Source organism: Paralichthys olivaceus, chromosome 5 (genome assembly GCF_024713975.1).
Source record: "Paralichthys olivaceus isolate ysfri-2021 chromosome 5, ASM2471397v2, whole genome shotgun sequence".
In the NCBI taxonomy this organism is placed as follows: domain Eukaryota; kingdom Metazoa; phylum Chordata; class Actinopteri; order Pleuronectiformes; family Paralichthyidae; genus Paralichthys; species Paralichthys olivaceus.
In genome coordinates this window covers 3,303,913-3,446,840 of record NC_091097.1, presented here as the reverse complement: position 1 = coordinate 3,446,840, position 142,928 = coordinate 3,303,913, and the positions used below count along the sequence as shown (strand labels likewise).

At 41.0% G+C, this 142,928-nt stretch overlaps 9 protein-coding genes and 1 long non-coding RNA gene across 20 annotated transcripts in view; 5 read left to right on the top strand and 5 right to left on the bottom strand.

The window, feature by feature from the left end:
• The first annotated feature begins 8,848 nt into the window (after positions 1 to 8,848).
• Positions 8,849 to 12,612, top strand: LOC109639937 (phospholipase A2 inhibitor and Ly6/PLAUR domain-containing protein-like). Its single transcript, XM_020103668.2, has 5 exons — positions 8,849 to 8,986; positions 9,964 to 10,065; positions 10,406 to 10,582; positions 11,450 to 11,575; positions 12,373 to 12,612. The coding sequence occupies exons 1-5, from the start codon at positions 8,938 to 8,940 to the stop codon at positions 12,555 to 12,557; spliced, it is 639 nt and encodes a 212-aa protein (XP_019959227.2). The 5' UTR covers positions 8,849 to 8,937; the 3' UTR covers positions 12,558 to 12,612.
• Positions 12,613 to 20,206: 7,594 nt separating this feature from the next.
• Positions 20,207 to 20,888, bottom strand: LOC138407748 (uncharacterized). The gene is made up of 2 exons (XR_011241086.1): positions 20,791 to 20,888; positions 20,207 to 20,609 (listed from the first exon to the last, which is right to left on the bottom strand). It is a non-coding gene; the product is annotated as an uncharacterized lncRNA (long non-coding RNA).
• A 2,931-nt stretch (positions 20,889 to 23,819) lies between these two features.
• Positions 23,820 to 39,976, top strand: LOC109639928 (TANK-binding kinase 1-binding protein 1-like). Of its 3 annotated transcripts, none has more exons than XM_069525132.1 (13): positions 23,820 to 23,929; positions 31,718 to 31,952; positions 32,106 to 32,237; positions 32,746 to 32,850; positions 32,971 to 33,121; positions 33,655 to 33,848; positions 34,102 to 34,169; positions 34,251 to 34,357; positions 34,965 to 35,155; positions 35,265 to 35,543; positions 35,722 to 35,802; positions 35,880 to 36,107; positions 37,192 to 39,976. In XM_069525132.1, the coding sequence occupies exons 2-13, from the start codon at positions 31,725 to 31,727 to the stop codon at positions 37,318 to 37,320; spliced, it is 1,893 nt and encodes a 630-aa protein (XP_069381233.1). In that variant the 5' UTR covers positions 23,820 to 23,929; positions 31,718 to 31,724; the 3' UTR covers positions 37,321 to 39,976. The 3 variants fall into 3 exon arrangements, with proteins under 3 accessions (XP_069381233.1, XP_019959216.2, XP_069381232.1); XM_020103657.2 differs by having other exon boundaries at positions 31,718 to 31,958; XM_069525131.1 differs by lacking the exon at positions 23,820 to 23,929 and adding an exon at positions 28,159 to 28,247 and having other exon boundaries at positions 31,718 to 31,958.
• Positions 39,977 to 41,101: 1,125 nt separating this feature from the next.
• Positions 41,102 to 62,634, bottom strand: LOC109639952 (oxysterol-binding protein-related protein 6-like). Of its 7 annotated transcripts, none has more exons than XM_069525122.1 (23): positions 62,475 to 62,634; positions 54,242 to 54,459; positions 53,498 to 53,641; positions 53,341 to 53,394; positions 53,079 to 53,192; positions 52,300 to 52,467; positions 51,095 to 51,236; positions 50,842 to 50,960; positions 50,531 to 50,620; positions 50,253 to 50,409; positions 49,821 to 49,954; positions 48,864 to 48,956; positions 48,260 to 48,440; positions 47,534 to 47,608; positions 45,743 to 45,957; positions 45,501 to 45,638; positions 45,347 to 45,410; positions 45,176 to 45,254; positions 44,919 to 45,063; positions 44,656 to 44,806; positions 43,642 to 43,768; positions 43,211 to 43,333; positions 41,102 to 42,116 (listed from the first exon to the last, which is right to left on the bottom strand). In XM_069525122.1, exons 2-23 carry the CDS (start codon positions 54,404 to 54,406, stop codon positions 42,008 to 42,010), a joined length of 2,787 nt encoding a protein of 928 aa, XP_069381223.1. In that variant the 5' UTR covers positions 54,407 to 54,459; positions 62,475 to 62,634; the 3' UTR covers positions 41,102 to 42,007. The 7 variants fall into 7 exon arrangements, with proteins under 7 accessions (XP_069381223.1, XP_069381224.1, XP_069381225.1 ...); XM_069525123.1 differs by lacking the exon at positions 62,475 to 62,634 and adding an exon at positions 57,063 to 57,291; XM_069525124.1 differs by lacking the exon at positions 48,864 to 48,956.
• Positions 62,635 to 63,814: 1,180 nt separating this feature from the next.
• Positions 63,815 to 73,163, top strand: LOC138407745 (NACHT, LRR and PYD domains-containing protein 12-like). The gene is made up of 10 exons (XM_069525117.1): positions 63,815 to 63,974; positions 65,329 to 65,640; positions 65,727 to 65,831; positions 66,634 to 68,503; positions 68,602 to 68,775; positions 69,583 to 69,756; positions 70,244 to 70,417; positions 70,876 to 71,049; positions 71,151 to 71,197; positions 71,536 to 73,163. Exons 2-10 carry the CDS (start codon positions 65,361 to 65,363, stop codon positions 72,150 to 72,152), a joined length of 3,615 nt encoding a protein of 1,204 aa, XP_069381218.1. The 5' UTR covers positions 63,815 to 63,974; positions 65,329 to 65,360; the 3' UTR covers positions 72,153 to 73,163.
• Positions 73,164 to 77,319: 4,156 nt separating this feature from the next.
• On the top strand, positions 77,320 to 86,572 carry LOC109639929 (NACHT, LRR and PYD domains-containing protein 12-like). Its single transcript, XM_069525118.1, has 10 exons — positions 77,320 to 77,462; positions 78,813 to 79,124; positions 79,210 to 79,314; positions 80,117 to 81,986; positions 82,085 to 82,258; positions 83,077 to 83,250; positions 83,659 to 83,832; positions 84,285 to 84,458; positions 84,560 to 84,606; positions 84,945 to 86,572. The coding sequence occupies exons 2-10, from the start codon at positions 78,845 to 78,847 to the stop codon at positions 85,559 to 85,561; spliced, it is 3,615 nt and encodes a 1,204-aa protein (XP_069381219.1). The 5' UTR covers positions 77,320 to 77,462; positions 78,813 to 78,844; the 3' UTR covers positions 85,562 to 86,572.
• A 4,193-nt stretch (positions 86,573 to 90,765) lies between these two features.
• LOC109623732 (NACHT, LRR and PYD domains-containing protein 12-like) lies at positions 90,766 to 99,396 on the top strand. 3 transcript variants are annotated; one of them, XM_069525119.1, is made up of 10 exons: positions 90,766 to 90,837; positions 92,187 to 92,498; positions 92,585 to 92,689; positions 93,492 to 95,361; positions 95,459 to 95,632; positions 96,414 to 96,587; positions 96,993 to 97,166; positions 97,629 to 97,802; positions 97,904 to 97,950; positions 98,290 to 99,396. In XM_069525119.1, exons 2-10 carry the CDS (start codon positions 92,219 to 92,221, stop codon positions 98,838 to 98,840), a joined length of 3,549 nt encoding a protein of 1,182 aa, XP_069381220.1. In that variant the 5' UTR covers positions 90,766 to 90,837; positions 92,187 to 92,218; the 3' UTR covers positions 98,841 to 99,396. The 3 variants fall into 3 exon arrangements, with proteins under 3 accessions (XP_069381220.1, XP_069381221.1, XP_069381222.1); XM_069525120.1 differs by lacking the exons at positions 96,414 to 96,587; positions 96,993 to 97,166; XM_069525121.1 differs by lacking the exons at positions 92,187 to 92,498; positions 92,585 to 92,689 and having other exon boundaries at positions 90,776 to 90,837.
• A 708-nt stretch (positions 99,397 to 100,104) lies between these two features.
• ube2z (ubiquitin-conjugating enzyme E2Z) lies at positions 100,105 to 111,807 on the bottom strand. Its single transcript, XM_020103684.2, has 7 exons — positions 110,625 to 111,807; positions 109,967 to 110,039; positions 106,790 to 106,977; positions 106,537 to 106,648; positions 105,666 to 105,778; positions 104,412 to 104,502; positions 100,105 to 103,637 (listed from the first exon to the last, which is right to left on the bottom strand). The coding sequence occupies exons 1-7, from the start codon at positions 111,080 to 111,082 to the stop codon at positions 103,455 to 103,457; spliced, it is 1,218 nt and encodes a 405-aa protein (XP_019959243.1). The 5' UTR covers positions 111,083 to 111,807; the 3' UTR covers positions 100,105 to 103,454.
• A 1,261-nt stretch (positions 111,808 to 113,068) lies between these two features.
• On the bottom strand, positions 113,069 to 117,877 carry atp5mc1 (ATP synthase membrane subunit c locus 1). The gene is made up of 5 exons (XM_020103699.2): positions 117,716 to 117,877; positions 116,228 to 116,275; positions 114,935 to 115,015; positions 114,591 to 114,769; positions 113,069 to 113,512 (listed from the first exon to the last, which is right to left on the bottom strand). Exons 2-5 carry the CDS (start codon positions 116,264 to 116,266, stop codon positions 113,398 to 113,400), a joined length of 414 nt encoding a protein of 137 aa, XP_019959258.1. The 5' UTR covers positions 116,267 to 116,275; positions 117,716 to 117,877; the 3' UTR covers positions 113,069 to 113,397.
• Positions 117,878 to 139,511: 21,634 nt separating this feature from the next.
• eve1 (even-skipped-like1) overlaps positions 139,512 to 142,928 on the bottom strand; it is an 8,193-nt gene continuing 4,776 nt past the window's right edge. The window contains exon 3 of the mRNA XM_020103666.2: positions 139,512 to 142,050. Within this exon, the coding sequence (XP_019959225.1) occupies positions 141,565 to 142,050 (486 nt within the window). The 3' untranslated portion in view covers positions 139,512 to 141,564. The remainder of the gene's footprint in view (positions 142,051 to 142,928) is intronic.

Here is a 142,928-nt window from a genome sequence, read left to right as displayed (position 1 = left end):
CACTGGAAAAAGTGTGTGTACATGCATTGTTGCACATTTTCAAAATATTTCATTATGTATGTTTATGTTCATTTGAAGATTTTCTTTAATGTTTTAATGTTGAGTATATTTCACTTTTTATTTCGATTTAAAGGTACAGTTTGTAGAATTGTGTGATATCTAGTGGTGAAGTTTCATGTTGCAGCTGAACACCCCTCACCTCACCCTCTCCTTCCAAACATGAAAAAGAACCTGTGGTAGCTTCAGTTGTCATAAAAACTCAAAAGGTGTTTAGTTTGTTCAGTCTGGACTAATGTAAAAAACACGAGGACCCCGTAGAGAGGGTCCCCTCGATGTAAATGTAAGTATTAAAATATAAAGGGCCTGTTCTAGGGTCATGTGACAGTTAAAAAAATAAAAAATAAATATGAACTAGTGAAAACATCATGAGGATTATTCTACATTAAATTTCTGCCAATAGATCCCTTTCACCTAAATCGTACATACTGGACCTTTAAAGCTTTTTATATGCTCAGTATGTTTAATTCATTTTTGAAAACTACACACAGTGTTGTTCTGTTAAATCTATCAAGGCTTATACATTATTATTAAGTCAGCATGTTTCTGCACACTTTTCTGTGCACTGATTTCTGTCATTTAAATAAAAGCATTTTTCCACTCTCTTATTTACGGATTTTACTGAACAATTTGAAAAATGAATACGGCTCTAAGAAAGACATTTCTTTTAACAGCTGTGCTTTGTCAAGAATAAACCAACTTTAACACAGGACTTCAAAAATGACATGGAATGAAAGTGGAATCGCACCCAATCACACTTTGTACCTGATAATAATTTGGTTCTTGTTCTGTAAAACATTAATCTGTACTCCCCCCAAAAATAAAATAAAAAGCATTGCAATTAGAGTTAAGTGTTATACTGAACACTGTTACATTAATTAGATGTATAATACTGCATTGGTAAAGGGAGGGGCCCTTCCTGGTTTTTTTTGTATGTATTTGGTTTTGTATAACTGATCAAATGTTTCCTGGCTCTGGCTTTACACAGGGTAGGTCAAAGGCAGACATGATGGTAACTGGTAGAATGTTGGGTCAGTTGTAACTGTCAACATGGTGACATATTGACCAGTTCAGGTAAAGTCTTAAGTCTATCATTCTTACTGATTGTGGCCCTATGCTGGCGACGTCTGTTCACACAGATCAGTGTTCCTGGGCTGATTGTTGGGCATCATGCAAACTGGGTTTGACACGTGTTCAGCAGCCATACTTAAATCTACCTTCATGATTATTATCAAGTGAAGTTGTTGTTTGTAATTGTTTATAAGCTGATACAGAAAGATACTGATTCAGCAGTTTAATGTTAAATAATAAAAACTAACTATTTATTTTACAACCCTAGAAAATATTTCATATTGGGGAGAAATACCAATATATGCCAGTGTAACTGGTAATCATCATAACCAAATAAATACAAAACACTTTTCTAGTCTTAAAGACCACTGAAATCACTTGAGTTGCATTCATCCATTCACACACACACATTCAGCTCTTCTATATACTGCACTTTTCTATCCCACATATTTCACACAGAGCCATCAGGGCTTCAGAGTCCTGACCAAAGATGCTGAAATAAGAAATTGTGTGTCCTACATGCAATAGTCCGACAGTGTCTTTGCTATACCAACGTAGATGCCATTTTCCCATCCAATGCAAATGTTGATGGATGAACTTGCGCTCATTTGAATGCCCATCGGCTTGTTGATCTGAGTATGAACATCATATGAGTTGTGGTCAAGAACATTGTTGGAGCGTTGCTATCGTGAGGCAGCAGAGAGTGATTGTACGACACATTGTCCAACTAACAAGAGGAAACAACAGAATAAAATCATCATCTGTCCGTCACAGATCTGACAAATCTGAACATTATACAGGGGGGAGCTGCTGCACAGGCTTCCTTTTGATTGTGAGGGTTTCTGGTTACATTTTAATGTTATTGTAGGAAGTAGATTGTATCAGATTTGTTTGTGTTATTTCATCTTTACGGACTTAATTGTTAAAACCAGTTTGATGAAATCTTACTCAAAAGCGGTTTGCTCAAGTTTGAGGAAAATGTTCATTCTTAATCTGCACTAAAATAAGAAAAATGCTTCTTATTCTTAGACTTAAATGAGACTAATTGTCCAGTCCATTGAAAATAAAACTGATGAGATTATTAAATCACATTTATCACAGTCTCATTAGTTTGTCTAAGTAATCATTAATAAGGTGATAGCAAGGACGCACTGCCACATTATTCTGTGACCCTGAATTAACTAATCCTCATTTCCCCCAAATTTTAAAGTGTGTTTTAAAAATAGCATGACGTGTGTCACCCCATAATAAGCTGCAACTATTATCATCACAGTTATTATAACATGTGTGGACACAAATCACTGTGTGAGTTGGACATATTTGAACAGGTCCACAGTTGTGTATGAGTCGCTTCGTGGAACTTGACCAACACCTAGTGCAAAGTGCGTGTGTGTGTGTGGGTGTGTGTGCGTGTGTGTGGAGTCCCTGGCAGTGATCCAAACTGTAATGCATTCCTCCCCCTTGTGACCTTCTTAAGCTTCCACACTGTAAACAGGCTATATATGGGGATGCTGAAGGGACAGGGAAAGGTTGGCTGTCTGACGCTGGAACGAGTGCAGAGTCCCAAACAGGCAGATTAATAACATCTACAGTAGCTTCAGGTATGAAGGTATCATTTTACAGAGAGGTGAAGGTTTCCGAATCACCTTAAAAACACCTCAATGAAATTCTCTTCTTCTTGTGACATCTTTATAAAATATAACATAACTTTACTGTATCGTTTCTATCCCAATTAAAAATAATCATAATAATAATAAAGATAGAGTCAAGCTGTTTTCAGGAAGATTTAATGGTAATCCACATCATCTGATATTAATTTAACGTTGATTTGACCCTGAAGATATTTTACACTCAGCTGTGACACATGGAGTAAACACTGATGGCAGAGTGCAAAAACAGGCCATCAGTCACAGCAGGAGTGTTTCCAGGCACAGACAGCAGATACTCACCTCCAGGAAAAGCAGGAGTCACAGCAGGACAGTTTCCGGGCCCAGATAGTTGATCTTCTTCTCAGGCGGCGAGGTCAGTCTCAGGTGACAGCTGCAGCGGAGACAGACAGCAGAGCTTCATGTGTTATTTACAAACTGTGGCTTTGAAAACGAATGTGTTATAGTAATGTGTTTACTGCCCTCAGCTAAATGCACTTATATAGAAGTTGGAAGGCAGAAGTTGGCACCTGATGTTTTATGCATGCAACATTAACTACAGTTCTTTTTAATTGGGCACTCTGAGTTTACATACTTAATGCTAACACCCTATATCTCACCATGTTGAATAAAGTGAAAAACAAAATCCTTGATCTGATTCAGTAGTTTTTGTGTAATTTGGATGAAACCACAAGTTCCTTGGCAGAGGTACTTATTATTCTGATGTGCCTACATACAACATGAACTATAAATAAGTGTTGGTACATTTGGCTCCTCCAGTTGTAAGTTTGATTTGGAATTTACACACTGGCACAAGTTTAGCTTATTTTGGCTCCGTCCTTCAGCTCATTGGATATGAAGTCATGTTATTAACTTGAAGTGCAGACATTCAACTTTAGATTATTTCTTAGTGGGCAGCATGGTGATGCAGTGGTTAGCACTGTTGCCTCACATCAAAAGGGTTTTTAGTCTCAATACCACAGCACAAAAACACATGCTGATTAGATTTAGGTTAAATAGAGACTATAATATATGTCTCTGAGCCCTGTGACCCGGGACAGGCGCGGTAGATGAAGGATGGATGGCACTTGTGTTACAAAATGTTCTCCATTCAAATTGGCAGTCTGTCAAATGATTGATTACATGGTTTACTTGATACTTCTGAAAATAAGTAACACATTTGAGATTTAGATTCAATGTAGTGAAATACAGAGCAAAACATAATTAATGCCTGTGTCTGAATGTACTTTAAGTGTGTTCTCTCACTTCATTGATCTCAACCTCTCAACCTGAAAGTCTTCAGGAAACATTGGCTTTCAATCTATTATATCTAATGTCTGTCAATGTACTATCCTCTTTAGATCACTTCTCTGCATGGGTAGACAGCAGCAGGTGTGACTGCTCCTTTGGGGCTCTTTCTGAGATCATGAAAAGTCAACTGTTAGAGATGCAGCAATGCAAAAAACTTGGTTGGTAGTGGATAAGATGCAATGACATAGATTAAACCTACTACTATGAGATGATAACTTTAGCACACAACTAGTTTACACAAAATAAATGAGCGCAAAAGATGATTCAGTAAAAATTCCCATGCACCTGTAATAACTTCAGATGCAGACAGCCACTGTTACGCAGAGACGTTTTTTTCACCTTGAAATGTCATATAATGAGACACGTGATTGTAATCAGCAGAAGTCATCTGCTGCACATGCCTTAACTTGCTCCAACAAGGTGATCATTTTATGTGAACAAGTTAATATCTTGTGTTTACAAGATGAAAAGAAATTTTCCCTGGGTATATTACACAGAAGAAATGTGAGTCTGTTTCTCCAATAGATGGCAGTGTTGTGTTATACACAGTAACGTCTCAACATACTGAAGGTCACCAACTCAGTTTTATTAGATTGTTATAGATCAGCAACAGTTGTTGATTTTGACTCCAGCAGCATTTGCATTGTATCTTCAGGTATTATTAAACTCGAGATCTTTCATCCACATTATCATTTTAGAAACTAACGTCATGAATCGGCTTATATTCAGGAAAGAAGTTGAGGAAATCCACACTGACAATAAAAAGTTAATTCATCTTAATAATTCTAATAGTTAATATCAAAACTCAAACCAAAACCTCTGGATGGGAGGAGAGAGAGAGAGAGAGGACTGGCATTGGCGCCATCAGTGTCCAGTCTAATCCACAACCACGATTTAACTTAAGCCGCCGGCTGGAACAGAGCAGACGACAGGTAAAACAGCACTACCCTGAGTCAGGGAGGGAGAACAACAAAATACACTTACATACAAAGGGATTTACACAGTTATTATTCTGGGTCATGACTGTAAACATAACCAGAAACTTTAAAAAAAGAGACAAACACATGTGATACCATTGACATGCAGGAATTATAAGCTACCACACACACAGACATGAGAAAAGCAACATAATGTATATCTTGATCAGGCTAAGCAGGGTAATGACTAAAAAGCCTCAACAGCCAACTATCCTTTTACTGTTTACAGCATTGAACATATTCATCAACTCCCCAAGGTTAGTGTGGTATGTTTCCCAAAACACAGGCTCTCTTGTGGTTCCTGGATTGTGTAAGAGTAGAACCAGCTCCCAGTCTTGGTTCTGGAGGCAGACACCGTCTCTGCATTTAAGGTTAATACGTTCCTTTTTGACAAAGCCTATCGTTAGTTATGCTGCTATAAGTCTAGACTGCTGGGGGAACTCCCATCATGCACTGAGCACGTCTCCCCTTCTTCCCGTCACTCTGCCTGCACATTTATTTATTTATTTTAACACGTCACTAACTTTTTTCCCTCCCATAGTCCCACCACCACCTTCTCTCTCTTCTCTTCTCTCCCCTCTCCTTCACCCACCTCTCCTCTCATCCCCATTCCAGTTAATGAGGCAGATTTTTCTCTCCACGCCGGCAGGGTACAGTCTGTATGTCTGTGCTGTTTCGACACATGGTGTGCATGAATGTTATTCTTTTATTTGCCTGAGTGTACTTATCTGATTTTAAGTTTCTGCAGATTCAAATCTGTCTCTTTTCCTCTGACCGCTCCAGTGTTTATTCAAATATTAGAGAGTGAAGAGCACTATGAAGAACAGCGAAGAACACTTTAATGAGTCAGCATCACATGTTATATATGACTTCCACAGGACGGCTGGACTCATTCCTCAGGACCAGGTGCACTTCCTGTTCGCTTTCGATGCAAGCCAATGGGAGATTAAACATTTGTTTCATGTGGCGAGGCAAATTGCAGCGTGGCTTCGCATGAAGCTCGACTTAAGTGAACTTTGACCTGTAACATTCGCCTGCATTCATGTCACCGTGCCCTCACACTGTGACAGCTTAGATGAGCAAGAGAAAACCTCAAAAACGTATATATGTGACATTTCTACTTTTATTAAAGTTACTTTTCTGTCACTCCTTTTGTTGTCTTATTTTTGGTTTTGAAACTCACATTCTCCCATATGTGTTTTTTTTTGGTAGTTTTTCCTACTTCTTGTTGAGGCTTAAGGACAATAGTTTGTTAAGCCCTATGAGACAAGTTGTAATTTGTGAATTATTATTTTAAATGTTTATTTTACACTCAGTATTAATTCTTTTCAGTAAAAAGTATGTTGAATGACGATAACTTTGGCTCCCTTTTAATGCAGTGGTATTTAAATGTCATTATCAAGTGTAGTATATTAGGTAGTTATTATGGATTTCTCTATTTTCTGTGTGAAAAACAGACAGAAGAAGTTTCAGAACCTTGACAGATAAAGTGGAAGTGAATGTCCTGTGTTTGTATAACTGAGTTTACTGCAGGAACTCACTGTTGCTACTGAAGCAACTGTTTTCAGCTCCCAAACAGTTCAATGTTGCGTCGCAGGTCCCAGCCAGGCTGTCAGCTGGGCTCGCACAACTTGGACACTCCTTCCCATTCTTGGTAGAACTGGGAACTGGAAATATGTGAGAGGAGAAAAAAAAGTGGAGACACACATGTTTCAAGGGCACGTCTTTAGAACATGTAAGAACACCAGACCACAAGCTGAACCGACTTTACTGAATTGTCACTGTGGCTGCATTGGACCCCTCACTGGTGATAAAAAGCTCCTTGTCATCTCAGCAGTGTAACTGTATGTGACAACTTTCTCTGTCCAAAGCCAATTGAGTGTCACTTTGAGAACTGTTCTAATCAAATTCCAAAAAAAAGTAAAAGATACAAGACTGTGAATATAATTATTTAACGAGTGAAGGAACTACACATCCCATAAACCATTGCTAATGATCCCTTCTTGAATTTGTTGCATTGCAAAAAGCCTCAACAGCCAACTATCCTTTTGTTGTTTAAGGCATTGAACATATTCATCAACTCTCCAAGGTTAGTGTGGTATGTTTCCCAAAACACAGGCTCTCTTGTGGTTCCTAGATTAGAGTAAGTAAGAGTAGAAACAGCTCCCAGTCTTGGTTCGGTTAAAATGTTTCTTTTTGACAAAGCCTATAGTTAGTTATGCTGCTATAAGTCTAGACTGCTGGGGGAACTCCCATCATGCACTGAGCACTTCTCCCCTTCTTCCCGTCATTCTACCTGCACATTTATTTATTTATTTTAACACGTCACTAACGTTTCTCCCTCCCCTCACCTTCTCTCTCTTCTCTCCCCTCTCCTTCACCCACCTCTCCTCTCATCCCCATTACAGTTAATGAGGCAGATTTTTCTCTCCACGGTCCAAAGTGCTGCTCATCATGGGAAGGGTTTCTCTATCCTTTTTAAGGTCTTGACCTTCTACGTAAAGTGCCTTGGGATAATGTTCATTATGATTTGGAGCTATACAAATACAAGTGAATTGAATTGTTTGTGGCACATTTGAACACTGAGGTGGCTGCAGCAGAAGCTGCATCACATCTTTTATCGTTTTCAATCAGTGACGATCATTATTGCCAGCAGGATACAGTCTGTATGTCTGTGCTGTTTCCACACATGGTGTGCATGAATGTTATTCTTTTATTTGTCTGAGTGTACTTATCTGATTTTAAGTTTCTGCAGATTCAAATCTGTCTCTTTTCATTCGATTAGATTAGGTTAGAATTCAACTTTATTGTCATTGCACGTCACAAGTAAAAGCAACGAAATGCAGTCTGACCTCTCCAGTGTGAGAGTGAAGAGCACTATGAAGAACAGAGAAGAACACTTTAATATGTCAGCATCACATGTTATACGGTATATGACTTCTATAGGACGGCTGGACTCATTCCTCAGGACCAGGTGTGGAGCCTGGAGTAAAGCTACTGCTCTCTCTCTATTGAAGGATCCAGTTACAGTAATTCAGGCATCTGATTCTGGTGCCTGTTGTGTTTGTCCAGTGCAAGTTCCGATTGGAGGAGAACTCTGAGCCAGAACCAGCTCAAGTGATAACATATATCAGTTGGCCTCAGAACATCAGCAAGACCGGGTGGCTTGGAGAAACATGTTGGCTACCTTGGTTTCCCTAATATCACTGTCTGCTGAGCAGTTCAGACCAACTTTTAATGTGTGTTTGTGCGTGCTCATTCTGTCAAGTTGATATGAAAATTTGGTTTGCACCAAAGCAGTTCTATACAGGGCCATTTGCTTTTTCCATGTGCCTGTTATTGATGAACAGTGACACGTTGAAGATGTCAGGTCACTGTTTGCACCGAGGCAACTGGGAAAGAAAAAAGATGGTGTATTTAGAACTTCAAACTGAAACTAAGATTGATTGTGAGATAATGATTCTATCACACGGGAACACACAGTCTAATGCATGATGGGTATGTGCGGGTTTTATCTGTTTAATATATCTCTATTTTTCATTTATTCTCAAAAACCTCCACAGTGCTTCAGTAAGAAAATCAAGACACATTTAAGAAATGAATATATCCGGAATCGCCATGTCTGTCTATTTACCTTTTTACATACAGCAACCGAACATCTAGCAGCTCCGGTATTCAGTAGCTGGAGTTCCGTGAGATTAGCTGGAGTTCCGTGAGAGATAACACAACTATGAAAGTTTGAGTGTGAAATCAGATAAACAGTAGTTCAACTGGTTACATTCAAGATTTCAACATTTCTGCTCATTTCACTTCCTCCTGAAAGTATATATATTTGCTTTGGTGTTTTCGTCTTCACCTGCCAACCTCCACCGAACATGAAGCTGCTGCTGACTGTCTGTGTGACCTGGGCTCTGCTCTACCCAGGCAAGTGATTATCTCAGGGCATCTGATTTGTCTTATGATGTTGTCTGTAGTAGTTTTGAAGTGTGATAGATACATTTTCTTTATAGTTCTTTATCGTGCATCTTTTTTTAACCTGCATCACACGAACAAACCAATAAATTTACTACCGTCTACACCAAAAGGACAGATATTATGTTACACATCTGTGAAAATATGACTTACACAGTACTTCTTTGCTACAGTAACACTACTGATTATGATTTACAGAACCACACAATCAGTATCTTTGATCATAAATTAATAGAAATGTTGATGTTTATTTCTATTTAATGTAATTTGAATACAGTTGAGGGTTTTTTGGGGTGTTTTTTTATGTAAGTGATAATTATTATTTGCAGCCCTACTGCAAATGTCTGGTCATGACAATTTAAATCAGGTTTACCAACATATGAGTTTTCAGGACCAGTTTTAATTTTTGATGAATAGTTGAAATTGTTTGATGCAGGCCTTTTACAAATGTGGTGTGCTGTGGTTGTTGTGTTTCCCTGGTTCTAATTTTCATGTTTGAAAATTATTTTACTAGAAGGGTCAATTGAGATGTAGATGAATACATGCAATACAAAGATATGTGCAATAACATGGTAAACATGTCATGTTCATACACTCTGCAAAACAACAGGCAGAGAAACTAAATAATAGCATATGTATAAATATGAATTTGTTAAATCCGACTTTAATGCAGTCCCATCATTTGAAATATTTATTTTACTGTGGCACTCTGCAGTATTTATGACAGTGGTAAAAAAGTGTTTTAAGGGGAAACTTAAACAGGACGCAGCCTCCAGTCCTGGAGAAAAGGGTTCTCAGTGTCATCCTGGTGACATCTCACCTCCCGACCATGCTTTGTGTGTGAGATGGTGGGAGCTGAAACTTGTTATTCTCCTTCTGTCCTGAAATGAAACATAAATGAATTGAATGCTGTTTTGTTTGCATTCCAGCTGAGTCACTGAACTGCAATGAGTGTACAAACGAAATGTGTACCGGCACAACCTCTGTCCAGTGTCCTGCCTCGATGACAGTGTGCCGAACTGTCACTTCAGGTGGGTGCCAGTAATCTATAGTACTATGAATCCAATGCTTTTACATGAGGTCTATAGTCTGCCTTGTGGTACCACCATGTTTTTCAATAGCCTAGAACAAATACATGCAGAAGAGAGGGCCTTGCATGTTTTTATGTTACCTGAGAGCCACCACAGGTGAGTGGAGGGATAATGAGTTGGCTGCAATCTGCACCCTTACTACTAGATGCCATGAAGAATCAACAATTAAATCTTCTTGTGATGAGATAAAGTAGGTTATTGTTACAAAAGTGACTCAATAAGTTAACAATTCAAATTTTGTTTATTTATCATTCCCATATTTTTCATTCCTTCCCTCCAGCAAATTGGACCGGTTTATCTACTACTGTGATGGTGAAGAAAAGCTGTTCCTCACTGCAGGACTGCTTCACTCCGCTCAACACTATTGCTGTATTGTCAGTGAACGCCGGTTTATTTCGGCACGCCAGCACTCAGATTTGCTGCGGGACTGACAACTGCAACTCCGAGACGCTGGCCAGTAAGATTAGCTGCAATTTTTTTTTTTTATATTTTGGAAAACCTTAATCACTTGCATTCCCAAGCCCAGTGCAAGTTTAAATGTGTCATAAATGCACTTATTTTATATTTGTCTGGGATTGAGAGAAGACTGATACCAGTCGTGATGCCTATGGAGCCGGTGACAGGATGTGGTTAGCCTAGCTTAGCACCAAGGGGTGAAGGAGCAGAAAAAGCTATCATGTGTCTCATAAGCTCAAAAAATGTCTGATCTCTGATTGGTGGGACTCACTGTTGCCATGGAAACATTTACCACAACTGTGATTATGTTGGCTAGGATTGGCAACAATCAGGTATGATCGGATTGTTACTTAACTCATTTGCTACGACACACTGAATGAAAAACTGTATGTGTGCAAGATACAAACGACAATGCAACAAATTCAAGAAGGGATCATTAGCAATGGTTTATAGGATGTGTAGTTCCTTCACTCATTAAATAATTCTGTTCACAGTCTTTTACCTTTTTTTTTTTCAATATTTCTTTGCTGCAAATAAAATGTTTTATTGTCAGGATTCATCTTGTAGCTAGTCAGCCTGGTTCCTGAATTGTCAATGAAGAAAATGATTTGGAATTTGATTAGAACAGTTCTCAAAGTGGACGGTCAATGTTACACTCAATTGGCTTTGGACAGAGAAAGTTGTCACATACAGTTACACTGCTGAGATGACAAGGAGCTTTTTATCACCAGTGAGGGGTCCAATGCAGCCACAGTGACAATTCAGTAAAGTCGGTTCAGCTTGTGGTCTGGTGTTCTTACATGTTCTAAAGACGTGCACTTGAAACATGTGTGTCTCCACTTTTTTTTCTCCTCTCACATATTTCCAGTTCCCAGTTCTACCAAGAATGGGAAGGAGTGTCCAAGTTGTGCGAGCCCAGCTGACAGCCTGGATGGGACCTGCGACGCAACATTGAACTGTTTGGGAGCTGAAAACAGTTGCTTCAGTAGCAACAGTGAGTTCCTGCAGTAAACTCAGTTATACAAACACAGGACATTCACTTCCACTTTCTCTGTCAAGGTTCTGAAACTTCTTCTGTCTGTTTTTCACACAGAAAATAGAGAAATCCATAATAACTACCTAATATACTACACTTGATAATGACATTTAAATACCACTGCATTAAAAGGGAGCCAAAGTTATCGTCATTCAACATACTTTTTACTGAAAAGAATTAATACTGAGTGTAAAATAAACATTTAAAATAATAAATTACAAATTACAACTTGTCTCATAGGGCTTAACAAACTATTGTCCTTAAGCCTCAACAAGAAGTAGAAATGTCACATATATATGTTTTTGAGGTTTTCTCTTGCTCATCTAAGCTGTCACAGTGTGAGGGCACGGTGACGTGAATGCAGGCGAATGTTACAGGTCAAAGTTCACTTAAGTCGAGCTTCATGCGAAGCCACGCTGCAATTTGCCTCGCCACATGAAACAAATGTTTAATCTCCCCTTGACTTGCATCGAAAGTGAACAGGAAGTGCTGTTCGCCAATGCTACCTTAGCGAACATTTGACCATGCTCTAACCTGACAGCACTGACTGGTCTGGTAAAGCATCAATAACCTGGAGGTTCATGTTAGACTTATTTGAAAAAGTAGATCATTAATAATTATGAACAAAAAACAATGTTAATAGTTACAGGACTGTAGCCTTGATATCAGCTTGCATCATGGTACGTTGACAGACCTGTTTTGATTAAATTCCCTTATAATTCATTCTTATATTTCTTCTTTTTTCATGTCTGCAGTTACAATAAGCTCCACCAAGGTGACGGTGCTCGGCTGTACATCCGAAAACCTCTGCAGCGCAGACATTGCTATGACTGAGCTAACTACTGGTTCCATCAGTATCAAATGTGGAGCACCATGGAGCATCAGCATCAGCGCTATGCTGGTGACCTTTGCCCTTTCATCGCATAAATTCCTTGTTTAATAAATACATGTGCCCACATGCACATGCAGGAGCAGCCGCTCACTGACATTCAGAAGTGCAACCCTTTGTTTTTCTTCTGAACATATTTGTGTGTGTTATGTCTGCACTGAACACAATAGATGACAAAGATATTTTTCAGGATGTCACAATAGAGAACTGATAACAAACAGCAACACCCACATGCACACAGACAAAACTATGCACAACAAACACCCCCATAAACACATTCAGATACAATCAAACCCACAGGTATGCAGGCACACACACACGTCTGCGTGACCTCAGAGGACTTTGCATTGACTTACAATCATTTCCTTGAGACTCAACCATAATGTGTACTTGCCAAACCCAATCCTTCCTAACCTTAACATGAGCAAACCTACCACTATATTGCAATATGACATTATTCTACTCACCTAACAATGTAATGATTTAATTTACCGTAATGATGGGGACATTCTTTAGGTCCCAATGGGAAGTCCCCATAATGTGGCTGTGTAAATGGATTTGAGTCCCCACAACATAAGTCAAATAGACCACACACACACATTAGGATATAACTACATGTACTCTTTCAAATCTTCAAATCAGAGATAGAGATTAAAACACAGCTTGAGGTAAGTGTCAAGCAGAGTCTCTGTATCTAGCACGGCTCACCATTACAACAGTTCTGGAGTTCAATCCTCAAATATATGACACTTGTATACTGTACTACATACTGCATGGGTCATTTCAATGTGCAGCACTGTGCATTATTACCTGTTATGTGTTCATCTGCGTTTGTTTGTTTGTTAGTTAGCAGCATTACACATTAAGCACTTAATGAAAATGTTTAGATGTTGATCGATGGGTGTGTAGTTTTTGGTTCAAATAAAAATCCAGATCTGGTCAATTAAAATGTGATATTTATAAAGGGATGTTAGCGGAAGTATGTAGTCTCACGGTGAAGTTTTAGTTCTCACTATAGAATCACATTGTCAACCTCTACATTACTGGGGTTTCTTGAATCAGAACTCACAACATACTGCATTTGTCCAGCCATTTATTCACTATTTATTTCACATGGTGTAACATGGATGGTTGCTGTTGTTAGTTAACTCAGCACTTAGCGCACAACACAGAGCTTTCGATCAGATTTTACTGCTGTGCACAGAATACAACACAAAAAGTCCACAGCACCCACCCTCTCACCGTCTCTTTTTATTTGAAATTTAAACATGCATTCACACATGGGGGGAAAGTTCATATTAGAACTGTAATGAACCAAAATATTCACTCTATAAGCTCTATAATCAGTAAAGTAGGCATTAATGTTACGTTGTTTTACTGTAAAAATGGAGGACGCTAGAAAGTAAAGCCACCCTGAGTGTCACGCACACTGGTGCTGGCTAGGGAGAACCCAAAAGCACGCCAACAGACAGTCTGAGCAACGTGGTTTATTCACCGACAGGCAGAGAAAAGACAGGCAGAGGTCAAAACCAGGATATCAGTCCGTACAGCAAACAAATCCGAAGGGGCAGGCAAGAAGGGAATCCAAAATCCAAGCGGGGTAGCAGTCAGGTCAGGAACAGGCAGGCCAGAAAACAGAGTACAACGCAGGATAGCTAGGCAAGAACACACTAGACAATCTGGCAGGGATCGAGTGAAAATGACTGGAATTTATACTGAGGAACTAATGAGCAAATGGACTGCAGGTGAGGAGGTGGGCGGGGAAAACCAAGTGAGGGAAATGAGATGATTGCAAGGCAGGTAAGAAAGGCAGGCCCTGAAATGACAGGAGAGTTAGTGATGAGACATGGAACCAAACAACAAAAACAAACTAAGAGTTAGTGTAACTACGTTACACTGAGTGGACAATCACGACACCAAAGCATCTGAGAAGCCGAGTCTGGAGGTTTTTTGGTTTCTACACTGTAGAAGGTAAAGCACAGATCATAAGTTATTTCTGTTTGTCGACTTTGGACCATTCAATCTGTGGGCTCACCTGTTTGCTTTCCACCCCTGTGAGGCAGAAGAGGAGACACAACTGATGCGCAGAGCAACGTCAAGTGTTCAACCTCAATTGTTTCCCACAGAATTCATTCAATGTATGGCGGTGACGTGGGTGCATGTGAGCTTGCGACAGATCTGTGTGACAGGTGCACAGACTGAAGAGTGAAATCTAAGTTCTCTCGTGAGAGAAACAATGTTGGCTTGAAAAGCTCCTGATCTGGACTCAATAGGCTTTGGACAGACTTGAACTGGGCAGGCACAGAGTCTACTGTTCCTGCCACTTGAAGCAGAAGCCAAGGAGCCAAGTTGCATCACACAGTGCGCCCGGGGCAATGTTGTTTAATTTGGGCAGTGATGGATAGAAAGTCTGTCTGGAAGAAGACGGGAGGACTGAAACTTGTGAGAGGTAATACTACACAGTAAATAATCAAGATAAAGATTCAAGAATAAGATAGAGATCTGTCTGGATTGCAAACATTGAGCTAATCTCCTGCCAAAAACCCAACCTAACTAAACATTTACAAAGGCACTGTGCGACACAACATAACAAGTTTGTGCCAGCTATCATGTACGTGTGATAACATTTGTTTCCACTCAACACATGAAGTATAATTTCATGGAATTTTATATATATTTATGTTTTTTTTGATAAAATTAATGGTGAACTGAGCTAATATTTTATTTTGACATTCATAAGTTGCTCCTATTAAATATTAGTTAGAAGAAAGAAGAGACAAAGAATGTTCACCTCACTCTTGTTCATGGTGACCCCCACTGTCAAGCTTTAGAATATTTACTGTATAACCTTGAGCAAATTATAGGGAAAACCAGATGAAGTGTTATTATGATATTCACAGCTTTCACCAATTCAAATCCTTAAGAGGAGATTTTTTCCGAACTCTTGTTCATGGTGACCCACCCTCTGTTTGTCAAGAGATTTTTGCCATCAAAAGTTAAATAAAAGGGAAAGTTTGCTACTTTTTCATTATGGCATGCTCTTATAACTTTAAACTTACAAATTGCTCTTATTAAATATTATTTCTAAATTAAGTCCTTAGGAGGTGACAAACAATTTTCACCTCACTATTGTCAACTCATGTCATGTTTCAGTAAAAAATCTTTATCTAATTACATTTTTATATTTATAAATATGAAGAACAATGACTGGAAAAAAACAATTGATGTTCTTGCTTAAAAAATACAGTAAATCAAATAAATGTGAAACATGTTTCTTAACCATGAATCGTTACTAGAAAGACATTCACAAACGAAGACAGTGGAAGGGAAATGTATTCTATTTGTTTTTACACAGTTATTCTTTTTCATATACATGTGTTTATGCTCGTACACTTTTATTTTATCTTCAAACTAACATTAAAATGAAAAAATGTGCTTAATAAAGATTAAAAAACTTGTAACTGTGTCGTCCTCTTGACAACAAGCAGCAGTGCTCCTCAGTCTGCTCTGCCCTACCTAGCACCACCTGCTGTTGTGGAGGTGGACAAGTGTGAGACAATAACAGAAGAAACATGTTGCTATATTAGGATGTACTTTTTGTTGATGGGTAAGAAATGTTGTAGTTATTTATCTCTGAAGGATGGTGTATTAAAATATGTTTGGTGTTAGATTTTATACTCACAAACCACACAGTGTTTGCTAGTGAAGTATTTGTACCTCCATACGTAGAACAGAGTTCCCTGTATAAAATCTATAGTGGATCTGCGATTTACAGTAACTGTAACTGTCAAATTGAGAGTATTACCAGTTAGTCCTCAGGGTGGCGCCAGGAACAAAATGTACCTCCTCCATGTTCATACAAAAGCCTTCCATGTGTACTACATGACAACAGAACCGGTGAGGCCACAGTCACTGCAAACCACCACGTGCTGCTGTCAAAGGCCACCATGATCGTCTCATCTGATCTCCAGACAGTCATCAGAAGCCCAGTTTGGAGATCACGGCTGAATATAGGCCAGTAGAACCAATGTGACTCATGTTTGAGATGTAGACACAGTCAGCAGCTGACACACATTCAGCTCCCTCAATCAAAACCACAGAGACGGCAAACCAGATAGAATTTTACGCTTAAGGTAAATGTCTGGCTACTGTAGTAGATGCTAATGATTGAATTGACATATTTAGAAAATGTATTACTTACATTTTTGATTATTATGCATTAATAGGCACTTATATTATTATTCCTCGAACATTGCACGTTTATTATGGGTGCCTTGCTCCGCCCCCAGCTGGTACTTATATTACTATTGCTCGTGTTTAATTATGGGTGCCATACTCGAGACCTATAAAAAAACATGCGGAATTACGTCGAATGGTGTGCTATGACTTTTCTAAGAATTTCGTCCAATAGTTCACTCAAAAATTGCGAAAACGCGGCCAAAATCGACGAATGGGAGTCAATGCCGATCACCCAAAAGAGCGAAAGGCCAAAAACGGCAGTTTTTCAGCCACTTTTTTTGTGCTGAAACACTTCTCCTAGCATCAAACGGAGTCCGACAGACATGATTTTTTTTTTTTGGGTTACATCTGGTGAAACTAGAGTTTGTTTCCTTCGCACACATGTCACTCTGACATCTGTCGGTTCAGTAGTTTAGGCTTGAACATTTTTTTGAAAAATCTTTTCTGGTCTCATTTCTCCATGTAAATTTTCGGAAAAAAGTCAGAAAAGGAGAAATACGGAAAAATATTTCTAACTCGCTCCCACGGTCTCATTACTGAACTCTTGCCAATAAAAAATATATCTGTATGTTCGGCCAAAGTCTTGTGATTCTCACAATGTGTTTATTTCTCAGATAGGACTTATAGATGTTGAGTTAGAAGCTTTTGTTTGAGCGGTGGTCTGAAGCTTGTTCAGCTCTCCAAAGTGAGGAGACAACAGGTGTTCCTCATCTAATCAGTGAGTAACCATAGCAACCCCATAGACTGACAGAGGGAGAGTCTCCTCTTTAAATTTACTAAGATCTCCATTTTCACCAGGCTCTGCTTTGGCCCAGTGGTTAAGGCACTTGATCATGTGACGTGAGTCTGGGTTCAAGTCCGAGTGAGGGTGGTGGTTTTTGATACATTTTTGAAAATTTAAATAAAAGTAAAAATAAGCCCCACCCCCCCTCATATTACAAGGAAACATGTAAAGAGCCTATGTTTAAGCATATAAATAAGCCCCACCCCACCCATAGTAACTAGATATTACCAGGAACATGTAATGAGCCTTTTTTGAAAATAAGCCCCCCCCATTGATATATTTATTTTGAAAATAACCCCCCCCCCCCCCATAGTAATAGAATGTTACTAGGAAACATGTAATGAGCCTGGTTTTTCAAAATAAAACCCCCAGATAGTTACAGGATTTTCCCAGGGAGCCGGAAAAAGAGTGGATTTTCAAAATAAAACCCCAAAATAGTTACAGAATGTTCCCAGGAAGCCTGAAAGACACTAGATTTTCAAAATAAAACCCCCAAATAGTTACAGGATGTCCCTAGGAAGTCTAAAAAATGCTGGACCTTCAAAATAAAACCCCCAAATAGTTACAGAATGTTCCCAGGACGCCTGAGAGATGCTGGATTTTCAAAATAAAACCCCAAAATAGTTACAAAATATTCCCAGGAAGCCTAAAAGTTGCTGGATTTTCAAAATAAAAGCCCCAGATAGTAATGGGATGTTCCCAGGGAGCCGGAAAAAGAGTGGATTTTCAAAATAAAACTCCCAAATAGTTACAGAATGTTCCCAGGAAGCCTGAAAGATGCTGGATTTTCAAAATAAATACCCCAAATAGTTACAGAATGTTCCCAGGAAGCCTGAAGGACACTGGATTGTAAAAATAAAATCCCCAGACAGTTAAGGGATGTTCCTAAGAAGCCTAAAAAAGGCTGGACCTTCAAAATAAAATGCCCAAATAGTGACAGAATGTTGCCAGGAAGCCTGAAAGACACTGGATTTTCAAAATAAACCCCCCAGATAGTTACGGAATATTGTCAGGAAGCATGAAGGAGGCTGAATTTTTAAAATGAAATCCCAAGGTTGGTGATAAGACCTTACAACATGGTTTCTCTCTGTCTCTCTGAAATTGGTACAGTCTGTCTCTCTTTCACCAACCTGGATCATGTTATCAAAATGCAGCTTTTATACATGTCTTTCTCTCTCACTGTCTCACTCTCTGTCTCAGAGTCTCTCTCCTTCCTCTTGAACTGGTACAGTTTCTCACTCTCTCTCTGTCACCAACCTGGATGTCATTTTTTGTCTGTCCTTCCTCTTAAAGGAAATGTCTCTCTGTGCGGAGGAGCGGCGTCCAAAAGGCACCCATTCAAAATGTCTCGGCAGGAGAGATTTTCTAGTTATTCTTCCGTAAATTTTCGTCCTGCTACTCCCCCCACAGATTTCATCGCACATACTCAAGACCTATAAAAAAAACATTAGGAAATACGTCGAATGGTGTGCTATGACTTTTCTAAGATTTCGTCCAATAATTCACTCAAAAATCGCGAAAACGCGGCCAAAACCGACGAATGAGGCTCAAGGTCTCTCGCCCTAAAGAGCGAGTTTGCAAAAACGGGCGTTTTTCAGCCACTTTTTTGGTGTTTAAATCAAGCGGCAACATCCCGGGCTGAGCGCTGAGGCCAATACGGAAGTGCAAATAACTGCAGTTCACTGGGTGGCCACTTGAGGCTGGCTCCAAGAGGGAGTCAATTCCCATTGACTCCCATGTTAAAAAGCCAGACTTTAGAGCAGAATTAAACGTGTTTACAGCCTGGTTCAAAAAACGAGTTTAGTCTCAATCAGTAAGTTCTTCCTCCATGACAACTCTGGGGGGGGTGAATTTTTTTCTAACTCGCTCGTCTAGATAATATAGAGGTTTGAAATTGTGAATAATTATCACTTGATTGACACGTGACGTCACCGTTAGCTCGTCACTCTGGCTGTTAGCCTGCGGTCTGCTCGGCTTCACCTGAGCTAACAGGCTAATCCCCGTCACCGAGCACGAGCGGAGTCTGTGGAGGAGTTTTCACTCACATGTGAATATCATCGTTTGTTGTTCGGCTGATTGTCCTGACGGAGAAGTGGAAGACGTCTGTGCTGCAGTGTCTGTGGTGTGTAAAGTACTGTCTTTTATTTACGTGTCAGTAGTGATGAGCAGGTATCACTGTGTCTGTACCTGGCTGGTTAGCTTAGCTCCGCTAACCTTCAGGCAAGATACCAGCAGTAACGGCGATGCTAACGGGAGGGACGAGAGTTATTAACCCGACATGAAGCGTCCACACAGCGGAGAGAGGAGTGTTAGAGTTTATGGTGATAAATCTTTTAAACTGAAGGCGACTGTGTGTTTAGTGAATGAGCTCCACCAAGTTAGATATCTAGCGTTATGTAAAGTTGTTCAGCTCGCCAACCTATTTGGCTTGACTACGTCACTGTGAGTAACTTCAGTATTAATGTTTTGTTAGATTATTGTTTCAGAAATAACGTTAGTGCAGCTGCTGCAGTGTGAAACTTGTTGAGCTGAACTTTATTTATGAATGAACAGTTTACCTACCAGGTATAGACCTGTTTTCATAACTTACTCACAATTAAAGCAAATTATTGCACATGATGCATTACATTATATATGCAATACTTTTAATGTGAAAGAACTCCATACTGCACATTCATTGTAGTACACTGTTTAATCCCAAACCATATTCAGATACATACTTGAATATCCACAGAATATAAGGACACAGACTTTGTTTGAAAGTAACACGTATCTCTGCAATAATGCCATACTTTTATGTTTCCTGTCATTTTATTAGGGACGGAGGAACCTGAGGGACACAGCTGTGCTGACCGTGTTCTGTCTCTTATGGCAAAAAAGAAAAGACTACACTTTTTATCTAAGGTTTATTAAATCAGAAAGTAAAAGATGAACATTGTTGTGATAGTGTTAATTTTACCAACCATAATGGATATAGAAATTGACTCAATATTATTATCATGTTGACCAGCCTGAAGCTGCCGATCTCCACCTTGTTGCTGCTGCCACAGTGGATTCTGAGGACATCAGGTGTTGCAGTGCTTCATGAAATGAAAAAAGTCATGTTAAAGGATGTTTTATGCTGAAATCATTGTCAAATCTGTAGATATTAAGGAACAGAGGAGAAACACGATTATTTACAGATACTGTACAATACAATAATTACAATAATTTTGACACATGTAATATCAGCTGTGTTAAGCAGCCAAGACGGGTACTTACAGTTTATTCTGTGTTCAGCAGGTGGAAGCACCACAGATTTCAGCCAAACTGATGTACTAAAAGAAATAAACATTGTACAAATATATAAAATGTCTTTCTCCCACATCTGTAAATTCAAGGGTGGTAATCTCTCACAGTGCTGTTGATAACAGTCCACTTCAAGTCCCTCAACTTCTCACAGTGTTAAAACAGATACATATATAATAAATATGAGCACTGTTTACAACAGTGGTGTGTGGAGATTATAATCACATCTAAACTGTTATATAATTACACATCTGCACTGAGTCTAATTCACTGTGAATTCTATAACAGGCTAAAAAAAAGAGGTTGTAATAGTAATGGCGGTTATACAAGTCTGTATCACATGCAGCTTATTAATATTAACTTATTAAAATTACAATCAAATGACAAAACACAACTCTTTACTAAAGCTAGTTAACTTGCTTCAAACTTCGTTAGATGTGTTAAATAAACGGTGAATTACCTCAATAACATCAAAAACCACTTGAGGAATGTAAGTATATGTGGTATAATTATGATAATAAATAAATCAATAGGTTTTGTTGTTGTAAAGTTTCAGGGTAACTTACCTCTGTTCGGTTCATTGTTACGACCGCGACCATCCCGGAGCAACAACACCGCAGCGCTAGCCGGTTAGCAGTCGCGGGTAGCATTTAGCCTAGCTCCTTAGCCTGAGCTAACCAGGTAATGATAAACTCTGTGGGCGTGGCTCAGTTGTCAGTCTTCACTCGGCCCGCCTAGCGTCCACTCGCGCGCCTCCTCTTTGCCCATTTATGGGTTAGCCAGGAACTAGGAGGAGTCAGGCCCCGGCAAGATGGCGCTGGGTGAAACGCCCACTACGAGCATCATTTTCGCTCTTCAGAAACCAACGGGTGACGTCACGGACACTACGTCCATCTTTATATACAGTCTATGGTTTAAACACTTCTCCTAGCCACAAACGGAGTCCGACAGACATGATTTTTACATCTGGGGAAACTAGAGTTTGTTTCCTATGCACACATGTCACTCTGACATCTCTCGGTCCAGTAGTTTAGGCTGAGTCAATTTACCGAGAAAAGTTTTCCAGTCTCATTTCTCCATTGACTCCCATGTTAATTTTTGAAAAAAAAGTCAGAAATGAGAAAAACTGAAAAAAATGTCTAACTCGCTCCCACGGTCTCATTTCTGAACTCTCTCTGAATAGATCTATACGTTCGGGGAAGTCTTGGGATTCTCACGGTGTTTTCATTTCTCAGATAGGACTTAGGAGTAAGGGACATTTGTTTGAAGACTGGTGCTAGAGCACCGCCCTCTGGCTTTCCCATTGACTTCAATGTAGATCTCAAAAAATGATTCCTGATGAGAAAACTACATTTCTAAATCGCTCTTACGGTCTCATTTCTTAACTCTTATTAAATAAAAACATATGTGGACGTCGGCCAAAGTCTTGTGATTCTCACGGTGTGTTTATTTCTCAGATAGGACTTATAGATGTTGAGTTAGAAGCTTTTGTTTGAGCGGTGGTCTGAAGCTTGTTCAGCTCTCCAAAGTGAGGAGACAACAGGTGTTCCTCATCTAATCAGTGAGTAACCATAGCAACCCCATAGACTGACAGAGGGAGAGTCTCCTCTTTAAATTTACTCAGATCTCCATTTTCACCAGGCTCTGCTTTGGCCCAGTGGTTAAGGCACTTGATCATGTGACGTGAGTCTGGGTTCAAGACCGACCGAGTGAGGGCGGTGGTTTTTGCTAAATTTTTGAAAATTTAAATAAAAGTAATATTATAATAGTATGTTACCAGCAAACATGTAATGAGCCTATATTTTGAAAATAAAAATAAACAACCCTCCCTCATTGTAATAGAATGTTATCAGGAAGTCTGTACAAAGCCTTTATTTTGAAAATAAGCCCCCCCGATAGTAACTGGATGTTACCAGGGAGTCTGTACAAAGCCTATATTTTGAAAATAAGCCCCCCCATAGTAATAGAATGTTACTAGGAAACATGTAATGAGCCTGGTTTTTCAAAATAAAACCCCCAGATGGTTACAGGATGTTCCCAGGGAGCCGGAAAAAGAGTGGATTTTCAAAATAAAAACCCCAAATAGTGACAGAATGTTCCCAGGAAGCCTGAAAGATGCTGGATTTTCAAAATAAAAGTCCTGGATGATGACAAGACCTCACCAGGAAGCCCGAAGGAGTCTGGATTTTCAAAATAAAACCCCCAAATAGTTACAGGATGTACCCAGGAAGCCTCTCTCTTAAACGTAATGTCTCTCTGAAGTTGGATTTCGTGTAAACCTGGATAATATGTGTCTCTTTGTGCAAGCGTCGGCAACGAGCACAAGGCACCCATTCAAAATGTCTCGGCAGGAGAGATTTTCTAGTTAAATTTGAAATCTCTTATTTACAAATGAATTCACTACAGAATCTGTAAGAGCAGAACAGGAGGTGGATCCTTTAGCTACCAGGCTGCTCTCCTGTGGAACCAGCTCCCACTCTGGGTTCGGGACGCAGAAATGATCTCTACATTTAAGGTTAGAACATTTCTCTTTGATGAAGCATATCATTAGGGCTGGATCAGGTGAGTCTTGAACCATCCCTTAGTTATGCTGCTATATAGGCTCTCTCTGCTCCCCCCCCCCCCCCCCCCTATTTTTATTTTTTCTAAATTACTATTATTATCATCATTACCAACTGGTGCTGCTATCATTAATGACATTGTTACATCTATAAACACCCCTCTTATTATTTCTATTATAACATCCTGTCCGTTCTGCAGCTACATTTTATCTCTGCAACACAATGGGTATTAAAGATAAATAATAATAATAATTGAAAAGTGTCAGCATGCCATTGACCTGAGTTTAAAATAGATGTGTGTAACGGTATATCCTCAATGATTGTATAGTAGCAGTCACTGGAGAACAGAACCCATGTGAGCTGCTTTACTTCTGATGAAAATGATCTCCTCCTCCACCCTCCCCCTATGGTCAAACGAGGGGAGGGGGTGCACTCACTCTCTCTCACACACACACACACACACACTCGCGGCAGCATCCACTGCTGATGTCAGACTCCAGTCATGTCGACCCCCCTCAGCACCATCCTCTTCACGGTTTTTCTACTCAGACGTAAGTAAACCGGCTCCATCCGTCGCGTGTGTCCTTCCCTTCAACTTCTGACTGTGAGTGTGTGTGAGTGTGTGTGTGTGTGTTTGCATGCTCTCTGCCTCATATAGGCAGGTTTACCGGTGAGGATCAGATCTCAGTGTTTCTAAGCAGGTCAGGATGGGACTGTTTGCGCAGGGATGGATGGTGACAGGGGGGGGGGGGGGGGGGGGGGGGGGGGGCTCAGCAGTGACGCTGTTATGAGCCGTTCAATCATGACAGACATCACTGGCCTGCGAGGAGACCACAGACAGAACCGACGGGGACACTGCACTGAGGACACATTCCTCCGAGCTCCACAGGGGTTGATGGGGACTCGTCAGTCCCACAGACGCGCTGTGTGGGGACGTGCCAGGGAGAGACGGATGCGCAGCCTGGTTTCAGTGTGCGTGTTGAGGTCTGGGGACCTGACTGGAACATGCAGAATGAGGACATGTTGTTTTTCTGTGGATCGATAGAAAGCATGGATGCACGTGTTGAGTTCAGGTGTTGTCGGATTTTTGGAACACGTCTGCGCAATACAGTGATTTTCTCCCAATGTTTATTCCACACAAAAAACAACCCTGTGTTGTACAGCAGTGGGTCAGAGGCATGTTTGAGGACTATAGCTACTGGTTTGTTAAATGACCGTAAGACAGACAGTGAACACATCCACATACTGGTTTGCATGTGGGGCTGCTAGTGAAATGAAATAAAATAACACACCTTCGTGTGCACTGTGCTTAAAGGTGACAGGATACATCCAGTTACACAGGGAATGAGCTGTTTTATATCCCAGTGCCCTCTAGTGGTAAATCCAGTCATTCTTATATACTTGTGTTTCAGCTGACCCAGTAATTAGTTAACACCTTATCACCCAGGCTGTAACGTGTACAAATATAACATTAATTAATACATCAAAAATATTAGTTTTATTTTTTTGTTATTATTGTTTATATGTTAGAACCCGGAGTGCTCCGATTACTAATATTTATTTAGCCTGTACTGCTCTGGTCTATGGGACGTGACCTAGCAACAGGATAACACAGCTCTTTCTTTTGTAGTGTTTAAGTGGGATATTCACAGTTCATATAATCTGGTTGAACAAGCCTAATATACATTTTAAGTGCTTGAAAATGGTAATTGGCTTTTCACCATTCATAGACAGTCAGTGGCCCAGATACTTCAGGCAGGCTTGAAGTGCTGGGGATGACAACACAGACCTTCAGGTTAGTCTGTACCTCCAAGGCCACAGCCAACCACCATCCAGCCGTATGTCATACAAGTGAGCAAATAAAAACAATGGAATGGTCAAAGTTTTATTAATATTGAAGGTGTATTGATTGATTCACAACATCAGCTCCTGCATTGCATATTGGGTGGCTGATACAAAGTCTGGCATTCTGAACACTGTTGCATGGAAGCTACCAAAATAATTTGAAACAACAATATTTAATTTGAAAATGTATGATATTATCCCTTCATACTAACAACTGATCAGTCACAGTGTGACAATACCTCTATTCTGAACACCGGGACTTTTCAGTCACCAGTGTTGTATTATGGTGAGTAGGCCACCCACTTTATTTTTTACAATATTTTATAATATCTTGGAACCCAGTGTATTTTCTGTGTAGCCTACAAATAGTAGAACATAACACACTGAAAAGATCCCACATTTTAGCATTGGCAAAAGTTGGTTAGGTATGTCTCAGAAATAAACCTTAATAAAAAATAAAGTTTTCTGTCCGGTTTAGTGTAAAATTTACTAAATCATATATAAAATGTCATTCATACCATTCAACTTCAAACTAATATCTTGTTTTGGTGCTACGTTGCAATTAATATGACATTTTATAGACTCTCTCTCAACACCTCCGACTCTTGACGGACTTCCAGCATCCCTGTACTGCAGGAGATGATTTCACCAGACAATGTCTTATCCCCCAACTCCATCAACAATACCTTTTGTTTGAAAGAGGGTTACTGAAACTTATTTGGCCTTACCTGGTGTTTTTTCTCTGCACACTGCATCTGAAAACCTAAAACTAGCTGGTGGTGGGTGGTCCGCTCAGTCATTCTCTACAGCAGCTGGATGAAGCCCAACAGGGCCACGAGTAGCACAGAGCTTTGCTTCACACGTGGTTGGTGGTAACAGCAGTGCTTTTTGTTTCAGAAGGTAGAGGGAGATCAAGGGGCTTCAAGAGCATATGCTTCGAGCTGGTATTTGTGTGCACATGTGTGGGAGGAGAGGTCAGAGGATGCCCTACAACACTACGTAGGTATCCAGTACCTGGCTGCAAATACAAAAAGTAATGGAACAAAATTATGTCTGTTGGCCGTGATATAGTTTGGCTCATTCTTTTAGGAAGATGAGGGAAAGCATTTAATAAACTTTCTTAATGTTTATACAAACTGAAAGTTGAATGGAAACATTAGACATTTCAACTGAAATCTAACAGCAGCTTCTGTTTCATGCCACTTAGCCTATATATGTATTTAAAGTTTGCTGACATCAACCACCACCAACCGTTATTGTCGTACTTCATATCAAGCTGAATTGCAGAGTTTATATTTTGAAAAGCTGTGAACTTGGGTCTTGTGTCGATTCTTAACAGACCTCTGTAATATCCGATATGCAATGTATGAAAAAAATATCAGCAGTTAAGTTAATCCCTTAAATTTAAATATAAGCCACACACATGAAAAGTAATTCAATTATTTCAGTTCCAATTTATAAAAAACACTGACTATTAATATTTATTTCAGATTAACCAGGTAGGATGACCTAAAAGTTTTCTAACTTCACTCTGAACCATAGACTGTTAAAAAAAGCTCTGCACACAACATCTCATACACAAACAAAGTATATTTACAGTATATTATAGAACTGTTGTAGGAGGACTCACTAATGACAAGGAATAATTCTGAAGTAGCTGCAGAGCATTAACACAGGACAAAGAGACAGGCAGGTTTACAACAGGCACCGCACTCGTTCAACCAATGGCTCATGGTTCATGCATGAGATGGTTCTAAGACAAAATACACATTAGTCTGTTCAAAAAGGATAATAGAGGTTCACCGTCACCAAACACATGTCAGATGTTTGACAAGGACTTGGATCACAAGGGGAACTAAATACAGTCAGTGTTCTCACAATAACTGTGTGTGCACGTGTTGTACATTATAGAAAACATCACATGATCACAGTAGATAGGACAGAAAGCTCTTCTTTGCGACCTCATTTCCATTAACTCTCTCGCTCTTTTCTCTCTAACCCCCCCCACCTCCCTCTCTTTCTCCCTCTCTTTCTCTCTCAGTCTTTCATGTCATATTATGTCATCATCCTAATGCCCTCCCTCATCTCTCTCTGTGTCTGTTACTCTTATTTTAAGTTGTCCCCTTTGTCTCTCTCTTTGTGGAGGCTAAGTTTACTCCATGATTTAATAAAGAAAACAGAAATTATTATTATATTTATTACTCAGGATAATGAGCCCATAGATAAATGTAAAAAAAAAAACAGGATATTGAAATGGCTGTTTTAAAATGACAAATGAAAAAGTAAATTCTAAAATCCTGAAAGTGAACGAAGAAATGGAAATAAATAGAAATAGAAGTGGATAGTTGGTCCTGCTGCATTGTGGGTCAGTTTACAGTCCATGAGCACATATGAAGCATTTCCCTGTGGTTCTGTTTGGATGGAGGTGAAGTTCATGTGCTGTTGTTACCGTTGGCTGAATGTAGAGGAGCAGTGTAATCCTTTGATGAAAACGTTTGTATAATTGTGTCATTCTAATTTACCTCATGTTGCATGTCACATCATACCGTAGCTGTAGGGACATACAGAGCAACAATATCAATGATATTGCAAAATAATCAATGCAGACAACTTTACTGCTTTAACCACATAAAATGATATATATTCATGCAGATTTGAACCCATCAGGACAGTTTGATTTAGTGTATTTACTTTACTGTGTGTGTGTGTGTGTGTGTGTGTGTGTGTGCGTGCACTCTTCCCCACACACACTAAATTTGCCCTCAGCTGTGCTCACAGATAATGTGCCATGTCCTTAAGGACTGTCTGTTTTATCATCTCTTCTCACTCTGCTTTGATCATAACCAGCCAGCTTTCTTTCTTTCTTTCTTTCAATTAATTGGGCCTTATCCTAGCTCTACACTCTTTTGTGCCATTCTAGTACACACATCCAGCGTTCATTACATCAATGAGAGACATCTGATCATGAAGACTGTTCCACCTCAGTGAGAAGAAAGCTTCCTCTGTGGGATTGAGGTACTGAGAGTAAGTAAAGAAGGAAAGATGACACCATGCTGGGATGTGGTGTAAACCACTCTGTGACTGGACAGTGCTTGCTCATTGTGGGAACTGTTGGGTTTCTCTATATTAATATGAAGGTCTTGACCTTCTATGTAAAGTGCCTTGAGATAATGTATATTATGATTTGGTGCTATACAATTAAAATTGAATTGAATTGGATTGGTGAATCATCAGATCCTCCGATGGTAACAAACAGATCTGGATTCAGCCTCACCCCCCTCTTTCCTCACCTGACACAAATCCTCAATGAGGCTCTTAGTGTCGTATGGTCCAGCTGACAGTTAATGTAACAGCAGATGGTGTGAGACCCCTCTGGACTCGCTGCTGTTGTTTCCAGTGAGGTTGGTTTCTCATGTTTTGGGCAAGTTGAAATCAGCCTCATACACATGAATGATTGTGTGAGCTGTTGTCCTGGCTCCAAGCTCTAAAATGCAGCCATAATGAAACATGAGAGATGAACCATTACAGGAGATGTCTATTTCCTGGGCATGGTTTGGTGAAGCCGGTCTTCTTACCAGGACAAACTGGTACTGAGCTCCTCAACACATTCAGAGTTCATTTCAGAGAGGACAGGGTATCAGGATGTTTGTTCAGTGGTTGCACTTTGAACATATCAAGATTCTTATGCAAACCCTCTGTCCTACATTTTCAAGTTTTATTGTATTGTTGTTATCAGTTTCCTGTTCAGCAGTTGATATTCCATTTCCCTGAGTGGGAGGGAAGTGCTACATCCTGAAGCACAAACACAAAATTAAACACATTTGTCCCATGTATAGTAAGCTACTGCTAAAATATCCAGTGTTGGTTATCTGACATGATCAGTTATAGTTCCTCTTTCATCAGGGACAACACCGCTCTGAGTCTTCCTCTTTTAGACATACCAGTCCTTTTACTGGTCACTCTATGTCCTCTGCCACTCACAACACTGTGTCTGACCATGTTTAAACAGAAAAACGAATTCCCAAGAGTTGCCCTTAATTTGGATGGAATTAAAACAGCTAAAGTGTGAATGAGCTGTGATTGTCATTTTCTGTTATTTTCTATTTTCTAGATGCATAGTTTAGTCCACACTGAATGCTGTTGTGCTGACTATGTCACAAGGTTTAAAAACGCAGTGTAGAGAAATGTGAGTTAGCAAATTCGGAGCGTATTCATTTATGCTCTCACATGAATTTTCCTGAGCTCATGTGTGGTCTTGATTTCCTTGATTTGTGCACAAGCAGCAAATGAATGTCAATTTGAATGTGGCTATAGAAATCCAAGCTGATAGTAGCTGCTGTACTAGCAACCTGAGGTGCAGACAAACACATTAGGTGTGCAAATATGTATGTACCTTTAGTCCCTTGGGTAGTTAAAGCTGTATATTGTTGGATTCTGAATGTCCCATAATGCACCTGGATTATGTCTTTCATCAGACCATCTCTAAACATCTAACTCCAAACCTCACCTGTCTATAATGCAGGCTTTATTTTTATTTATTTTTATTTTTAATATTTTACATATGAACTCCACCCTGAGCTGTACAGAAAATTTTTTTACAACACAAGCTGAGTATTACTCCTTGTGATGAGTACGCTTTCAGTTAATGAGTACAATTGGTGGAGTGCTCCTTTGATTGGTGTTTTTGCCCTTAGCAGAATTTTTCTCAAATTTTCTTTTAACCAGAATCCCTTTTGATGAATCATGATCTACTAGAAACTTTTAGTTGGAGGTGGTAAACTATCGAACTAGAAATGGAAACACAATCTATGAATGACGAACACAGTAAATTAAAAGAAATGCTGAATGTTGACCTGTGTACCAACAAAGATGTCATCACTGCACATAACGATGATGAGAGAAATCACTGGGTTTTGTGTTTAAATGCCAGGGATTGTGGGTAATGCGGACCGTCAGTCCATTAATAAATGAAACAACCATATGATAAAGACATATGGCCCGCTCTGATCTGCCCTTGGCTGACACAGAGTGTGTGCAAGGAAAAGGCAATCGAGCTGAGTGAACCCAGTCGAAAGCTGAGAGGGAGATGTAGAGGAAGAGCTGGACACAGGCAATAGACACGAGCAGTATGTGGGCTGAATGTGTGAATGTGTGGGTGTGTGAGTGTGAGTGAATGTGCGTGTGCATGTATGTGTGGGAGACAGTGTGTGGGCTTTCAGAGGGGGAGTTAAGTATCTGTGGAGGGATGTGAGACCTCTCTTCCTCTCTGAAACTGCACTGCCTGTCTTTAGGCTCTACACACACACACACACACACACTAGAGAGGAAGAGTTGCTGCCGTTGAATCATATCATCTTTTCTCTTCTTTTATTGTGTACCATGCTTTTTCTTACCAAGGACCTCGGGTGTCTGTCAGGATGTTTTATATAATTTCAAAGGTTTTTCCTTTTTTGTGGCAGGTTTCCTGTTGACTAACAAATCACAATGTGCACACGTCGAGTTGTAAAAGTCACATTGCCTCTTTGCTAAGCCAGTTTATTGTGTTTTCAGAAATCTTGCTGAAAGCCAGTCAAACCACTAACACTATTAGGTAAAGTGTTACACATTACTCACTGAACTGAGCAGAAGAAGTAAAGGATTTCATTGCTTGTTGTTTTTCTATATTTCAACTATCTACAAACAGCTCCAAACCCACTAAACTCAAAAGCCACATCTTTTGTTTTTGAATCACATGTAGAAACAGAAAAGAAGCGATCATCTCTGCAACTGTACATGCCTTTACTCAATCATCACTTAATTTAGATATATGTGGCTGTACCCTCAAAACTAATATGACTAAACAAGCCTTAATAACCTGCCAATTCTGTTGTCACCTCCCAGCATCAGGGAAAATCCTAAGTACCTGGTGGCCATCCATAAAGATTTGACTCTTTTCGGCAGGTAGACAGGATTCAGCATAAATTCAGCAGATACCACTTTAGATGTCTGTGTAGAATACAGAACCACCCCCCTTAGTCAAAATTAACAAATTGCCAACTGTGCTGTGGTTAATATTTCTGTAGAATCTGCCAGATACCCTGCACCTTAAGCATATCCCACAACAGTCTGCAGAGCACAGAGAGACCACCCTGATATCAACCCTCCATGGTATTGTCATATACCAGGTTTTAACCAAGTATTGTTTCAACCCAGAGCAATCTCATACAAACAGATTGTATGAATACAATAATAACTCAAATAGATCAAAAATAACTTATCAAACTTTTAATCATCACATATATTCTCTGGACAACACACACACAAACACACACACACACACACACACACACACACACACACACACACACACACACGCTGTCAGCTCCGGTCAGGACATCATGTCATGAGCTCTTTATATACAGTCTATGGTCATGAGTCTGCCCAAAGTCCAGTCCATGTTGTCTTCACTGGATCTCTTGAGATCAACTAGACCTCCTTATTTCCTTCTCTTACAGCTAACTGATGATGGATCTATATGGCAGAGGAGAGCTAGGGCTGCTGGGAGGAGGGGAGAGCCTGAGAGATGACATGGGCGGATCTGGGATCAGCTGGTCGTCCAATCGACTGCCAGAGGACATGTACCCATCATCAGGATTGGCCTTGGCTGCAGCCTATCATGACATTAAGACCCGGCTGGCCAGTCTGGAGAGGGAGAACAGCAGCATCAAGAGGAAGCTGAAACACTATGAGGTCAAGGTGGAGAGCAGCAGCAGAGAACACACACACAGCCTGCATACAGATTTAAATGAACAATAAAGAATACAAACTGAGAGAATGAAGAATTTTATACAGTGTGAATGAATTATTTCCTGAAAATTCCTCCTCTCCTCTTTTCTCCTATAGTTTCCCATGATCAGTGAATTCGGAGAGGAGAGGATAGTGTGTTGTTCCTGTGAGCCCATCACCAAGGATGCCAGTGTCATTCAATCAGAGACCACAAACCTACAACAGAGGATCAACTCTCTCACTCAGGAGGTACATAGTAATATAACTGCAGCCACTAGTTATAGTAGATCTCATAGTCTCTCTGATAAATTGCACAAGTTATATTAATATTAATATATTATATATTAATACCCTCAGTGATAGTTGCTCCACAGAGATATATCTAAGGTTGGAGGTCAAAGGTCAAGGTCACTGTGACCGGGTGTTAGGTCACAGTGACCAACCTAAGATATATCTCTGTGGAGCAACTATCACTGTGCATACTTGTGAATGTGATGTATGAAGGACAGCTTGAGGAAATGTCATTACATCTGGCACATTGGACTCAAAGACAAACTGATTAAATCTTGGTGGTTGAAGATCAAAGGTTCAAGTCAATGTGAACTCAAAAAACACATTTTTGGCTGTAACTCAAGAATTCACATGCTAGTTGTGAAAGAATTTCATATTAATGTCGCTGCGCTCTGAAATAATGGCCCTAACCTGCACAGTATAACCCCTCAGAGAGAAGTGTAAGATGACTGTTTACCTCTCTCAGCTTCAGAAGAGTAAGGAGAGAGAGGAGAGGCTGGAGGAAGTCATCCAGGCATATGAGAAGATTCACTTGGAGAAAAGCAATGTACAGAGAGACCTAGACAAAATGGTAAACACACGCACACACACACACACCAATGCTATTTGTAGGATAGAGCATTTATGCCATTGTATAGCAGTTTGGGTATTAGTTCCACATGTGTAAAAGTGTGTGTTTTGTGTCCCTCAGACGACTCTAGCGGAGCAGCACGTGGAGAGGATCTGCAGTTTGGAGTCGGCTCTTAGACAAAGAGAGACGTCCCTTCAGAAACTCAGCACTCAACTCCGCAGCAAAGAGGCCCGTCAGTCTCAACTCCACGCCAGCCTGGACGTACCCAGAGGTGTGTTCCATCTGGACAGAGAGAACAGTACACCCAATCAGATTATAGAATATGCAATTAAGTAGTACTTCTTGTATATACTTGTATGAGAGAGCCAGTCATAATAGTTGCTGTATACCGGACAATTACAAGGTGCTAATATCACTATTCAAAAAGGCGGATCATCGAGACTAACCTCTTTCTACCACAAGACTTGATTCAACTGGTGCCTCGATTTCATCACTGAAGCTGTTTTCAGATATGACCTCTGGAGGAACTCCAGAGAATTAGGTCCGGACTTTCTCCAGAGGTTTCCTTTCACACTTAAATAACACAGCAATGACATTGACATTAAGTAAAAATGATGTGATTTTAAATGTGGTGAAAGTTATCATTAGCTACAGTTCAGTCATAACTACCAATAAATATTGATTGTAAAGTCCCTATACATAAAAAGACTGTGCTCTTGATTTAGGAATTGAAGTCTCTTGCTCCACTGGTGTCATTGTACTTGAGAGAAAGGAAACAGATTGAAGCTGTTTGGTTTTTATCAGAGGGCCGTGGGCCGACGCTGCAGAGCTCCCGCAGTCTGGACGCCTTGTCAGACCTGAAACTGCAGCGACTGGAGGCAGAGCTGGATGGGGCACGGCACCGGGCCGAGGGAGCCTGTCAGAGGGAGAAGGAGCTGAGGGTTGAACTTCAGAGGCTGCAACAAGAGGCAGCTCAGCTGCAGGAAGCACAAAGACAGGTAAACCTGATAGACATGATACACGTGGATGGGTGCACACAGTTGTCACAGAGGTAGATGAGCTGGTTGATCATCAATGGGCTTAAACATGCTAATTGTCCAGTTTAGGCCCCAAGATACAGACATGACAATTAATGAAATAGCTCTGTGGAGAATTTGAAGCTGTCCCAAATATAGGAAACAAATAAGAATGTCTTCCATGTGTTGTTCAGTGCTGCAGCCCTAACCACAACTGGGTCTGTCCCTCTGTCAGTCACAGGAGTTGGCCCCACACTGTGAGCACTGTGACGTAGAATGGATAAAGAAAGCTGGAGATGAACAGTGAGTCTTGTTTCAGAGAAGAGCTTATTTTTGGAAGTGCTTGTTAGTTTGTCATTTACATGTATTTTCTGTGTGCTGCAGGGTGAACCTGGCGTTAGCCTACACTGAGCTAACAGAGGAGCTGGGTCGGGTTCGCAATCTGGCTGCAAAACAGAGTGACCTTCTACGACACGTCTCCCAGGAGCCTGGTAGGTCACCTGACTATAAGTTACAAGTGCAAGTGTATGAGACAAGAAATGTCACGTATTCTAACTGGTTGTGTCAATGACAAACACATGGAGGGAGTTTGGAATAATTCTGTTTGGATGAGCTTCATGTAGCCAGCGGAGTCATGTCGAAGTTAACTGCACCTAAATGTAGGTAGTGTCCACAAACACTCAAGTGGCTCAGCCTCTCTGGGATGCTGGATGTCACTCAGAACTGTAGCCTGCTGACAGAAAATAAATTCATTGGAGATGTATCAGATGTATCCACTGCAGACTTAAGCCAGAAGTTAGTGGAAGTTATAGAGACACCTATCTGCAGTGCACTGCACAGACATCACTGAAAAAATGAGACTCATGCGACTTAGTAGTCACTCGTTGTGTTGTTAGAGTAGTATGGAAATGAAGCCAGGCAGCTTCTAACAAAGTGTTCATGTTACAAGAGATCTCTCATTGAGTCTTTATCACTTTCCCTCCCTGCTTCGGAGAGATCTCGTAAAACTAAGGGCAACTGAAAAAAGGAGTGGGGTGCCAGGGGTGTGCTAATGAGATGAAATCTTAATGTCTTTCCCATTCTCTGTTTTCCCTTCAGTCTCTCGTCCTCCCTCAACCCCTCAGCGTCTCTCCCCCACCTCCCCCCAGCGCCCCTCACTCTCCCCTGAGAGGCTTCTGCCCACCCCCTCTCCTCCACTCTCCCTATGCGACAGCCCTGCCTCTTACTCTCAGCAGCCAACCAGCAGCCGTCTACGAGCAAAGTTCCAGGGTCGCCGCAGTTACTCGGAGGTGAGGCATTTGTGGGGCACAATTGGACTTGGATTTCTTATAACTTTATAATAAAATGGATTATTGCATCGTGGAGTCATTTGAATATTTGACCCTCTCTTGTTCCCAGGTGTCTGACCCATCAGCCATCCACAGGCCGCCAGCGCGCTTGAGGAGGGACCCTGTTTCCACTCTCCCCAAGCCCAGGCCTCTCCTTGGCGAGAAACAGGGCTACGGCCAAAACAAACCTCAGCTCCGCACAGCCTTGTTGGGCCTTGTCAGGCCAGCCTCAGCTCATGGAGGAGGGGAGCGGGGGGGAGGAGGGGGAGGCGAGAGAGGTGGGGGCAGCAGTTTGAGCAGCAGTCCTCATCACTGTGCATTGGACCTGGGATTTCCAATGGCTGCTGAGGTGAGACATTTATTGAGTGAGTGACGACCTTATTGTTACCGACCTTAGGACACTTTCAACGTGTCCTATTTTCTGATAAATAATTTTGCAGGTCTGTAGTTAAAAGCATCACACAATTTTCTGTAGTCCAATAAAAAAAATCTGAGTAATCTTTAGCCTTACCTCTTCTTTCATTCAGGTGCATCACTTCTGTCGTCTTGACGACCCACCCGAACCCACCCCACTGGTGACACCTCCACAGTCCTCTGATGATGAAGAGGTGACAACCAATGAAGTCTCTGACTTTCAAGCCGGGTTATTTATTGTTAAAACTGTGTGTGTTGTGAACCACTGCAGGATGTGTGTGCATATCTGTCGCCGGCTGCCAGCCCACCTCGGACTCTGGGTGCAATCGGGATTGTCTCATCATCACCAAGAGAACAGCCACTACACCCCTCGTTCCCGTCTCCAAGGAAACAGCCCCACCATCCCTCCTTCTCTGCCCCCGAGGGCCCTGCCACCCTCTCCTGCCATCTGCCTCCCTACATGAACACAGAACATGCTCAGTCATGGCCTTCCATTAACGTGAGTAGAAGCTAGGATTACATTTAGCAGCACCTTGTGGGGAAAATGGGTCATTGCAGCAGCCAAAAGAGCATCAGTGAAAAAAGGATACACAAAACTCCAGTCCTTTAGAGAGGCTTTCTTTTGTCCTTTTGGGGGGTTGGGGCTACTAGTCACTAAAATGACAGGTGAAATTAAGATTAGAATCAAATTTAGATATCCTTAATTTCTTGCAGCATGTATTGTTGGATCTAATGTCAATTATTTGAATTGTAAACATTACACAAGTTGCTAAATATCAGTTATTAGCATTTTAAACATTGCACAGTGTGATGCTATACCAATGTAATGAATGAGGAGGGCCCTTATCCTTCTCTGCGATGGGAATCTTGTGTCCTCACTGTTCATGAGAGCTCGAGTAGCCTCTGACTGGAATCGTTCACTAAGGGCACATCACTAGGATATACAGCATGTTATAATTAGAACTTCATTATTATCTCTGAACACCACCCTGTAGCATTCACTCCCATAATGCTACAGTGCTTTGAGAGGCCAGTCATGTGTCAAGAAAGCTCAAGCATCAAACACCTACGTGTGAGTGCTCAGTAATCGCTCCACTGACACCAAATGTGGAGAGTAAGAACAGTTATGTCCACATGGTCTCCAATGTGTCTACCCAATGTGTATTCATAGTGATCCAGAGAAGTGCATTGCAGAGTTGGGTGTGATTCTGACATACATTCAATATAAAAAAGTAAATAATCCCAGATCGAGTTGAACGTGTCTTCTTCAGATAAACTACAGCAGGGGCTGGCAACTGGGTCAAAAGCTGACTTACAGAGCTTTTATTTTGAAAAGTTGTAAACCTGGTCTGATGATCGTGTCGGTAATTCGGAAGTAGCTCCAGAGCTTAACCACAAACCAAGAAAAGAGGAAGCTTTGAAACAGGCACGGCACAAGTTAATGTGAAAGTCACGTTGAGCTGTCGCTTTAACAGACAGATGAAACGATCAAAGTCACATTCTCCATGTTTGTTGATTCGATTGTGGGGTTCCACTCTCTTCAGGATCAGTGGTTTCACACCTGTGTCTTCCTCTGTCTGCAGTTATGGATGGAGTCGGAGGAGAGTGCTGTTCGCAGCTGTCCTTTGTGTCAGCTGACCTTCCCAACTGGTTACCCTGATGACGCCCTCATAAAACACATTGACTCCCACTTGGAGAACAGCAAGATCTGAGTTGGGTTTTGTTGCTTACACCCAATTTCCCCCAGAGGCAATCTTGACAGATTTAAACACGGTAAAGATTTAGTGATCCTGCATGCTTCTTTCAGGGTTCCCAGTAAAACTTCCACATAGAGGGAAAGTCTGTTTTCTACACTCCAGACTCTTCATCTTTGTTCACCTGACATTCCATCATCTCTCACAAGGCACCATATCAACAATTCTGTATCAAATGGTGTTTTTTTTTTTTCTCCGTTCATAACCAAACTCTGCATTTGTACATATCTGAGTGCTGAGGAGCAGATGTAGAAAAGACAGTGCTTAATATCTCAGATTCAGTGATGAAGACAGAAGCTGCTGTGTGAAAGTAACCTCATGTACTGTATGGTGATCTGAGAGCAGCTGTGGAGACAGGAGATGTGCTGAAGAACATCCGACACATGTAATGTCACCTGTTGCTTTCATGTCCCAGAATGCATCAGAGCATCTGGACGTCCCCTCTCACGTTGTCTCGGAGGATTAAAATGAAGATTCACTCTGAACTATTTCGTGAGGTCAAGAGTTTTTGGCTGGTGAATTTCCAAAACTAAGTATATGTAAAGTCAACTGTGTGAAATGCTCCAAAGGTAAAAATGTGATTCATAGAAAAATATATCATGTAGTGCCATCATCTGGCGTGCTGATGAAAGTGCATTGCTCAAACCACAAAATTTATTTTGAAAGGGCTGGAAACTGTGGAAGAAAATATCTGCATCTCCATAACAATCGACTCCTCATAAACTGCTGCACTTATATCATGACAAACGTTATGACATTCATTAAATGTCATAACTGTTCATTTTTCTAGGCAATTAAGAGATTGTAGCGCACACTTGCACATTACTGCTGCTTTCAAAAAATGCTGTAATGTTTTTCTCACAGCTTAACATTTCATTATCATGACAAACATTCCCATCGTAGTTCTATTTGCAAATGTAAAGAACCTAGATTTATCATTAATCGGATCATTTTGACTAAATATCTTGAAAAAAATCAAAACATTTCATAAAGTTCATAATCATGAAATAGCATCTCACAATTATTTGTATCCGGTTAATATGGATATGCATCTGTAATTATGTAATGTCTGTGTGTTATAACAAATTTATATATCATATAAGTAGACTTCCATCCATCTATACCACTTAAACTTTTCAAGGCTTCAGGAGGAATGGGGCCAATTCCACTCAACCTGACTTGATAAATCATTATTACATAATACTTCATATCCTGGAATTATAGGAAAATTTGCCATAATTATGAGATCTTATTGTATTAATCATATCTAATCAAATTATGAAATTATATTTTATAATATTCATAATAATGAGTTTGTAGATAAATTCTTACTCATAATTATGTGTTGAATGACAAATGATTATCAATGAGGCAACGCCTGTAAAGTTTGTCATGATTATTATTCACAGTCCAGATTCTTATATTGTTAATAATATACTACAAGTAAGAATAATTCTTATTTACATTTCTATAATGACAAAGGGGGAAAAAAAAAACAAGGAGTAAAATGGTTTCAAACATGGTTTTCTGTTTTGTATCACATTTTTACACTAGAAATATTCCACATACGTGACTCTACCTGCAGGGTCCCTGATGTACTGACACTACAGAACAGAGTAAAGATGAGCCACCGGCAGTGAGTGATCATGTCATCATGAATCATCACATGTCTGTAGCATGTGGGCTGCTGCGTTGAAATGACAAATATTTTGACTCTTACATGTTAGTGATTTTAGGATCAAAGCCAAACTTATCAAGGAAAATAAAAGATCAAATCTAAATGGAGGAAAACAATGAAAACAAAAAAACAAAAAACAGTGATATAACAGTGAGTCAAAACTGGGACAGAGATTTTACATCTGGCTCTTGGTGGATTTACAGTGTGATCAAGCAAGGGTTCACTGCCTTGCTTCAGGGCCCTTCACCAGAGCTCTAGTCTGTGGATGGACATACACTGGCTGCTGGGAAATCAAGCTGGAGGCATTCTGAGTTCTCCCTCACTCACTGAGATTTTCAAAGCTGACAGAGAGCTATAGGCGAACAGAGCTGACTCCAGATCAGCCTCTGAGGGAATACAACCTCTCATTTCATCTGAACCAGCTCTCGAAAATGTGTGGCAAGTCCTCGTCGAGCTGCCATGCTGATCTCTGTGTGTCGTGTTGTTAGCGTACGTGTGATACACTTTCACAAACCGTGTGGCTCAGATATATACGTTATTCGACACCGTCACATGCAAAGGTCAAAGTGCCGGCCATTCTCACATTCTCAAACAAGGGATCAATCCTTCAAGATGCTCGACCTGAAACTGACAGGGGGGGGGGTCACCCAAAGAATAAACAAACCCCCGGTGGTATAAAGCCATGAAGATACAGTAGTTTTGGTTTATATAACAAAACATTCCAACTTGAAAGTTTGTCTTCCAGCTGGTTCCTGAGCTTTGAACTGCATCACATGGCATTCATTCAATGGCTCTAGCTGATTCTGGCTATTTGCGCTGACGAAAACAATGTGATAGAGCTGAAAGCTCCAGGAAACTCGTAGTTTGAATTTGGCAAGGATGAAATTTTTGTCGGATGTCAATGAAGATCAAGAATAAACTCTCATGTTGGTTTAACTTGTGTTGACCTGTCATGTTTCCTCTGCTCCATTATAAATGTGACTAGATGCCACTAGAGGTTGGTAAAAGATGTAGCAGTGTGAATCTGCATGATCTCAGAATGTGTTAAATCAGATTCTCTGCTTTGTTTGAATGCTGCCAGTGGGCAAATCTACAAGCATCTGGATGCAGCCCGCCAAGAACTCAGCCCAGGAAGCACTGGTTTTCTGTGTTGCACTCAAAGCACATCTGTAGTTCTTCTCAAAACTACATTCAGAATATTAATGAGAAAACATACTTGAAAACTTTGCATTAAGACTTTTCTGTATCATAAGTGGAGTTAAAGAGCAACGACTCATTAAGTACGAGATGTTCTGAAAATATGGACTTGGCACATTTGACTTTAACTGCAGGTGCAATGGTGTACATAGTAGCATCCTTACCAACAGACCTGCATCCCCATCCCTACAGCCTGACAGTAGCAAGGCTGAACAACGTAAATAAAACTGTGCAGAAATTTGATTTCATTTTCAATACCATTTAAGTTTACAGATCATTTTCAACTTTTCTTATTGTCTGACTGCTCGCATTTAATGTTAAGACTACCAAGGTCTGTGGGTGCACTTTATTTCTAAAACTAGCATTTTGTTGGAACAAAAGTGTGCGTTGAGTCTATGACAGCCTTCTAAGACACAAATCTTGAATATAAAAAAATCTAAATAAATATTTTAAAAGTTCTATGTGTATGTACTCGGCCAGTTGAAGTCTTTAATTGTGAAGCAGCAGCAAATGTCAAGCAGCATAGCATCAACTCAAAGATACAACTGTTGGAAAGTGAACAAACTCGAGATCAATGAGGTGAGGCAGTATTACTACTTTTACATTAGTAAAGCATTTGAATGCATCATAAGCTGTTTTTAGCTTTAGCTTTAAACTGCTCTACTCTGCATGCACAACTTTCTTCAAGCAGCTGGAAGTTAATCCATTTATTGAAAACTTAGTTACAACGGCACACATGTTATACTTTTATTGAACATTCATTAACACTATAGGATAACTGACCAACCGTTTTGGATTGCTTATTAGAAATTCTACTTCGTATTATTTACAGATGGTGAAGAATAGTTGAACAAGAAACAGTGCTGATTGAGGAATTTTTTATTTGAAACAAAACCTAAGAATAAAATTTGATTGAACAGTAGTTTCTTTTCCTTATTAAAATCCATTGTTGAAACATCAATAAAAAATATTTCATTGCATCAACTGAGGAAAGTCAGCTCTCAGCAAAATTTTGAAATTAATATGTTACCAATGTGCCACAAATAAACATCAGAGAATAACATACGCACTGTTTTTAGAAATCAACAATAGTTGACACATTAAGACCCACAGAGAAAAGAAGCAGGACAGCACCAGTTCACCTATAACATACACCACGAGCACCCTCAGTCCTCCGTGTTCTGGAGTCCTGAGCAGGAAAATATGCATCTGAATTTTTGTTTCCGAACTCATCGTCATCGGTCATAAAAAAAAGAGCCTGACTACTATTTTTATAGAAACATTAAAATGAATAAAATGGTATAAACAAAAACTACAGCATTTTTCCCACTAATATGATACAAAAACTTTACATGATGAGGCCTCAGTCCTGACAGAGAAACAACTTTCACCCACATTTTTCTGGAGGGCAGTGATGAACTGTTGAAGTGGATTTCAAGTTGAGATTTGCGTTGGAATCGTGAACGATTATAGTTGCTCTGTTATTACAATTAGAGGTTTGGGCGAAAGGCTGCAAAGACATCCGGCAAAATCTGAATCAGTCTTCATTTGTTCCACTGCGGCAAATCACCACAATGAGAGGTTGATGTATGTGTTCTTACATCCCTCTCCTCCGTTCACCTCACTACAGTATATTCAGGTATTTATTACTGGACTAACATGAATACAAATAGTCATTTTACCCAATAGAGGGCGGCTCACACAAATTCATCTTCTCATTTTAGCGCCTGGCTGGTTTGATGAGCCTCACATTAAACCAGGTGCAGTGTCCTACCACAGGTCCAGGTCCTCAATGTTGGAGAAACCCGGGTCTTTGCGGAGCTTCCAGTATGTATCGTTGTACACCCACACTTCTCTGCCGGCCTCATCAACTGTTTTCCTGAAAACATAAACAAGAAAACTGTTACTTTTTGCCACTCAGCTGGCAACAAAATGGTAAACCTTTCAAAAGGAGTAGTTTGTACAGCAAGGGTATTCAATAAAAATTTAGAGAGGTCCACATAGAGACATTTGCCTGAAGCAAGGTCCAGAACATGATAAAGTCCAACTGGCGCGATGATTCAGTGCAATATATATTGAAATATTAGATGTATCAACTTATGTGTGTCGTCAACAGCTTAGAATGTATAATGAAATTATATTTTTATATTATTTATCGACAATTTTCTTTACAAATAAGTATATTTCTCATGTTAAAAATAAAATGAATAAGTTAAGGTGTAATTTAAGTTTCCCCTTTCTTATTAATGTTCACTAATTTTCAATTAAAATTCTCAACCAATTTTCTAAGAATTTCAACCCATCTTAACAAATAATCTTTACACCATTTTTCTTATTATTCTCTAATGTCCAACCCACACTTTTCTTGTCCAGGATTTTAAATCTTAGTTGGAATGGTGTAGTGTTGTCTCTGAACATATGAGACTTACTGGTTTTGAACTCCCTGTCAGAAGAATGAATAGAAGAGTCTGTCCAGTCTTCATTTAAATCTGAGTTGTCACTGACTATTTTTCTCTTTTAAAGCAGCTCGTGTGAAGTCACTTTTCTTACATTTCAATGACTGTTTCTCACCATCTATTCTTCCTCCCGTTTCTTCCTAATGTGCATCTCGCACCACATCTGGCTGGAGGGCTCATCGGAATTTACAGATTTGATTAACGGCATCACATGAGTCGATTTAAAAACGCATGCCATCTCTCTGACTTTCCTGGGCAGCTAAACCAGTGCCAGAGACTAGAGAAGCTGCACAGGGCAGAATTTAAAGTTTTCATAAGCAGGCTAACTGACACAAGTGAAGTGTTTGAAAACACAAACACACTTAAACCTGAAGATGAAGACATAATGTAGGAATCAGGTACTTCTAATAAAGGACTTAACATTAGTGTGATGAGAAAACAACTTTTAGTTGTTTCTAATGTATACGTATCTCACTGAAATCTTCCATCCAAAGTGTTCGAAAGCATAGCTGCTCACCTGAAAAACCTGGGAATGTGCTCCTCCCCTCTCTTGGCCATTTCCTTCCTCCTCTCCCTCTGCTTCTCCTCCACCTCATCTTTCTTTTTATCTGCCTCTGCCACCTCCCCATTCTCCAGAAGCCTTGATGAAGAGAAGAGAAGAGTTCAATGGACTGACTGCATCTTAGCATTCACTCCAAGTGTTACACATCCAGTCAAACACATGTTCATGCATCACTTCACTGACACCTGCACACAGATAGTACAGTGTTGGGGCAATTTGTGGTTCAGTACTGCCCAAGCACACTTCTACATGCAGACGGTAGAAGCTTCCACTTTAGTGTACTACCCGCTCTACCTCCTGAGCAAAAGATTCCACATAATTAAACTCTGCAACATGGGAGACAGGACAGCAAAACATTTCTCTTTTTAAATAGAAAAAAATTGTACCTCTGGTCTGGTCTGAAGCGCGTGTCAGTTTTTGGAAGAACAGCCTTCAGGTCAGGTGTCAGTTCGTTTAGCTCTCTGGCGTATTGTGAGAAGCCATAAAACTGGGCGTGATCATCAGGCTGCACATCTAAACAGGAAAGAACTTTGTAAATATCAAGAACTCAAACGCAATGTGGAGAAAAACGCACAAAGTAAGTCCTTTCTGTAACGTGGTAAGATAATATTTTCTAAAAATGAATGGTTTTAGCAGAGTTGGCTAGATTGATTCTTGTTGTGCACTTGAAGGTTTCTTTCAATTATGTAGACTATAGGACCCATAGTCTCATTTATCGTTTCATAAGAAATTTTTTTTACACTATAGACATAACATAACCAAGGAGTCCATTCACTTTTAAAAGTATTTTTCAAGCAGGCAGAACTAGGCTTAATGGTTCAGTGTGTAGAATTCTGTGATATCTAATGTTGGAATTGCATGTTGCAGCTGAACACTCCTCACCTCGCAACATGAAAAAGAACATGTGGTAGCTTCAGTTCTCATAAAATCTCAAAAGGTGTTTAGTTTGTTCAGTCTGGAGTAATGTAAAAAAACAACAAGGGGCTTTTTTCTGGGGTAAAGAAAACTAGAAGTGAAAACATCACAAGGAAAATTCTATATTAAATTTCTGCCAATAGTTCCAACTAAATCTTACACACTGGACCTTTAATACCAGTTTGTTTTTAATTTGACACTAAATCCTGCTCATTGTCAGTCAACCTTCCTCTAAACATGCGATTAGACTCCACTGCACTGATGGGACTGGTGCTGCCTGGGTCGGACACGTCGTATGACTAGGTTTTTGTAAGTTGTAATTTTTTTAATGAATGTAGGTGTTACCACTGACGCGTGAAAATCCAATGGGTTTGATACCTACAAAGAAAATGAAGTAGATGGTGGCGCCAGCGGGCGAATTTTGAAGTCAAAAGCTGATTTGTCAGGACATTAACAATGTTCAAACAGGACGAGATTCTACTCACTGGGCTTCCAGATGCACTTTGGAGTAGCAAGGGTGTCGCAGAAGATGCCTTCATGCCAGAGGCCTCCAAAGCGATGGACCACCTCTCCAGCCCGGTCGAGAACCACACCCTGCACCTCGTTCTTACTGTTATCTGAGGTCCAGTATCGAGACTAGAATATAAAGAGGAAAGGGTCAGAGTGGTTAAACAGAAGCAGAGGAAGAGTCCATGTGCAGGATTTGGACGTTTCACCGAATAAGCAGCGAGACAACGTGTGTCCTGACCTTGACGAAGGTGATCTTGCAGGTGCATACGTCACTCTTTGTGTTTTTGATGACCACCTCACCATAGTGTTCCAACCAGCGCTGCTGACTCAGCACATTGTGGATACATGTCACGACCTTGTTCCATTCATAGTGATCCCCATACCTTCACACACAAAACAGTGCAATTATGTTTGACTTCTTCATGGTCATTAAGGAATCAATAATTTCTCTACTGTATTGTGTGACTGGTTTTGTTAAAGGAAGCAGTGGCTCACCTGGGCAGGGCAACATTGACCAGTCCGCTAGAGATGACCTCCATTGATTTCCCCCAAAACTTGTTCTTCCATCTCTGATCTGAGAGCAGACAGACCAACAGAAACTAACAGTGTTAGGTTTAACGGTGCCCATACGGTGGATCCAGCACTTATCACACACACTGATCCTACCTTGCCAGAAAGTGAAGTTTTCTGACTCAGCGTGGCAGGCAGAGATGGGTGGGTGATGGGAGACCTGTAAACAACACACATACATCCATCTTGTTCCAAACCCAAATGGTAGAGATTTTGTCAACATATTTGTTCCTCCCTTCCTGCTGGTTACCTGCTCGCTGATGTAATGGAAGCCTCTGTCTTCTCTGTGACTCTCATACGTTTCTCCTAGAACAGGATTGAAGGGTTTGTAATGATTCCTCCATGTCGCCCAGGCGTAGCCAGAGATGGAGAATGTTGCCACATAAACCTGGTAACATACACATTTAAAAAAGAAAATGAACAAAGTTAGTTTAATGAGCTCATATTCTTCACGGATCCAGCTGATTAGTGATCTCAGCAAACCAAACTCACCATTCGCTCATAAGGATCGTCAATGTGGTTGGCCATTTCTAGCAGCTCTGGGTACTCCAGCTCTTCACTGACTCTCTGCAGCAGAGACAGTGGCTCATTTAGAGCGACCGGCATGGAGACTCTGGACAGGTCCTTGCCGATGTTGTTGTACAGAATGGTCATGATTCCAATGTGGCTGTTGTCTGTTCCTTGGGCAGGGAGGGTGGTGCGACGACCTGGATCACATAAGAAGAAGAAGAAGATATACTTTTATTGTCAAGTTTAACACTTTTACATGTATACATGAAATTGTTCTCCGCATTTAACCCATCCAGTTGGCACCTGGATGAAACACACATTGACAGATGCAAATGCAACATGGCTTTACATATATAGATGTAAGCATATACAAATAATAACAGTCTAAATAAGATTTTTTTGACAACAGGATCAACAATTCTTTAAATCTATGGCAAGATGAATGGGCTGCCACAGTGTAGTTAATAAAGCAACACAAAAACAACAGCCATTTTCTGTTCCCCATTGTTCATATTGTACTTCAGTTTAACAAGTAAAGATAAAATATTTTCTTTTGAAACTTTATTTTAAAACTGAACACCGGGAATGTTGCAAACGTTCCTTGCTATAATTGTTCTTTAATAAACTGTAAGCAAAGTTAAATCAAAAGTATTGGTATCAAACATAACTATCCTGATGGAAACCAGAATTTGCACTTTTGCCCAACAGCAATTAGCATTTCTTAGAGCTCTCTTCACAATAACAAGTATTTACCATTGCTTGCACTCAAGAGGCGTCATCTCTGACTGCTGTGCAACTGCCGCATACCGCTTCTCACAACTGATTCAAAATACCACTAACTTCTACGGAGAGTCTACAGAGAAGACCCACAAAAAACTGTTAACAAATCCAAGACTTACACACTGTGGGAGGCTTTTGCCTGCAGTACAACAAAGAATCATGATGGAGGGCAACAACAGCTGCTATGACAACTTAACATCTGGAGACATGTGGATACAATTTCAAATGGTCGAGAGCAGTGTTGTCTGGGTGGAGCAGGCAGGAGGCTGAACATGTATAAAATCCACTGTGGATATCATGTGTTTTTGCTTACAGCAAATCAACACTGCCATCTGCCCTTATCACAAAAAGCTCTCAAATGTTTCCAAGTCATCATCTTCATTTCTGTCTTCATGTGTATGCCACCTCTTCATCCTGAAATATTTGTATTCTTTGGCCAAATCCCCTTCTCCCTTGCCCTTAGCCCTTCCCCTCTGTTTTGAGCGTTCCCCTGTAATGGAAGGCTGTCCCAATACTTGACTATTTCTCTGACTCGACTATTGATGATGTGTCAATTTTTTTGCGATGAATAATGATAGGTTTGTTGAAGTGGGGAAGATTTCAACCACTGCCCCTTGAAACAGAGTTTAAATAACCCTTGAAAACAAGGGGTAGGGGTTGGGAGAAGGGGTGAAATGGGATTGGGCCTTTGTTTCTTTTTTTCCTGCTTAATTCTCACTCAGAAAAACTACATTGTACATTTGCATTTTCACATACACACATGCCCCTCTGCGTGAGTTCAAGAGATTTTCCAGAATTGAGTGCATGTCTGAGGGCAGTTCATATATATCATGATGTGAAATGACCCCACCTAGAAAAATGGAATCTTGGCATCACAAATTACATCTAACTAAAAACTAACCCAAACACTAAATAGTCTATATGTCCAAATAGATAAACACAGTTAAAGTAAGTGAGTTATGCTTGAAAATGAAGGAAGTAATATAAAATTACCAGTATTGGTGGCTGATGGGCTGGGTTCGTTAGGAGCGTTGTTCAGACTGGCTCTGTAGTTGAGGGTGGCAGTGGCTGGAAAAGGAGAAGAGAGAGTCATTTACGACCGGTAATCAGTAGAAAATATGACAGAAGACGAGACCGAGGCATGCAGCTACGTCTTTGCTAGCACAATGCGTTGGATGGTCTGTACACCTGACCTTATAAGAGGAAAAGTCAAACAGAGAGCTGCCTCAGACTTCAGCTTGTTGATCTGCCAAACCATCAATATAACGGACTCAAAACTCTCCTCCACAGTGTTCTTGTATGAAGTGCTCACTTCAAACAGGATTCTGCCATTTCAATGCCGCTAACCAACAACGAAGAACCAATGGCTACTTTAGTGGTAAACATGACAGTGGACGATCTTCCCATGGTTTTTAACTCTGTAAAAGTCATGACTGCATCAGAGCCATCTTGAATCGAATTTTAGTTTGGAGCTCCATGTTTTCTAATGATTCTGGGATTATTAGTGCTATCAGTAGTTTGTTTATGCAGGACTTGAACGCCAATCAGCAGCACGAAATCACATCCAGTGCTAGCAGAATAATCTATAATATTCTATATATGAAATAGGGATTTTAGATTGCTGATTTTTTCCAAACCTGTAAGGATTTTTAGAGCAGGAATCCCTCTTTTAACTTATGCTGAATACAGTAAGTGATTCATTTCCACTTTAACACTCACTATGTCCCTCTTCTGGCTCAGAGTTGCTGGTGGTGGTGATGTCACTCAGGCCAGACTCATCTGAAGCCTCAGCCTCTGATGAGCTCTCGCACATGATCACTTCGCTGGCGTCAAAATACTCTGCCATAGAATCAGCCACTGAGGGCGTACGTTGACTGTGACGACCCATTGATGGTGTTCTCTGTTGGGGGGAGCAGAGGAGGAGGGGAAGAGGATCAACACGTTACAATACACTTATATTTTTCTGCAGTGTGCAAAGTACAAAGAGGAGACAGATCACTAGCCAACAGGCATGTGAGGAGACCCAGTCGACAGACACAATCAACTGTCACATACGATCAGATGTGAGGTTCAATTCTCACCAGTACTACCCACCAAACATCCACACACTTTACCTAATCATGTCAATCCCATGACTATACTCATTCAAATTGGCTTGTAGCAGATTGTGCTCTGTTGCAATAGCATCTGGGATCATAAACACTTTTCCCATAATTTACATGCAAGGTAAGGATGAATGCAAATGGCAGACAGCAAGGTCATGAAATTGACATATATAAAGGGACAAATGGACTCTCATATACAAACACAATGCAGTACACACCTGGTCTGGACGGACAGTGCAGAAGGATTCTTCAGTAGATTCAGAGGACAGGGAAAGCGAGTGGACTTTGGTCAGACGTGACTGTATGTCAAGCTACACACGAGCAGGGACATGCACACACATACCCAGACCAGCCATGCAGGGCACAAGAAGAGGAAGCAGAGAAGGTCAAAAACATGCAGACCTCACATCACGTGGTCAAAAACTAAATGTTTATGCAGCCAGAGGATGAAACCACATCCTTTTTTTGTAATTCAATTATATTTTTTTCATGCAATCCCCATCTAATCAACACTAATGACTAACTACAAGCTCAGTGCAGAGAAGAGAACAGGAATTTAAGCAACTTGTTATATGTGGCGTGTGTTGCTCGAAGCGAGAATGCAGGTCGACAGGCTGCTGCCAAACGAAGCAAAGCTCAAAGTCACATCAACACTTGTTAAAACATACAGAGCTAAGAAGCAGGGTAAGAAAGGAGACAGGCAGCTGAGATGAAACCTCATGCAACAGCAAACTACAAGAGTTAAGAAGCAGCGTCAGTTTGACAGCAGGTATTTACAGGCACATTGACTGAGGGAACTGCTCAGTTTCTAATTGAGTCTTTGTGTGTGGAAAGAGGGAGAGAAAGGCTTGAGGTGTGTTCCGTCAGGTCGCACCTAGGACAACATATGCCTATCCTGTCTAGAAACAGCCCAAACCTGCTAAACAGTTTCACACAGCACCTCTCTTACAGACGGTGAGGGCTTGGCCCTCATTCTTTTTTGCAGGCCGATACTAATATTTTGCGCAGGTTATCCACTTTTCCACTTTGGGATTCCAGCAGGTGGAGAAGTGAACAGAGAGGTAAAGAGGGATGAACACTAATTCATTCATGTCATGCTGTTGTCATCTGATTTTAAATGAATGAGGATGGTTTGAGTTTTGTTTCCCAGTTTTGTCTGTGTGTGAGAGAGTTACCTCTGACAGCGTGCTGCACAGTGTCGCAAGCTGGTGGGAGGTGTTCTGTCTCAGGTCAGGGCTGGCCCAAGCCTGCCTCAGTCTCTCTCTCTCCAAGGATAAAACCTCATGTATGTTCCTGAGAGATAAATGAACTGCAACAAAGAGAAAACATTTTGAAAAAACCTGCAGAATATTACGTCTCAGACAAGTTACTTGCAATTACTAATCATGGGATCCAATAAGGTATGGACACACAGCCTGTCTGTCTGATCAGTGTCTAAATTTGACTGATATTTCTCTTTATCAATTGTTTATTTTATTGGATTTCAACAATCAAGTAAGATGTGCATTGACCATAAAACACTAACTCAAGGCTATTCAGAGAAATATAGTTGTTACAAGTCAAGGCTATTCAGAGAAATATAGTTGTTACAAGTCAGAAGTCTGTACCCCTCTGGGAGACAGTGCAGATGTCCTGTTGTAGTTTCTTGGCCTCGGGTGAAGTAACCTGAGGGTTGGACAGCTGAGAGTAGACGTAGTTCGGGATAGACTGAACAGATGCTGCCAAAGCACAGCTGGGATTGGTGCTCAGGTGGCTGGAAGTGAACTGAGAGCAGAAGACGAAGGATGAGGTGGACTCAATTTATTAACAAAAACAAGGGACTATGACATGAATCATAACAATCGTAACAGAGCACATACAGTTAAAGTAGTGAAGTCAGTCTTACCGTTCCCCCCATGGCTTCAACACGGGACAAAGTCCTGGAGTGACCTATCCCCTTCCCTGTCTTCTTCTTGGGTTTTTCCAGGGAAATATTCTGAAACAAGGACAAGACTGTTCGAGCCTCTCTCAAAAAAAATACAAAACCCAGTTTTTCTGGTGCTGAATATTCTTTTTATGGAGGATCAGTGATGTGTTATCTTGTTCAGGTCATTATTGTCAGCTGATTCATAAACAATCTTGGGTGAAACATATGTCAAATGATCCGACCCCACTGTTACTTTCCAGTGAAATAGTCTGAGGAACCACAACACTCACCTGCATGCTGATTCGCATCTCCAGGTCTGAGTTACTGATTGGCAGGCCTCCTTCCAGCCAATGGAGTCGCTGGATTAGCTGAGCCAGTTCGGTCAGCTCTGTCTGACAGCGAGCGAGGTCTAACAGAGAGAGGGGCAGAATGTCAAAGATTTCGAGATCAAGCGAAAGCGCATACAAAGATTTGCATCTGTTACGTTCATCCATCACTAAGCAAAGCTTCCCTCTGAGGATCAGGATTTCTGGTGGCTCTCACCGTTAGAGGTTGCATCAATGTCGTGGGTCTGCTCCAGCCAGGCTGACACCTTCCTGGTCACCGCTGGGTGGGAGGCGATGGCAGGGGCGGGGCTTCCCTTCTCTGTTTGGTACACTGAGGCCGAGCTTGCATAGGTAGGAGGCTGGAAAATTAAACCCATCACAATTTCAGGCACAATAAAAATAAATGAAAGCTGTTAGATTTAGATTCCTAAATGTCAGATGAATTTGAGTAACTTGTATGTGTATTAAGAAAGCAAATATCTTTACCTTATTAACTGCTACACTGGCACCTTTGCACAAGGTATAATACAATTTGTACCATCTTATAATAATAAAAATTTAGTTTTGAATTGAAATAAGGGAGATAAACTTTGAACATTGAAATACAGTCCCTTAAAAGGTAGAGTTGTTAAATTGTATGTTGTTTCTGAAATACTGAAAATGTTTGGCGGTCACAGAACTGTAATAAACTTTCAGTCTGAATAATATGATTGGTAGATGTACCCTTCTGTCACTAACCGACCTGCCTGCTTGCGTGCACCCTGCTTGTGTTTTCACCTAACACAGGTCTTCACAAGCCAGAGACATACACCAATGAGGCACGGACAATAGCCAGAAGTTACTGAGTGAGTCACAGAAAATTCGGCCTCCAGCAGTTGTCAGACAGAACAAGTTCATGTGTTTTGGGGGAGTGGCTTAGACGAAAGGGCTGATGGGAGGGGCTGGGTTCTATAAGTTGTGTGGCCTGCTCTCGTTAGCTTTTCTGGGATCAACAACCCTACCTTTAAGTACAAACCTCAAAGCAACAAAAGTGTTTGCACCTGTAATCACTATAACAAATAACACGAGGGATTACAAATTAAGGCTGAAAGCATGGGATTATTAAATGTGTAAACGGAGCATCGGAGCTCCAATTAATGGATTTTACATCTGAGTGGTTGGAAGTTGTTGCAGCTTCATTAAATTTATGGGGACTGTAAGCCTTAGCAGAGGTATCATCCTTGCCCTGAGCTGTAATCATTTATCATTTTAGTGAGCAGGGATGTGCTGAGTTTAGCTGTTTAAACTGTTTTACTGGAACCTTAAGTTAGAAAAAGACATTTCATATGAAAATCCTGTACCTTAACTTACACGTCTAAAATCGTATCTGTCAGGAATCAGTTTTCTTTAATTTTGCATTAACTGCAGCAGGAATCGACTTACTGTTGCTCTGCTATTCTGGGCAAGGGAGGCCATGGCTGGGAGAGTACTCTGGCCCATGGAGAGCGCATGAAGAACACCATGATGGACACTCATCGCCTCGTTTTTCCTAAATACACGATGGGCGCACAGCTTGGTCAACCAGATATAGAAGATATCATGGGTCTTTGCCTAACAGAAAGGAGAGGAAGAGAGAAAAAGGGAGCTTATACATGAACTAAAAAGAGGGGAACAAGCAGAAAGTTATACAGTTATGTTTACATGAGACGAAAGAGTTACTGAACATTTGATTTCTTCATTTGGATCTTTTAATACATTTGGATGGATACAACATATGTGTATATATATGCACCATCAAGACCAAGACACTCACTCCCCCCTGTACATTGAACAGTAAAAGACACAGAACCAAGTGGAAAATCGTATGACTCCTCTCAGAATTTGGGGCAAAAACTGGCTTAAATTGTACAGTGTAAGCCAAGCTTAAGAGGCTTAGGTTAACTAAATGCCAGCTTTCATGAAGTGTGGGGAAAAGGCAATGATTTAAAATTAAAACTAAATTTTTCTTTTAATGAGTGCCTCCAAAACTTTGCAATTGTGTCAGCTTTTCAAAAACCCTTTGGTTTTATGTGGCTATATTCAAATAACGCTTAGGTAATAGAGTGGTTAACTTATGAGGCTCATGTGATCAAGTTCTCCTCAAAAAACATTTTGTAAATTGCAGTCAAATGCTTTGAGTGTCCCTAAACATTGTGTTACCACCTCTTCAGTGTGTAAGTTACCTTGACGTGGTAAAGGTTGTCTCCAGCATCCAGGTCTATACGTTTGGACTTCTTGTTAATGGACATGACAGCCAGACTGATGTCCAGAGAGCCATGGAGCTTCCCTCTTTGAATCTGAAACGAGACAATAGTGCTTCTTTTATACGTGCCCTTTTCACCTATCAAACTACTTTACAGAAATCTGTTAGGCCACACTAAAATCAATCTATGAACACAGGTGCTCAAGTTGGTGGACCAGGAAGGTGCATTTCTGTTCACTTACATCTTGCTGTGTTTTTGAGTACTTGAGAATTCCTCTCTCTAAAAGGAAGTATCTCTGAAAAGGACGATCAAAGTGGGATGTTAGAAAATAAAACAGCAGGCATGATTCAGTGCAATGTTGACTTAACAGAACAGAAATGTTCACATGCTGAGCTCACCTTGTGCCAGCCTTTGAGCGGGTACTTCCTCCTCTTCATCAAGTAGCCCTCACAGATCCCAGGGATACCAAGGTCCTGAGAGGAGCTGGGAACTGAACACAGATCCAGGTGCTGCAAATCCTCCATCACCTCCCAGTTACGAGACTAACACAGATAGGGATCACAAAATAAACCATGTTTAAGAAATAAACCCGATTTCTTTTAAATATGAGTGTCAACATATTCTGAGACAACAGAATTTGATAAATCACATTTAACCAGTAAGAGCCGGGTTAAAGGACAACCTGTATGGACGAACATTAAAGGGACAGCTCACCCAGAAATTTAAATTCACTCACCACTGTCACCATGTCAATGGAGGAGTGAATATTAATAGTGAAAAAAATCTGAATTTGATAAACTACAGTCATCACTATTTAGATTTCATCCAATGCCTTTCCAATGTCTGAAAAAAATCTACAGGAAAGGCTGGGACGAAGCCTCGACGTCATCGATTACGTAAATACATAAATTTGCGCAACATGCGTCGACCCGTTGTAGGAATGTGGCTGCGCAAGCTGAAGCGAGGCCAGTCTGTTTAACTTTTTACATTTTAAGAACAGAAAGACAACTCAAATATATGGGAAACAATGAATTTGTAAGTAGCCAAAATGGTGCAAAATACAATAAAATACAGTAAACAGGTGAGTATAGGCTTTAGGGTGTTGTACTTAAATGTTTGTTTTTCCTCTTTAGACTGGTTACCTGCTTTGAATGTTTGGAGGAGCCAGTGCTGCTGCTCCGTGAGTGGCCAGGTTTAAAAGTGCTGGCGGGGGACCTGTCGAGGCTAATCAGAGACTGGCTGCTGTTCTGACGGAGGGGGCACACCTGAGGGTCCATTGGTGTAAAGGGATAAGGATATTGTTGCATTCGAATCAATGGATCTTCAGGGCAGGACGTGTCTCATGGCAAAGTAATTGGGTCTGTAGAGATCAACAAGAATAGTACAGTGATGAATCAATCATCCAAAACAATTATGGACACAGTCTTATACTTTTGCCTTTTTTCACTTTTCTAATAGTTTTTTGCTCTGAATCAAATGTTTCATGGTCACAATTCATTTCATTCATCAACTCATCCTTTGTTCCAGGCTTAAAACTCTTTAACCAGATTCATCCACTCCTGCTCCATATTACATTAGTCTCATTTTAACCTGCACTGCTCTTTACCATAAGATAAAGGAGTTAATCCTGGCAGCACACGGTAGAGTTTACTTGTCTCACTGAACAAGAACGGCGTGGCACTGCAGTTCCCACGACGACGGCAGGCATGCTATTCGGTTGTCGGATTTAGCTTCTTTCCCGATAAAAAAGAAATGTTGGCCTTGCCACGCAGTTACAGCAGATGATAGATGGCTTAACATATTTAACCTACAGATGCCGCTATTCTGCCTCATTGCGATGCAGCCTTATTTTAACCTACTGTCTATGCATGTGGGGATGCGGAATATTTATTTATTTATTTTCGGGGGGACATAGTCAAGGCAGGGGGCCGTTGTTGTCAAGGCGACCGCCTTAACTATAAAGCGCTGTGGGAAACCCTGAGTTATATATTAAGAAAAAAATGGGGAAACTCAAATTATTTTTTTTCTTCTAAAATTAAGCACATTATTTTGAGACTCCTTTTTCAATATCTCTGTTTTGTTCTTAAATGCAAACGTTATTTTACATGAAACAGTAAAATATCATTTATTTCATTATTATATTTTTAGAGAGATGAAGTATTCCTGTTAAAAAAGTTTATTGTAACTTCAGTTTAAAGTTTCATCATTACTCAGACCAATTTTACTGTAATATGATTTTTTTGATAGACTGCGAAAGTTGAATTTACACAGTGTTTTGATATTTATCCAGAAAATTACTTAAAAAAAAAATTTTTTTGATAAATATAATTATTCAAAAAATAATTGATAGGTGCAGCACTATTTAGGACAATTCCACTGTAAAAAAAAAAAAAAAAAAAGAAGTATCACTTTGTTGGTACAGCCACTTGTGGGCTTTGTATTTCCATGCTCACAGGCCCTCCTCAGTGCATGAGGGCCTTCACCCTGACAAACATGGCGATACGTGGGACACGTGATGGTGAACTTGAGTCTCGACAATCGACATCATAGCTATGCAGCAGCATGCAGCAAACAACACATTTTCTGTGAAAATGGTGCCAGAGGTTAGAAATTCTTGAAATTTCAGGGCTAAGTAGCCAAGCAGCCGGCAGATATTTTGGCAGCCAACAATGGCGGTCACATGTTGCGCTTGTCATTTCCGTTGCGTACACAACAGTGTTTGTTTTCGAACAGCACTTCCCTATTGGAATTTAGGCGTTGTGCTGATGAGTACACGGTGTGCTTCACGTGAATGCACTGACTTGAGATACAGTAACAAGAAAATCTATTTTAATAATGTTTGGATTATTGTCATTTTGTCTGTTGATCTTGCACCCTGCCATATGTCACGTTTATTATCCTCCCTTCATATCTCTATGTTTTAATCATAAATTGTTCTTTGTGTCTTAATCTCACCAAGCTCAACACTGTTAAATGAAATATACTTCAATGAAGGCAAATGTGAAGGTATTAAACCACTACATTTGTCAGACAGCAGACCATTTTACTTGTAAACCTTATTCAGTATGTATTGGGTTTTATAATTCAAACAAAGTCAGTTCAACCGAAAAGATAAGTATGCAACATGAAGCCTGTAACTTCAAATGTAAGACATTTTTAAAAGTGAAGTAAACAACTACCAAAATCTAAGTGTTAATGTAGAAAGACACAAGACAAACGGACATAAATACATGCAAAATAAGGATGAAGCAATAGTAAACAAATAGCTCATTGCAAATATAGTGGCTCTTCCTGCTCCTCTTGAAAAATAAAAGGAAACACACCACCCCCCTCAACTGCTAGCATTCACTGCTCTCATTCAGCAGGTGACAATGGCCTGTAAGAGGAAGAGTTTGCTGTTGACAATCCAGTGTAAAGCTTTGAATAGCCTGACCAGTGGAGGTTTGATGTTGATGGCTGCCGGCAGTTCTCACAAGATCACAGGTTGTGTTGCAATGATCCGCTTCCATTAAGCTGCTACTCCTGAACTAAACAATCAGTTCTTCATTTCCCACTTGATAATTGGTTAACTTGTCACTGCATTATCAAATATCTTCCAGAGTCCAGAAAGAGAACTGAACTGCAGCCCTGAGCTACATTTGAACAAATGTATAAATTACAAATATATACAAATGCAACTGCATAAATTTGTCCACCTTCAGAGATTTTGCTATAACAATAATGATATAGTGTCTTAGTAAATGATGTCATTGTGGTCAACCTTGGTTAAAACTTAATTAAATGTACTGACATTTTAACATTTCATTCATCACGTGCCATATCACCCGCCCTTACTATGTATGAATGAAAAAGTGTATAACAGCAAGTAGTAAAAGTGAAGACTAGCACATAAAACCAAGTAATAAGTTCATCAGCACTTAAAGTCAGTAAAGTCTACGTAGCACAGTAACAGAAGAAACACACCTCTGATGGCGTGATGTCTCAACAAGCTGCTTCCCCAATGGTCCACATGAAATCACTTCAGCTTTCGCTCAAGAATAATTGTAAAGCTGTAAAATTCCCCTCAAAGTTTCTTAAAAGAAAAAGAAAAGTACTCCACAGTGGGAATTTCTTTTCACGTCTCCTTCAGCATCTAAGTGTCCTTTGTAAAACTCTGCTCAGCTCTTCTCTGTGTTAGACAGAGCAGCGCCACGCCTCACTGAGGATGTGCTCGTCAGACAAGTGCAGATCGAACCCTGCAGGTATCTGGGCGGGGCTGAAAGTAAAGCAATACTCTCTCTACCTAGCCAGACAGGCCTGCCAGCTCTGTGATCACATGGAAAAGTTGTACAGCAGATCTGTTGTTACATTTGATGCACATTATAAACTTAAGCTGAAATTTGGATTTCATTATCAATACTACCTGCACATTGCCGTGTTCAGCATTTAAATAAGGACATTTTTACTAAACTGTCAGAAATACCCATAATTGCAAATTGTGGATTAATCCACCACTTAAAATAGTTCAAAAAAGTTGCTTTTAACTCCTATTGCAGTAAAGTTTGTTCAATACTACAGTGTCCAAATATTTCAGAAAATCACTGAGCCTTTGTTAAAATGTTTTTTCGGCATTTCAAAAGATTTCTCTCCTCAGTAGGAACCCAAGTGAGCTGCTGACAATGGGACGATTAGAGAATAAAAGGCTTCGTAAATATGTACACATTTTTTTCCAAAGAGTGAAAATGTACAATTCCAATAATGCCAGGTATTCAGGTATTGTATTGCTGCAGGTGGAGGGGAACAATAAGGTCTACAAGCTGCCTCAAGAGCTTCATTTCATAATACTAAGCACAGATTAGAAAAAAATAAAACATCTTAATCTACAGCGGCTCTACTGATTTTATTTTTGTATTTCATTTGCTATGCTAGGGAGCATCCAGTTCAAAATTGACTTTAACATCAGTATTATGGTGCATTATGACAGCCTGAGGATGCTGTGAGCTGAAGGCCACAACATTCCCTGCATTCACTACACATCATTAAGACTCTTACATAGCTTCGTTACAGAGTCGAAATGTAAAACGTTTGTGACATGGAATGCTAAGTATGGTGGTACACATTGACTGACAAATTACCTTTTAGGGCTGTGTGATGCAAAACCCCATGAGAAACATAAAATGGATGTCCAGAAAACATAACATGCCCCTATACTGCCTGTGTGGTGTCAACAAAGTGTCCACAAGCCCCGGCATTCATAATTGACTCGAAAGGAGGTCATTTACACAATGTTTTAAGCCTAAATGTCCTCTGGAAGTGGCTAAGCTAGTGGACATAGCACCACGATGGTGTGTCCCGAGGGTCAGTGAATGCACCTCGTAGGAAGATATCAAACATTTACGCATAAAACGTGTCAATTTCAAGATGTGAAGGGTCAGAATACTTACTGAATACACGGCCGTGCTCACGAGTCTACCGTGCATAGATAAAGCATAAACATGATGCACCACATTAAGGAATTTTAATTGCAAACCGAGACTGTAGGAAATTATTGTGATACAACTATGTGAAATTGAAGACATTGACGAGGCTTCCATCTACAACTCAACTCTTACAAGTGACCATTTCTTTATCTGCTATTTGGTAGGTATTTCAGAAATCACCTTTCTCAGAGATCCCAGCTGGACAAGCCCTTATTCCCTTAAACTGTCACCAAAAAAAAAAAAAACACTGCCCACTAATTGATCTCCATCTGTCATCTTTTTTGGATGGACATCTATACTTTAAAGTCTAAATAAAAATAACCCAGGTATAACAGACAGTGACAGTCTTGTGACAGTTGTAAAATTCAGTCAAGAATGCTATGAACTCATCGAGGCATCTCGTTGCTCAATGTTTAAATGTGCTGTCATGTGTAACATTCCTATCTTTTCAAACAATTGGATTGAAACACAGTAAGGCTTACATCATTACTAATCAGAAGTTATCAGGACCTGAAATAAAATTAAGTGTTATTTGGGTTTGTTTGATTCACTCTAGAGTTTGTGACACGCATTTAGTTTGAGACCCTTAGGCACACAAATAAGTTCTGCATGTGTACTCGCATTCGTTCGGTACATGCGTACAGTCTGTGACTTCATTCATGCATTAGACCTAATGACTGCTTATTTTTCCTTCTTGTTTACGCTCAGGGAATGCCTCCTCAAGCAGGAGGGAACTGTCATATGTAAAAGTCACAAAATGCTTGTGTAGCAATGTGATATAGTATTCATTATTTTATTTCAATTTGAATGTGCTGGAATGCATTGCATAAATGCACCATTCATCTCTGATGTGCACCATCATGGGTCCATCAGGTCTGGATGACCTACATACTGCCTAGTAAACAAAAAGGTAGCAAAGCGGAAATGCTGCATAGTGACACTGTCTCAAACAATTCATCATCGTCGTCAAACAATGGCTCACCATCTATCAGTCAATCTTTTTGTTTTATGTTGCATTTTTAATTTCATGGCATTAGAAATGAACATGATAGAGAACTCAGACCAGCCAAGACAAAACAAGGAGCTCATATCTAAAACAGGGATACTTCTCTCTAGGGGTGTGCGATATTGGCAAAAAATATCGATATTTTGCCGATAACAATAATTAACCAATAACAGCCCGGCTCTCTGTCCGGAACAAGTGGGTGAATGAGACCCACGCACACACACCGTGAATGAGAAGGCAGGCTCAGCCTGTGGAGGTCGTGCGAGGCACCTGACTCTCTCTCCCTCACTCACGGGCTGGTGGAGAGGGGCACACGCTCCGTGTGGCTTTATCCATTAATCGACAACATCAGCCCGCACATCGCTAAAACAACAATTAAGATATTATCGTAGACAATAAATATCGCACAACCCTTATCCTGTCCCATTGAAATGGTTTTGGTATGAAAAGTCTGACAGGGCAGAAAACTTAGAATTGAAACAGGAACAAATTTAAAGTAAAATTTACATTACATTTTAAAGTAAATATGCTTTATCTTCCCAGGAATTGTAAACTTACCCTGATCATCTGTTATGAGATTTGTCATATCGCCCCACCCTAAGTGAGGGTTATGTTGTTTGACATGATGAGCAATACATTAATATTTATAGTAGCACAATATTAATATATACATTTAGGAAAGCCCCCCCCCCCCAATGGTGATAAACTATTTGCACAGTATCCTGTTCACACCTCCTACATGACATACCCTGCTTCCTCTTAACAACAATAAGCAATCTGTGAAATGAAGACACTTCACTTGATGGTAGACCAGAACAATCTACAGGTCAACATAGGAGGCAAGAGACAACCATGGTAGCTATAGTAACTGAAGGTCAGATGCACAAACACTGTACCAAGAACATGTTATTAAAGACAAGTACTGTCTAGAACAATATGTACATGCCTATGCTGAGACGTGAACAAACTGGTTCTCTCTCCTCTCTGCCTCCCTTCTTCCAGGAATGTGCCAGAACAACATGCACAGGCTGTTTGTCCACAGGTGACTGATGGCAATTCTCTCAAGGTACATAACCAAACACAAGAGCTCTGGTAGCAGTTTTGTCCTGCAAGATAGGAGGAGGAAGTCTAGTGCTTAATTCTGGAAGTATCATAAACTCCATTTAGGATTTTCAATACTTTCAAAAGTCCTTAATATTGAAGAAAAATGTTTCTTTTATAACTGAATTCTTGAACTTACCAACACCTCATTTGTTTTGAACTTGCTGGCTCTGATTACAGCTGTTAAGCTAAAAGACTTGTTATATCGCTTCGCAGTTCACACGATAAGAGGCCGTCTTATGATTGGATGTCTTGTAGTTGTTGTAACCACAGGAGGGTCACTTACTGCACTGTGCGATCTTTCATCAGGAGAAACTCCCAACTGGACCTGAAACTATGTTTAATCACAAAAACATGTAAGAAGAGACAGTGGTAAAGTGATCGTCTTGCTCGTCTGTGTCATCCTTCTCGGAATGACACATCAGGGTGGAGGAGCAGCGAAACTCTTCAGAGGACATCGCAGTTACATATCATATAGTGTGTCTCGGGGCACATTTTTCAATCCGAGCCCAACCTCAATGCAGTTGATAGAGTTTGTTACACTATACCCTACATGCATGTTATCACTTAATTTCCCAGATTACAGATATGTGCATTGTAAAAAGTCAGGGGGCACCAAAACACTAGTGATGTGTCCTTCTTTGTCGAGGCTTTGAAGCATGTGTCCTGAGTAATTCAGGAAATGGTTCGCAGGTTTGGGGCAGCGAAACGCAATGGATCCCCCATCACATTTTGTGGACTTGGGACTTTATTGTGTGTTTGTTTGAAATCTATTCAAGCTTCTTTTTTATGTGATGGAACCAGCAAGAAAGAGATTTCCCCCCCAGTCTTTGTACCCCAGCTTCATCTGTGCCCTGTGAAAGGATATTTTCTAAAGCAGGTGACATCTAAAAAATTAAAAAAAACACCACCTGAGTCCAAGCACTGTGGAAAAGTTGTTATTTTAAATAAAAATGAATAAAATGTAGTCCCTATTTTACATGTTACATGTCCCTAGTAACATATCATGTAGCTTCATCTCGCCATCACTACATACAGTATACCCTCACCACTTTCACTCCAGCTGGAGATCCTGTCAGAGTCTACGACATGGAGTTCACTTAGAGACTTTAAACACTTGTCAAGTTTTGTAAATTTAAGTTACGTATGAGAGGGAGTCCATTTTACTTTCTTTTAATTTCTACAATAAAATATTCTGGAGCTCCACACAGACCATGGGGGGGGGGGGGGTCACCATGATTAAGCCTGAGATGAAATGTATTTGTCACATCATAAAGATAATAAAAATTAAAAAAAACAATATGAGAAAGTTATGGGTGATATGATGAAAAGTAGGCAACTTTTTTATATTATATCATTATTTAATATTCCGTTTCATTATACTTGTTAGTGTCCATAATTAGTGAGCTTGTTCCGCCGCCAGCACCTGCACCATGAGCCCACACATTCACGGGCTTTCAGCCACATGGCCTCAGTTCGCGAAGACCTAACAAGTGTGCGTTTAAATGGATTCACCTCATAGCATCACTGAATTAAACAAAAACCACATAACACACAATATAAACCAAATGACGACATGTCGAGTTAATAAGCGACACGCTCAGTCCAAAGCTCGGCAAAGGTTTTATTCACGAGGCAAATTTAAGACTTGCGAGATATTCACTTTGAAAATTAAAACAAATAAAGAAAGTACACATTGACACAACTTGTTTTCACATCGCAAACAAACCGTGAAGTCACAAACCTCTGACCCAACAAACATTCCCAAACATGGCCCCCGGTGGTCCAGTGTCGGGACCGAGAACTGACCTGAGAGGTTCCGGAGGTGAAGCAGCGTGGGAGCCCACAGAGGAAACACCTGAAGGAGACGAGCGCGGAGACTCCTGCTGCCTCTGCTAACTGCTAACTGCTAGCTCTGAGTGCGCGTGCCACACATGGCAGTTCAGCAGGTGCACCAGGTGCATCATGGGAGCATCATTAGTTCGTCGCCTTTTTAAATTTAAATATTCATGAAACTGGTCATTGCAAAGATTGTGATTAGTTGTCCTGATCAAATGAAACTTTTATAAGTGTGCGTATAATAACAAACACAAAATAAACTAAATGCACAGTTCGGCTGGGATGATGCGTCATCAATTACGCAAATACGTCAATTAGCGCAACGTGTGGCGAGGCGTCGTAAGGAAAGTGGCTGCGCACAGTCAAAGCATGGATTCAACCTAAGAGCGAGCTGAAGAGAACAAAATCGCCCAAGATCATCCATAGCATAGGTTCCCAACAGGCGGACCGCGGTCCGGACGGGACCCAGAAGCCTTTCTACACGGACACAGACCGATTATTACATTTTGACTGAGCGTCTCTATTTGAACTTTTCTTGCAGTTACGGTAGTGTTATTTTAACCTGCGCTGCTTTTCCGTCTTTACGGTAGTAAATGCTGACAGCACATGGTAGAGTTCACTTCTCTCACTGAACAAGAGAAAGTGGGAACAAAGAGAAAAGGAGTGTTAGAGCTGTGTAGGTGGTAATGTTGGTTGGGATTGTTTTTATATGAAATATAGTTATATATTAATAATAAAGAAGAAAAGGGGAAACTCAAATTGCATCTTTTTATTTATGTTTTCTAAAATGTATTTTTGTTTCATTTCCCGAAAATGTTTGGGAAATGGGGATGCGTTGTCCATGTTTACTGTAGATATAGTCTTAATTACAGAAATTGATCTGTACTATGTGTACAACAAATTTAATGGCTGTTAGATGTACTAATACATTGTAAAAACTACAGCTTTCACCACCAGTGATACATGGAGCTGCCATCTTGGAGAGGGGGCAGGATACTGCATGTTAGACAAGCAGCAATGTTTTTCTGTAGATGCTAGTTCCCCATCTGGTGGACAAAATGGAAAACTAAATCACATCCGTGATTTACCTAAGCTCAGTCTACCAGATAACACTCCCTCCATTCTGTGTACTGCTGTCAGCAAGATAGTGATTTAAAATGAAAATAAAAAACTTCAATAATACTTAAGGTATCAGATTGGAGGTTTGGATAAGGACAGTGTTTGAATATTTGCATTTCATATACGGAATGCAGCAAGACTCGGATGTAAAGACATTTTGCCTAAGACACTGAATTTGGGGAAGTAATACTTCTTATAAAATCTCTCCACCTCAGACTTGTTCAGCTCACACGACTGGATGTTCGCTGTCACCAGAGAGGTTAAAGACCAATGAGGCACAGAGGGCTGAGGCACAAAGGTCAATATTTACTGTGAACTGCAGATGAACAATGACAATCTCTTCATTTGGATGTAAGTTATCCATGTTTGACAAATACATCATCACCATTTATTCCACAGTTATGTATGAGGATGCGAGCCAGGGTAGCTTTAGATAAATAATACTGTGACTCTGGGACCAGAATTGAGCTCATTTGACAACATTATACATGTTATTGTTGTCACCGTTAAGTTGCAACATTTGGTATTTGACAAAATAGCAGAACTACTATGCTAAGTCAGGTTGTTTTGACTGAAGGATATTTTTGATATCATCACTGATATTTCATTCATGGTTCAACTCAGTTCTCCTGTGCAAAATTTAGAGTTAATCTGAATCCGAAAACTTCTACAGTGTCATAGTTAAAAAGTAAATACAACAGCAATTGCATAAGATGAGAGCTAACAGTCAAATATTTGAAAGAATATTTTATTAATCTCTTATCTATACTGCTTATAGTTTAAGTGTCACAGAGTAATATTTTATTTAATAATTGCAATTCTTGTCTAAAATTGTGTTGCATATGTGAAATCTACACACAGTGACAACAAAGCATTTTGTTCCTCTTATTTTACTTCCCTTTTAAGCAACTTCTACTGACATACTGTAAGACTGCAAGTTACAGAAAGGTTATGTACAACACTGGAAAATCACTGTGTTAACTTCTCACCAAGACCTGAAAGTTTTAAGGAACATCGTGTTTTTGCTGGCAGTGCTGCCTATTAAATATTATAGACAAATCATGTTGTATAGGCATGATCACACCTATCTGTCCTATAGTGTACTGGCTAAAATCTAAAGCTTTTACAGTTATACTGATATCAGAGAGGCTTTCTTGCTTTTACTTGAACTATCAGTTTGAAACAGGCTTTTAACTTGGCCTGTGGTGATGCTGGTTGCAGCATTCTCTCAGAAACGATGAAAAGAAAAGTAAAGCAGTCCCTGGAAGCTGGACCCTGGCCACACAACTCTGCAGTTTATTATTATTGAATGTATCCTGAGACCAAATCATACCAAATTCAACACTGCACTTCCTTGTCCCCATAAAGATGCACATACCAAGTGTGAAGCTGATAAGATGAAGGGTTCTCAAGATATGAATACACATATAGAGTGTCATTTCTGGAATATACATTACATATACATAATTTGTCTTATTTTCTACTGTCTTTAAACTATAACAACTATTTTTCTTCAATTCTGATGATTGTATGACTTGTTTGTTTTGATTGTTGCCTTGTTAATCACTTTGTAATCAGAATTTTGATAAGTACTCTCTCTCTATATATATATTATGATTACCAATAATTAAACAATAGACAGAGCCCACTGTATCATCTGATGCTGTGATACAATCTTTTTTTTTTATTATCATGTCCTTGTCAGAGGCAAAACATCCTCTGATTTATTAGGAACCAATGATGGCGGCAGTTACAGAGCTGCTCCTAGAAACACTGGAGGATCTGGCACATGAAGAACTAAAAATCTTCAAATGGTTCCTGCAGCAGGCTGAAATCCTGGAAGGCTTCCCAGCTATACCAAAGAGCCATTTAGAGAAGGCAGACAGGCTGGACACACTGGACCTCATTGTGCACACATATAATGAGCACTCTATGGAGGTGACCATGAAAGTATTGACAAAGATCAACAGGAACGATCTTGTGCAGAGGTTATCCAGCATCAGCTCAGGATCAAAATGTAAGAAATAAAATACATAATGTAAAAAAAAAAATTAAATATCAAATGAATGTCTTGGGTACTTTATTTGTCTCTTTATCTCTCAGTACATATGCATAATGTTGGAGAGATTTCAGAGAGCAGCAAAGCATCCTCCATTCGAGCGACGGCTGCATGTCTTCCTCACCCTCCCACCAACAGCAATCAGACTGGTAAAGCTACTCTCTTCTTTTGCTCTTAAACATATGAAAGAGGAATTACCAATGAGGCATTGATAACATTCTTTGGAAATCAAAAAGCAATCAAGATGTCCCACAGCCACTTCCAAATGTGAAATGGTCTGGAGATGCCAGGCTAAGCTGCGGTTCTTAATCATCAGCAACTGCTACAGAAAACAGGAATTAGCCAAGGTCACCATGAAGAAATGAAGCAGGGGGGAAATAGTTTACCAAAAGTTAAAAAGTACAATAAACAACATACACATATCTCATTAAAGCCCGTCATCTACTGGTAAAAAAAAAAAGCTAACATCTGCTAACGTGACTTTTGTCTGCAGTGGGAATGTGAATTCATTAATTTGACAGTGAGGTGACAGAGTGCCCAATGCATCCTTGACACCCAACATGATGCTTTACTGAAAACAGGAAATAACTGAGTCATGTCAGGAAGTGGTGACGCCAGTGTCTGGCTGGAGACGCTATCAGACGTACCAGGGTGTCCTACATTGACTCTACTTACATGTAAAGACCTGCTTTTACTTCAATAAACCTTGAGTTCTTTCTCAGGGAACATTTGGACAAGATGAAACCCTGCAATTAATGGTCAACCCATTTCCCCCCTATACCACAGCTGCCTCTCCACAATATCGTCTTGGAGAGAAATGGGCACTCCGTTTTGCTTCCAGTTTATATCCTAAACATGCATGTATATGATATATAATGAAATATGATTGTTTTTAAATAGATAGATAGAATATATTTGTTTTAATATTTATTTTCCCTGCATGTTAAATAGATTTCCTGCTGCCACACCCTAAACCTCCACAACCCATGGCATTGTACCAGCACTCACTCCAATCACACCTCCAGAACAGATTTATGTGTGCACAAGAAGGATGGACTCAAAGAATGGATAAAAAACAGTTTGATGACATCTACATAGAGCTCTACATCACATATGGGAGCATAGTGAACATCAACACGCAGCATGAAGTCAGAAAAATTGAGATGGCAGTAAGAGAACCAGGGCAAATAGAGGAAGCGGTCCAACTCAACAATATCTTCAAACACCCCTCTGGAAAATCCTTACCTGTAAGAACAGTGCTGACCAATGGGATTGCAGGAATTGGCAAAACATTCCTTGTACACAAGTTCATTCTAGACTGGGCAGAAACAAGAGCAAATCAAGATGTGCACCTCATGTTCCCCCTCACATTCCGCCAGCTGAATTTGCTGAAGGGGAGGAGGTTATGTTTTGCTGAGCTTATTCACGAGTGTATCAGGGAAACCCAAGATATGAGGAAGAAGGATCTCAATGACATCTTCACAACGCTACAGGCTTCAGGAAACACCAACTACGACAAGAGTAATTTGAAACTTCTCTTTGTACTCGATGGTCTTGACGAAAGTCGACTTGGGCTCGACTTCACTGCTGACACAAACCCCTGCATTGATGTGACACAGTCAATGACAGTAGAAGTCCTGCTGACATGCCTCATCAAGGGGGAACTGCTGCCTTCTGCTCGCCTTTGGATAACCACACGCCCAGCCGCAGCCAATCAGATCCCTCTTGACTTTGTCGACATTATGACAGAGGTGAGAGGGTTCACTGACCCACAGAAAGAGGAGTACTTTAGGAAAAGGTTCAGGGAAGAGGAGCAATGTGGCAGAATCATCTCCCACGTCAAAGCATCCCGGAGCCTCCACATCATGTGTCACATTCCACTCTTCTGCTGGATCACTGCGGCAGTTCTGGAGGACTTGTTGAAAACCAGTGTGGGAGGAGAGCTGCCCAAGACCCTGACGGAGTTGTACACAGGGTTCTTGATGTTTCAGATCAGACAGACAAAGGAAAAGTATGGCACAGAGCAGAGCATTGCACACATGCATTCACTTGCAAAACTGGCATTTCACCAGCTGGAAAACAGGAACCTCATCTTTTATGAAAAAGATCTCAAAGAGAGCGGCATTGATTTTGAAAAAGCCTCAGTTTACTCTGGGGTGTTCACACAGATGTTTAAAAAAGAGCAGTTGTGGAGGAAGGACAAGGATGGGGATAAGATGTTCAGCTTTGTGCATCTGAGTATTCAGGAGTTTTTGGCTGCAGTTTATGTGGTACAGTCGGTCATTAACAAGAAGAAAAATGTAATGGTGCAACAACAGCTCAAGTTCCAAAACATGCAGAAGCTTTTTAGCAAACCGTCCATTGCCTCAATCCAAAAACTGGCAGTTGACAAAGCTTTAGAAAGTCCAGATGGACACCTCGACTTGTTCCTCCGCTTCCTTCTGGGTCTCTTCACTGAGGCCAATCAGAATAACCTACAAGAGCTGCTGAAACACTCAATGAGTACTTCAGAGGCCATTCAGGAAACAGTGCAGTACATTAAGGAAAAGATCGGAGAGAATCCATCTCCAGAGAGGTGCATCAACCTGTTTCACTGTTTGAATGAACTGCATGATCATTCTTTAGTGGAGGAGATCCAACATTACCTGAGCTCAGGAAGACTCCCCAGTAAAAGTCTGTCTCCTGCTCAGTGGTCAGCTCTGGTCTTCATCCTTCAGTCATCAGAAGAAGACAGAGATGAGTTTGACCTCAGGAAGTACTCTGCTTTACAGGAAGGTCTCCTGAGGCTGCTGCCAGCGGTCAGGAACTCTGTTGTGTTCTTGTAGGTGTAATCATACACATTTTAATTCAATTCATTTCTCATTAAAGAGAGTGATTTTTCAACATTCCTTTATCAGTTAACCTGTAACCCTTCTTCAGGCTGAGTGGCTGTAACCTGTCAGAGAGAAGCTGTGAGGCTCTGTCCTCAGTCCTCAGCTCCCACTCCTCCAGGCTGAGAGAGCTGGACCTGAGTAACAACGACCTGCAGGATTCAGGAGTGAAGCTGCTCTGTGGTGGACTGGAGAGTCCACACTGTAGACTGGAAACTCTCAGGTCAGCTCACTTCAACTTAACAACAACTTGAATGTCTCTTTTAAATGAATTATGTTTGTGCCTGCTTTAGTCTCTTTTGCAGCAAAAGCTAAACAGTTAGTTACCCAATGCCAGCATGTTGTAACTGTGTGTGTGTGTCTGAACAAAATAACTTAACAACAAATGGATGAATTTTCACCACACATGGAGGGACTGTTGCTTCGGAGGGTATGGATAACTGTTAGAGCTGAACTGTCTAGGTCAAGGTCGACAACAAATACGGTCTGAAAAACACATTCTCCAAGACATTCCTGCAAATAATAGCGAAAAACACGAAAGCTTATATTGATCAAAACATGATTTCTCCGTCATATGGTGTCAAATAATAAGCGTCATGAATACGTCACCAAAAAGACAGACAATGACGATCACATAAAAAACCTAAAGCTTATATAAATTACTAAATGATTTATGATATTATAGGAATGACATCATCATGATGTCAGAGGGAAGTCAGAAAATGACATAATATACATATGATGCAGTATTGCATTAACTTTTACCACCACAAATTATATGGATTAACCAATTATTCATCATGGTATAGATGACATCATCATATTATTTTAAAACAGCATTATTAAATTTAAAAAATAAATAGCATTGCCTGATAGGGGTATATACAGTGTGCACACAGACTGTGTCACCCCTCTGATGCTTTTCATCTTAATACAGAAAATTATACACTAAGTGTGTATTTCTATGTCATCTCCAACCGATTTGAAGTTAAACTTTTGTGAGCAAATCTTGTTTGTGACTTGTCTGCAGGCTGACTGGCTGTAACCTGTCAGAGAGAAGCTGTGAGGCTCTGTCCTCAGTCCTCAGCTCCCACTCCTCCAGGCTGAGAGAGCTGGACCTGAGTAACAACATCCTGCAGGATTCAGGAGTGAAGCTGCTCTGTGGTGGACTGAAGAGCTGCTGCTGTAAAACAGAAATGATCAGGTTGAGATCAATATAACTGCGAGTTTTGTGTCAGTTTGGAAATGCTGACCTTTTGGATTTATTTTCCTTGTGGTCCAGAACATGGCATTCTTAAAATTCTCCAACAGCTTGACTAAATGCATGTCCGATTATCCTAATGATCAGCACATTATCTAAGAAATAAAAATGTTTGATGACTCCAGCAAGCACAGCCCTGTCATGAAACTCAGAGGCAGTGTGTGGCAAAAAGAATAAACAACTCTAAAGCTAGCATGACAACAAATCTGATTCTGGAAGGTGAATTTGCTGATTGCAAACTACCAGAAGCAGCCAGATTGAAAATCTGATGTCAGTTTCCATTAGGAAATAAATTATTCATTCAGGATTTAAGAATATGAGTGACACTGCATCTCGTGTCTATCTATATACCTTTGTTATACGTTAAACTGCCTTTTTGGATAAATGTATTGAATTTTTATTTGTAATTTTTTTATGATGAATGATTCAGGTTGGGTATATGTAACCTGTCAGAGAGAAGCTGTGAGGCTCTGTCCTCAGTCCTCAGCTCCCACTCCTCCAGGCTGAGAGAGCTGGACCTGAGTAACAACGACCTGCAGGATTCAGGAGTGAAGCTGCTCTGTGGTGGACTGGAGAGTCCACACTGCAGACTGGAAACTCTCAGGTCAGGAATCTTCTCTTCAACTTTAATGCTTTATAATGCTTTATATTCATCTGCAGAACCATTGCATGGAAGAAATGACGATAGAAAATAAGTTACATGAGATAATAAACTAGTACTAAACTAAAGTGGCACAAAGTGTTCATGACAATGATAATAGGAATAAATAAAATGTAAGTAATATTGCACAACGTATTGGTATTATTTTCTCAGTGTTCATTTATTAGTGGTCCTTCCTGACATATATTTGGTAAGACTATGACTCTCCTGTGTGTGTGTGTGTGTGTGTGTGTGTGTGTGTGTGCATGTTTGTGCACGTTGGAATGAATGTATGACATGAAGCAACAGCAGATGTGATCATCACTGATGATTGTTCATGCTGATTTTCATGTTTTCATTCACTTGCATCCACGTTCAATCTTTAGGTGCGATTTCATTTTAAGCACAGTTTTTGTGTGTAGGTTGTCAGGCTGCCTGGTCACAGAGGAAGGTTGTGCTTCTCTGGCCTCCGCTCTGAGCTCTAACCCGTCCCATCTGAGGGAGCTGGACCTGAGCTACAATCCCCTGGGAGACTCAGGGCTGACGCCGCTCTTTGCCGGAGTGAAGGACCCACAGCGGAGACTAGACACTCTCAGGTTTGTAGAGCCGAAGTCTGCTCGAAGGCTGAAAATAACTGCTATTACTTGTTAAAAGAAAATACGATAAGTCTGCTGATTGTGTTTGTTTATCCTTCTAGTGTGGATCATACTGGCATGCACTTGTTGAAATCTGGACTGAGGAAGTGTAAGTGTGTATATGACTCGTAAATGTAAAGATTTAGTGTGATTCACTACTATGAGATCTCTGGGAAACAGATCTGGAGTCTGTGGGGCTCTCACTTTGATCTCTAACAGGGCGGAGGAGTATCACTGTGTCATCTTATCTTTGTTCTTGTTAGTTTTTTTTTACTGTGGCCATGTTTCTGGTGCGGTAAACACAATATCAGAAACACCTTTATTCTTATACTGCACAGAGTCAAATTTAATCAATTTGCAGGTCAGGATGCAGGGAGCTAAATGGTTCTGTTTCGTTCCCCCTGTCTCGATGCCTGCATCTGAACAGTTTCTTGTTTTGTCTCTCAGACGCATGTCCGCTCACCCTGGACCCAAACACAGCAAACGCATACCTCTGTCTGTCTGAGGACAACAGGACGGTGACGCTGGTGAAGGAAAAGCAGCCGTATCCTGATCACCCAGAGAGATTCAACGACTGGAAGCAGCTGCTGTGCACCGATGGCCTGACTGGCCGCTGTTACTGGGAGGTAATGAGGAAAGGGTGGGTGTCTGTTGGAGTGACTTACAGAGGAATCAGACGAAACGAAAAGGATTCCGACTGCTGCCTCGGTCTCAGTGACAAGTCATGGAGCTTGTACGGCTCCGGAGGCTTCTACTCTGCCTTCACCAACAACAGAGTCCATGGGAATCTATGCATCTGTGATCCTAGCTCTGTTTTGGAGAAAGTGGCAGTGTATTTGGACTGGCCTGCTGGCTCTGTGTCCTTCTACAGAGTCTCCTCTGACAAGCTGCTCCACCTCCACACCTTCAACTCCACATTCACTGAACCTCTCTACCCTGCGTTCAGCTTGGAGCATATAAACAGGCTCGACTCCTCAGTGACTTTGTCAGATTTAGGAGGGAGAGTGGACCCTGTGGGCAAACAAGGTCCCAGAGGACAAGGAACACCTAAACAGGGAGTTTAAAATATGTTATGACATGGAATCATGAGTTAAATATTCAGTGCATGCTGCAACTAACTAAATACCACCTCAGCTTACCCAAGTATGTAGGGAGCCAAAACCTGGAGGTGCAACATGGCGGACCCTGCTCCTGATGTAGATTAACTTTCATTCTAATTGTACACCATTATGAATATCATGCTTCACTTCTGCTGGTAAATCCTTCACATTGGACCTTTAAAAGGTAAGGCTGCCATTATCCCATATAGCACCCAGTTTACCTCATTTATCTGTTCGTGTATTTTTCTTTATCCTCTCTACATTAATACAATTTTATATTCTAAAGGTCCAGTGTGTAAGATTTAGGTCAGGGCTTTTCAAAGTGTTATGACAGAGTTCTTCAGGGGGGGCCACGATTGTGGTGATGAGTGTTAAAAAAGAAAATGTGATGTGTTAAAAAAAGCACAGATGTTTGAAATGTATTAATAAGATGTTCTAAAGGTACAGATGTTTGAATGTGTAAAAAAAGATGTTATAAAAGTACAGATGTTTGAAATGTGTAAAAATGTGTTCAACAACCCTGATTTAGGTGAAAGGGAACTATTGGCAGAAATTTAACGTAGAATAATCCTCATGATGTTTTCAATAGTTGTTTCATCTAAATAGTATGAATTGTAGTTTTCTTTAACCCAGAAAAGGCCCTTTATATTTAAATACTTTATATTTACATCCTGCTCTCTACGGAGGCCGCCATGTTTTTTACATTAGTCCAGCCTGGACAAACTAAACACCTTTTGAGTTTTTATGACAACTGAAGTTATCACAGGTTCTTTTTCATGTTTGGAAGGAGAGTGTGATGTGAGGGGTGTTCAGCTGCAACATGAAATTTCAACACACGATATCACTAAATTCTACACACTGTACCTTAAAGAACATTGCTTTCCATTTCCCTTATGAGCTGGGTCCCAACAGGACCAAAGAAGTCAATCTTTACACCTCATAAATAATCAATAAATACTATAATTTCATAAAACATGTCATTTTACTTCTGGGGGAGGTTATGTTTTTGTCTGTGTTTGTTTGTGGGTAAGCAGGATTACGCAACTACTGGACAGATTAACACATAACTAGGTGGAAGGATGAGGTATGGGTCAGGGGAGAATACATTATTATTTTGTTGTGGATGCAGATTGGAGGTTGTATTAAGGAATAGGATGTTTTTCAACACTTAGTTGAATTTTTTATTCATGGATCCAAATGAAAATAAAAATCAGGCTGTGGGAATACTCGGCCCACTCCGGGGAAGGACGGGAGGAGAGAAGGCGTTTCGTTCAGTCTTTTATTGCTCTCACAACTGAGCGTACACACTTCAATATACTTATAGCTGTGGCTTCACGGGTCTTGCAATCCACACTCCGGTGATACACAGCGCCCGCCAAAGTATGTGCATCCGCTCCGCTTGTGTCTCGGGACGCCAGCCTACTACAAGAGACAGAACCAGGTTACAAGCATGCTTTTATTGATTACCCTGATTACCTGATTCTGCCCAGCTGTCGGATCACCAGCTGAGCCACTCCTCCCTGTTGTCCAGCAGTTGGCGCCCTAACCATACCCCACCGCCACATACCCCCACCGCCCGATTCAGGCCGGGATCCCGCCGGCCGCAAGCCCACCCCCCCCCCCCCTCCGCTGAGCGGGAGAGGAAGTCGGCCACGACCATCCGGGTACTCGGCCTGTGGATCACCTTGAAGTTGAATGGCTGCAAAGCCAGATACCAGCGAGTGATCCGCGCGTTGGCATCCTTCATGCGGTGGAGCCACTGGAGCGGGGCATGGTCCGACCAGAGGGTGAAAGGGCGCCCCAGGAGGTAATAGCGGAGGGCCCCGACCGCCCACCGAATGGCGAGGCACTCCTTTTCCACCGTACTGTAATTCTTCTCCCGCTGGACCAGCTTCCTGCTTATATACAGTACGGGGCAGTCGGTCCCCTCCACCTCCTGGGACAAAACAGCCCCCAGCCCACTGTTGGAGGCGTCCGTCTGCAGGACAAAAGGGAGAGAAAAGTTACGAGTATACAGCAGTGGCTTACCACAGAGGGCTAGCTTAACCCTCTCAAACGCCAGCTGACACTGCTCCGTCAACTGGACCGGATCTGAGGCACCCTTTCGGGTCAGGTCGGTCAGGGGGCTGGTCAGCTCCGAAAAGGCTGGAATAAATCGCCTGTAGTAACCGGCCAGACCCAAAAACCTCCTGACCTCTTTTTTCGTCTTGGGCGCCGGGCAGGCCGCAACCGCTGCGGTCTTCTCTACCTGCGGCCACACCTGTCCGCCCCCCAAGTGGTACCCCAGATACCGTACCTCCCTCCGTCCCACCGCACACTTCTTCGGGTTGGCCGTGAGCCCCGCCCGCCTCAGGGACTCGAGCACCGCCCCCACCTGCCGCATATGCTGCTCCCAGGTCTCACTATAAATGATCACATCATCTAAGTAGGCCGCAGCATATGCGAAGTGTGGCCGCAGAACCCGGTCCATGAGGCGTTGAAATGTTGCTGGGGCCCCGAACAACCCGAACGGAAGTGTGACAAACTGGTACAAACCGTACGGAGTGGAGAAGGCCGTTTTTTCCCTGGACTCTGGAGACAAGGGGATCTGCCAGTAGCCCTTGGTCAAATCCAGTGTCGTGAAAAAGCGAGCCGTGCCTAGCCGGTCCAGGAGTTCGTCGACCCGGGGCATTGGATAGGCATCAAATTTGGACACCGCATTCACCCTACGATAATCCACACAGAACCGTATTGACCCATCGGTCTTGCGCGCAAGCACCACGGGGCAACACCAGTCACTGTGGGATTCTTCTATTACCCCCATCTCCAGCATGGCCTGAAGCTCCGTCTGCACAATTTTCCCGCTTGTGCTCCGGCAAACGATAGGGCCGTGAACGCACCGTCACGCCCGTGGGGGTCTCTATGTGGTGGTGTATGAGCGTAGTGCGTCCTGGCAAGGGGGAGAACACATCGGCAAACCGCCGCTGCACCCTCGCAACCTCTGCTCTCTGGCTTGGCGAGAGATGGTCGTCATAACAGACCGGGGCAGAATAATCCGGTTTTGATACCTCCGGTCCCAACTCATCTCTCTCGATCACCGTGGTCGCCAGAGAAACAGAGGCCACCTCTCTCCACTTTTTAAGGAGGTTGAGGTGGTAGATCTGTGTTGCCCCACCCCTGTCAGACCGCACTACTTCATAGTCTACCTCCCCCACTCGTCGTGTGACCACAAAGGGCCCTTGCCACTTGGCGAGTAATTTGGAGCTAAAGGAGGGGAGCAATACAAGGACTTTATCTCCCGGATCAAATGTTCTTAGTTTCGTCCCTCTGTTATACAGGCGCTGCTGAGGTTGCTGGGCCTGGAGCAAATTCTCCCGTGATAATACCCCAAGTGAATGGAGTTTTGCTCGCAGGTCCAGCACGTACTGAATCTCGTTTTTAGAAGCGCTCAGACCCGTCTCCCAGTCTTCTTTTACCAGGTCCAAGACGCCCCGAGGTTTCCGGCCAAACAACAGTTCAAATGGGGAAAATCCTGTGGAGGACTGGGGAACCTCCCGCACTGCAAATAACAGAGGGTCTAACCATTTATCCCAATTACGGCTATCCTCGTGCACGAACTTACGAATCATGTTCTTTAGTGTCTTGTTAAACCGCTCCACCAGCCCGTCGGTCTGTGGGTGGTAAACACTAGTCCGGATTGAATGGACGCCCAGCAATTCATACAGCTCGCGTAGTGTACGTGACATAAAGGAGGTGCCCTGATCCGTCAGGATTTCTTTCGGAATCCCGACACGGGAGATGACATGAAACAGTGCCTGCGCCACGCTCTTCGCGGAGATGGTCCGCAGCGGCACTGCCTCGGGAGACTCCTGCTGCCTCTGCTAACTGCTAACTGCTAGCTCTGAGTGCGCGTGCCACACATGGCAGTTCAGCAGGTGCACCAGGTGCATCATGGGAGCATCATTAGTTCGTCGCCTTTTTAAATTTAAATATTCATGAAACTGGTCATTGCAAAGATTGTGATTAGTTGTCCTGATCAAATGAAACTTTTATAAGTGTGCGTATAATAACAAACACAAAATAAACTAAATGCACAGTTCGGCTGGGATGATGCGTCATCAATTACGTAAATACGTCAATTAGCGCAACGTGTGACGAGGCGTCGTAAGGAAAGTGGCTGCGCACAGTCAAAGCATGGATTCAACCTAAGAGCGAGCTGAAGAGAATAAAATCGCCCAAGATCATCTAAAGCATGGGTTCCCAACAGGCGGACCGCGGTCCGAACGGGACCCAGAAGCCTTTCTACACGGACACAGACCGATTATTACATTTTGACTGAGCGTCTCTATTTGAACTTTTCTTGCTGTTACGGTAGTGTTATTTTAACCTGCGCTGCTTTTCCGTCTTTACGGTAGTAAATGCTGACAGCACATGGTAGAGTTCACTTCTCTCACTGAACAAGAGAAAGTGGGAACAAAGAGAAAAGGAGTGTTAGAGCTGTGTAGGTGGTAATGTTGGTTGGGATTGTTTATATATGAAATATAGTTATATATTAATAATAAAGAAGAAAAGGGGAAACTCAAATTGCATCTTTTTATTTATGTTTTCTAAAATGTATTTTTGTTTCATTTCCCGAAAATTTTTGGGAAATGGGGATGCGTTGTCCATGTTTACTGTAGATATAGTCTTAATTACAGTAATTGATCTGTACTATGTGTACAACAAATTGAATGGCTGTTAGATGTACTAATACATTGTAAAAACTACAGCTTTCACCACCAGTGATACATGGAGCTGCCATCTTGGAGAGGGGGCAGGATACTGCATGTTAGACAAGCAGCAATGTTTTTCTGTAGATGCTAGTTCCCCATCTGGTGGACAAAATGGAAAACTAAATCACATCCGTGATTTACCTAAGCTCAGTCTACCAGATAACACTCCATCCATTCTGTGTACTGCTGTCAGCAAGATAGTGATTTAAAATGAAAATAAAAAACTTCAATAATACTTAATGTATCAGATTGGAGGTTTGGATAAGGACAGTGTTTGAATACTTGCATTTCATATACGGAATGCAGCAAGACTCGGATGTAAAGACATTTTGCCTAAGACACTGAATTTGGGGAAGTAATACTTCTTATAAAATCTCTCCACCTCAGACTTGTTCAGCTCACACGACTGGATGTTCGCTGTCACCAGAGAGGTTAAAGACCAATGAGGCACAGAGGGCTGAGGCACAAAGGTCAATATTTACTGTGAACTGCAGATGAACAATGACAGTCTCTTCATTTGGATGTAAGTTATCCATGTTTGACAAATATATCATCACCATTTATTCCACAGTTATGTATGAGGATGCGAGCCAGGGTAGCTTTAGATAAATAATACTGTGACTCTGGGACCAGAATTGAGCTTATTTGACAACATTATACATGTTATTGTTGTCACCGTTAAGTAGCAACATTTGGTATTTGACAAAATAGCAGAACTACTATGCTAAGTCAGGTTGTTTTGACTGAAGGATATTTTTGATATCATCACTGATATTTCATTCATGGTTCAACTCAGTTCTCCTGTGCAAAATTTAGAATTAATCTGAATCCGAAAACTTCTACAGTGTCATAGTTAAAAAGGAAATACAACAGCAATTGCATAAGATGAGAGCTAACAGTCAAATATTTGAAAGAATATTTTATTAATCTCTTATCTATACTGCTTATAGTTTAAGTGTCACAGAGTAATATTTTATTTAATAATTGAAATTCTTGTCTAAAATTGTGTTGCATATGTGAAATCTACACACAGTGACAACAAAGCATTTTGTTCCTCTTATTTTACTTCCCTTTTAAGCAACTTCTACTGACATACTGTAAGACTGCAAGTTACAGAAAGGTTATGTACAACACTGGAAAATCACTGTGTTAACTTCTCACCAAGACCTGACAGTTTTAAGGAACATCGTGTTTTTGCTGGCAGTGCTGCCTATTAAATATTATAGACAAATCATGTTGTATAGGCATGATCACACCTATCTGTCCTATAGTGTACTGGCTAAAATCTAAAGCTTTTACAGTTATACTGATTCAGAGAGGCTTTCTTGCTTTTACTTGAACTATCAGTTTGAAACAGGCTTTTAACTTGGCCTGTGGTGATGCTGGTTGCAGCATTCTCTCAGAAACGATGAAAAGAAAAGTAAAGCAGTCCCTGGAAGCTGGACCCTGGCCACACAACTCTGCAGTTTATTATTATTGAATGTATCCTGAGACCAAATCATACCAAATTCAACACTGCACTTCCTTGTCCCCATAAAGATGCACATACCAAGTGTGAAGCTGATAAGATGAAGGGTTCTCAAGATATGAATCCACATATAGAGTGTCATTTCTGGAATATACATTACATATACATAATTTGTCTTATTTTCTACTGTCTTTAAACTATAACAACTATTTTTCTTCAATTCTGATGATTGTATGACTTGTTTGTTTTGATTGTTGCCTTGTTAATCACTTTGTAATCAGAATTTTGATAAGTACTCTCTCTCTATATATATATTATGATTACCAATAATTAAACAATAGACAGAGCCCACTGTATCATCTGATGCTGTGATACAATCTTTTTTTTTTATTATGTCCTTGTCAGAGGCAAAACATCCTCTGATTTATTAGGAACCAATGATGGCGGCAGTTACAGAGCTGCTCCTAGAAACACTGGAGGATCTGGCACATGAAGAACTAAAAATCTTCAAATGGTTCCTGCAGCAGGCTGAAATCCTGGAAGGCTTCCCAGCTATACCAAAGAGCCATTTAGAGAAGGCAGACAGGCTGGACACACTGGACCTCATTGTGCACACATATAATGAGCACTCTATGGAGGTGACCATGAAAGTATTGACAAAGATCAACAGGAACGATCTTGTGCAGAGGTTATCCAGCATCAGCTCAGAATCAAAATGTAAGAAATAAAATACATTATGGAAAAAAAAATTTTAATATCAAATGAATGTCTTGGGTAATTTATTTGTCTCTTTATCTCTCAGTACATATGCATAATGTTGGAGAGATTTCAGAGAGCAGCAAAGCATCCTCCATTCGAGCGACGGCTGCATGTCTTCCTCACCCTCCCACCAACAGCAATCAGACTGGTAAAGCTACTCTCTTCTTTTGCTCTTAAACATATGAAAGAGGAATTACCAATGAGGCATTGATAACATTCTTTGGAAATCAAAAATCAATCAAGATGTCCCACAGCCACTTCCAAATGTGAAATGGTCTGGAGATGCCAGGCTAAGCTGCGGTTCTTAATCATCAGCAACTGCTACAGAAAACAGGAATTAGCCAAGGTCACCATGAAGAAATGAAGCAGGGGGGAAATAGTTTACCAAAAGTTAAAAAGTACAATAAACAACATACACATATCTCATTAAAGCCCGTCGTCTACTGGTAAAAAAAAAAAGCTAACATCTGCTAACGTGACTTTTGTCTGCAGTGGGAATGTGAATTAATTAATTTGACAGTGAGGTGACAGAGTGCCCAATGCATCCTTGACACCCAACATGATGCTTTACTGAAAACAGGAAATAACTGAGTCATGTCAGGAAGTGGTGACGCCAGTGTCTGGCTGGAGACGCTATCAGACGTACCAGGATGTCCTACATTGACTCTACTTACATATAAAGACCTGTTTTTACTTCAATAAACCTCGAGTTCTTTCTCAGGGAACATTTGGACAAGATGAAACCCTGCAATTAATGGTCAACCCATTTCCCCCCTAGACCACAGCTGCCTCTCCACAATATCGTCTTGGAGAGAAATGGGCACTCCGTTTTGCTTCCAGTTTATATCCTAAACATGCATGTATATGATATATAATGAAATATGATGGTTTTTAAATAGATAGATAGAATATATTTGTTTTAATATTTATTTTCCCTGCATGTTAAATAGATTTCCTGCTGCCACACCCTAAACCTCCACAACCCATGGCATTGTACCAGCACTCACTCCAATCACACCTCCAGAACAGATTTATGTGTGCACAAGAAGGATGGACTCAAAGAATGGATAAAAAACAGTTTGATGACATCTACATAGAGCTCTACATCACATATGGGAGCATAGTGAACATCAACACGCAGCATGAAGTCAGAAAAATTGAGATGGCAGTAAGAGAACCAGGGCAAATAGAGGAAGCGGTCCAACTCAACAATATCTTCAAACACCCTTCTGGAAAATCCTTACCTGTAAGAACAGTGCTGACCAATGGGATTGCAGGAATTGGCAAAACATTCCTTGTACACAAGTTCATTCTAGACTGGGCAGAAACAAGAGCAAATCAAGATGTGCACCTCATGTTCCCCCTCACATTCCGCCAGCTGAATTTGCTGAAGGGGAGGAGGTTATGTTTTGCTGAGCTTATTCACGAGTGTATCAGGGAAACCCAAGATATGAGGAAGAAGGATCTTAATGACATCTTCACAACGCTACAGGCTTCAGGAAACACCAACTACGACAAGAGTAATTTGAAACTTCTCTTTGTACTCGATGGTCTTGACGAAAGTCGACTTGGGCTCGACTTCACTGCTGACACAAACCCCTGCATTGATGTGACACAGTCAATGACAGTAGAAGTCCTGCTGACATGCCTCATCAAGGGGGAACTGCTGCCTTCTGCTCGCCTTTGGATAACCACACGCCCAGCAGCAGCCAATCAGATCCCTCTTGACTTTGTCGACATTATGACAGAGGTGAGAGGGTTCACTGACCCACAGAAAGAGGAGTACTTTAGGAAAAGGTTCAGGGAAGAGGAGCAATGTGGCAGAATCATCTCCCACGTCAAAGCATCCCGGAGCCTCCACATCATGTGTCACATTCCACTCTTCTGCTGGATCACTGCGGCAGTTCTGGAGGACTTGTTGAAAACCAGTGTGGGAGGAGAGCTGCCCAAGACCCTGACGGAGTTGTACACAGGGTTCTTGATGTTTCAGATCAGACAGACAAAGGAAAAGTATGGCACAGAGCAGAGCATTGCACACATGCATTCACTTGCAAAACTGGCATTTCACCAGCTGGAAAACAGGAACCTCATCTTTTATGAAAAAGATCTCAAAGAGAGCGGCATTGATTTTGAAAAAGCCTCAGTTTACTCTGGGGTGTTCACACAGATGTTTAAAAAAGAGCAGTTGTGGAGGAAGGACAAGGATGGGGATAAGATGTTCAGCTTTGTGCATCTGAGTATTCAGGAGTTTTTGGCTGCAGTTTATGTGGTACAGTCGGTCATTAACAAGAAGAAAAATGTAATGGTGCAACAACAGCTCAAGTTCCAAAACATGCAGAAGCTTTTTAGCAAACCGTCCATTGCCTCAATCCAAAAACTGGCAGTTGACAAAGCTTTAGAGAGTCCAGATGGACACCTCGACTTGTTCCTCCGCTTCCTTCTGGGTCTCTTCACTGAGGCCAATCAGAATAACCTACAAGAGCTGCTGAAACACTCAATGAGTACTTCAGAGGCCATTCAGGAAACAGTGCAGTACATTAAGGAAAAGATCGGAGAGAATCCATCTCCAGAGAGGTGCATCAACCTGTTTCACTGTTTGAATGAACTGCATGATCATTCTTTAGTGGAGGAGATCCAACATTACCTGAGCTCAGGAAGACTCCCCAGTAAAAGTCTGTCTCCTGCTCAGTGGTCAGCTCTGGTCTTCATCCTTCAGTCATCAGAAGAAGACAGAGATGAGTTTGACCTCAGGAAGTACTCTGCTTTACAGGAAGGTCTCCTGAGGCTGCTGCCAGCGGTCAGGAACTCTGTTGTGTTCTTGTAGGTGTAATCATACACATTTTAATTCAATTCATTTCTCATTAAAGAGAGTGATTTTTCAACATTCCTTTATCAGTTAACCTGTAACCCTTCTTCAGGCTGAGTGGCTGTAACCTGTCAGAGAGAAGCTGTGAGGCTCTGTCCTCAGTCCTCAGCTCCCACTCCTCCAGGCTGAGAGAGCTGGACCTGAGTAACAACGACCTGCAGGATTCAGGAGTGAAGCTGCTCTGTGGTGGACTGGAGAGTCCACACTGTAGACTGGAAACTCTCAGGTCAGCTCACTTCAACTTAACAACAACTTGAATGTCTCTTTTAAATGTATTATGTTTGTGCCTGCTTTAGTCTCTTTTGCAGCAAAAGCTAAACAGTTAGTTACCCAATGCCAGCATGGTGTAACTGTGTGTGTGTGTGTGTGTGTTTGTCTGAACAAAATAACTTAACAACAAATGGATGAATTTTCACCACACATGGAGGGACTGTTGCTTCGGAGGGTATGGATAACTGTTAGAGCTGAACTGTCTAGGTCAAGGTCGACAACAAATACGGTCTGAAAAACACATTCTCCAAGACATTCCTGCAAATAATAGCGAAAAACATGAAAGCTTATATTGATCAAAACATGATTTCTCCGTCATATGGTGTCAAATAATAAGCGTCATGAATACGTCCCCAAAAAGACAGACAATGACGATCACATAAAAAACCTAAAGCTTATATAAATTACTAAATGATTTATGATATTATAGGAATGACATCATCATGATGCCAGAGGGAAGTCAGAAAATGACATAATATACATATGATGCAGTATTGCATTAACTTTTACCACCACAAATTATATGGATTAACCAATTATCCATCATGGTATAGTTGACATCATCATATTATTTTAAAACAGCATTATTAAATTTAAAAAAAAATAGCATTGCCTGATAGGGGTATATACAGTGTGCACACAGACTGTGTCAGCCCTCTGATGCTTTTCATCTTAATACAGAAAATTATACACTAAGTGTGTATTTCTATGTCATCTCCAACCGATTGGAAGTTAAACTTTTGTGAGCAAATCTTGTTTGTGACTTGTCTGCAGGCTGAGTGGCTGTAACCTGTCAAGGAGAAGCTGTGAGGCTCTGTCCTCAGTCCTCAGCTCCCACTCCTCCAGGCTGAGAGAGCTGGACCTGAGTAACAACATCCTGCAGGATTCAGGAGTGAAGCTGCTCTGTGGTGGACTGAAGAGCTGCTGCTGTAAAACAGAAATGATCAGGTTGAGATCAATATAACTGCGAGTTTTGTGTCAGTTTGGAAATGCTGACCTTTTGGATTTATTTTCCTTGTGGTCCAGAACATGGCATTCTTAAAATTCTCCAACAGCTTGACTAAATGCATGTCCAATTATCCAGTGTGTGGCAAAAAGAATAAACAACTCTAAAGGTAGCATGACAACAAATCTGATTCTGGAAGGTGAATTTGCTGATTGCAAACTACCAGAAGCAGCCAGATTGAAAATCTGATGTCAATTTCCATTAGGAAATAAATTATTCATTCAGGATTTAAGAATATGAGTGACACTGCATCTCGTGTCTATCTATATACCTTTGTTATACGTTAAACTGCCTTTTTGGATAAATGTATTGAATTTTTATTTGTAATTTTTTTATGATGAATGATTCAGGTTAGGTATATGTAACCTGTCAGAGAGAAGCTGCGAGGCTCTGTCCTCAGTCCTCAGCTCCCACTCCTCCAGGCTGAGAGAGCTGGACCTGAGTAACAACGACCTGCAGGATTCAGGAGTGAAGCTGCTCTGTGGTGGACTGGAGAGTCCACACTGCAGACTGGAAACTCTCAGGTCAGGAATCTTCTCTTCAACTTTAATGCTTTATAATGCTTTATATTCATCTGCAGAACCATTGCATGGAAGAAATGACGATAGAAAATAAGTTACATGAGATAATAAACTAGTACTAAATTAAAGTGGCACAAAGTGTTCATGACAATGATAATAGGAATAAATAAAATGGAAGTAATATTGCACAACGTATTGGTATTATTTTCTCAGTGTTCATTTATTAGTGGTCCTTCCTGACATATATTTGGTAAGACTATGACTCTCCTGTGTGTGTGTGTGTGTGTGTGTGTGTGTGCATGTTTGTGCACGTTGGAATGAATGTATGACATGAAGCAACAGCAGATGTGATCATCACTGATGATTGTTCATGCTGATTTTCATGTTTTCATTCACTTGCATCCACGTTCAATCTTTAGGTGCGATTTCATTTTAAGCACAGTTTTTGTGTGTAGGTTGTCAGGCTGCCTGGTCACAGAGGAAGGTTGTGCTTCTCTGGCCTCCGCTCTGAGCTCTAACCCGTCCCATCTGAGGGAGCTGGACCTGAGCTACAATCCCCTGGGAGACTCAGGGCTGACGCCGCTCTTTGCCGGAGTGAAGGACCCACAGTGGAGACTAGACACTCTCAGGTTTGTAGAGCCGAAGTCTGCTCGAAGGCTGAAAATAACTGCTATTACTTGTTAAAAGAAAATACGATAAGTCTGCTGATTGTGTTTGTTTATCCTTCTAGTGTGGATCATACTGGCATGCACTTGTTGAAATCTGGACTGAGGAAGTGTAAGTGTGTATATGACTCGTAAATTTAAAGATTTAGTGTGATTCACTACTATGAGATCTCTGGGAAACAGATCTGGAGTCTGTGGGGCTCTCACTTTGATCTCTAACAGGGCGGAGGAGTATCACTGTGTCATCTTATCTTTGTTCTTGTTAGTTTTTTTTAACTGTGGCCATGTTTCTGGTGCGGTAAACACAATATCAGAAACACCTTTATTCTTATACTGCATAGAGTCAAATTTAATCAATTTGCAGGTCAGGATGCAGGGAGCTAAATGGTTCTGTTTCGTTCCCCCTGTCTCGATGCCTGCATCTGAACAGTTTCTTGTTTTGTCTCTCAGACGCATGTCCGCTCACCCTGGACCCAAACACCGCAAACCCATACCTCTGTCTGTCTGAGGACAACAGGACGGTGACGCTGGTGAAGGAAAAGCAGCCGTATCCTGATCACCCAGAGAGATTCAACGACTGGAAGCAGCTGCTGTGCACCGATGGCCTGACTGGCCGCTGTTACTGGGAGGTAATGAGGAAAGGGTGGGTGTCTGTTGGAGTGACTTACAGAGGAATCAGACGAAACGAAAAGGATTCCGACTGCTGCCTCGGTCTCAGTGACAAGTCATGGAGCTTGTACGGCTCCGGAGGCTTCTACTCTGCCTTCACCAACAACAGAGTCCATGGGAATCTATGCATCTGTGATCCTAGCTCTGTTTTGGAGAAAGTGGCAGTGTATTTGGACTGGCCTGCTGGCTCTGTGTCCTTCTACAGAGTCTCCTCTGACAAGCTGCTCCACCTCCACACCTTCAACTCCACATTCACTGAACCTCTCTACCCTATGTTCAGCTTGGAGCATATAAACAGGCTCGACTCCTCAGTGACTTTGTCAGATTTAGGAGGGAGAGTGGACCCTGTGGGCAAACAAGGTCCCAGAGGACAAGGAACACCTAAACAGGGAGTTTAAAATATGTTATGACATGGAATCATGAGTTAAATATTCAGTGCATGCTGCAACTAACTAAATACCACCTCAACTTACCCAAGTATGTAGGGAGCCAAAACCTGGAGGTGCAACATGGCGGACCCTGCTCCTGATGTAGATTAACTTTCATTCTAATTGTACACCATTATGAATATCATGCTTCACTTCTGCTGCTAAATCCTTCACATTGGACCTTTAAAAGGTAAGGCTGCCATTATCCCATATAGCACCCAGTTTACCTCATTTATCTGTTCGTGTATTTTTCTTTATCCTCTCTACATTAATACAATTTTATATTCTAAAGGTCCAGTGTGTAAGATTTAGGTCAGGGCTTTTCAAAGTGTTATGACAGAGTTCTTCAGGGGGGGCCACGATTGTGGTGATGAGTGTTAAAAAAGAAAATGTGATGTGTTAAAAAAAGCACAGATGTTTGAAATGTATTAATAAGATGTTCTAAAGGTACAGATGTTTGAATGTGTAAAAAAAGATGTTATAAAAGTACAGATGTTTGAAATGTGTAAAAATGTGTTCAACAACCCTGATTTAGGTGAAAGGGGACTATTGGCAGAAATTTAACGTAGAATAATCCTCATGATGTTTTCAATAGTTGTTTCATCTAAATCGTATGAATTGTAGTTTTCTTTAACCCAGAAAAGGCCCTTTATATTTAAATACTTTATATTTACATCCTGCTCTCTACGGAGGCCGCCATGTTTTTTACATTAGTCCAGACTGGACAAACTAAACACCTTTTGAGTTTTTATGACAACTGAAGTTATCACAGGTTCTTTTTCATGTTTGGAAGGAGAGGGTGATGTGAGGGGTGTTCAGCTGCAACATGAAATTTCAACACACGATATCACTAAATTCTACACACTGTACCTTAAAGAACATTGCTTTCCATTTCCCTTATGAGCTGGGTCCCAACAGGACCAAAGAAGTCAATCTTTACACCTCATAAATAATCAATAAATACTATAATTTCATAAAACATGTCATTTTACTTCTGGGGGAGGTTATGTTTTTGTCTGTGTTTGTTTGTGGGTAAACAGGATTACGTAACTACTGGACAGATTAACACATAACTAGGTGGAAGGATGAGTAATGGGTCAGGGGAGAATACATTATTATTTTGGTGTGGATGCAGATTGGAGGTTGTATTAAGGAATAGGATGTTTTTCAACACTTAGTTGAATTTTTTATTCATGGATCCAAATGAAAATAAAAATCAGGCTGTGGGAATACTCGGCCCACTCCGGGGAAGGACGGGAGGAGAGAAGGCGTTTCGTTCAGTCTTTTATTGCTCTCACAACTGAGCGTACACACTTCAATATACTTATAGCTGTGGCTTCGCGGGTCTTGCAATCCACACTCCGGTGATACACCCCGCCCGCCAAAGTATGTGCATCCGCTCCGCTTGTGTCTCGGGACGCCAGCCTACTACAAGAGACAGAACCAGGTTACAAGCATGCTTTTATTGATTGCCCTGATTACCTGATTCTGCCCAGCTGTCGGATCACCAGCTGAGCCACTCCTCCCTGTTGTCCAGCAGTTGGCGCCCTAACCATACCCCACCGCCACATACCCCCACCGCCCGACTCAGGCCGGGATCCCGCCGGCCGCAAGCCCACCCCCCCCCCCTCCGCCGAGCGGGAGAGGAAGTCGGCCACGACCATCCGGGTACTCGGCCTGTGGATCACCTTGAAGTTGAATGGCTGCAAAGCCAGATACCAGCGAGTGATACGCGCGTTGGCATCCTTCATGCGGTGGAGCCACTGGAGCGGGGCATGGTCCGACCAGAGGGTGAAAGGGCGCCCCAGGAGGTAATAGCGGAGGGCCCCGACCGCCCACCGAATGGCGAGGCACTCCTTTTCCACCGTACTGTAATTCTTCTCCCGCTGGACCAGCTTCCTGCTTATATACAGTACGGGGCAGTCGGTCCCCTCCACCTCCTGGGACAAAACAGCCCCCAGCCCACTGTTCGAGGCGTCCGTCTGCAGGACAAAAGGGAGAGAAAAGTTAGGCGTATACAGCAGTGGCTTACCACAGAGGGCTAGCTTAACCCTCTCAAACGCCAGCTGACACTGCTCCGTCCACTGGACCGGATCTGAGGCACCCTTTCGGGTCAGGTCGGTCAGGGGGTTGGTCAGCTCCGAAAAGGCTGGAATAAATCGCCTGTAGTAACCGGCCAGACCCAAAAACCTCCTGACCTCTTTTTTCGTCTTGGGCGCCGGGCAGGCCGCAACCGCTGCGGTCTTCTCTACCTGCGGCCGCACCTGTCCGCCCCCCAAGTGGTACCCCAGATACCGTACCTCCCTCCGTCCCACCGCACACTTCTTCGGGTTGGCCGTGAGCCCCGCCCGCCTCAGGGACTCGAGCACCGCCCCCACCTGCCGCATATGCTGCTCCCAGGTCTCACTATAAATGATCACATCATCTAAGTAGGCCGCAGCATATGCGAAGTGTGGCCGCAGAACCCGGTCCATGAGGCGTTGAAATGTTGCTGGGGCCCCGAACAACCCGAACGGAAGTGTGACAAACTGGTACAAACCGTACGGAGTGGAGAAGGCCGTTTTTTCCCTGGACTCTGGAGACAAGGGGATCTGCCAGTAGCCCTTGGTCAAATCCAGTGTCGTGAAAAAGCGAGCCGTGCCTAGCCGGTCCAGGAGTTCGTCGACCCGGGGCATTGGATAGGCATCAAATTTGGACACCGCATTCACCCTACGATAATCCACACAGAACCGTATTGACCCATCGGTCTTGCGCGCAAGCACCACGGGGCAACACCAGTCACTGTGGGATTCTTCTATTACCCCCATCTCCAGCATGGCCTGAAGCTCCGTCTGCACAATTTTCCCGCTTGTGCTCCGTCAAACGATAGGGCCGTGAACGCACCGTCACGCCCGTGGGGGTCTCTATGTGGTGGTGTATGAGCGTAGTGCGTCCTGGCAAGGGGGAGAACACATCGGCAAACCGCCACTGCACCCTCGCAACCTCTGCTCTCTGGCTTGGCGAGAGATGGTCGTCATAACAGACCGGGGCAGAATAATCCGGTTTTGATACCTCCGGTCTCAACTCATCTCTCTCGATCACCGTGGTCGCCAGAGAAACAGAGGCCACCTCTCTCCACTTTTTAAGGAGGTTGAGGTGGTAGATCTGTGTTGCCCCACCCCTGTCAGACCGCACTACTTCATAGTCTACCTCCCCCACTCGTCGTGTGACCACAAAGGGCCCTTGCCACTTGGCGAGTAATTTGGAGCTAGAGGAGGGGAGCAATACAAGGACTTTATCTCCCGGATCAAATTTTCTTAGTTTCGTCCCTCTGTTATACAGGCGCTGCTGAGGTTGCTGGGCCTGGAGCAAATTCTCCCGTGATAATACCCCAAGTGAATGGAGTTTTGCTCGCAGGTCCAGCACGTACTGAATCTCGTTTTTAGAAGCGCTCAGACCCGTCTCCCAGTCTTCTTTTACCAGGTCCAAGACGCCCCGAGGTTTCCGGCCAAACAACAGTTCAAATGGGGAAAATCCTGTGGAGGACTGGGGAACCTCCTGCACTGCAAATAACAGAGGGTCTAACCATTTATCCCAATTATGGCTATCCTCGTGCACGAACTTACGAATCATGTTCTTTAGTGTCTTGTTAAACCACTCCACCAGCCCGTCGGTCTGTGGGTGGTAAACACTAGTCCGGATTGAATGGACGCCCAGCAATTCATACAGCTCGCGTAGTGTACGTGACATAAAGGAGGTGCCCTGATCCGTCAGGATTTCTTTCGGAATCCCGACACGGGAGATGACATGAAACAGTGCCTGCGCCACGCTCTTCGCGGAGATGGTCCGCAGCGGCACTGCCTCGGGAGACTCCTGCTGCCTCTGCTAACTGCTAACTGCTAGCTCTGAGTGCGCGTGCCACACATGGCAGTTCAGCAGGTGCACCAGGTGCATCATGGGAGCATCATTAGTTCGTTGCCTTTTTAAATTTAAATATTCATGAAACTGGTCATTGCAAAGATTGTGATTAGTTGTCCTGATCAAATGAAACTTTTATAAGTGTGCGTATAATAACAAACACAAAATAAACTAAATGCACAGTTCGGCTGGGATGATGCGTCATCAATTACGTAAATACGTCAATTAGCGCAACGTGTGACGAGGCGTCGTAAGGAAAGTGGCTGCGCACAGTCAAAGCATGGATTCAACCTAAGAGCGAGCTGAAGAGAACAAAATCGCCCAAGATCATCTAAAGCATGGGTTCCCAACAGGCGGACCGCGGTCCGGACGGCACCCAGAAGCCTTTCTACACGGACACAGACCGATTATTACATTTTGACTGAGCGGTCTATTTGAACTTTTCTTGCAGTTACGGTAGTGTTATTTTAACCTGCGCTGCTTTTCCGTCTTTACGGTAGTAAATGCTGACAGCACATGGTAGAGTTCACTTCTCTCACTGAACAAGAGAAAAGGAGTGTTAGAGCTGTGTAGGTGGTAATGTTGGTTGGGATTGTTTATATATGAAATATAGTTATATATTAATAATAAAGAAGAAAAGGGGAAACTCCAATTGCATCTTTTTATTTATGTTTTCTAAAATGTATTTTTGTTTCATTTCCCGAAAATTTTTGGGAAATGGGGATGCGTTGTCCATGTTTACTGTAGATATAGTCTTAATTACAGTAATTGATCTGTACTATGTGTACAACAAATTTAATGGCTGTTAGATGTACTAATACATTGTAAAAACTACAGCTTTCACCACCAGTGATACATGGAGCTGCCATCTTGGAGAGGGGGCAGGATACTGCATGTTAGACAAGCAGCAATGTTTTTCTGTAGATGCTAGTTCCCCATCTGGTGGACAAAATGGAAAACTAAATCACATCCGTGATTTACCTAAGCTCAGTCTACCAGATAACACTCCCTTCATTCTGTGTACTGCTGTCAGCAAGATAGTGATTTAAAATGAAAATAAAAAAACTTCAATAATACTTAATGTATCAGATTGGAGGTTTGGATAAGGACAGTGTTTGAATATTTGCATTTCATATACGGAATGCAGCAAGACTCGGATGTAAAGACATTTTGCCTAAGACACTGAATTTGGGGAAGTAATACTTCTTAAAAAATCTCTCCACCTCAGACTTGTTCAGCTCACACGACTGGATGTTCGCTGTCACCAGAGAGGTTAAAGACCAATGAGGCACAAAGGTCAATATTTACTGTGAACTGCAGATGAACAATGACAATCTCTTCATTTGGATGTAAGTTATCCATGTTTGACATCATACATCATCACCATTTATTCCACAGTTATGTATGAGGATGCGAGCCAGGGTAGCTTTAGATAAATAATACTGTGACTCTGGGACCAGAATTGAGCTTATTTGACAACATTATACATGTTATTGTTGTCACCGTTAAGTTGCAACATTTGGTATTTGACAAAATAGCAGAACTACTATGCTAAGTCAGGTTGTTTTGACTGAAGGATATTTTTGATATCATCACTGATATTTCATTCATGGTTCAACTCAGTTCTCCTGTGCAAAATTTAGAGTTAATCTGAATCCGAAAACTTCTACAGTGTCATAGTTAAAAAGGAAATACAACAGCAATTGCATAAGATGAGCGCTAACAGTCAAATATTTGAAAGAATATTTTATTAATCTCTTATCTATACTGCTTATAGTTTAAGTGTCACAGAGTAATATTTTATTTAATAATTGAAATTCTTGTCTAAAATTGTGTTGCATATGTGAAATCTACACACAGTGACAACAAAGCATTTTGTTCCTCTTATTTTACTTCCCTTAAGCAACTTCTACTGACATACTGTAAGACTGCAAGTTACAGAAAGGTTATGTACAACACTGGAAAATCACTGTGTTAACTTCTCACCAAGACCTGACAGTTTTAAGGAACATCGTGTTTTTGCTGGCAGTGCTGCCTATTAAATATTATAGACAAATCATGTTGTATAGGCATGATCACACCTATCTGTCCTAGTGTACTGGCTAAAATCTAAAGCTTTTACAGTTATACTGATATCAGAGAGGCTTTCTTGCTTTTACTTGAACTATCAGTTTGAAACAGGCTTTTAACTTGGCCTGTGGTGATGCTGGTTGCAGCATTCTCTCAGAAACGATGAAAAGAAAAGTAAAGCAGTCCCTGGAAGCTGGACCCTGGCCACACAACTCTGCAGTTTATTATTATTGAATGTATCCTGAGACCAAATCATACCAAATTCAACACTGCACTTCCTTGTCCCCATAAAGATGCACATACCAAGTGTGAAGCTGATAAGATGAAGGGTTCTCAAGATATGAATACACATATAGAGTGTCATTTCTGGAATATACATTACATATACATAATTTGTCTTATTTTCTAATGTCTTTTAACTATAACAACTATTTTTCTTCAATTCTGATGATTGTATGACTTGTTTGTTTTGATTGTTGCCTTGTTAATCACTTTGTAATCAGAATTTTGATAAGTACTCTCTCTATATATATATTATGATTACCAATAATTAAACAATAGACAGAGCCCACTGTATCATCTGATGCTGTGATACAATCTTTTTTATTTTTTATCATGTCCTTGTCAGAGGCAAAACATCCTCTGATTTATTAGGAACCAATGATGGCGGCAGTTACAGAGCTGCTCCTAGAAACACTGGAGGATCTGGCACATGAAGAACTAAAAATCTTCAAATGGTTCCTGCAGCAGGCTGAAATCCTGGAAGGCTTCCCAGCTATACCAAAGAGCCATTTAGAGAAGGCAGACAGGCTGGACACACTGGACCTCATTGTGCACACATATAATGAGCACTCTATGGAGGTGACCATGAAAGTATTGACAAAGATCAACAGGAACGATCTTGTGCAGAGGTTATCCAGCATCAGCTCAGGATCAAAATGTAAGAAATAAAACACATTATGGAAAAAAAAAAATTAAATATCAAATGAATGTCTTGGGTACTTTATTTGTCTCTTTATCTCTCAGTACATATGCATAATGTTGGAGAGATTTCAGAGAGCAGCAAAGCATCCTCCATTCGAGCAACGGCTGCATGTCTTCCTCACCCTCCCACCAACAGCAATCAGACTGGTAAAGCTACTCTCTTCTTTTGCTCTTAAACATATGAAAGAGGAATTACCAATGAGGCATTGATAACATTCTTTGGAAATCAAAAAGCAATCAAGATGTCCCACAGCCACTTCCAAATGTGAAATGGTCTGGAGATGCCAGGCTAAGCTGCGGTTCTTAATCATCAGCAACTGCTACAGAAAACAGGAATTAGCCAAGGTCACCATGAAGAAATGAAGCAGGGGGGAAATAGTTTACCAAAAGTTAAAAAGTACAATAAACAACATACACATATCTCATTAAAGCCCGTCGTCTACTGGTAAAAAAAAAAAGCTAACATCTGCTAACGTGACTTTTGTCTGCAGTGGGAATGAGAATTAATTAATTTGACAGTGAGGTGACAGAGTGCCCAATGCATCCTTGACACCCAACATGATGCTTTACTGAAAACAGGAAATAACTGAGTCATGTCAGGAAGTGGTGACGCCAGTGTCTGGCTGGAGACGCTATCAGACGTACCAGGGTGTCCTACATTGACTCTACTTACATATAAAGACCTGTTTTTACTTCAATAAACCTCGAGTTCTTTCTCAGGGAACATTTGGACAAGATGAAACCCTGCAATTAATGGTCAACCCATTTCCCCCCTAGACCACAGCTGCCTCTCCACAATATCGTCTTGGAGAGAAATGGGCACTCCGTTTTGCTTCCAGTTTATATCCTAAACATGCATGTATATGATATATAATGAAATATGATGGTTTTTAAATAGATAGATAGAATATATTTGTTTTAATATTTATTTTCCCTGCATGTTAAATAGATTTCCTGCTGCCACACCCTAAACCTCCACAACCCATGGCATTGTACCAGCACTCACTCCAATCACACCTCCAGAACAGATTTATGTGTGCACAAGAAGGATGGACTCAAAGAATGGATAAAAAACAGTTTGATGACATCTACATAGAGCTCTACATCACATATGGGAGCATAGTGAACATCAACACGCAGCATGAAGTCAGAAAAATTGAGATGGCAGTAAGAGAACCAGGGCAAATAGAGGAAGCGGTCCAACTCAACAATATCTTCAAACACCCTTCTGGAAAATCCTTACCTGTAAGAACAGTGCTGACCAATGGGATTGCAGGAATTGGCAAAACATTCCTTGTACACAAGTTCATTCTAGACTGGGCAGAAACAAGAGCAAATCAAGATGTGCACCTCATGTTCCCCCTCACATTCCGCCAGCTGAATTTGCTGAAGGGGAGGAGGTTATGTTTTGCTGAGCTTATTCACGAGTGTATCAGGGAAACCCAAGATATGAGGAAGAAGGATCTCAATGACATCTTCACAACGCTACAGGCTTCAGGAAACACCAACTACGACAAGAGTAATTTGAAACTTCTCTTTGTACTCGATGGTCTTGACGAAAGTCGACTTGGGCTCGACTTCACTGCTGACACAAACCCCTGCATTGATGTGACACAGTCAATGACAGTAGAAGTCCTGCTGACATGCCTCATCAAGGGGGAACTGCTGCCTTCTGCTCGCCTTTGGATAACCACACGCCCAGCCGCAGCCAATCAGATCCCTCTTGACTTTGTCGACATTATGACAGAGGTGAGAGGGTTCACTGACCCACAGAAAGAGGAGTACTTTAGGAAAAGGTTCAGGGAAGAGGAGCAATGTGGCAGAATCATCTCCCACGTCAAAGCATCCCGGAGCCTCCACATCATGTGTCACATTCCACTCTTCTGCTGGATCACTGCGGCAGTTCTGGAGGACTTGTTGAAAACCAGTGTGGGAGGAGAGCTGCCCAAGACCCTGACGGAGTTGTACACAGGGTTCTTGATGTTTCAGATTAGACAGACAAAGGAAAAGTATGGCACAGAGCAGAGCATTGCACACATGCATTCACTTGCAAAACTGGCATTTCACCAGCTGGAAAACAGGAACCTCATCTTTTATGAAAAAGATCTCAAAGAGAGCGGCATTGATTTTGAAAAAGCCTCAGTTTACTCTGGGGTGTTCACACAGATGTTTAAAAAAGAGCAGTTGTGGAGGAAGGACAAGGATGGGGATAAGATGTTCAGCTTTGTGCATCTGAGTATTCAGGAGTTTTTGGCTGCAGTTTATGTGGTAAAGTCGGTCATTAACAAGAAGAAAAATGTAATGGTGCAACAACAGCTCAAGTTCCAAAACATGCAGAAGCTTTTTAGCAAACCGTCCATTGCCTCAATCCAAAAACTGGCAGTGGACAAAGCTTTAGAGAGTCCAGATGGACACCTCGACTTGTTCCTCCGCTTCCTTCTGGGTCTCTTCACTGAGGCCAATCAGAATAACCTACAAGAGCTGCTGAAACACTCAATGAGTACTTCAGAGGCCATTCAGGAAACAGTGCAGTACATTAAGGAAAAGATCGGAGAGAATCCATCTCCAGAGAGGTGCATCAACCTGTTTCACTGTTTGAATGAACTGCATGATCATTCTTTAGTGGAGGAGATCCAACATTACCTGAGCTCAGGAAGACTCCCCAGTAAAAGTCTGTCTCCTGCTCAGTGGTCAGCTCTGGTCTTCATCCTTCAGTCATCAGAAGAAGACAGAGATGAGTTTGACCTCAGGAAGTACTCTGCTTTACAGGAAGGTCTCCTGAGGCTGCTGCCAGCGGTCAGGAACTCTGTTGTGTTCTTGTAGGTGTAATATACACATTTTAATTCAATTAATTTCTCATTAAAGAGAGTGATTTTTCAACATTCCTTTATCAGTTAACCTGTAACCCTTCTTCAGGCTGAGTGGCTGTAACCTGTCAGAGAGAAGCTGTGAGGCTCTGTCCTCAGTCCTCAGCTCCCACTCCTCCAGGCTGAGAGAGCTGGACCTGAGTAACAACGACCTGCAGGATTCAGGAGTGAAGCTGCTCTGTGGTGGACTGGAGAGTCCACACTGTAGACTGGAAACTCTCAGGTCAGCTCACTTCAACTTAACAACTTGAATGTCTCTTTTAAATGAATTATGTTTGTGCCTGCTTTAGTCTCTTTTGCAGCAAAAGCTAAACAGTTAGTTACCCAATGCCAGCATGGTGTAACTGTGTGTGTGTGTCTGAACAAAATAACTTAACAACAAATGGATGAATTTTCACCACACATGGAGGGACTGTTGCTTCGGAGGGTATGGATAACTGTTAGAGCTGAACTGTCTAGGTCAAGGTCGACAACAAATACGGTCTGAAAAACACATTTTCTAGGACATTCCTGCAAATAATAGCGAAAAACACGAAAGCTTATATTGATCAAAACATGATTTCTCCGTCATATGGTGTCAAATAATAAGCGTCATGAATACGTCACCAAAAAGACAGACAATGACGATCACATAAAAAACCTAAAGCTTATATAAATTACTAAATGATTTATGATATTATAGGAATGACATCTTCATGATGTCAGAGGGAAGTCAGAAAATGACATAATATACATATGATGCAGTATTGCATTAACTTTAACCAATTATCCATCATGGTATAGATGACATCATCATATTATTTTAAAACAGCATTATTAAATTTAAAAAATAAATAGCATTGCCTGATAGGGGTATATACAGTGTGCACACAGACTGTGTCAGCCCTCTGATGCTTTTCATCTTAATACAGAAAATTATACACTAAGTGTGTATTTCTATGTCATCTCCAACCGATTTGAAGTTAAACTTTTGTGAGCAAATCTTGTTTGTGACTTGTCTGCAGGCTGACTGGCTGTAACCTTTCAGAGAGAAGCTGTGAGGCTCTGTCCTCAGTCCTCAGCTCCCACTCCTCCAGGCTGAGAGAGCTGGACCTGAGTAACAACATCCTGCAGGATTCAGGAGTGAAGCTGCTCTGTGGTGGACTGAAGAGCTGCTGCTGTAAAACAGAAATGATCAGGTTGAGATCAATATAACTGCAAGTTTTGTGTCAGTTTGGAAATGCTGACCTTTTGGATTTATTTTCCTTGTGGTCCAGAACATGGCATTCTTAAAATTCTCCAACAGCTTGACTAAATGCATGTCCAATTATCCAGTGTGTGGCAAAAAGAATAAACAACTCTAAAGCTAGCATGACAACAAATCTGATTCTGGAAGGTGAATTTGCTGATTGCAAACTACCAGAGGCAGCCAGATTGAAAATCTGATGTCAATTTCTATTAGGAAAATAAATTATTCATTCAGGATTTAAGAACATGAGTGACACTGCATCTCGTGTCTATCTATCTTTGTGATACGTTAAACTGCCTTTTTGGATAAATATATTGAATTTTTATTTGTAATTTTTTTATGATGAATGATTCAGGTTGGGTATATGTAACCTGTCAGAGAGAAGCTGTGAGGCTCTGTCCTCAGTCCTCAGCTCCCACTCCTCCAGGCTGAGAGAGCTGGACCTGAGTAACAACGACCTGCAGGATTCAGGAGTGAAGCTGCTCTGTGTTGGACTGAAGAGTCCACACTGCAGACTGGAAACTCTCAGGTCAGGAATCTTCTCTTCAACTTTAATGCTTTATAATGCTTTATATTCATCTGCAGAACCATTGCATGGAAGAAATGACGATAGAAAATAAGTTACATGAGATAATAAACTAGTACTAAACTAAAGTGGCACAAAGTGTTCATGACAATGATAATAGGAATAAATAAAATGGAAGTAATATTGCACAACGTATTGGTATTATTTTCTCAGTGTTCATTTATTAGTGGTCCTTCCTGACATATATTTGGTAAGACTATGACTCTCCTGTGTGTGTGTGTGTGTGTGTGTGTGTGTGTTTGTGTGTGCATGTTTGTGCACGTTGGAATGAATGTATGACATGAAGCAACAGCAGATGTGATCATCACTGATGATTGTTCATGCTGATTTTCATGTTTTCATTCACTTGCATCCACGTTCAATCTTTAGGTGCGATTTCATTTTAAGCACAGTTTTTCTGTGTAGGTTGTCAGGCTGCCTGGTCACAGAGGAAGGTTGTGCTTCTCTGGCCTCCGCTCTGAGCTCTAACCCGTCCCATCTGAGGGAGCTGGACCTGAGCTACAATCCCCTGGGAGACTCAGGGCTGACGCCGCTCTTTGCCGGAGTGAAGGACCCACAGTGGAGACTAGACACTCTCAGGTTTGTAGAGCCGAAGTCTGCTCGAAGGCTGAAAATAACTGCTATTGCTTGTTAAAAGAAAATACGATAAGTCTGCTGATTGTGTTTGTTTATCCTTCTAGTGTGGATCATACTGGCATGCACTTGTTGAAATCTGGACTGAGGAAGTGTAAGTGTGTATATGACTCGTAAATGTAAAGATTTAGTGTGATTCACTACTATGAGATCTCTGGGAAACAGATCTGGAGTCTGTGGGGCTCTCACTTTGATCTCTAACAGGGCGGAGGAGTATCACTGTGTCATCTTATCTTTGTTCTTGTTAGTTTTTTTTTAACTGTGGCCATGTTTCTGGTGCGGTAAACACAATATCAGAAACACCTTTATTCTTATACTGCATAGAGTCAAATTTAATCAATTTGCAGGTCAGGATGCAGGGAGCTAAATGGTTCTGTTTCGTTCCCCCTGTCTCGATGCCTGCATCTGAACAGTTTCTTGTTTTGTCTCTCAGACGCATGTCCGCTCACCCTGGACCCAAACACAGCAAACGCATACCTCTGTCTGTCTGAGGACAACAGGACGGTGACGCTGGTGAAGGAAAAGCAGCCGTATCCTGATCACCCAGAGAGATTCAACGACTGGAAGCAGCTGCTGTGCACCGATGGCCTGACTGGCCGCTGTTACTGGGAGGTAATGAGGAAAGGGTGGGTGTCTGTTGGAGTGACTTACAGAGGAATCAGACGAAAAGAAAAGGATTCCGACTGCTGCCTCGGTCTCAGTGACAAGTCATGGAGCTTGTACGGCTCCGGAGGCTTCTACTCTGCCTTCACCAACAACAGAGTCCATGGGAATCTATGCATCTGTGATCCTAGCTCTGTTTTGGAGAAAGTGGCAGTGTATTTGGACTGGCCTGCTGGCTCTGTGTCCTTCTACAGAGTCTCCTCTGACAAGCTGCTCCACCTCCACACCTTCAACCCCACATTCACTGAACCTCTCTACCCTATGTTCAGCTTGGAGCATATGATCAGGCTCGACTCCTCAGTGACTCTTTGTCAGATTTAGGAGGGAGAGTGGACCCTGTGGGCAAACAAGGTCCCAGAGGACAAGGAACACCTAAACAGGGAGTTTAAAATATGTTATGACATGGAATCATGAGTTAAATATTCAGTGCATGCTGCAACTAACTAAATACCACCTCAGCTTACCCAAGTATGTAGGGAGCCAAAACCTGGAGGTGCAACATGGCGGACCCTGCTCCTGATGTAGATTAACTTTCTTTAACTTCCCTTTATATTTAAATACTTTATATTTACATCCTGCTCTCTACGGAGGCCGCCATGTTATTTACATTAGTCCAGACTGGACAAACTAAACACCTTTTGAGTTTTTATGACAACTGAAGTTATCACAGGTTCTTTTTCATGTTTGGAAGGAGAGGGTGATGTGAGGTGTGTTCAGCTGCAACATGAAATTTCAACACTCGATATCACTAAATTCTACACACTGTACCTTAAAGAACATTGCTTTCCATTTCCCTTATGAGCTGGGTCCCAACAGGACCAAAGAAGTCAATCTTTACACCTCATAAATAATCAATAAATACTATAATTTCATAAAACATGTCATTTTACTTCTGGGGGAGGTTATGTTTTTGTCTGTGTTTGTTTGTGGGTAAGGATTACGCAACTACTGGACAGATTAACACATAACTAGGTGGAAGGATGAGGTATGGGTCAGGGGAGAATACATTATTATTTTGGTGTGGATGCAGATTGGAGGTTGTATTAAGGAATAGGATGTTTTTCAACACTTAGTTGAATTTTTTATTCATGGATCCAAATGAAAATAAAAATCAGGCATGTTTAGTGGACCGATATTTACAATTTGATGCAGATCCAAAGAAAAATCTGGATCTAATTTTAATAAGGGGCCTTGGTGGAGGTCTGTGCTCTCTGTCATTCTAGTTGACAAACTTTATGGAAACGAATCAAATGATTTTGATCAACAACAACCTGTTCTGAAGTCAGCGGTCCCGTATTTTAATGGTACATTATCAAGATAGTCACATGCACCTACATGAGCAAGTACACACCACACATACACTTACATTTTATGACCGTGAATTTTTACATGGCAAAGTTATTTTATTAGCAGCTGCAGCTTTTATGATAATTTGATCTGTTTTATAGTCAAACAATTATTGGATACTGACTCTTCTGTGTTCCATTTTCAACAAGAGGCAAGAAATAAACTCTATGGAGGGTGGATTTACTCTTGAAAAACATTTAGATTAACAGTAGACATACAAAAGAATTGAACTTCATACTTATCAGGACTTAACATTTTATTCTGTACTTTTTCAGAATTTCTGTACAATAACCAACATTTTCAAGACCTGGAAATGATCACTTTTCTAAGTAATCCAAATGTTTTAGAGCCACAGAAGAACCCTGCTTCGAGAACAACACAACCGAAGCAAACAGGGAACATGGAGTCTTTACTTCAGAAAGTCTGATGCAATCCACACTTTGGCTGTCAGATCATTCTGCTAGGAGCTGCTTCTCATAATATCTTTCTAGAAAACTATAAGAGAAAGAAACAGAAATGCCCTATATTATGAATCCAAGTTGAATGCCCACCAACCTCTGCCAGGAAGCCTGGTGTTTGACAAACACACTGACAGCAGAGGCAGACTGCTTCTCTTCACCAACATGAGGCATGTAGAGAGCCACACTGGAGGGGCAGTGAAAGACAGGAAGAAGCTCACATGTGTTCATTTATCTGACACACTTGTCTCATGTTGAAGAGCTTCTCAAAGAGTTTGAGAAAGGCTGAAGATGAACGCTGGGGTTGGCCTTAGAATCATTTTGAGAGGGATTTTGGGAAACAACGTAAAGCCTATTTGAGTCAAATTAAAGTCTGATAAACCAACTCGATTACCAGGATGAAGACACTTGATTGGTTTGTGAGACTCAGATGGCTGAAGCATCATTAGGTTTGGCTCAGCTGGAATGTGGCTGTTAGATTTTCTTCCACCTTTTAGAGTCGAAAAAAGAGAGATCTGTTTACAACCAGAATGAGCAGTTGGAATGATTACATACAGATGGACCTGTGAGTACTCAATTAAGAAAGACTGTTAAAAATGAGCATCACTAGAGGCCATATAAACATTCTCACTCTTTTCCTAGAGGACACCCCTCCGCTGTGTTCAGACTACAAGCAATGCTGCCTGTCATTTCCTGTAGTGTTGTTGCATGGACCAAATAATCAGTCAGCTTTGACAAAGCGGCTAAGCAAAGGCTGACAGCATTATTTCCCCTTTATAGGAGATTCTGTAACACTAGACATGATCTGAGTCGGGCCTGACATCTAGTGGTGAAAAGGATGATTCTGAAATCACTGTTAGCTGGGAGTTTATCTGTTCATCTTCAACAAAAATCATGCAAAATAATTCTGTGTACCTTTGCACAGATGCAACCGAGGCCTCACTCAGACAGAGCAGAGCAACTTGAGTTACTTGCAGTGTAAACAAACAGAAAGATCCCCTCGTATCGCCTTCGTTAGTTCCTCCAATTTGCCTGCTGAAGAACAGTGTGGTTTGGTTTGTATCTCACAAGCGGCAGCTATCCATACAAATAAACCTACACATAGAAAGTTATCATCGGTTTCAGCATGACACTGAGAAAACAACAGAAAACAGACTATAAAGGTGGATTTCAATGAAAAAGACATTTCTCTAGCAGCTTCTTCTTCCGCTAAACAGTCATTAACTGAGAGCTAAGCCGAACTTTATAATACACAGGAATCATTGTTATGTAGAGTCCAGAGCTGCTGATTCTATGTGGCCCACGTGGCAGAGTGGAAGTCCAGTCTGAAGAGGTGTGGTGTGGTTTCACCTTGGCCAGAGGAGACAAGGCACATGACTCAAAGCATCAGCTAGTCTTAGAATTCACAGATGAAAGTGCTCTTACGTTTTAGAAGGTGGGTAGACCAAGAGGAATAAAATGATGCTGATGCATATTGACAAAAACGAGGAGAGTTCTCCAGAGGACACCATCTTATTGAGAAATCATTTCTGTATATGACCGAGACACCACCTCGGCTAGGCAGACAAGGTCTCTGAGTTAAATGCTGTAAGAGAGGGGCACTGCATTCCTCTGCTTTTGACCACGTCTCAGTCATACAAAAAAAAAATATCATGATTGGAAGTAATGAAATCCGTCCATCCATCCATCCATCACTTATACCGCTTATTCTTTTAGGGACATATTGGGAACTGGATCCGCTCCCAGCTGACATTGGGCGAGAGGCAGGATATACAGGTCGCCAGCTTATCACAGAGCCAAAACAAACAACCATTCACAATCTCAGCTATAGTAAATTTAGTCTTCAATTAATCTAACCCCAATCTGCATGTCTTTGGACTGTGGGAGGAAACTGGAGCACCCAAAGAAAACCCATGCAGACACTGGGAGAACATGCAAACACACCGCACCACCCAAGTATTTCGATCATTGAATGAAATATGTCTTTCAAAGACTGGAGGGGGAGCTAAAGATTTTAGATGGCAGCGTAGAATGAGAAGTGATGTTAAGAGCGAATGACCTCAGCAGGGACGTGTGCTGGTGATCTCAAACAGTCATGCACTTTATGGATTGACCACAGAGGACTGGACCGCATGCTGAATATTAGCTGACGCCGTTCAGCTACCCTGCCTGTCGGGATGAATCCCATCTCTTCTGAAGAGCATGATCACACAGCAACATAAAATCGTCAATAAAATCCATGTGGAGTGGAGGCAGGGTTGCACTCCTTGACCAACGGTAGGAATGGGGCTAGAGACATGCTTTTCCACTATCATTTGAAACCATAGGGATTCATTTAGTTTTGATGGGCTCAGACTCCTGATTGTGTTGGCCCCAACATGCAGCTCTATTCTTGTGATGGACGTCAGAAGCAGATCTGTTTGTCCAGGGGACGTGTGTGAGTGTGTGAGGGCAGGGAGGAGATGTGTGCAAGCTGCCTGGACTAAGTAACAGGCACTGTGACTATGATGAGGATGGTGGTTGAGGTTGGAGGGTCTGTGTAGGTAGGAGGCCAGGAACCTTCAGCTGAGGAAGCCCTCTTTAGCATCTGTTGACAGCTTCTTGCAGCATTCTACGCTGCTTTGTCCCGGTCAAGGAGTAGCGAGCAGTCTGATCTACTGCAGCAACGGGTGGTTGAAACGCAGAGGTGAGTCTGCTCAATCAGGTGGAAGTGAGATGGCAGTGGCATCACCAGGATGGACCAGAGCCTCATCACTGACATAAAGCGGTGAGAGAGAACTAAAGGTGGAGGGGAATGGAGGGAAGCTCTCCCCCCAACTAGACAAAATATATGACCTCTGACCTTAATGGGTGGGAAGCCAGTTCAGTGCTGGTGTGCATCAAGGCTGGCCATTGGAGGGCGGGTGCAGAGGCAGAGACCAGCTGTGACACCGGGGTGGAGGGCGATAGAGCCACAGCGCCAGCAAGGCTGAGGGATTGCATATAAGAAGTATGCTTTTGTCTGGGCTGCCTTAAACATAGGTGTTGCGTTCTCTTTTGTGATTTTGTTCCTCGACTGTAAATGAAACAAAAAAAGGTCCCTTTGTCTTTAGTTATCGGCCTGGCATTGAGTCCAGAACCGCCCTGAGAGTCAGGGCTGGGAGCTGCCCTGGCTGTCAGGGTCTGTCCCTGAGGAGCTGGTGTCTGAGTCTGAGTCGTCATTGTTGTGGTCACCCTCTGCCAGGCTTTTCTCCCGTATTTGCCTGTGGGTGGTGCTGAGGCGAGCCAGCAGGCCCTGGTAGTTGAAACGACCACGCTTCTCGCCAAATGGGTCCTGGGTAGAGGAGACAGAGAAGTAAACCAACAGAGAGAGGTGAGACAGACAAAAACACCAGGTGCAGATGTTAAACCGAGGCTGCTTATATCTGGCTACAGGTATAATCAAACATGCTACCGTTGGTATAAGTCTATGTAACTGAGCAGGAGCTGAAGTTATCCACTGATGATCCAATGTCCCAGCGCTGGCACACACCACCAAATAATGTTTACTGATTTGATGCCAAGACGCCCAATTAGAGCCTCAAATCTGCAGCATCATAACATTAGCAGTCCATTTGATTTCATAACACTCTATGCATCAGTAGGAGATATTTTATAATTTTTCAACTGTGTTGGGAGCCCTCAGGTCCTCTTTATTGTGGTTTAAGTGCAACAAGAAGAAGAATCTGGTCAATCACAAGACACACCTACGGCCTTGTTTTAATAGAGCTGTGTAAATTAGTGAAACACAAATGAGCCACTATCGTAAAAATATTTCAAAATTAAGACAAAGTATTCTACTTTTGCGTCTTTCTGCATTTTAATCTTCAAATTAACTCACCTGTGAGCACAAAACTGAGGTAAATACCAAACTGTACTGACTCAGAATGGTTTAGGACAGTCAAAGCAGTGATATACATCCATACAACATTTCTGCTTGGATTTAATGCCGATAGCTTTAAATGAATTCCCACAATATTTGTATTTGTTCAAATATAAGTTGTCATTAATTTCAAAAGTGTAAAATGAGCAGATAAGAAAAAAGTGGAAAAGAAATAAATGTAGATACCTGCATGTTCTGTCCCTGTAGATGCAGTCTCTCTTTACAGACTCCCTCATAGAAATCGTAGTATTCTAGGAAGGACTTCTCCATCACACTCCTAAAAAACACACATTCATTCATCATTTCATTTTTTTTTCAGTGTTGTTGTGTTTCACATAAAAAGAATGCAGCAGGAGATTCTCCGGTCAGACGCCCTCACAACAACAGGAAAATCTCCAGAACATGTGGCGTCTGGGTAGAGCTTTCAGAGAGCAGGACATGACCTGAGACATCAGAGAGCAGTAAATTCCGCTGTGTTTTTTGTTTCCAGCACATTGACACCAACTTTAGCCCTTATCAGCAAAAGCTCTCAAATCTCATAGTTTCTACAAGCTCAAATCTTCATCTACTGCGTGAACGGCCCCTCTTTTTCATTCTGGGATATTTGTTATCTTTCTTGGGTTTTTTCAGTTTAGGGCCATCGTGAGTCAATACACCAGCTCGCTCACTGGAAATTCTACAGACATAATCCTTCTGTTTCTCACATGGGCTCGCTCGGACATTATCCAGAGTTATTATTTAAGGGTTCAGAGGAGAAACTCCTGATATAGTCCAGAGGAACTTACGTGGACATTTTTACGTTGTCACATACAGCCCCTCCAGATAATTTCAAGGTAATATCTTGAGTTCAGTGTATGTCTAAAAGTAGCTTAAGGTGATAAGCACCAGGAAGAGAGGAGTGAAGATAAAATATGGTAAAAATATATAAAAGAAATACAAACATATTACAGAAATGAAAACATATTACAGGTGTAAGAAAAGACAGGATGAATCAGACATTTATGTTAGGTCCTGTTGGTATTAACATTTGTCTTGAGTGATCCGATCACAAATCAAAGTTCGTCTGTTCACACTTGGCTTCAGAATGTTTCTCAACTTGTCTCCAGTTAGCTCTTGTGTTGAAATCTCACTTCCCCACTCTTCATGCTAATAAACACTCATCATTTCTGTTTGAATGTAAGTTTCTGTGTGTCGCGGTAGAAGAGAGAGAGTGGGGCCAGGAGGAGCTGAGCAAATGAATGCACTGCACAGATCTACTATTGAATAAGGTGTGGCTCATATGTGGCAGTGGCCAAAAAACAATCAATATGTTTAGGTGGTCCATCAGTTTGGCCCAGGACACATAGGTGCATTCATATCTGTCCTTAGAGCTGTTCACTTGGGATCAGATCACTCAGGATGGATTTTTATACAAAGTCTGAACCGGGCTGTAAGTCTCACCAGAGAGCTTTTGGACAGGAGACTTTGCCCTCCAGCATGTCACACACTGCCACCCTCATGGTTTCATGGCGGATGCACTCGTTGTAGTTCTTACTGTCTCCTGGGTGGTGCTCCTGAAAGACACACACGCACACACACACACACACACATATATACAAGAAAATTATAAACCCTTGACCCAAAAAAAAACAAAAGAGCTGTGATTCAAATCAAATTGGTCAAACGCATCTTATGCCATCCAAAATACTAAATGATACCCTATATAAAAGAGATTAAAAGCTCCGTGAAAATGTCAGCTAATAATAAACAAATGTTTGTGAGAAGAAGAAACAGCAGATTGAGAAAACTGAGACAAGCTGCTTTTGTTTGACAAGTAAGACGTTGACAAATGGTACAATTAAATATATAGATGATGTTAGGCATGTGTATTGACATTAAAAAATACACATCATTTGTGAATTGCCAATGTGAACATTTAAGTCTTTCATAGTTTCAGACTTTAACTCCTCCTGGAAAAACATTTTTTCACAGCACACAGTAGTCTTTCCACTCCTCAGCTTGACGTAATGCATATTGCTCAGGTGAGTAAGCAAAGTTGGACACTACTTTCCATGATGCATTGTGGGATACATTGAGTCTATAAAGGGGATAATAATTCTGACTTAACAGTCGGACCATACCACAAAATAGTGTCCTCACTGCATAGTGAGTGATTTCAAACAGCCACAGACCCATCTTATTTTAATTTCTTATATTATGTTGCAAGTAATGTATGACAAATTTAAAGACATTTCCCAACTCATCAATTAAACCCTCGCCCATTTTCAAACAATGCGCATCAACTCTATCTTAAGTCACAAACACACAGTACCTGTTCAAAGCCAGGTTCATTGTGATAGGGGTTCTCTGTCATCAGAGACTGGATAGAGATGAGGACAGATGAGATGCTCTGAGCTGGACTCCATGCTGGGCCAGTCCATGTCCTGCACACAAACACACCTTACAGCACTATATACACAGTTACAGTAAAGTCACTTATCTCTCATCATGACTGTGCATCCTAGATGGATTTCTGATGAGACAAAAAAAAAATCCAGAATTTGAAAGGAATGACTAAGACTTACCCCAAGATGCTGAGGCAAACCTTGCCATTGCGGTAGAAGTTGGGGTTGAAGCGGACTGTGTTGTGTCCCGTGGTGATGAGCTTGACCCGGGGTGGGTGGATGGGGTAGTCGGGTGGGCAGCGGAACAGGAAGAGAAAGAAGCCGCCCTCATATGGTGTGTCAAATGGCCCTGTGATAAGGGCATGGATCTGTGGGGAATAAGGGACATTGTAAGAGGTTGGTTTAATGGACAGAAGGTAGGAAGAATCTTAGATTAAGAGATTGGTGGGTTGAATAAGAGACCATGAGAAATGTACATAGGCAGAGAGGGATGCTGGAGACAAAGAGGTCATGGAGCAGAAAATCTGACCTAGAAAAACACTGACAATATCAACATCAAAAAAACTCTGAGAGAAGCAAGGGTACAAGTGAGGGCATTGACAAGTGTCAGTGATCCCCAGACCTAAAAATATCACTCCTACCACATTATTTAATAGAAGCCCTTTTAAATAATGTGGTAGGAGTGATACTTGACTATACTGGTTTCAACACATGTTGAACTGGAAAAACCCATTGTGGCAGTGACAGTGTGACACATGCTGGAAACAAACAAGGAATCTTTGAGGAATTTAACATAAATTAAATACAGACGTCAAGTAACTGGACACATGCAACTTTGGTGAGATTTCATTATGAATCAACGCTTCACTTCACTCACAAGCTTTTTCCTGGAGCTTTCACATGCAACTCTTGGTCTTTGTTGGCATAAGGATGGAGTTTTCTCAATTGTCATGGAAAATGCTTGGTTATGTGCTAGTCAGTATGCCAGCTGAACCACCTCCATGACATTTTGGGCAAACTCTATCTGGCAACAAGATGTAGATGAGATGTGGTAATTCTGTGAAATTCATTTTTGTATAATATATATTTTTGTATTTTTTTTTATACAGAAGAAAATGTTATTGCTGCAGGGTTTTGATTTAGGTTCGATTCTTGTTGGGGCAAGATAACCCTCGAAAAACAAGGGGAAGGAAGAAGAGGTGAAATGGGATTGGGCCTTAATTTGGCCGCGTCAAAGCTGTTGCCACGGAAATACAGAGCAAAACTTTTTCACCCAAAATATCAAAAAGGACCACTTCACTGCCTGATTAGCATAACTGTGAAGTTTAATCAAATAAATTCTGTTATGTTTTTGAGTTCAGCTCAGGAACCAAAAAGGACATAAAGGTGCTACTGCACCCTATATGAGGACAATGAATTGAGGGTTGTCTTATATTTCACATGTACATAGTATTGCAGAATACCAATAAACTCACACCACTGTAGAAAATCTAGAGACGGGACTCAGGTGGATATTCCTTTAACGCTATATTCACCCACAGCCGAGAGTCATCCACCATTTGACTTGCTTAACATGATGACACGCCACTGAATTGTAGGGTTCTTATTTATTCTTCTAGGCTAACACGTGTCAAGTCAATCTATAGTGCACAGTATACCAGCCTATAAAGTGTTCAGTTAGTCAACTTTAATCTGCACATGTCTTTGAAGGCTGGTAAAACACGTTCTGCCACCACTGAGGAAATAAATTCACGTTGAGAGAATGGAGTTCTTAGCATCTGGCCCACAGCTCGTTCTCATGCATTCCTGTCCTCCACATGAGAGAAGATGCACTTCAAAATGATTCACTGCAAATCTTGTAGACTATTTTGTATTGTGCACTGTGAGCACATGTGGTTCACTTTTCTTCTTGCTAATGTCAGAGAGTACATCAATCCTGTGACTGTTTTTTACAAATGTTAATATACGTGATGATAATTGCTGGACAAATGTTTATGAAAGGAAAGGACAAAATAGTGTCCCACAATGTCCTGCAGCAGCCACTTTTAAAATGACAGACTCACCTTTGTAGTTTCACACCAGCAGATGCATGTAAATGTAGTCCCAACAACAAAGCACGTATTTTACTCGTTCAGCTCTTGGCTGAGCTCCATATCTATACTTAGATGATTTTCTTTTCTTTAAAAACCACAGTCAGGTGCAGTGTTGAAGAACTAACTTTTCTTTTTAACAATATCATCATCTTAACACATACATCAATGTGTTTTCACTAAATCTCCATTGTGGAATTCATTAAAAAAAGATTGTCTCTACTTTACTCTACAAGAGTTCACTTATGTCTAAATATTATTTACTCTTTTTATTTCAATGGCTCAATACTGTCTACTTGTATCTTCCTTATTTCAACATTTCAATCCTTCTCATTTTTTTATTCTTGAATTACTGTTTTAATATTTAATTTGCTGTGTCTCCCTGATTTTGAATTAGAAATATATTTGCAATTTAAAATCCAGTCGGTGACATTAAGATTATGTCTATAAACCTCTAACTCTCTGGCTCACTTCTTTAAACTTTGTTTTGAAAGGTACTAGGGTTGTATTGATTATTTAAGTTACTCAAATAATTCAATGCCAAACATTCCTCGATTCAACCTATTTGCATCAAAGTTTTGTTTAATTGATATAACTATGTTTTGCGGAGCAGTCACTGTGTTTTGAAGCCTGTGTGGGCAGCCTCACTCTTGTTGTGTGCCTGAAGGTGTGTCACCATTTCACGTGAATTTTTTTAAACTGTACTTTGTCTAGACACAGTTTCATTATGATCAGAAAAAGTTTGACACTTCTCATAATAAAATATAAGATCCCTGACTCTGTGTTTATTACCAGTGTTTTATGTGAGCAGCGGCACCAGTCTCTCTCCCTCTCTCTTACAGACGTGAGCGTCTGTGTTGAGTCTATGTTGACTAGCTTCCAGAACCTTTAAATGTCTTTTGGCACCAAATTCTCTGTGTGGTGTTGGTCAACTGTCCTCAGGTGATAAGACTCTGCAACTCTGCTCTGCTGCTGCGCGGAGCAGACACAGTTATGGTCTAAAACAAAACTTATCATTTAAACAAACAATAGTAAGGCATCATTTATTGATATCTCTATATTATTTTGCTCTTCTTCAGCTTTAGATCAGATATTTACAATTTCGATCTTAGTTGTGTACTTTGCTGATGTGAGACCACAGTGATATTGCTACACCAAACTCAGATGAACACCGATCACTTGTGATCGTATATATCTTAGGACGGATGTTAATACAAGGTCTGAACAGGGCCATAGTGGGAATGTTTTGTCAGACAGGACCCCTTACCTTGGTCATGTCTTGAGGATCAGGGACGACAAACATCCCTGGGGGAGGTTCCTTGTAGATTGACATGATATCCCTGCAGAGACAAAGAGAGAGTGTGAGGGAGACAGATGAGGTCTCCACTATGGCAGAGTGATCAGAAAGAGGCGTCCACAAAGATATACATCACTGAAGCATCTGTTAATAACAAATACTTTCCCAGAAACAACCCTGCTGTCAACGTTTATCAATGGGACTAGATGTTTAGTTGAAGAAGTTGCACATGGTTCAAACTTTCCACAAGATTCTCCTGAGTAACTTCCACACAACTTGTGATGGCTGAGTAGATACTACAAAGAGGAAGTGAAACATTACAACCATCTTTGTAATTTGGGTGAACTGACCCTTTAATATATTTGTAGTCTTGTTCAATTAGGATCCAACATAACACGTGTTGAATGTAAGTGCAGATCAAAACTAAGTTAAACAGCAGGTTCTCCTGATATGATCCTGATGTGGCATGTGTGTTCCTTTATTAAGATTAATTTATTAAAGTACGTGATCACAGAAACTTTATAGAAGGCTTTCACTTTCATTTTTACTCATAGTTGAGTTTTCGGGCCGTCTACTCACCTGGAAATTGCCACATTTTTGTTTTGGAAATCATTGCACTTGTTATTACCTCTTTATCCTCAAGATGCACTGCTGGGAAGCCTTCTCGTTGTCCCAGTCCGTACTGAGGGTCGGGTCCCAGGGCGTGGCGTGGATTTGGGAAAGGAGGCCCGCTCCTGCCACCCCGCCGACACCCAGCGCGATACCGGGGAGAGGCGAGGAGGCGTGTAAGGTTGGAGACACGGCCACGACCGGTGGCAAAGTGCCGGGGATGAATGTGTTGCCAAGCCCGGCAGGGATAGCAGTGACAGCGGACATGGGGGCCACTACAGCAGTTAGGCCACTGTGCGCGGCCGCAGCGGGAGGGGGAGAGGCCGGGTTGGAGTTGGGGTGGTCACCGGTGGCTACCGAGTCTCCCCCGGGGAGAGAGTTGACCAGAGTCGGCAGCAGCGAGGCTCCGCTCCCGTGTCCGATGACGCCTGAGCCAAGGGCACCGCCGCTGGACTCCTCTCCGAAGCTGTCCGCCATGGCTCGGAAGCTAGCAGGCTAAAGCACAACCGTCGGTGTGGAGAGCCTGACAGTGCTAATGGTTAGCTAACGTTAGCTCAGCTGACAGCTAAGTTACCTCCGCTTGTTTTCTCGGCCTGTGGGATCAGAGAGCAGTCACCCGGGGCGGAGGTGAGGCCACGAAAGACGGCATTTCTTCCCACGACATGGTGGCTACTTGTGGTTAGCTGAACTGCATTTGTCCCCAGGCCTCCCAAAAGTAAGAGGAGGTCAGAGAAATGGCTCAGTCTACCTCGCTCCGGCTCGTCAGTCACTCCAGCGCCCGGTTGTTGTCTGTTTATCGGGACGTGGTGTCAGAATCAGGCGTTTTAAACCGACCACTTCCTCCGAAGTCCGTAAACACAGCGCAACTTCAGGATGTGATTTCTCAACCACCACACTCAGCGGTAACACACGCGACATCCGGGGCGGCCTTTCACAGTAAAGGTCCCCTTTGATCGTTTCATTAAGTTGTGTAATGTTGAAAGCGCTACGTGACTATCAAAGTAAAATATTAGATTATTAAATTATTAGTGAAAGATTGTTACATATAGATCGACTGAAATCATTTCATAAATGGCACACCAGCATCTGAGACAATATTGTGGGTGACAGCTTCCACTACGCTCAAAGCTTATCAGACTTTTGAAAATAATATTGAGCAAATCAAGAAATAATACTGAGGGGTAAATAATAATAAAAAAATAAAGCTCATCTGTTTCTGTGACCAGAGTCCACCACATTCAAATTCTCCTCAGTGAAGTCGGGCTGGGCAGGGTGTTGTTTCACTGGAGTGCATCAGTTCAGATCACAAGGTACACTACAATCACCACAGGAGAAGGGAACGTGTTTTGATTCCCACCAAGCACCGGTCATACACATAAATCATACATCAGTAAATGACCCCCCTGCAAGAACCTCACAAAAGCTAAGATTTTATTTGTCCCAGATCAGGACAACAGTATAAATTCATTTCTGAGGAGTTTTGGTCAGCGAGATGAGTATAATCTATCAATCCATCCATCATCTACCGCTCATCCTTTTGAGGGTCCCGGTGGGAGCTGGAAACAATCCCAGCGGGTGAGAGGCAGGATACACCGTGGACAGGTCACCAGTCAACCACAGAGCTGACATACAGAGACGACTTCTCACTCACATTCAAGCCTAGTTAATTTAAAGTGTACAATTTCACATAACACCAATCTGTAGATCTTTGAGCTGTGAGAGGAAAACCAGAGTAACTGGAGAAAGCCCATGAAGACAGGGGGACAAACTCCACACTGAAAGATCCCCAGGATGCGAACCAGAAACCTTCTTACTTTGAGGCAACGATGCCCAATGACCATTCTCTAATGGACAGCAATTATTGTAATTACATTTTTGACTGGTTTTAAATAAAAACCAGGGCTCCTCAGTAACACCACTTTGTCACAGTCATGTTTTATAGTCATAACTGAGGACAATCAACAATAATGCTGCTGTCACCTTTATTTATTTATTACTGCATATGGTAATCATATATCCATAGTATGAACCAAAACTGTAATGGTCTGCTTTATCAACTCTTACTATTAATATTCCACATTAGTCTATTCAAGATTCACATACATACACATATGCTTCATGCAGTATTCTAGATTCTATTTTTAAATTTTCCCTCCATTAGTAAGATGTCAGCTCAGAAAAGTGATTAATTCTTCAACTGAATGGAAACATTAGCCAATAGGGAAACAAATATTTGATCAATTAGAAGAAAGATTTGCCATCTTCCATTTTTCATACAGCACACTCAGGAATGTCAACACTTGCTGTCACTGGAAGAAAGTTACATTTTAACAATTGTCACCTGTAGTAAAGAGCCTCAAATTATGACCCTTCAGACATTACATGGGATGTGCCCGCATGAAAAAGACAAAAAGCTAGATATGAATTTCAAGTATAGAAGAAAGAAAACTCAAAGCAGATAGCTTAGTTATCCCAACCATTTATTCTGGACAGATTTTTTCAACCGAAGTGAGGTCTTACATAAAACTTCAGAAAAACAAAAATAAGTGTAGGAACATAAAAATGTAGGATTGGAGGTTTTTTATCCTCAGATCTTTAACATTGTTTTCCCCCCTGTTGATTGGAATGGCCCATCAGCTCAGTCAGAGTTCCCGTTCTGGAAACCCTCCGCCCCCACCTCTTCAGATGGAAGGAGGGGAGGAAGGGAGAAGGGAGCAGGGAGGGGAAAGGAGACAGAAGGAGGGCAAGGAGGTATAAGTGAAGGGAAGAGAGGTGTGGGTGTGCTTCCACATTTACATGGCGAACAGGATGAGGAACGCCACCATCAGACAGAAGAGACCCATAGCCTCAGACAGAGCAAAGCCCAGGATGGCATAGGAGAAGAGCTGCTGCTTCAGGGAGGGGTTCCTGTGGAGGACAGGAAAAAACAACCAGTATCAGCCTCAGCAACCAGCATAGAACACAACATGGATAATCAATTACAAGTGTTACTGACCCTGTGGTCTCTGCCAACAGCTGTTTTGCAGTTAAATTCTGAATTTCACAACCGTTACCACATGTAGAAGATGAGTCATTTATTTGTAGCCTTTTTGCATCTACAGTGACAACCAAATGCTTCCTGTATATGAGAGTGTTAGTCAGACGCATTAGTATAAAAGGAGCCAAAACGCTCATGTGGATGAAGCCTTAAGAGACGTTGATTCATTTTGGAACCTGTAGTTTGTTTTGCAGAGTGTCTGCTGTTTGAACAGATTAGACAGAACACATGTCAACGTGATGCAAGGCAGTTCATCAGTACAGCAGCTTCAGCTTTCAACAGGAACAGTTAAATGTGTTTAATCCAACATAATGAAAGTCAGTCGATAGTGTGCTCAAATGTTTATCACAAGGCCTCACTGTATTAACATGCTGGCCAGAATGTTTAATAATGGTAACATATGTAAAAACTTTTGAGATATACACAAACCCATTTACAAATATATGGATTTTTTGGGGGGGGGGACAGGAAGCTACTTTTCTCTAGCAGCTAGTTCCATGTTTAACATCTTGAAATTGGGTCTTTGTGCCCTTGAGTTTTTGACTGTCTGACTCTCCTCTGGTTGTTTTCTGGCTGCATATCTGGCAGAACACAGATCCCCCCTCTAATATCTGTATGGTAAATATGTAGTTGAAGCTCTGAAGTGAACGCAGTCAGGCAATGTAGTGGAAATGAGAAGCTTGGAATTAATGGTTTGTTTTGGACAGATATTACAGATATATGTCTGCTGAAGTGTTAATATATTTCATCATTATATGCACTAATTACTAATCTGAGAGAATTAGGTTCTTTCCAGCACCTGCTGGCCTACACAGAGACAGCTCTCATTTTATCTTGTGCTTAATTTTCTATTACTTTAACAAGTAGGCTGATGAGAAACACCTTAAGAGAAATATCTCAAAGTGCTGTGGATCAATTCATCCAAATGGCTGATGTGAAAAATGTTACCTGGCATAGCCAATGATGAGGCTGCCGAACACTGTTCCGATTCCAGCTCCTGAGCCGGCCACACCCACTGTGGCAGCACCAGCACCAATGAACTTGGCGGCAGTGTCGATGTCTCGAGAGACAGCACTGGTCTGGAAGGAGCGAGTTGCGACTACAGACTGGCTGAGTGGCAACAAGGCCTGGGAGAGGAGGGGAGAAAGTAGTTATTAATGAGTCAGACTGATTACTCAGACTAATGATGTTGACAAAAAGAAAACATTAGTGCAAATATAAAGACTTGACTTTGATTTATTTCAAATCGATGATGTAAGTGGTTGATCTGAGTAGAGGATATGAAAAACAACCTGCTGCTCAACTGTGGCTTCAGGTCTGTTGAAGAGGGAGACTGAGACTGGCCGGGCGAGGACTCTGGACCCCCCACGCAGCTGCAGACAACACAGAAAAAGAAGAACAAGTTAAAACTCAACTAACAATGAGAAATTGATTTTCTATTGCAACAATCAAAATAGGAGAGGCCTCAACAACTAATCTCAGCAAAAATTGAAGCCTCTACATGTGATTTCATGTCTTAATTAATTGAGAGAAGCAGTAATGTGAAACGTAGGACCCTTTCAGAAATGACCTGCAGGTAACATCTGAAAAATTGGCTAGAGTACACATGCTAACCATGCACAACGCAGTTTGCCTTTTACACATGCACAACGGAGTGGGAGGTTCTCTACGCACACAAGGGTGAGAGGTGGAGAGGCTAGGTGCAGCAGACAGAGGCAGGAAGTGATGTATTAATGCTGCTGCAGAGATCACATGATTTTCTTTACACAGACACCGGTGTCGGCTCTTATCACCACAAACTCTCCTGGGCATTTGTCTGCGTCTTTTGCATGTATGACACCGCTTTTTCAACAGGAAAATGAGCAACTTCATACCAAGAGACCAGGCGGAGACAGTTCGCAGAGACTTGCAAATGTTGAAAATGTTCAGTACAAGTACATTTTATCAAAATAAATCTGCATCACACATGCATCTCCTTCAGAGAAAATATGGAGAGTTCAGTGCATGACTGAAAGCAACTATACAAAGGAGAACTTTAATCAATAATGATTAACCCTATATATTTGCATTTTAACTTTCTGTTTATTGATTGAACAGCTTATCGTCTGAGCTCTATACAAGTATTTCTACAATCAGAGTATCCATTCAACACAACCCTGGCACTACACTATGGCAAACCTGTACTGTGGTGATCAGCGAGTCAGATTTAAATTTGGAACTGTGTCCTCCACAGCATGTCCCTGAATGAGATGGCCAGCTTGCTGCAGGGTCAGCTGACATGGAAATGCCACAGCCTATGCAACGGTCACAAAGCATCAACCCAGTGTGGCCACCCTCCACTGACAACTCAAGTTAAGTAACTGTGTCCTTGAGGTCAACAACTGATAGCTAAAAGTTGATGTAGCCACACTGAAATTCAACGATTTTTGCTTCAATGGGTTGTTTTGTACCGATTTTCACAACCTAATATATACGTGTTGAGTGATTACTCTTAGACATAGGAATATTAGATCCAACTTTCAAAGCTACATCAGTTCCTCAGCTGTACACGTCATTAGATGTTCAAAGTTGGACAGCTGACGTACCACAGCAGGTGAGGTGACAAACTTGGCGCAGGCATACATGGCTGGAACCTGGGGAGAGAAGAAACACAACATTAGTGTCTTCATACATGACAGATGAAGCAGTTGATTCAGTTACCTGATTAACATCAGTCATGTTCACATTAACCTGGAGCTTGTCAAGTTGAAAGGAAAGAGAAAAAAGAAAGCATGACATCTAGTTGCCATGACAGTTGTATAAGTGCTTGTATAACATGGACATAAACAAAGTCTACCAATCTTACAGAGTTACACCTTAACACAATGTGTACAATACATCAATCCATGTCACAGGTTATAATGGTATCTACTTTTCGAATTCGTGTGCAGCCTTGAAGTCTGAACAGATGATTCAAAGAAGGCTGCAGCTTCAGTGTGTTGCTGCAAGGTTAAATCACATTCAGCTCAGGGTCAAAGTACTCACATGCTCGTGGAAATAGATTTCATGTGTGTAAAGTCATGCTTCCAAAAAACTTAAATTATGTTCCACCCTGGTGACAGTAATCTTGAGTACGCGGTGGTCCTTGTCAAGCAACAAGTTCCCCAAGGAGAAGTGCATCTCTGGTCAATGGCTCCTGACCAGTTCAGTCAGGGAGCTAATCCAATTGCATCGACTACAGCGAGGATCAGCTCCAGACTAAACCGCTAAACGTCCACACACATGCTGCCGAATGAATGGCTTCAACACTCCCTCACTTTCAGACGCCATTAGCTGCAACCTGGACGACATGTCCGTTTGCAACTTTCACCTGTTTCAGGATGTGCAGTTTGATTAATAACTACACGTGGAGGAAGAACAGACTCGATTGAACTATATCACAACCAGAGAGGGGGTTAGCTCGCGTCGATCTGTCCACTGTTTGACAGACTTGTCGGCGTAGAGGAGGGGGAGCGCCGGAGCTGAGCTAAGTTGCTAAGCTAACCAGCTAGCAGCCTTGAAGGTCAAAAAAAGAGCCGCAGACGCTCACATGGGGCCTAGAAAGAAGGGTCGGTGCAGCCCCTGCTAGAATGACCCCTCGCTGGGTTGTAGTGCAATGACAAGGCGCTACATGACCCCGCGTGTGTCCGACAGGGGTGCCCTTGTAGCGGTGGACTCGCACGGAGCACGGTAGGCCCGTCGTGTCAGACATTTTAACGCTCAGCCGCCTGTCAGCGGAGCCTGGCCGCGCTGAGCCCGGTGTGACCCGCTGCTCGCACGAGATCCAACACGGGCTGCTCCGACGGCCCCTCTTCGTGTTAGCAATGCTCCACCCGCTGCCTCGATGATAAACCGAGAACACACTCACCGGTCACAGCAATAAGTCATTCCCAAGAACCCAAGTCATTGAATGGCCGACCTAGCTTACTGGCTACCGTTAGCAAAGACAACTAGCGTCTTCTGACACTTCACTTCGTTCAGACGTCACACATGCATTGGTGGAGCTGTCCGCAGTGCAGACAGAGACGTGCAGCGGCTGGTGGTGCAGACATTACCGGTTAGTTCGGGCTTTCGGAGGGTCCGGGATTAGCTGCTCTCGCACACAGCGGCAGTCAATGAATGTAGGATGAGGCAAACTGTCACCTTGTCATTTATAAGCTCAGCTTCTGCGTCCTAAACGTCCATTGGTCCGAGAGAAGCGTCCTTCGTTCATAATTGGCCCATCGCCACGTCACATGCGTCCTTCCAGCCTATAGAATGGAGCTTTACTAAGGCACGAGGTTTGTGACTGGACAGAAGGTTTTGTGAAGGCGGGACCAGAGGAGCTTTCATTAATTCTATTGGACAGTATTGCCGGGAACGACGCGTTTGCTAGAGGCGACCTTTCAAAGCACATCCAGTGTCCTAGGCAGCTATTGGTTAGTCTACGGGAAGTCCCACCTACACAAGAATATACAAATAAATTATTTAATTACACACACACACACACACACACACACACACACACACACACACACACACACACACACACACACACACACACATATATAATATATAAATATATATATATACATACATTTTATTCATCCATCTATTTTGTATCTATATATACACTCAACATGTATCAAAAGTAATATAATCTAATTCAATAATTCAGCATAAAATCATCTTTTATGTGGGTTATTTTTATTCATTTTATATTTTGAGAATTTTTGTGTGTTTTTTATGATATTTTACAGATTTTCTTTTTAAATATAGGACTAGATGGTGAATATCTCTTTGACATTTCAAGGTCTTCTGCACAATTTAAGTTACCAACTACCAGTAGATGTTAGCAGGTGTTAGCGGCCACCAGTGGATGTTAGGGACATAACTTCAGCTGTGCATCTCAGCATCATCAAGTGTTTTGGCCTTGTAATCCAGTGGTGTCTAACTCAGACACAGAGAGGGCCAAAATTAAAAACTTAGACTACGTTGAGGGCCAAACAGGGACAACATTAAACAGGATAGACAGGACATTGGATAAAGTGCTAGGGAAGTGGAGTGGAGAGGAGTGCTTGCTGGACATTGTGCACTGTGGCTCGGCCTATGGAGCCCATGCACGACGCCTGACTCCCACTCGGCAAGTTGAGAATAGGGTTCGCTCGCGCAAGTTAAGATAGACATATGATATTTTATATTCTACCACAGGCCGGAAGTGGCCCACAGGCCTTGAGTTTGACATCTCTGTTATATATCGGGCTGTACATATATATTATACAGCCCGAACTTGAGGGTACGCTGAGGCTACAGGTAAATCTGAGTGGCTGCTGGCTTATATGGCTGTGCTATCAAAGCCATGTTTCCTTGTTCCACAGGGGTCTACTCTGACCTATAGGCCCAAACCCCCTCTTCCTTGTTGAACGTGGCCCACAATGTCAGCATGTTGGAGTGCTGCTTTTCCCTGTTGTGTTGCTTCTTTTGGTGTCCATTTCTGTCCTGTTGTCAGTGAGCGTCCAACAGCCCGTATTTGTCTCGGGACTCTGGGAGGGTGATCTCCAGCCTTGACAGGTGCATTTACACTCCTCTATACAAGACTTCTTACTGCTCCTAACAACTTTCTGATAACTGTCTATGTTACTAGTCTGTAGTCCTTCCTCAATGATATGAATTTAACACACACACACATCCATTGACGCATTAAAATGTTTCTTCCCCTCATCTCATCTGTGGGGGTCTACAATAATTTTTTAGACAGTTTTCATTTCTTATATTTTATTTGAATTTTTTACACAATAGTTGTCCTTTTTATAATCCATTTTTCCTTAGCACAACCTTAGAAACATGCCACATTGCATTTCACTAGACACATTACTCATGCATCTGACAAATAAAGCTTTAAAACCTCAAATAATTTAATTTCAATATTCATTCATAGACTCCCACACTCTTTACCCCTTTCGTCATCCCTCCATTCAACCCACTATTATGCACTGTGACCTCTGACCCCTGTATCCCCTCCTCAACTCTTGCATTGTCCAACCTGTATCTGCACTGCACTCCACCAGTGCACTCATTTCAGCTTCATCCAGATGAAAACGTCAGCTAATGTTAAAAATGTACATGTAAATAGCTCAGGGACATTTACTGCCACAGAGAAGGCAAGATGTCAGCTGATTTATGCCTACAATGCTGTCGGCTGATTGGATAATATCAGAGAAGGACCTGCACATAAATATTCATTATATCTTGTAAAAAAAGATAGATTTCTCTATGGAGATGCAGAGAGGGACGGATGGAGCTCATTCTTTTAGAATCCGTAGCAGCAGAGGGCGCTAGAACACAAGACGTAATTAAGTTTACTGTGTTTTTTTGGAGAATGAAGGTTTTAATTTTTCTAATTTTTAGACCCAGATTTTCTTTTGGTTTCATATTTGAAAAAAAATCACCAGGACATGAGGCTGCATAACAAAGATGTAAAATGAGATCTGAAAGGAGTGATGAGTTTCTTATCTGTACAAATTAAGACTAGAATAGAAACTTTCATTGTACAACATACAACAAAATTAAGATGCACTGGTTTGTCTTTCTCTTACTGACCTATTGCACTGATGAGCACCCTGTTTAATGCTCTCATTAAGAAGAAGGCTGACTCCATCTTCTGGAGATTAATAATGTATACTGTGTATAGTTTAACTTTAACTTTAACTTACACTCATGCACAAATGTAAATCTATACATACCGGGTCTTTATTTCTACATATGTATATCTTTTATTTCTTTTAGCCTTACTTGATTTTTATATTGCTATGTTTATACCTGCTTTTGCTCTTTCACCTCTTTCTCAGGGGCTCTGTAACATTTGAATTTCCCTACGGGGATTAATAAAGTACTTCTGATGTCTGATGTCTGAATTTGACTGTATGAGTATTATGAACCACACACTCCTCATCGCCTTCATGCTCAGCTGAACAAAGGCACCTTCAGTGACAGACTGATTCTGAACACTTGAACAGATCCTGCAGAAAACAGGGAACGATAAAGAAAAAGAATATCATACACACTCTGTATTTGTGTATGTCTGTTTGAAGACTATGTTACATATCTTTTTCAATGTGTATGCTGAGCATCTTTGGTATTACTTTAGTTTATTTTGTTCATTTCAGTGCATCCAAAACAAATTTATGGCAGAAAACAATACACTTATACATCATGTTTATATTTATAACCTTATTTCACATAAATACTGATGGCCATCCTTTTTTAAAAATTATTTCCTTTCTTTTCACAAATCCCATAACAACATACCCACATCATAACATAAATGTTACTCAATAAGTGCATGCTGTTTCATTCTTTTTTTTATCATAATATATATTAAATTTAGTCATACTTCAGCACCATTTAAAATGATTGTGCAAACAGTCAGTTTCACTCAATAAACAGAAATACACATAAGCTTTAATGTGGTGCGTGCATATGGATTTTTGAAATCACAGTTCCTGCTACGATCCTCATCATTTGATATAAACAGCTTCTCTGTAAGTTTACTGTGAGTCTGAGTTTTCTTCTCTGCAATAGCCTACATACTAGGGTCTAATATTCATTTTATATGTGTTGGCCCATTCCTCAGTGCAACAACCTGAATATGGAAGAATAAGTGAACAATACTAATAATGAGGCAACATCTTACACATACACACACATACAAAACAATTTGGGATTAATTAAGTTCTAGAGTCAACTGTGACTATAGCCCAATGATGCCACACCAACACACTTCAAAGCACCACTTTACCCTTTCATAAGGAGGATGTGGTGAAATTGTCCTGTGGAAAAAATTAGTGGTTGGCTCCTATTGATCTCTGTGTGTATTTCATATCACCTCTAAATACACATGCCTACATTTTATTTGACCTAGAACACCCCTAAACAACCAGTTATACCGTCCCCAGGTTGGGTGTTTCCGAGTCAGAAATACTTTATTGATCGCAGGGTGAAATTGTGTTGGTTACAATTGCTCCATGCAAGAGTAGAAATATAAGCGTATAAAGATAAATAAATATATATGTAATATAATATATAAAATAAAATCATACATGAAATATATACAATATGTTCGTTGTGTACATTGAGTATTTAGTCCAAGCATGGATATGTTTGGATATTGTGTGATATGGTTGGTCATTTAAAATACACTTACAACTCTAATACAAAAATATGCACACAATATATGTAAAATATCAACTAACAATAATATTATGATTTGTTGCATTTCATTGAATTGGGACCTTTGGTTATAGCATTATATATATTTTATTATTATTAGCATTATTAGTAGTAATTTTATTAGTATAATTGTTATTAACTCAACAGTCACAAAGTGAACCTAAAGTGAGGGCCCTGGGCCTCTGAGGCAGTGTCCTGGTTGCCAGAGCACGGGAGGCACAAGAGAAAGCAAACAAACAAACTAACTCGGTTTTACAAAGGACAACTTTTACTAATCTTTACTAATAACATTTAACTGTGTGTGAATATCCACATAATGTGCATCTTCAGGCTTGTTCCTATGGACAGGCATTAAAACTGACATGGGGCCATAACACTGGACAGACAATGGTTTAGTTTGAAAATGACATTTTCAAATAACAACATAGTAGTATAGCTGAATGTAGCCATGATGTGTCCATGAGCTGTTTACTGGCTGACCACCTTCATGTCTCTGGAGTTGATGTGATGTTACAAACTATTTTTAGAGCTTACCCACACAAATATTGCATCAATCTAATTACAGTGATGTCAGAGCAATTTGGAACTAATATCTGACACGCCCCTTGAGATCGATAACTTGGTGGTGGTGGGCGGGGGTGGGGGGGTGGGGGCACATCACTGCAGAAAGATAAATCAAATCTTGAATGTTTGTGAGCTAACAAGAAAACTCTGAGACGGATTGAATCCTTCCTCTCTTTGCTATTCACAGAGAGAGAGAGAGAGAGAGAGAGAGAGAGAGAGAGAGAGAGAGAGAGAGAGAGAGAGAGAGAGAGAGAGAGCGAGAGAGAGAGAGAGAGACTGTCATCTTCATTAGTGCTGAGTGCCAATGTGGCCTCTGGATTTATTGGCAGGCAGGGGTAAGGCAGACATGCACGCACACACATGACTACACTTACAAACATTCAAACACACATGCACAGATACACAGACACACCCACACATACAAACACACACACCTCCTCAGCATTCCACACCACAGTAGCCTAGTAATGAGGACCTACCTCAGTGGGATCAATAGACTGGAGACATATGAGCCTGGTTAACACACACACACACACAAAATTCTAATTCTAACCATAACCCTAAGAGACCGGCCAACACAAGAACACCACTGTTAGATAACCTGTGCTAGTGGAGCTCAACAGTGTGGTTCCAGAAGTTAATATCAAATTAATTTTCTGAATAAAGATTTTGATCATCAGCCATAATATTGAAAACATCCAAAGTAGCCTTGCCACAAGCTACGGGATTATGAACTTATGTTATATATTCCTGGAGAAGCCACAAGACTGTTTGATATCAACTTTTATTTGCAATGTCAAGGAGAAGAACTACACTAACCTCCAAGTGTCAATACAACGTGACATTCAAATTAGAGTCAAAGCGTCATTTACTCCATGTTTTTAGTCTAAATGTCTGCAGGTTCTTGAAACTCAAACATTTACCACTCACAAACCAAATTGAAAATGTCAATTGGTCTGGTGATTCCAGGAGATACCGAATATCTATACAAACTGTGGAGAAAGGGATTTTTCTGTACCCATTAGAAAGACTGTCCTACCCTCTTGATAAGAAAAAAAGCATAACAGAGAGACATGCTTTGTTTATGTAAAAGGATAAAGTGTGCTTGCATTAAACTGTGCATGGGTTTTTGTCATATAGGTTGCTAAAATGCAGAAAAATGATATCCATGATTTAAATTGAATCTGGCAATCAAACTGCGCTGACCATGACGGAGAGGTTTGCTGGAAGGAAAGGAAGGAAAGGAAAGCCTGGTGCTGTAATGTAATGCTGAGGGGACGTATTTATACGCCTTGCTTTGCAGGCACCCATGAGACATCCTTATTGGATGTGCAAACCACCTCATGAAATCTCTATAAACAGATTCTGCACGTGAATCATGCAGAATCTGTAAGGACAAGATTTGAGACCCAGAAACCTTCAGGTTTCAAAAGAGGTTGAATACACTGACTGAAATGCATCAGCCGTTTAATTTAGTTGAATTCAAATGTAAATGGCTGAGATTAGCATAAAATCTAAACCAACGGGTTCTGGATAAATCTTGTTGTAGATGTCTTTCAACTCCAACTCCAGTTTTGCGTCTCATCTTGTCAGTGGGATTGTACAGTTAGACAGTGAATAGAAGACCGAGTCTTGGCCCGCATTTCTGCTGTTCAGAAGAATAAAAAATGTGTCTGTTACGCCCCAGAGGCTCAGAGGTTGCACCTCTTGAGGCTCCTTTCAATGTAGAGAAGCAGCAGTTTTACTCCAAGTTCTTTCCAGGTGTCTTTGCTTCATCCAGTCCTCCTGTCGACATCTCACTCCATCTTATCCTCCTATTAAACATGACACCAAGATCAATTTGATGGAGATAGAACGGAATCATTACAAAAGGTGTCTCAGGGTATATATGAAAAAAATGTAAATATTTTTTTTTTCATCTGGTTCTAAAATATGTAAATGTGTTATTGAATGCTACATATATTCTAAAATACATTTAAAAGTATAACTAACTTAAAAAACGCATGTGCACAAGCCTTAGAATACATATATTGATTTAGAGAAATTCATTTTGCGCAATAATACGATTTAATAAATTCAACATGACATTTTTTTTTAGTGCAGAACAGATGCACTACTCTAAACTAGTGATCCACAGAGAACCATGGCATCATCCTTGAAGTATGCTACTTCTCTCTGTAGCTCATTTTACTTTGTAAAAGAACTATTTGTGTCACTTCAATGTGAACATCATTGATATGAATCTGTATTTTCACCTGATCAGATCTTCCTGATAACGTCTGTGGCTTGTTGGTGGAGAAGCACAGAGAACTGTAAAGTTTGAGCCTTTGATTTGAGCTCCCAGTGGAATCCTCTCCAGATATGTGCTTTTGGAAAGTGAGCTGGAACAACTGGCCTTAACTCTTGGTTCAGTAATGCACTTTTAAAAGGAGTCAAAGAGGATGAGAGGAGCTGGTGCTATTGCATTTATTAAAGCCTCTTGGTGTTGGAGTAAAGATAAATATAATTTGTCATTTTAGTCGCAGGTAATTGGATGCTGCAAAAGATCTGAGATGCTAATTTCAGAACCGGAAAAAAGGTAGCTATTAAATCAGCTATAGTGCTAACCTGTCATGTGGCATTGATTCAATTGAATTTTATAGCAGCAAACCACAACATAAATGATCTCTAGGCTACATGAGCTGCTCTCAGACATGCACTGCACCGTGCAACAAACAAGCGATAGCCTCTGGACTTTTGCTAGAGTTTGTCTCTGGAGGTCAAGTCTGAGAATGACTTTATAGAGACAGATCCCACAGCAAACAAGTATTGGTGACTGTGGAAAGCAACATCTCTACAAACAGACTCAGTGTGGGTGGTGGAGAAAGAGGGAGAAAAAGAGGGAGAAAGACGTTGGGTGAGGCAAAACATAATAATGCAAAGGGAATCAACATCCACAACAGGGATACAGGGCGCTTGTGGAAGGGCATTCAAGTCATCAAGGACAATAAATCCCCAAGGAGACGCAGATACCTTCCTGATGCACTGAGCAGCTTATGTGCATGATTTGACAGGTTAAATAATATGCATTCTCCCACAGATGTCAAGGATCTGCATGTGACTGCAGAAGAAGTAAAACAAATCAAAATGTCTGTTTTAAAAACGCCTTCTCTTCCTCTGTCTGCTGTGTGACTAGTTCTGCTTCTCTCCAACACTGTCAGCAAAGGCCACTATTTTTCTTTGCCTGTTTGTTTGTACGTACATTTGTTTAGGAAGTCCACTGGATGTGTGTGTGTGTGTGTGTGTGTGTGTGTGTGTGTGTGTGTGTGTGTGTGTGTGTGTGTGTTCGTTTGGTGCTTCTTTTACATCTCGCCGCTGCATGTGCATATGTGCGTGTGTGTGGTGCCTGTGAGGGAGTTTTACAGGCAATCTCTTTACTGCTCTGTGTGGTGCACACCTACTTTTACTACCCTACCACAGTGAAGAAAGAGCATTGCACACACACACACACACACACACACACACACACACACACACACACACACACACACACACACACTCCCAGTTCCAGTATGTGAATGATATGGGCCGGTTGGTTTGGTATTGAGTTCTCTCCAGCCCAGTTTATGAGGAAGCTGGCTGTGGGTGTGGGTGGGTGGGGGTGGACGGGGACATTAGTTTAATTGTAGTTGGGGTCTGTGTGATCCCAGACTCATACAGCAGCCATGACGTACGGAGCAGAGTCTCTAATCCACACACAGTGAGTGAGATTAACTCTACTTTCTTACACTGACAGTACAAGGGGCTGGTGATAAAGGGCCAGGGGTGTAAGTCCTGATCAAATATGTTAAACAAAGGTTCAGCATTAAAAGGCTGGTTCACTCTAATTTGTTTGGGTTGTATTTGTCCTGCTGGGTTGAGAATGTCTCTAATTTCACTGCACAAATGTGACTTGGAATTTCATTTTTGTTGCTCACAGCATTTGAAATGAAAATCAAATGTGCCTTCTTAATTAAATTTGATAATTATTTGATAATATGCAATTATTACCTACCAGACAAAAACTAGTACTAACATACTATTACAAATTTATTTTAAAGCTTGGTTTTACTTCAATTATTTGTGTGTTTGTTTATTATTTATAGAAACTGTATTGTGTTCTTGGGTGTCGAGAACTATTATTATTATTATTTTATTATTACTATTATTTTGTGTACGTTTTAGTGGCAAGGCCCTCTAGTGTCAGGTGATCATTTTATCATCATGGGATATATCTTCTTAGTTTTGCTCCTGATTTGTCGCAAACAGTTTGAGACAAATCAGGTAAATGGTGAACAAATAAAGTGAGGATATTACAGCACAGGAAGGAGGATGAGGTGGATAGGAGCAGTGACATTGCTTCTCAAGCATCATGATCGCCACATGTTTATTATAATATTGTAATAATGATGAGGACAATCTGGTAACCCTGACCAAACCACTGAACAGTCACATTGTGTAAGGGTGAACTTGACCTCATGTGATTTGTTGCAGCCGTACTGTTGACCTCTGTATCAAGGGAACAGTGAGCTGCTGTTTGTGGATTGTCCAGATCTGTGTAACCCATCAGATCAGGGTTAGAGACCTACACGTCACCATTATGTGACTGAGGTCTGAATACTGCATGTCTTCATTTCATCATTGCTTATTATGATCTTTTCTGGGTTAAGGAAATCAGAAAATCGTGTTTACATGACAGTGTCTTATTCAGACTATTGGCTCAATGTGGTTAATATCGGAATATTGGTGTCCATGTAAATGTCGACAGTGTAAACACCTGTTTTTTGAAAATAAATGATTGATACAAAATCAATCAAACAATAATAAAAATGTTATTCTCATCAAAATATACATAAGCATGCAATGGTTATTTCTTGAGCAAAGAGAAAACTGAGTCTTGATTTTTAACACAATTCATTTATTAAATACACTAAGTATTGGACACTTAATGTCCTCACTGTTTTCTGAGTACTTAAATCCTACATTCACACAAGAGCAAATTGATGATTATGCATCTCGGCGCATTACTTTATTGATTTTTGTTCTGGACAAGAGACATTTCCTGTTTCAATCACTTACTGAGTTTACATTTGTCGTCATGCTGGAAACCATAAAACATGAACCAGAAATGAGATCACAGAAACAGAAGAATGCCTAATGTTTCATACATGTTGTTTTCTTATCAATCTAAGAGACATAATCCAACTGTAATTCCATTCGACTCATTCATTGGTGCAGCTTTGTTATGTAAAATAAATGTGATATTTGTTGGTTGTGGTTGTGTTTGAGCTTTATATGAGATGACTGTGTGTGTGTGTTTGTGTGTTTACAGGTCCTTCGTGTGGCTTTCGGTTTGCAGCCGTCTCCATCACAGGCAGCTGTTCCCTCAATAAAGAGCAGTTCCTTGCTAAACCTAACCATCACTGCTGTGGTAATTAGCACCAAAATACTGCTGCAGTTTGAAATAGAGTAACAACACTAAAGGAGAATGTACTGCGGTATGAGTTGTAAGACGTGTAACCGTTCATTATGTGACTGTAGCTTGCGGTTTGATCAGTCGGGGCAGTGCGAACAAGTTAACATTTCCTCTAAAGAATAATAAGCCTAATAATATGTTTAGATTTGTATTTTTGCAAGGAGAATGCACAATACATTTATTGCAAGCCAAATAGATATAAGATAATTTTTATCTGTTGTCCCTTGGCCAGTTGAGATCACATAAAAAGTTATTTTTTCCATAAAAACTTTAACTATAAACTTCTAAAACGAAATTTTCTATTGTCCCTCGTATATTGGGTGTGACAGACGGTGGGAGGTGCATTTACTCAAGTACAATAGTTACGTACAATTTTGAGGTACTCTATACTTCGAAAAAAATACTTGCAATACAGAATAAAAAATGATTTTTTAATTTAGATTTTAACAATAAAACACAATACACAATATTAATGGAAGAATTAAAGGTTTTCAACCATTTTGTCATGGGACACACAATTAAAACAACTGTGAGTAGTTTTGATCCATGGTCACATATAAGTTTTGAGCTGTTGATTTCCACTTTAAAGATCTCAATTAGTTTAATTTTAAAAGCTATGATCATTCAACAATAGTGTGACATGACTTATTCTTTTTTCTCCCTCATTAATTTTCTTTATATTTGACCTTTATAGGTTAGGATCCAGTATAAACTCCAAGTAAAATAGTTTAATTACATCCCCTTTGAGCAGTTGCCACAGTAAAATACTGATGACGTGTTTTTTGCACCTGTATTAACAATCTATTATGAATGCACAGTTTCCCATATGATAATTCAGCAGAGGGGACATCGAATGGCTCTGACTGTGGGCAACGTTCATTTGACATAATTCAAACAATTGAACATACGGACATGACGATAAAGATGCAGCAGGGTGGTGGAGCGATTACAGAGACATTCTGACCAAACATGCCAGTTTGAGCGGCACGATAACAGAAGGAGCCTCAGAGCAAAGAAACTCCCTTTCCACTAACTATATATGGTGCAACACTGTCTATGAAGACACTTACATTGAACTGAACTGTATTGACAACACAAAGGATAGAATTAGAACAAGAATACAGACTTTAAACAAAACAAGAATATACTATAAATAACTATAATTTAAGTAAAAATGGGCACACATGATCAGTACTACAGTATTTCTCACATATATGAGTTTAGTTCATTTATCCGTCTTAAGGTGCAAAGGCACATTGATTTACACATATGAAAACATGTTAGGGTTAGGCTAGAAGATCATTTTCATCTGAAGTGTGTGAGAGCATACACATTATATACTAAGAAAATGCTGTAAGGTGAAACATTCTCATGCAATAAGAGAGCAAATTACAGTACAATGCCCTACGACTGGACAGTGAGATGTAAAAGATGACGTCGCAGAAAGTAATTAATGCAATGTAATGTTACAATGGCATTACTCCTGTCTCAGCAGTTCAGTGCATCTGCTGGTATTGTGTTTACTGGCTGCAGTACAGCCTTGACAACAACAGGTGGCAGTACAGATGTGTTAGAATCCACAGCGTGAGGGACAGCTGCAGGAGGATGGGGGGGCCTTGGGGTTTATGTCTCTAACACACCTTCTCGACCTTCTCTAACAAAGACAAACATTCTGCCAATCAGTCCGCAGGTTACTCTGCACATATTATGGACACATAGTGCACAGTATATATTATATTGTATACACAGTTTATATTAAGGTTATGTCAAATTTTCTTGCTGCTATTAGTGTTGTTACTGTTACTTTATTGTTTCTATTTACATTCTTGTATTTTCCTATATTTCTACACTTAAATTACATATATTGACAGGAGATAGAAGCCTTCTATAATTTTATTATATCTAATTATAATGGCAATAATAAGATAAGATAGGGTAAGAAAAGATAAGAAAATATCTAATGAGATGGGGTAGGATAATATATGATTCTGAATAAATAAGGTAAAAATAGAAATACTATAAGCAACATTAGGTAGTTTTATGAAGAGTTTTATGTGCAATTTGTCCAAACTCTTTGTACTAGTCAATGTATATATTTTACATGTGCAGCAGTCTTTCTTGGATTTTGGATTTTGGTGCTGTGCCGTTGTGCAGTGTGACGGCTGATGGCACAAAGAGCCCCCTGAGAGCTTTGAGGGACGTGGCTGGATGAATGTGTGCCTGAGCTCCTGAGCTGCATCGAATCAGCAGCAGTTCATCCTCTCTCTGTCACTGCACCGCTCACATGTTGTTACTGACAGATCACACATGCAACACAAACATTTAGCTTCAAGCATTTTATGACCTCCGCTAAAATCATTCTAAACCACATGGGAAAGTCCATCTTGCCAAACTGAGCTATGCAAGTCCGAAACACAGTGGTTCAGACCAGTCATCGTCTTATATAGCAACTGTGGGTGTATGTAAGGTGGGATGATGGTGAGAAGCTACTTTTTGTTAATATCAATGACAACTCCAGATTAGGTTAATGTAGGTGTTGCTCTAGTAACAGATATATATTAGACCTGGAGAGTATTTCTTCATTGAAAGAGTAAAAGAGAAGTTGTCACCACTGGCTTATAGGAAATGTGATAGAATGTGATTGACAGATATTTCATCCAATCACCAAATAATTTGGCCAGTAACAATTATATTTATTGTTGAAACTCATTAATTATGTACCTTATTGTAAAGATGAACTTAAAACAGCTGCTGTTCATGAGGCTCTGATTCAATCTGGATGTTATAACACGGTTGGGAACGGGTGAGGGAAGTGGCATCAAACCATTTTTGTCAAATGAATAGTTGTAAACTATCAAAAGAGGAAACTAAAAGAGGGGAACAGAGCGAGTGGACCCATCATCTATCCATTATCTACCACTTATCCTGGCAGGGTCATGGGTGGGGGTGGGGCAGCAGGGTAGACATACAGAGACAAACAACCACTCAGGCTCATATTCACACCCCACTTATTAACCATGTCTTTGAACTGTGGTGGGAAGCCAGTGTTATCGGCTGTGTCCGCTTTTCTCGAGTCAAATGAAGTGTGTCAAACAGACTCCACTTCACGTTACTGCTCGTGAGGAGGAGAAAGGAAAAGAGCGGCAGGAACTTAAAGTCTCTGCTTAAAGGTGCACTGGAGATTGAACTTGTCCAGAAACACAACTTCTGTTTACATTTAGTTTTTCTCATCAAATCACATTGTGTGTCCAGTGCATTTCCTTCAGTTTACAAAACATTTTCAAAGACAATTTTCCACTTTTCCATTTTCAATACATCAGTGTTTCCTTGCTTGTAGCCTTCTTCCCTGCCTGTACTGGCACGTAGCTTAGCTTTTACCTACAGATCCATGCTACTGTGACACCATTAGGACTGTGTTCTGCTTTACTCTGTGTATGCGCTAGTGCATGTGTGCCCTCATGCACGTGCACAAGAGAGACAAAACAGGAACCCCCCCCCACAGAGAAACAGCTCCATAGTGCTGCTGCAGGTCTTCTAACTTCACTGGGAACCTTTACATTTAGTATTTGAGTAAAAACATCCGCCATCGTTCACAATTCTTGTTGGTCTTCTCTTTCTTTTCTGTTTCATTTTTGTGTGTGATTGACATGCTCATTGTAACACAGAAACGTGCTCTCTCTCTCTCTCTCTCTCTCTCTCTCTCTCTCTCTCTCTCTCTCATGAAGTCAACAACACATTTCCTCTCTTTCCTGCTGCTGATAGTTAAACTGTTGGATGTGGTGTGTATTTGAGCGTTGACCACACACCACTGGCTCCATAAAGCCTCCTCAATACAAGTTGGCAGTCTTCCCCGAATATATTTCTTGCAAAGAAATTGGTTAGTTACTTTGAGTAAGTCATTTAAACTTACTCAGAGTTTAAATGACTTGAATTGCAACATTTGTAAATTAAAACCATCTGTGACACACCACTTGTAATTTGTCAGTCGGAATTTTTAATTGGGTATTTTTCCTAGATGGACATTTTAAAAGATTTTCAAAAAGAGGGATTTTGGAGAGCAACCTTGTAGCATTTCATTCATTGAGTTTATAAACCAGATTATCTTTGTGTATCCTGGACTGGTGGCTGATACAGCAGCATCGTTTCTTCAATTCCTAAAAAGACCTTATACCTGGCTCCAGTTTGATTGGACATGTATTTCTGTCAGAGGCAGACATGGAGGTAGCGGAGCACAGCAAAAAACCTTGAGTTGCTTTCAGACACGCGAGGGGCTGTAAGTGAGACACAAACAAAGTCAGTTGCTCCGGACATTCTTTTCTGCCAACCCCAAATTAAAAACTCTGGATAATGTCCAAATGTGCCCATGTGAGAATACAGCAGGAGATTATCCGGAAAATTGATGACAACAAAAAGAACACAAATATCACAGGAATAAAAAGCAGTGGTGTCCACGTATAAGACAAGGACAAAGATGTTAACTTGAAAAGACAACAAGATTTGAGTTTTTGACGATAAGGATGTTGATATGAAGTAAACATAAAAATGTAATCTCTGCAGCAGAATGTATTCATCCTGCCTCCTCCTCCTGCTGCCTCATCCCTCGCCTGAGATTTTTCAGACGTCTGAGCGGAGAATCTCCTACTGATTATTTCATTTGTGAAAGGTAAACTGTGGAGAAAATCTGGAGCCCTTTGTACGGACATTCTACAGAGTTCATGTCTGAAAACAGCTTTAGGGAGGAGGTGACAATGGAGACCTTTTTATAATCTAAGCTCCAAGTGTACAAGGTTAGAACTTGGACCAGATTACGCTAGAAGAGAACTAGGTTTTGCAGTGCTTGGGCTGTAACTGTTACTAGTGTATTTCTCGACTCACCTCAAAAATACTCCTGGTACAATATCGGCGCAGAAGTCTCAAGCCTTGTATGTAAAATGTTTTGCTGTAGCACTCGTCAATGATGGTTGACCACATGGGTCAAATCTGGTTTAAGACAACCCCCAGTATTTGTCAGCGTTTTTTTACTTGTGTCCGATGTGGATCAGTGACCTGAGTCTGTGTCTTTGAGTCTGGTTTGCTTTCACATTCAACAGGCCCATTAAAATGAAAAGAAAAATTACTATCCCAGCTAATTAACGCATCAAATAAACTTTCACCTATGAACGAACACAAGGTTAAATGTTGCATGGCTGATTGTTTCCACCAGTCTGTTAATTATATGAAATAAAATGCAAGAGCATCATGGGTCGTCCTGTTATATAGAGAACAAGGGCAGTGCTCCGTCTGTTATACAGGAACATTACACCTTGATGTCAATGTATTGAATCTATGAAGTGAAACTAAACCTATTGATTACTTGTGTTAAAGAAGCAGCTCAGCATCTAGCCAAATGTAGTTTTTCTGTTTTCCTGCAAGGCTAGCAATTTACCCAGTTCCAAGTCTACGTGCTAACAGGCTACTGGTGATCTTTCACCACAGTTTTAATATCTTTATCTGTTGACAATGTCACAAATGAACAAAAAAACCCTCCATCCATTCTATATTACTTTAACAAGGATTTTAATATCACTATTAGTTGTGTACATAGGCTACTTTTATTCAAGGAAATACAGTAGTCATACCAGAAACCTCAGGTAGCAGCTCCCCAGCCGACATGCTTAGTGTGAGAACAGCAGACACCTGTGAGACTCAGATCAGCGAGACAGCCGTCGTTGACGTGCTGCACACACACCCAGTGTGGCTCATGCATTGGGCTGCATTGAACCGACATGGTATTGATATATCTTCCAACGCCCTAGAAAATGAATATGTGTATTTGCCAAACTGTCAAACTGTACTGCTCTTTTAAAAATAGCCAACAGAGAGCCTCCAATAGGACCAACAGACATTAAATTATGTCACATAAAAACCCCTTTATTTACTTCTTACTTCTCTACATCCCACCTGAGACAGTTCAGACAGGCCAGTCAGTCTTCCTCCTCTACTTATAGCTTTAAGTGATTGTACCACATTATTATCCAAGCGGTACCCTCTGTGTGTCCCGCCGTGCTAAGCTCTGTTCAGACACACTCACCTGTAATTAACCCTTCTGTTTATTGGCCTACATTATTACACAGCATGTGAAGAGCTGCTCCGAGTTTCAGCCTGCACACATGTGCGGTGAACACCTGTCCCAGGTAAGTCCCGGGGGTTTAAAGGCACACCTGCTGGCCTGGAATCAGCAGAGGGACAGGAAAGTGCTGTCAGCGCACACACACCCTTGCACAACTCCTGTGCCCATATTGTCTGGACTGTATTCGCAAGGATCTGGGGTTCATTTTGCTTAAGGAAATCAATTGCCTCACACAAGCTTTGAAAAGATCATATGCTTCAGTTACAGCTTCGTTTTGATTCTGTAAAGTTGATATTGATTTGACAGTGAAGCACAGCTGCATTGTAAAAGTCCTCACGGTGGACACACAAAGTTTTATTGTTCATATTCTTACTTCTTTGTTGTTCAACTTTTACGACCATAACTCCTTCTTTGAAATGTGCATCAGAGTTGTCATGCAGTTTTTGTGGGCTTAATTGTTACCACTATAAAATAAAGAAAAGGCCTAACACACCCTAGTCCACTGATGTTGAGGAGCACAGTGCAGCATTTCCTTTGTTAGATAATGACACTTAGACAGTTGTGCCATTTGGTCTATAGCTGTCACTTTGTGTGTGTGTGTGTGTGTGTGTTTGTGCATTTTTACACCCATGGCTGAAACTACCATTTAAAAGAAGTGTGTGCAGTAGTTGATTTATTTTATCCAAATGTCACCGAGAGACACTTCTGGGAAAGGGTTAGCCAGCTTATCAAAATATGAAATACTTGTGTAATTTGAATCTATTGAATTATGGCGGCAGAATTCAGTCTAGGAGCCTGTGGCTTTTCTATAAATGAAGCAGAGGAAACAAAGTAATTGAGGCATACATTAGAAATACATACTTTGCCAAAAACTGAGAAAATGTCAAGGAAAAACTGAAATGTCAAATCTTAGAATTTCCCAGTCAGTCGACACAAGATGATTTTTATGACATTCCGTGTTTTAAATCTAGCATTTCTATGACATTGACCAATAGGATCACAGCAGACAGTGCTCTGCTGGAAGAGATGAAGTGAAAGAAGATTGATGTTGGTCTTGCAAAGAGAATTTGTGAAACAGAAGAAAAGTTTTAAAGTCTTTTTCTTTTCCAAACACGAGACAGACAGTATTGTACACATCATTTCAGATGCCATGTTCACATTATTGTCCCTGTAATTCCATGGTGATGTCACGCACGTAGTGAAAGATGGCAAACTGAGATTTCTCAAGGCAAGGACGTATGACTCAAAATATCTTTTAGTCCAACCTTAGACTATAAACGTTCAATACAAACACAACAGAATTGTGTTGGTAGAGGCATTGAAGGATAAAGACCACATCATTTGCCAACTAAGCCAGAGGTAGGAAATATCTTTCCCATTCTAACTTCTACAATTTCTTCTATAATCCTTCTCGTATAGTATTCTCGTTAATAGTCTATAGCTCACACTTTAGAAACATTCTGTCTGATTCTAGCAGCTCATTCATTAATATTTCTTCTGAATGATGTTTCCGCTTCTTAGCTTTTAGCTCGCTCACCACATAAATTGCCTGTGTTACATTGTCTGTGTCAGAATGTGTTGGGTGCACCGAGAGAGGCAACTTCATCACCGCGAGTGTTTTGTCTTTTACAGATGCACAAGTGGGGTCCAAAGTGACCCCGGGGGTTGTTATTCTTCAAAATCTCTGAAATTAAAAGTTTTTACACTTCCATATTCCAGGTATTCCTCATAAAACATGTTTGTGACTTGAGGCCATTTGAAATTTTTTTAATTGTTTTTATACATTTTAAGAAATTGCAGTTTTTGTGTCACCACCAGGAGGTCCGTTTGACACAGCAGCATACATGTAAGTATGATCTTCATTTATCAGCTCCATGACTTTTCTGTGACAGAGTATCATGTTGGTCAACAAAGTAGACACTAGTTAGCTAACTACAAAATAATGTTAGTAGTATGTTGCTAGTACTCTGTTAGCTAGCTTACTTAGCTAGCTAACATTACACTAGCTTAGTAAGCTAGCTGATATTACTGCGTTTGTTGTGTAGAGACTCACTGTATTCATAATTCCTTGTAATGAAAGCTAACCTGTTAGGTAACCTATTGTATGGTTATTGAATATTGATTAGTGTGTGTGTGTGTGCGTGCGCATGCGTGTGTGTGTGCGTTTGTGCGGGTGTGTGTGTGTACACACATGCATGTCTGTGCCTTTACTTACATATAAATGCACAGACATTTACTTAGATACATATTGATTTATAGTTTTGTGTGTCATAGACTATCATGGCTACTTGGAGGCCAGCTAGGATATCCAAAGACCTTGCTCGAGATATGCTCCTGAACGGATGGGATGAAGAGCCCATCGGTGGGATTGACTCGGGATCTGACATCTCAGATGTGGAGGATCCAGATTCTGGTCCTCCAGACAGACGGACACACTAACAATCATTTTTGAAGATTTTGGATGTTACTTCTTGTGAAAAAATGTTATAAAAAGTTATAAATAAGCATGTTAAATGTAAAATCAGTCTTTTGTTGACCCAAATCTAATAAATATAATCACCTTTAACCAAAATTAAAATTATGTTTTTTAATTCATTGCAAAAACACATTGATTCTAATTGGGGTCATTTTTGACCCCACTCGTGGAAGAGTGTAGATATTGGACGTTCATGCATCTAAGGGTTAAAAAAAAAAAATGTAACTAAAAAATATTTACAACATACTGCATCAATTACTTTACAAACTCAGATCTCTGTATACTGACATATAAGAAATCATTTAATTTAAGTTAAAACATCTTTGCAGACAATTTTTGCTTGATATAAGTTTGTACTTTGGTTTTAATTAGTTTATTCAAATGAACCATCACATAAGAGACGTCTAACCTGGCCATGGTGACCACGTTGTTAAGTCTTTTACCTCCTCTAACTTGGTTTTGAGTCTTCGGAGGTCTTACTGACACAGAGGCTGTGGAAGTCAGATCAGAAAGAGATGACCACATAAGCGGCTGTTGCTATGAAGCAAATCACCTTCAGAGCATCAAGTTTGGTGAAAAGCAGAGACGAAATATGAGGGTTGAAGGAGCAGTGTGCATACAACACATGTTTCTTTCTTGTTTTATAGGAAACGCCAACCAACAGGCTGATTGATTTTTCTATCTACAACCTTTACAGCCTCTGCACCATTTATAAGACAAGGCTGTCCCACTCTGTGAGGCCAAGTATCACCCACAATACATGAGCAAACAGGAAGGCACATGCAAGTAAACACAAATGAATGCACACATATATACATATGTGCACAGTGTTTTCACACACAGCCAATATTTTAAAAAGGCAAATCTACACTCATCTGTTGATTTTCACCCTCTCTCAGAGATCTGCTGATTTCAATCCCTCCTTCAGTTTTATTGCTTCAGCAGCAGTTTCTCTTTTGATTGGGAAACTGCATCAGACCACTGAGAACCACAACTAATCAGTGATACCAGGGCCAATGTGGTCTTTGTACAGAGCAAACATGGCCGATTTATTGGAAAAGTGACATTTAAGGGTACTTTTAATGTTGTATCTGGAACCGGATTTGAGCTGAAGTGCATTTTTACCATATACTGCAGTATGTTGCCATACATTTAAGTGAATGGGAACAAGAAAAATAAATTCATCCATTCATTATAGCAAGACATTGTTTTCGTGTAGGCTAAATTTGAAATAAATCCCTTTAATAAATGTTTTTAAAACATGGAATTAACAGCGTTGTTGGTTAATTCATTCATTAATTCATTCATTTTAACAGCATTGAATATTGTTCACAGTATTAGTACAAACACGAGCTGAACTCCATGCAGACAACCTGCCAGGGTTATACATTCACTGCAGTTCAGCAACCACATCTCTTAAGATAAGAATTTAGACATAACAATGGAAGAATATTCACAGCTTATACCCATCGATTGGCTATAATGTTTATTCATTGTATGTATTAGCTTTTCGACCCTGATTGCTCACTGGGAGCACTGGCCAGGGTCAAAAAGGCTAAACTGAATGTTTAAATAACAATAAAAAATGTGGGGCAGTTACAGTCTCATGCAGTTGATTGTATGTACATGTACACAAATCAAGTTTTTTGGAGTGCACGTGAGCAGTGAGTGTAGAGAGCAGGAGAAAGACAGAAGAAGAAAAAGAGACAAAGTGGAACAGAGTCAATCAGTAGTGCAGATAAATATGTTCACAAGGAAGGTTTGTGGAAACATTTCTTGTAGCATGTGTAGTAGTAAAAGTGGGAGATTCCATAAGCTATAAACAATTTGAACTAAGTAAGTTGTTTTTATCCGGGTCAAAGTTTTAAACAGTGCAGTGCTTACTTACTAGATTAGTTAGCTAAGTAGCTTCAGACAAGATACTTGAAATTTGTTTGACAACCTAAAGAAAATGATGTTTTTGTGAAAGCCGGGATGAGGAGGCAGCCAGAATTCAGTACAAACTCGGTAGATAGCATCTGCTGTGCACGTTAACACAACAAGCATACAGTTCTGTGCTGCAGAGGTGTCGTCCCCGGCACCCCCTCCCACAACCGATCAGCTCCAAAATGAATCATCTGGAGATACCCTCCCAAATAACATAAACACCAAGTTTGGTGAAAGTCTGTCCATGTGTTGTTGAATAAAATGTTGAATGAATCACAGACCCTCAAGCACATGTTTGAGATCTGACTTCGGTGCAGAAACAGATAAGGCTGTGGATCCATAGGCAACATATTTTACACAAATGAGTGGTGTTTAAAGGGATAGATCACCAAAAATGAAAATTCACTCATCATCTACTCGCCACTCTGCAGATGGAGGGGTGGGGGAAGTCATCCTCCATACTGCTCCTGTGGTGTCATCCACAGCAGTTAGCTCTGACATTTAAATTCAACTCGAAACAGCATAATTTACACCATGTTATCCAAGGTAGGGCGTTTTTGGTATTTATTTGAAAATATTTCATGTGTTTTGACAGTAAAAAAACAGGAATTATTAAAGCGCTGATATTTAGGAGTGTAAATCCAGATCTTGTGGATTTCAATGTGGTTCCATTAGGGGACTGTTGGGCCTTGGCAGAGGTTTGTACTGTTCCATTCTAGTTACACATATGACCATCTAGCTCATGTCTAGTTATGTGTGCAGATGAAAATTACTTAAAAAAAAAGGTATGTAATGGCTGAAACACTCTGTATCCCCCTAATGGAAGGTATCACCTTGTAGTTTTGAACTGTCACCTCTATTTTATTCCTGCAATCATGGATTTAAATGAAAATGAGTTAATTCCCTTTGTACACAAACAAATAACAGTGTGTTGTGTAAATGCTGAGATTTTCTTTTGAGTTTCTGTTCAAAAAGTAATATATTTTTGATTCATAACAAAATATAATATTTGATTACTTTGTGAGTATTTTAACTTTACTTGGCACGTTTTGGACACAGTGGGAGATCTTACACACTTGATTCTTTATTGTATTAGATAGACAAACATGAAGTAGGCTCTTTATTAACTAGTTTCATGTTTTCTTTGTATTGTTAAAGTGGCAGTCGATGTACTGTACATCGAGGGTGGTTACCTACTGCTCTGATGTCAACAATTCAAAAAAAAAACATTACAAAGACAAATTAATGCATTATTATAAATACTATTTTCAAGTAATAGTTGAAATGTTAAATATCTGTCACATATCAGGATCATTTTACAATGGGTGATGACACACATGTAAATTTAAAGGGACATTCTTCCCCTTTCCTTCTCAGAAGTAAGCACAATTTATACCATGTTATGAATGCATAGACTCGTAGATTCATTCCATCTATCTTTTTAATAAATGTATTTTAGCAACATGATACAATGACAGAAACCCTGCTAGAAACACACTGAGGTGCAGTCCTGTGCCTAGCCTCTAGTGTTCTGTCTGAACAAGGCATTTAATGTAATCTTGAATGAAATGTAAACAACTATAAACTCTACTATCCTTACCCTGCCTGTGTGTCAGTGAATGCTACTTAAAACTTTACAGTTGTGAAAGAAAATAAATAAAAGCAGTAGTCTGTCGTGTTAGAGCAGAGAAAAAAATGAACATTACAGGCTTCACTCTGTGTAATTGTGCCCTTACAGTCACTTCAAGATCTTCTCCTGTGTGTTGTTTTTTCACGGCTTAACTCCCCCAAGAATTACAAATACATGTGATACTTGTTGCATTGTCTTCGTGCCAGTGGAGGGCCAACATTGGAACATCACAAGGGTCTATAAACAACAATACCTGTAGTGTGAAGTGTCAAACGCAAAAAATTTAAAATCTTAGTAGGTGTTTGATTTACAATAAAGTGCAGACATTTTCTAACAGCTGAAGAGCTGAACATATTTGCTTCTGAAAAAAATCATAACCATAATTGTCTCCTCAGTCATGTGTTTTAGCTGCCTAATGTTTATCATTGTTTTTGTTCCACAACCTATATTGTACTGTTGCTGCCATGCACATATACTGTAGAAAATAATGATCTTAAAATATCGAAAACAGGTTTGTTGTAATGGTGTGAAAGCAGGACGTTTTAATGCACAACTAACTTATGTTACAAGTTAGAATAACTGTCCACAAAGCTGAGAGCAGACATCAAGCCTCCATCCTCAAAGCATAACATAGTGGAGTGGAGCAGGGGGAGCAGCTGCTGTAACGATGCAATGGAATCCTTCCAACTGGCTTGAATGAGATATTCCATCTTCCAGAGAGAAGAATACTATATATATATATATATCTTAATATTAAAACGTCACTAACCCTTGTGTTTCAATGGTCATGAGGAGCTCACTTTTGTATTTTTATACAAACTGGATTTAAGCAGTACAGTGATATTAAAGTGTCCTTATCTGTGTTCAGACTGAATTCAAAGTAGTTAAGAGTGGTCACCGAAATAAATAGATATCACATCCATGCCCTAACCCAGGTTTTTAAGGCTAAACGAAAGAGAAGAGACCAGGAAATAACTAATTTGAGAAAACCAAAGTTCCTGTTGAGAGTCTGATCCGTCAGGTAAACATTAAATCAGGTTGTAGATTGGTTCAAAAGGATGAATAAAAAAACGAAACAAATAAAAACAAGATAAGACAAACCTGTGCTTAAGATTCCATTCAAACACATCTTTGTGTTGTTCAAGTGAAAAACAAAATGCCATGTTAGCTCAGGCAAAATAGTGAAGTACGTGTCACGCTGACAAACTGAACTCATCTCCATTACACTGTTTATTTTGTCATCTAATAAAGCTTCACCTCTATTTGCCAGTGCCATGCAATTTTGTTTTCCTGTTAAAACCTTTGACTGGTGTGTTTCCACTCCCTGCTTGTGAATTGTGTTTGTTACATATGAGCGCATGGAGGTCTTTGGTCTGTTACAACAAGAAAGCTGCTCCCTGTACAGTAGATAGCATTCAGTAAAGTCACAGTGAGGGTGCTGCCAATTTTTCAGCAGCTTATTTGACAGCAGTTTGACGACCTTGTTTCAGTCTGAAATTACATGATCTCCTCTCTCCCCTCCAAACCAGCAGGCTCCATGTTGGCCTTGGAGCTGCGGGGCTGGCTCAGTCCCAGTGCCTCCCCTCTGGCTTTAAGGAATTGTTCTGGTCCCCAGTGCAGACAAAGAGGGCAGGGACATGAAGCTGGATGGTGCACGATGCTGGCGGAGGGGTAGAGGGCTGCGGCCGTCTGAGGCAGCCCCCTCGGCCTGTTGTGGTACTGGGAGAGGCGGAGTGCATCCAGGGACCTCATGGGTGCGCTGTAGGAACTGTGAGCCGAGGAGGCTGGTGAGGAGAGAGCCAGCGGGGAGTAGTGGTGGAGGGGCAGGTGGGGCAGGTGGTGCGGGATGAAGGGGTACGGTAACGTGGTGGCAGGAGAGGAGCGGCTCATGAAGAGGGCACCCAGAGGGTCGACGAGAGGGAGAGGCCAAGGCAAGGAGTGTCTCTGGCGTTTATCCTTCATCCTCCTGTTCTGAAACCACACCTGGAGAGAGGGAAGGACAGAGTGAAGGGGTGAGGAAATTAATGAAAGAAGGAGACTGTGGTGTATCGTTAGTGTCAGGGAGGATGGATGGGTGCATTGAACTTCCCTTTAGTGTTTTGTTACCTCAAGCTCTATTGTCCTCACCCACTGCATCCCTCACAAATGGCCTGTGAATACATGTGTACTTAAAATACATTTTGTGTGATCAGTTTAAAGTTTCAGTGTGTAAGATTTAGGTGAAAGGGATCTATGGGCAGAAATAAAATATGAAGTAATCCTCATGATGTTTTTACTAATGTGCATTATTTAAATTGAACAAATGTTTGTGTTCTTTACCCTAGAAAAAACGCCCTTTATATCTTAACACTTTATATTTACATGGAGGGGGTCCTCTCTACGGAGGCCTCCATGTTTTTTACATTAGTCCAGACTGAACAAACTAAACACCTTTTGAGTTTTTATGACAACTGAAGCTGCCACAGGTTCTCTGTCATGTTTGGAAGGGGAGGGTGAGTAGAGGGGTGTTCAACTGCAACATGCAGCTTCACCACTAGATGTCACTAAATTCTACACACTGAACCTTTAAAGGCAGATGGCACTTGACAAAAGAGTAAACGTATAATTGTGGACTGTTTCAAAGCACTGAGGTCAGGTCATTGGTGATGACATATTTCAATACCATGTGTTAATGTAATCAGGTCAAAATGATATATAGTTACAATCTGTGTAAGAAATACATTTAATACTAGGTGTAGAGTTCAAGTTCAAAGTGACTTTATCATCCCAGATGAAAAACTTGGCTCACAGTCAGGTGTGACACACAAAGTGAAAAGAACAGCATGGACACACACAAAAGTATTTAAATGATCCATGAAATG

Excerpts from the sequence above, each read along its gene's own strand:
- atp5mc1 (XM_020103699.2), bottom strand. The coding sequence starts at position 116,266 with ATGTATGCCTGCGCCAAGTTTGTCACCTCACCTGCTGTG. Across the intron at positions 115,016-116,227 it reads TTGTCACCTCACCTGCTGTG|CTGCGTGGGGGGTCCAGAGT; the intron begins GTACGTCAGCTG and ends TGTTGTCTGCAG. Across the intron at positions 113,513-114,590 it reads CTCATCATTGGCTATGCCAG|GAACCCCTCCCTGAAGCAGC; the intron begins GTAACATTTTTC and ends TGTCCTCCACAG.
- LOC109623732 (XM_069525119.1), top strand. The coding sequence starts at position 92,219 with ATGATGGCGGCAGTTACAGAGCTGCTCCTAGAAACACTGGAGGATCTG. Across the intron at positions 92,690-93,491 it reads CACCAACAGCAATCAGACTG|ATTTCCTGCTGCCACACCCT; the intron begins GTAAAGCTACTC and ends CATGTTAAATAG. Across the intron at positions 97,803-97,903 it reads TGGAGACTAGACACTCTCAG|TGTGGATCATACTGGCATGC; the intron begins GTTTGTAGAGCC and ends TTATCCTTCTAG.
- LOC109639929 (XM_069525118.1), top strand. The coding sequence starts at position 78,845 with ATGATGGCGGCAGTTACAGAGCTGCTCCTAGAAACACTGGAGGATCTG. Across the intron at positions 81,987-82,084 it reads AGGAACTCTGTTGTGTTCTT|GCTGAGTGGCTGTAACCTGT; the intron begins GTAGGTGTAATC and ends ACCCTTCTTCAG. Across the intron at positions 83,251-83,658 it reads TGTAAAACAGAAATGATCAG|GTTAGGTATATGTAACCTGT; the intron begins GTTGAGATCAAT and ends TGAATGATTCAG.
- LOC109639928 (XM_020103657.2), top strand. The coding sequence starts at position 31,725 with ATGATGGATCTATATGGCAGAGGAGAGCTAGGGCTGCTGGGAGGAGGG. Across the intron at positions 33,122-33,654 it reads CAGCCTGGACGTACCCAGAG|AGGGCCGTGGGCCGACGCTG; the intron begins GTGTGTTCCATC and ends GGTTTTTATCAG. Across the intron at positions 33,849-34,101 it reads TGCAGGAAGCACAAAGACAG|TCACAGGAGTTGGCCCCACA; the intron begins GTAAACCTGATA and ends TCCCTCTGTCAG.
- ube2z (XM_020103684.2), bottom strand. The coding sequence starts at position 111,082 with ATGGCGGACAGCTTCGGAGAGGAGTCCAGCGGCGGTGCCCTTGGCTCA. Across the intron at positions 110,040-110,624 it reads TGCATCTTGAGGATAAAGAG|GGATATCATGTCAATCTACA; the intron begins GTAATAACAAGT and ends TTGTCTCTGCAG. Across the intron at positions 106,978-109,966 it reads ATCCTCAAGACATGACCAAG|ATCCATGCCCTTATCACAGG; the intron begins GTAAGGGGTCCT and ends TATTCCCCACAG.
- LOC109639952 (XM_069525122.1), bottom strand. The coding sequence starts at position 54,406 with ATGCAACAATATCCTTATCCCTTTACACCAATGGACCCTCAGGTGTGC. Across the intron at positions 45,411-45,500 it reads TCCATTACATCAGCGAGCAG|GTCTCCCATCACCCACCCAT; the intron begins GTAACCAGCAGG and ends TGTTGTTTACAG. Across the intron at positions 43,334-43,641 it reads CGCTTCAGACCAGACCAGAG|GCTTCTGGAGAATGGGGAGG; the intron begins GTACAATTTTTT and ends CTCTTCATCAAG.
- LOC109639937 (XM_020103668.2), top strand. The coding sequence starts at position 8,938 with ATGAAGCTGCTGCTGACTGTCTGTGTGACCTGGGCTCTGCTCTACCCA. Across the intron at positions 8,987-9,963 it reads CTGGGCTCTGCTCTACCCAG|CTGAGTCACTGAACTGCAAT; the intron begins GCAAGTGATTAT and ends TTTGCATTCCAG. Across the intron at positions 10,066-10,405 it reads GTGCCGAACTGTCACTTCAG|CAAATTGGACCGGTTTATCT; the intron begins GTGGGTGCCAGT and ends CCTTCCCTCCAG.
- LOC138407745 (XM_069525117.1), top strand. The coding sequence starts at position 65,361 with ATGATGGCGGCAGTTACAGAGCTGCTCCTAGAAACACTGGAGGATCTG. Across the intron at positions 68,504-68,601 it reads AGGAACTCTGTTGTGTTCTT|GCTGAGTGGCTGTAACCTGT; the intron begins GTAGGTGTAATC and ends ACCCTTCTTCAG. Across the intron at positions 71,198-71,535 it reads GAAATCTGGACTGAGGAAGT|ACGCATGTCCGCTCACCCTG; the intron begins GTAAGTGTGTAT and ends TTTGTCTCTCAG.